Below are 118,110 nucleotides of genomic sequence, written 5' to 3'. Positions count from 1 at the left end.
AAAAGAGCAGAAAGGCTCTGCTCCCTGGGGTCGGAGGGGCAGTGTAAAAATGGAGTCAATAGGAAAAAAATAGGAAAAAAAGGGAAATGAAATGGGAGAGAGAAAAAGGAGAGGGGGAATAGTCCAAGATATTTCACATAAGAAGATTTTTTTTATTACAATGAGCTATTGCAATGATATGGAAGGGGGGAGGCAAGGGGGAATGAGGGAACTTTTGCTCTCATCAGAGATGGCTAGGAGAGGAAACAGCAAATATACTCAATGGGGTATAGACATCTGGAGTAAGAAGGAGGGGGGAGCAGGGGGAAGGGGGGGTGTGAATAAAGGAGGAGAGGATGGACCATGGGGGGAGAGTGGTCAGATATAACACATTTTCTTTCTTACTTCTTGCAAGGGGCTGGGATTGGAAGGCCTGCCCAGGACCATAGGGCCAGGTGGATTCTGGGCCTAAGGGGTGGTATGGGGGCTCAGGGCTTCTTGGCCCTAGGACCAGGAATCTGTCAGCTGTGCTACTCAGCGACCCTACAGCAGAGTCAGAGTGAAAGGAGAGAGAAAATATAGTTCATGGTAGTGGAGAAATAAGAAAGGAGGGAGTTGCGATCAGCAATGGCAAAGTTGGAAAAATATGGAAGTAACTTTTGTGATGGACTTATCATAAAGAATGTGATCCACCCATGACAGAGTTGTTGGTGTTGGAACAAAGACTGAAGCACATTTTTTGTTATGATTATTTGGGGGAGGGTGCAGGGCAAGTGGGGCTGGGTGGCCTGCCTGGGGCCACATAGCAGGGTGATCTTTGGGTGGCTGGGGCCAGATTCGGACCCAGATGCTCCTGGCTCAAGGGCCAATGCTCTGTCTGCCACCTAGCCACCCCTATTATTATTACTATTTTATTTTATTTTGGGTCTTTTTTTTCTTCTTTTTGGTTTTTGCAGGGCAGTGGGGATCGGGTGGCTTGCATGTCACATGGCTGGGTGATTATTGGGTTTACGAGGCTGGATATGGACTCGGGTACTCATGGCTCCAAGGCTGGTGCTTCGTCCATTGCGCCACCTGGCCATACCTACAATTATTACTATTATTTTTTTAATTTTAATTTCTTTTCTCTCCCCTTTACTTTTTTCGCCCAAGCAAATCTATCTATATTCATGGGGGAGGGGTATTTTGTTTACTTGTAAACAAGAATATTTTATTAATGTAAAAAAACATTTGTACAAAATGAGAATAAAAAATAACTTAAAAAAAGGAAAAAATAAAAAAGCTTATTGAATTGAAAAAATAAATAAAAATAAAATAAGGTAGTGGCTGTGGGGATGCAAGGAAGATTTAAACACATTTGTATGTATACATATAAAATATGGACATAAATACATGTATTTTTGTATGCATATACTTTTTTTTAGGTTTTTGGCAAGGCAATGGGGTTAAGAGTGACTTGCCCAAGGCCACACAGCTAGGTAATTATTAAGTGTCTGAGGCTGGATTTAAACTCAGGTCCTCCTGACTACAGGGCCCATGCTCTATCCACTAGTGTCACCTAGCTGTCCCATATATACATTTTTAAATGCTGTTTCCCTATTAGAATGTGAACTCCCTGTCAACAGAGACTTTATTTCTGTTTTTCTTTTGGGGTTTACTATATAATTACCAGAATGCTTTGCTAGAATTACTAACAGTCTTCATCGTATCTTATTATGGTCTTAATTAACAAATATTATTAAACACCTCTTCTGTGCCAGCACTTGTCATACAAATACAAATATGAATAATTCCTAACCCCAAGGAGAAATAGTGAATGTTCAATAAATTAGTCACAAGTCTGACAATAAGCTTTAAAAAACTCAAATTCAAAATTCCAAAGCAAAACACATTGTATTATTCATCATGATGTTTCCCAGAGTGAATAGTAAACAATCTCAGCTTCTTTTATCAAACTTTTCTCATTAGTTGTTGTTATAAAAATAAAGCAGAATATAGGAAAGAAAAATCATCAAGGTAAGAACCAGTGACACCTTGTTCATTTGAAGTCACATCTAACCTTTCCTGCATCATTCCTTTCTACCTCCTAAGAGGTGGCCAGCAAGATTCCTATCTTTTAAAATCCTAAGTCCAAAGAGCTGACTAAACACTAAAGTATCTGAGGGTCTGAAGAGTTTATGTGTGTATACACACACACACACACACACACACACACACACACACACACACACACACATTCTCGATGCTTTAAAAAAGAATCAGAAGAATAAAGAATGTGCTTTAGAATTCTAACTTTTTTAAAACATCATCATTTTTATAAGTAGAAATATCCCCCAAACAGATCATTGCTTTAAGATTCAAGAAAAGGTTTCTTTATAGATTAGATCATATGCTGGTTTTATGTAGGGCAAAACTAAAGGGTTTCTGCTGCTGCAATTAGAGTAGTCACAGTTTCCCATCATTTCTAGAGTTGGAAGGGAAACCAGAGCATGAAGCCTTCTCCAAAATTCCTTCTAAGTGGTCATCTGGTCTTCATTGTTAAGACTTCCAGAGAGTTCAAATTTGATACCCCCGGGGCCATCCATCTCATTCACAGACAGAACTAATGGTTAGAAAGATCTCCCTTATATAAAATTTAAAATGGAGAAATGAGGAAATAATACCTTACTTCCAGCCATCAATCCTTTCTATGTCCTCTAAGACAAATAGTCAATTAATAAACAAGTATTCAGCATGGACTTGTGTTAAGTATTAAGGCGGGGGGAAGAGATAAAAGACAGTCCTTACCCTAAATGAGCTATTAGGGGAAACAACAGATAATATTTTATATACAAACAACATATATAGGCAATAGGTGGAAATAAGGAGAGAGAACATTCCAGGCAGAGAAAATTCCCAGATTGTTCAATGATCATATGTAATATGTCTAAATTTCTTCTGTAAGAAGACAATTAAAATATTTGACGTTAGAGGCTTAAGTTTAGGCCCATTTTATTGTTGGTGTTATAATGAGGAGCAGGAAGGATGATGATGATGATGATGATGATGGTGATGATGATGATTATGATGATCTGAGATAAATCAAATCTTTATGCCTCAACTTCCTTAGTGATTGAACTAGACCACCTCTGAGATTCTCTGAGGTCATTTCCAACTTGAAATCTAGTATCCTTATCATCTTCATCATCTTCTGGTTGTATAAGGTAGATAGGGACAATTTCCTTTTCAAAAGAAGTTACTAACAATTTATAACTTCAATAGTATCCTTATCTCATGAATCTAAAAAATGTAATTTGAGCTAAAAGCTCAGAAAAATGGAGGATCAAGTGAAAAACAAAAGAAAACAAGGGATAAAATGAAGCAACCTCGAGGGGTTTAAGAGAGGCAGAGGTTTGAGAAACAAGGGGAAAGATATGCCCAGCATAGCTCCAGGTATCTCTTTGCAATGGCCATCTTTGTTGTTTCTGGGTTCACCTCTTCATCCCTCTTAATGCAGGGAAGCTGATTCCTCCTCTCCTGGCACAGACAATGATCCTGTTCTTGCCTGTGAATTTCTAGCTCTTAGTGTGGGGCACATTATAGGCCCCTAGTCAATGCCTGCTGGTGACTGACTTTCATATAAGCAAAAAGCAAACAGCCAAGATTCCTTCTGGAGGAGGCCATCCCCCTCCCTTGCCTATGCCTTCCCTCAGATTCCTTTCCATCTTCTCTGAATAACTCTTGTTCATGGTGCTGTCTTCCCCATTAGACGCTGCTGCCACAGGGATAAAGAACTTGCTTTCTTTCTCTTCCCATAGTATTTCATAACCATATCTAACTGCTGAATGATCACCTGGTGGGATGACTCTGGCTGCAGAAGTGTAAAGCCTCCTATATCCTGTGCCAACCTGGTGGTTTTTCCCTACATTCTCCTCCTCCCACTGAACCATACACTGATTCCTTGTGGTTCGTGATTTACCTCTAGCTAATCTTGACTTTTACTCTATCCAAGCAATTTAATTCATGCACAAAGGATGGTAATTTGTTACCATTGAGAATATGCCATAGGAAGGTTCTGAAGTTAATTCCTAAAGGTCAATGGTATTTTTAGCAGGGGTGACATGACTGAAATATATCTAAGATATGAACAGCTTCCCAAGCTGACCACTCTGATTTGGATTCATAAATTGCCTTGTGTTTGTTTTAAAATCATTCATAGTATAATAAGGTGAAATCATATGATGCAAAAACTGCTCAGATATCAAAATATGAGATAGTATGTAAATAAAGTTGAAAGTCAGGCTTTTGTATTAAAGCAATGACATTCCTAAAGCAAAGGACATTCCCAATAATGGAAAGACTATTGGCTTTCTTGGATATAACACACTCTACTGGGATGTTTTACTTCTTTTAAAATGCACTAGACAGCTTTTTGGAGTCTATGATTCCAAAATCAGGAAAAAAAAGGTATTTTGTCTGAGTAGACCAACCAGAAAGAGTTTGGAGTAAGGGGAAGCTAGTGCAAAAATGTCTAAGGGAGAGTTTCTTGACTGGTGTCTGTAGACCCTTCTTCTCCACCCCACTTACCTCATATACACAAAGGAGGTTAAAAACATGAATGGAAAACTTATTACATTGTTATTGTTACTAGCCTCTAATGGAAATTTAGCATTTCCAACAATTATTTAAAGACATGGTTCTGAAAAACTGTCTACAAACTTGACCAGATTCATTATCAAAGGGATTCAGACCAGAAAAACAAATTAAAAAACCTTGGTAGGGTTAAAGAATTGTAAACCACAAAACAGTGAGGAAGGGAAATATAGGAAATCAGAAAGGGCTTAGAAATGAGTTTTTTTTCCATGCTTTTCTAGATCTCTGACTGGTAGTTCTAGAGTGAGAAGAGAGTCACAGATCTCTAAAAACCAAGTAGCTAGATTAAGACTGAAGAATAAATGGCACAAGCATTCTGTCAAAAATATTAAATTTAGATATATAACTAGGCAGCAATGGGGAGTAGATTCCAGAAGATTCATGCACAGATAACATTGTTTTACAAATTTCATGAATTAGAAGAATTAATGAGTTTTGGGAACAAAAGAAAGAGACAATTTGGAAGAAAGAGCCAGCTTCCTGAATTTGATGGCTAAAACCAATATTCCAAATCACTGGAGGTTTCTAAATAGCTCCCTTTCATTATCAATCTCTCATCAGTTTGATTTCATTTTTCCATGTTGAAAAAAACGGAGGTTCTTAAGTATTAAGAAAACATCAAAAATAGTTCAAGAAGGGTCACATTCTAATCCTAGGGATTAGTTTAAGTTTACAAGTGTTCACAATGAGATCATATAAGAAGGTGACAGGGGTGGATAGGAAATCTTTAAACAAAATCACTTTCTTTAGTTACTCAATATATCTTAATATCCAATGACTTTTTCTCAGTCCTCACCCTTCTTGACTTCTCTTCATTCCTTCACACTGTAAACTATTCTCTTGTCCTTGCTATTCTTTTGAAACTTTTTTCTTCTGGTCCCTCCTCCTCTTCCTGATGACAACGTTTCTGCTCCTTTATGGATCTTCTCCTATTCAATAAACTTCAGTGACTCCTATCCCTTCCAGATTCAATTGCAATATCATCTGTCATTTCAAAGTCTTCATAATCTAGTTTCCCTCCGCCCTTTCCAATTTTTTTTTACCCTTTACTCTCCATCCTTCATTTAAGTCCAAAGGCACCTGTCTCCTTTCACAGAGGACTTTCTATATCCAGACTCTGGGAATTTACTTTGGTTACTTCCCTTACATCTCAGATATTCTCCTTTCACATTTCTACCTTCTGCCTTCCCTGGCTTCCTCCAAATCCCAGTTAAAAACTTATCATTGACAACAAACCTTTTCTGATCTCTATTGATGTTAATGCCTTCTCTGTATTGATTACATTGTATATAATCTTGTTTTAACAGTTGTTTTCACATTTTCTTCTCCTAGAGTGTGAAATCCTAGACACAGGAAAGAGTGTCTCATTGTGTGATACTGGTGAAGGAATAATTCTTAATTTCTTCCAAATTATCTTCTTCTGTTGTTCCCAAAAGTCATTAATTTGTCTTCTAATTCAAGAAAATTTGTGAAGTGATGTTACCTGTGCCCATATCTTCTGGAATCTATTCCCCATTTCTGCCTAGTTGTATATATCTAAGAGATGGAGTGGATTGGTTTTAAAATAAAAGATAGTACCCTCAAAAGTTACAATGACAGTCATAGATAGAAAACTTAAAAATAAATGAAAGAAGGAAAAAACTTTTCTTAAGTGAACACTATGAGCCAGGCTTTGTGACAAGTTTTGTGGATATAAGCACAAAAATGACAAAGCTCCTATCCATGTTATGATGGGAAAAATTCCTATATATGCAAGTGGTGGCCAAGGAATTGAAGGGAGTAAACTTACATACCTTCAACAGGTAACATGTTAGTACTGATTTGATTAACTAATTAATGCAGAGCAAGAAGTAAAAGGAGGAAGGAATGGAATGAAAATAAGGAGAGGGTAAGTGACAAGGTTAAATGACAAGATGAATGGTGGTACAGTATGTGAAGCCTCATCGGGTTTGGCTGGTGGTCTGAGGGCAATCTAATAGAGCAGTTACTTAGTTTTGTTTTCACTGACTCGCCAACCAAGGCAGACTAATTCAAAGCACACAAATGTAGAAATGCTGGCCATGATCAGCAGGCCAATGCTCAAATCTGAGGATTTGAAGAAGTTCAAAGGAAAAAAAATCCATGCTATAGCTATGAACTAAGGAAAACTGGATCAAGAGGTATAATAGAAATTTCAAATGAAATTTGTAAAAGGGTTCTTTGTTGGTTCATCATGAACCTGAAAAGAAGTCACTAGCAATAGATTCCAGACCTGTTTTTGAATATGTCCTCTTTGTTTTCTTTACCAATGAATTGGATAAATCAACAAAAAAAAAACATGATTTTTCAATCTGTGGAGAACATAAAGCTAGAAGGAATGAATAATGTTTTGGATGAGAGAATGGTCATCCAAAAAATTTTGATGGACTGGTATAATGGAAAGAATTTAACAAGTTAAAATAGAGATAGGAGATAAACATAAAATTTTGTACTTCAAAATAAATTGGTTGCATATATATATAGAATAAGGGAGATCTGGTAAGCTTATGGTACAAATACTGAGGGTTTGAAAGGTCTTAAAGCTCAAGATGAGTTGATTGTGAGATATATCAACATTAAAACAAACAAGAAAAAGATCTGCTGCATTAATAAAAATATGGAATGAGTAGAGTGATGGTCCCACTATATTATTATGTCCCAATTGACTTCAACCAGAGAGTTGTGTTCAATTCTAGACACAATTTTAGCATAAAATAGACACGTTGAAGATGTCTTCAAGATCTGAAAGTCTGAGTGAATGGAATTAGAGTTATATAGTCCAAGAAAGAGATGACTTTTGGGAAGTATGAGTTCAGTTTAGGAGTGATCATAATTAATATCTTCACATATTGGAACAATTGGTATTCTGAAAAGGCACCATATTTATTTTGCATGTCCCCAGACATTATAACTACAACAAAATGATTAAAAGTAACGGAAGGCAACAGCCAGGTGGCACAGTGGATACAGTACTGGCCCTTGAGGCAGAAGGACCTGAGTTCAAATTTGGTCTCAGAAATCTTATAATTACCGATCTATGGATCTTGGGCAAGTTCCTTAATCCCATTTCCTTGTAAAAACCAAAATAAGAAAAAAGTTACAAAGGTAGATTTTTGCTTTAATATGAAGGTAGGAGTAAAAAAAAAGAGAGAGAGAGAGTTGCTCCCAAATGAAACTTTTATGGAAGATCATGAATTAACTATTAGTGCAGATGTCCTTGTAGAAGCTGAATGAAAACTGATGAGAAGCTTAAGGCCAAGTGCAGAGACTGGAATAGAGGAGCATTATTATCCTTTTACCCAAAACATCACTTGTACAAAACTGTTCACAACAACTCTTTTTGTGTTAGCAAAGGATTGGAAATCGAGTGGCTGTCCATCAATTGGGAAATGGCTGAACAAATTGTGGTATATGTATGTTATGAAACATTATTGTTCTATAAGAAATAATGAGGGATGGAAATTCAGGGAAGCCTGGAAGGATTTGCATGAACTGATGCTGAGTAAGATGAGCAGAACCAGAAGAACGCCGTACACCCTAACAGCAACATGGGGGTGATGATCAATCTTAATGAACTTGCTCATTCTATCACAGTGCAACAATCAGGGACAATTTGGGGGTATCTGCAATGGAGAATACCATCTGTATCAAAAGAACTGTGGAGTTTAAACAAAGATAAAAAACTATTACCTTTAATTTTTTAAAAAAAGTTGTTTTATGTACTATTTAATTTTGCTTTCTTTTATATTCAGAGGAAGAAAAACAAAACAAAACCAAAAAACCCCTTCAGAATCTGATGAACACGCTATAAAAATTAGCTCTTATGTTTCTCTTTCCCTGAATCCTACTGCATCATACCAAAAATGACTAATCTATAAAGATGTTTACTAAAAATATGTATGTACAATGTTAACCTGACTGCCTTTGATGAAGATAGTCAGCAAATGAGCATTGATGAAGTGCCTACTGTGGGACATTAGGCACTAGGGATACAAAAAGAGGGAAAATAAAGTTATTGCCGCAAGAGGCTCACAATTGAAGTGTTAATCATTGCCCCCCCAAAAAATAGGGAACCTTAAGCAGACAGCAGAGAAAATGGGGGACCTGCCTGTGGATACTTAAGAAGTAGAATATCCAAATCATTAGACAGTGGAGTCCAAGTGTACTCATTAAAAACAGTCATTTGTGTTCAAGTAGCCTGGGCTAGTTTCTAACTGTTGTCAACCCAGTGAAAGGAGAGATTGTTTTTCTTATCTGGAGCATGTGTCTCCTTAATAATAAACAAAAAATATATAAATATTATATAATATATATATATTATATAATATGTATTATATATGTGTGTGTTAAATGAGGGAGTAATAGGTAAATGGATAGAGCAAAGGACTTACATAGAAATGGAGCCAATTCTTCCATTGTACCGGCCAGATGACTTCTGAAGTGCTGTGTTCAGATCTTGCTGTCACATTTAGAAAGGAAATGGGCATCTTGAAAGGTGATTACAGGTAGATGATGGGAAATGAAGGGTCTCAAAACCATGCCAAAGGAGGACTGGATTAAGGCCTTGGAAATACTCAGTCTAGAGAAGAGAAAACCATGGCAAGCATGATCCTTATCTTCTAATATCTGACTTGTGGCCATGCAGAATTTGGTTGCTTCAACCCATTAAAAGGAACAAGGAATACTAGGTGGGAACTACAGTGATATATATTTTGCTGCAATATAAGTCAGAAATTTCATATAATCAGAGCTGTCTGAGAGGAATAATTTTAGCAATGAAAAAATTATATATGAAGCCAGGCAATGAAAAGAAGTAAATCCTAATGCTTTTACTTCTATTTGAAAAGTATCTTCATTCATTTTGAGCATATAATGTCCAGTCTCTGAGCAAACTGGAGGACCCAAGGGCCTCTTCTGCTTTTCTAACTCTAATCTCTTTTTAGGTGTCAGTTGCCCTTTTTTCCCCACCAGAAATCTCTACAAGACTTTTCTTACTGATAGGTGTGAGCACACACTCATATATACCCACATACAAGCACACATATAGGCTTTATTTATTTATTCATCATCTATACCACATGGAATGGCACTTAATTGAATGTTGTCTTAAAACTTTTCTATAATCATTTCAAATGTGCATGCACTGTACCCTTGATTAAGTAATAGCTCCCTATAGGTAAGGGGCAAGTTTTAAGCATCACAGTATCTAAACATGTGAAGGACACAGCAGGACCTCAATCTATGGTGTTGAATTGAATTGTATGGGTCAATGTGTCCACTTTTGTGGAACTCAGATGTAATACAAGCATCATTTCTGCTCTAAGAGCATTGGTGATATTGAAAAGCCTTCCATATGAAGGCACAATAATCAACAACATGTTCACAAAACACAGCCAAACCACTAATCCTAAAGCACTTTTGACTTTAATATAGCTCAACATCACACTGTACTAAAAGATACTAAAGAAGAAGCCTGGCACAGTACATGTTGGATGAGATGACAGGGAACTAAGGAAGGCCCTAAAACCAAAGAGCCAAGGAGCACTGAAGCCCAGTTTCATACAAAGAAAGTAAAACGGTGGTTTTCTGGGAAATAAGAGCATCAGATTGACCAACGCCGATGGGGAAAATCAGTTTGAGTAGCTCGAGAAGTAACTTGACCTGCCAACTGTGGTTGTAGCTGCAAAAAAAGGATGGATAGGATTCATATTTACAGACTTTTCAAAGAACTGCTGATTGTGTATTAGTTTTTTAAACTATTCAAATGAACAGCAACATCATTACCACATCAAGTTCTAATATGGAAGATACAGAAAGATAAATTCTATGATAATGAATATTATTGTTACAAAACATTCACCATAATGAAGATATGCCTGCCCATAGCTTCAAGTAATTTTGCTGAAATTTTAACAAAATTGTTCCTCTAAAAATGAATGTTTTCTCTAAAGTTACTGGGCACCAATATGATGCATATATAATAAGGGATTGCAAGGCTGCCATATTTGTTGGTATCTCCTGGATAGAAAGTATAGCATAGACATGATCTGAGAAGAAATGCATGGAAATAGATGACATCCATGATCTGGAGGATTTGAAATCCTAGTATAAGAAATTAATATATCAATGCAAAAGAAGGTTCATTGGAGCTGATTTCAGTAAATCTAGGCTTACACTTCATCTGTGATATCTGTGATCTCTGTGTCCTTGGGCTAGTTAAATTTGGACAGGGCAAATTGGGTTCCTCATTAGTTAAATTAGAGAATTTTGTCTAAATGCCAGAACTCCTTGCAGCTTTAAATCCTATGGACATGAAACTAAAGAGCAGTGTGACAGACTGGCCTTGGTGACAACTGCTTTAGGACTGAAGGCAATTACCCAGGGCTATCTAGAAACTCTCTCCATCAATTCTATTGCCACATATGGCACATAAGGGGCTGAAAAAGACTCCCACTATCTCTGAGAAGAGAGTGGTCCTTTGGAGACCAAAGGGGAGCAGCTACTGGGTTTGAACTCATTTTCTAAACTTCCTCACACTAGGATGGCTGTTGGCTTAATCTTTGAAACCTTCAGATTTTACATGTTGGAGAGTACCTGCCTCCCAGAATGGTGGTGAGGTCAAAGTGAAATAATGAATCAAAAGGGATGTGGCTAAGCTTCAAGGGTCATGAAAATCCCAGTAGTTACTCTTGTGAGCTTCTCTTGGATAAGTGGATGATTCTACAAGGTCTGAAGTACAGTAAAGGTTTATGAGAATGCATGGGTAGAGAAGAAAATTGGAATGAGGTTTAGTGAGGACCACTAAGCAAAGAAATAGAAATGGATATCGAATTTGGAAATGCTTGTGGAGTTAAACTATGTCAAAGGAAGGGTTAATCTACATTTCTCCTAATATTAACTCCCAATAATCAATTTTTCTACTAATCCACACATTATTTAGGAATCTGAAATTTTGACCCCTGAAATCAGGGGTCAAAATAATATAAGAATAAAGTTCAAAAAGAAGTTCAAAATTCACATACCATGTGATCTAATTTATTTGATAATTAATTATTTTCAATTATCAGGTTTAAATGTCACAAGAATCTGAAGCAGAATATTAAATGCCTTTTTTTAAATTCCAATTTTTAGAGACATTCATTACTTTCCTAAGCTGTCTCAGGAATTGGGCCAATAGTCTTGCCATAGAATCTCAACTAAAATTTCCTAATGGAAAAATCCCACATGAAGATTTCTCATAATCACCTTTCTTTCATCTGGAATCTGCTTTTCTTCAGTCTCTCTAAAGAATGATAAATCTTCAAATGCTGGGAATTTTCTCTCCTTTACCTTTTGTTCTAGATTGATTTTTTTTCCAGGAACTTGATAACGACGCGTCTGTAACCAGTTAAGGTAATGTTTTAGCCTAAAAAAAAGAAAAATGAAATATCAATTAATTTTCGGGAAATAAAACATTTGAAATTTCTCATATTACCTTATGATGAACACAAGTATTTATATCACTTTTAAGTTTTACATGTTATCTCATCTGATGCTCATAAAAAAACCTCTGCAACATGTGTTCATATTAAACCCCATGGAATAAATGAAGACCCAGGGTCACACAGTCAGCATCAGAGGAAAGAATGGAACCATAGAAATCTATTCAATTAATACGATGCTGCCCCTCTAGCATTTCATTGATGCCTCTATTTAAGGGGAAAAACCCATAGATATGTATCTGTAGATTCATTTCTGATTGTCCCCATTCAACCATGAGCTTCTTGGGAGCTCCGTCTCTATGTCATTCAGACTGCAGAACCTGAATAAACAAGTGTGATTGTTCTTTTTTGTCAATCAGTCAAGCCAGATTTTGCTAAGCTCAGGCTATGATCCAGGCAATGACAGCTAGGAGGGAACAGAAAGGGATGAACAACCATAATTCTTCTCCAGGGACTCACAATCAAATGCGAAAGAAAGAACCAAGTTAATGCCCAGAAAGCTTTAGATTGGATAGAGAGGAGATGCCATACCATAGAGAAAGTACTGGGAAAAAAGAGCAACTGAGGACTCCATGCTTTAGATGGAGTTTTAGTGGGGACTCAAAAAGAAGCCAGTGGGACAGTGAGGCTGCCATCCTGCCTGCACAGGGCTCCTGGCCCAATGTTGGGAAGATATAGGTTCACATCAGATACCATGCTTGCCTCAGTTTCATTAAATGAGATATGAGATAGAGAAGAAAATGGCCGAGAAAAGCCTAAAAGTGTCGCAGGGAGTTAGTCAGTACTAAAAAAGTGACAAAACAGCAAAGGGAGAATCTAGGCATGGTGGTCAATAAGAGAAAATGTCCAGAACTGAAAGATGGAGGATCTTGTTGCTGGATCACCAGATTAAAGAGTACACTTCAGGTAAGAAAGAAAAGGAAAATTCAAGGGGTAGGAAGAGATTCGGTGAAGAGCTTGGAATGACAGGCAAAGGCTTTTGTGTTTGATTCTGAAGGCAATAAGGAGTCACTGACATTTACTGAGTGTGTCAGGTGATGGAGGTTGGCAATGATCAAATTTGTACTTTAAAAAACACTTTGGTGGCTCAATGGAGGATGAAATGTTGTGGTAACATACAGAAAGTAGGAAGTAGGCTACTACAACAGATGAGCATGAGGTGATAAGGGTCTTCACCAGAGTGGCAGCACTGACATTAGAAAGAAAAAAGTTGTATTTGGGAGATTTGAGGGGAGCAGTGCATATTCATGAAAATTTTTATTACCAGAGGATTTTTACATGAAACTATCTCATGAAAATCTATTAAAGAGTAGCAACTGTTAGATTTTTAATTTTTTTCCCAATATCTTGTAACAACAATTTTTAATATTTTCTTTTTTAAAAAATTTTGAGTTCCAAATTCTCTCACTCATTCCCTAACTCCTCAATGAAAAAGTAAATGATTTGATGTGTGTGTGTGTGTGTGTGTGTATTAGTCATTTTGTGAAAGAAAACAGACCAAAAAAAACATACAAAAGTGAGAAATCTGCTTTGATCTACATTCTGATTTATCTCTACTTTCCCTGGAAGTGGAGACAGCACTTTTCATTATGAGTACTTTGGAACTGTCTTGTATCATATTATTGCTGAGAAAAGTTATGTTATTCATAGTTGAACACTGTTCAACACTGCTGTTACTGTGACCAATATTCTCCTGGTTCTGCTCATTTCAACTCTATATCAGTACAAGTAAGTCTTTCCAGGGTTTTTTCCAAATCATCCTGTTTGTCATTTCTTATTGTCCAAGTTTTTCATTGTAATAATTTATAACTCGTTTAGTCATTCCCCAATTTATGTTCATCCCTTTATTTCCAATTTTTGCCACCACAAAAAGCTACAAATATTTTCCTACAAATAGATCCTTTCCCCTTTATTTTTTTTTTCTTGGTTGGGGGAAGAGGAACACAAGTATTACTGGATGAATGGGTATGCGTAATTTTATATCCCTTTGAACATAGTTCCAAATTGCTCTCCAAAATAGTTGGATCAGTTCAAACTCTACCAATAGTATGGCAGCTTTCCCACATTCCCACCAGTCCACACTTAGGATTTTCATGTATTTGAGATATATTACAATGGGGACATGAACAGATTTTGGCAGTCGATTGAATATAGGAATGAAGAGATAATATGGCATCAAAGATGACATGATGAGTGCCTCTGAAGGACTGCAAAGATAATAGGGAAGTTCTTTTTTGGATGATTTGAATTTAAGATGTCTACTGACATCTTTTTGAACAGCAGTTAGAGATAAAAGATTGGATATTAGCAAAGAGGTTAGGGTAGGAGAGGTAGATTTGAGAATCATAAACTTAGAGATAGTAATAAAATCCATCGGAACTGATGAAATCACAAATGTAGCATAGAAGAAGAGCATAAAGCCCAGGACAGAATTATGAGGACCAACTATGTTTAAATAGAAGCATTTGGTTTAACCTCTATGAATGGGGAGTAGAACAAGTAAATGATAAAATCCTATTATTAAAACTATAATTTGGGGTAGGAGAAGAAACCCACACTATAAGTTCATCAGATTACTCTGTTATAATGATCTGAAGTAAAAATAAATAGTAGGAGAAAAACAGTCTGGATTTTCTATTTTTTTTGTAATTTTCACAATGCATTTAATGATTTGAACCAGGTCTCAACTTTTTAACATCAATATCCTTATAATCATGGTTTATGGCTGTGTCATGGAATTCTACAATTCTTAAAAATAAAAAATAAAAATGAGTCACCTAAGGGGTAGTGATGAAAAGGATAATTGTTATGAGTAGGCTGTGATACAACACTGTTAATAAAGATTCAGAGATTTAGCTTTAAGGATAGCAGCAAAAATGGGTCTTTTAAAAATGTGGTGGGCTCAGAGCCAAGACAGCAGCAGGGGCTCCCACAAGCTCTCCACCAGACCACTCCAAATACCTTTAAATAATGACTCTACACCCGCCTTGGAGTCAGGAGTACCTGGGTTCAAATCTGGTCTCAGACACTTAATAATTACCTAGCTGTGTGGCCTTGGGCAAGCCACTTAATCCCATTTGCCTTGCAAAAAAAAAAAAAACCTAAAAAAAAATAAAGTCTAGAGTGGCAGAACCTACAAAAAGACTGTGAAACAATTTTCCAGCCCAAGACAACTTGGAAGATCCTTGGGAAGAGCATGTTGAATCAGGATTAGAAAGAGCCCACAGGGCAGCCCAGGCAGCATCAGTGTGAACTGGCTCTAGACATCCAGAAACAGATCTTTAGGCACCTGGGGCCCTGGGGGAGGGAGGGAGGGGGTTCGGAAGGGGTGGCAGTTTCTAGACCTCATAGCCCAGGGATTGCCAAGGACAATTGGGAAGGACAGCCTAGCACAGGCCTCGGGGCAAACCTAAAGGATACATTGGTCAGCTGCATTTAGAGCACTCAGTCCATGGACTGTAAGGTGAGCAGGGGAATCTCAGAGTCTCCCTACTATCCCTGAGGCAAGACTCTGTTGCTTCACCCATACTCAGATCTGGGTCCCAATCTGGGGCTCCAGACTCAGGAAAAGGGGTAGAAGCAAAACAGAGCTCACAACTTACAGCAGAGCAGGGCCCCTCCTCACAGCTCCAGGGCAGAGGGATGTGTTTTTGGTCATCCACAGACCAAAGCACAAGCCAGGAGAGCAGTCAGAGCCTCTCACAAGACCTTGGAGGAAGTGAGAACTTGCAGATCTTTGAGAGGTTGTCTATGAAAAAGGCTGCAAAAACCCTCAAAAGCTTCTTCATTCTGAATGAGACTCCAACCTGAAGAAAGAATTAAAATCAAGTCATAGGCTATAGAAATAAGCAAGCCATAGAAGAAAAAAATCCAACCACAGACAATCTACCTTGATCCCATGGAGGACAAAAATATACACTCAGAAGATGACAAAGTCCAAGCTTCTGAATCCAAAGCCACCAAAAAAAATATGAATTGGTCTAAGGCTATTGACAAGCTCAAAAAAGAGTTTGAAAACAAAGAAAGGGATGTAGAGGAAAAATTGAGAAAAGAAATCTTAGCAATGTGGGAAAATCATGAAAACCAAGTGACAGCTTGTGAAGGAGATACCACAAAAATACTGAAGAAAATAACATCTAAAAAACCAGTTGAGTCAAATGGAAAAAGCAATTGCAAAGACTAATGAGGAGAAGAATGTGTTAAAAAGCAGCATCGGCCAGATGGAAAAATGAGATATGAAAGTTTCCTGAAAAATATAATTCCTTCAAATGTAGAATGGAGCTAAGGGAAACTGATGAATTAGTGAGAAATCAAGAAACAGTAAAACAAAATGAAAAGAATGAAACACTAAAAGAAAATTTGAAATATCTCAGAAGAACAACTGGTAGTAAATTGGGAAACAATTTTTACAACTAATATTTCTGATGTTTCTAAAATATATAGAGAACTTGTAAGGGGCTGTTGTGTGTGGGAGTACTGGCCTGAGGGAAAAAAGCTTTCATCACCTGATAGCATTGTTTTATTGGTTGATTGGAGAGTGCTACGGAAGTGGGAGTGGACCAGGGACTGGGGAGGATATTTAAGCACTTGTATTTGGTTTAATAAATGGAGAACTTGCCGTCTTTGTCTCCCGCCTCTTCAAAGGTGGCCTGAAAACTTGACTTCAGCTGGACTGAGCCAAGTCATAGTTTAGTAATAAATGATAAGCTAGCCTGTAGGCCCTCAATGAGAACTGAGTAAGATTTGTAAAACAACCAGCCATCCCCCAATTGACAAATGGTCAAAGGATATGCAAAGGCAATTTACAGATGAGAAAATCAAAGAGATCCATAGTCATACAAAAATTGCTCTAAATCATTACTTATTAGAGAAATGCAAATTAAAGCATCTCTGAGGTACTACCTCACAACTCTCAGATTGGCCAATATGACCAGAAAGGACAATGATCAATTTTAGAAAGGATGTGGGAAATCTGGAACACTAATTAACTGTTGGTGGAGCTGTGAACTCATCCAGCCTTTCTGGAGAGCGATGTGGAATTATGCCCAAAAGGCAATAAAAATGTGCATCCCCTTTGATCCAGCAATACCTCTACTAGGTCTATACCTAGAAGAGATCATGAAAAAGGATAAAACATCACTTGTACAAAAATATTCATAACAGCCCTGTTTGTGGTGGCAAAGAATTGGAAAATTACTCAATGTCCATCAATTGGGGAATGGCTTGACAAACTGTGGTATATGTATGTTATGAAACACTATTGTTCTATTAGAGACCAGGAGGGAATTCAGAGAAGCCTGGAGGGATCTTCATAAACTGATGCTAAATGAGATGAGTAGAACCAGAAAAACATTGTACACCCTAACAGCAACAAGGAGGTGATGCTCAACCTTAATAGACCTGCTCACTCCATCAGTACAAAAATCAGGGACAATTTTAGGGTGTCTGTGACAAGAATACCATCTATATCCAGAGAAAGAACTGTGGAGTTCAAATAGAGCCCAAAGACTATTACCTTAATTTTAAAAACAGTTGTCTTATCTACTACATAAGTTTGCTATCTTTTATATTTTATTTTTTCCTCAAGGATATGATTTTTTTCTCTCAACACATTCAATTTTGATCTATGTATAGCATGGAAACAATGTAAAGATTATCAGACTGCCTTCTGTGGAGGAGGTGGAGGGAGGGAAGGGAGAGTGAGAGAAAAAAATGTAAAATTCAAACCATTAAAAAAAGAGTTAGAAACTACTATAATTGGAAAACAAAATATTTATAAAAAATAAACAATATTTCCTACCATATAAAAGAAACACAACTGATCTGAAAAACAAATCCAGGAGAGAGATTTTAAAAAGTATCAGTACCTGAAAATCATGACTGGAAAAAAGCCTAGACCTCATTTTTCAACAAATTCTCCAGGAAAACTGCCCTGATATCCCAGAAGCAGAAGGTAAAATAGAAATTGAAAGAATCCACCATTCACCTCCTGAAAGAAATCCCAAAATGAAAACTGACAGGAATATTATTGTCAAATTTCAGAAATCCCAAGTTAAGGAGAAAATAATACAAGCAACCAGGAAGAAGTAACTCAAATATCGTGGAGCCACAGTCAGGATAATACAAGATTTAGCAGCTTCTACATTAGGGGCTTGTGGGGCTTAGAATATGATATTCTGGAAGGCAAAAAAACTTGGATACAACTGAAAATCTACTACCCAGCAAAACTGAACATACTTTTTCAGGGGAAAAGAAATTCAGTGAAATGGGGGACTTTCAAACTTTCCTGATAAAATGGCCAGAGTTAAGCAAAAAGTTTGATATCCAAGAACAGGACTCAGGTGAAACATAGAAGGTGGATGGGAAAGACTAAATATGAGGGATTTAATGATGTTGAACTGATTCTATTCCTTCATGGGAAGATGATACTGATAACTCTTAAGAACCTTTTCATTTATAAGGTGAGTTGGAAGGTACATACATATATCATAGAATATATAGAATATATAGGAGCATATATAGAATATAAGGGTATAACATATTAAAAAGGAGCATATATAGAATATAAAAGTATACCATATTAACAAGATGGAGTTAATGGGTAAGAAAGGAATGTACTGGGAGAAAGGGAAAGGAGAGGCAGAGTGGGTTAATCTATTTTACATAAAAGAGGCAAAAAAAAGAAAAGATTTTCCAATGGAGTGGAAGAGGGGGAAAGTGAAGAGGAGTGAGTGGACCTTACTCTCATCAAAAGTGGATCACACTCAGTTGGGTATAGAAAACTAGCTTATCCTAGAGGAAAATACGAGTAGAAAGGGATGGGAGAAAGGGGTTGGTGGAGAAGAGGTATAGGTGATAGAAGAGAGGGAAGTTTGTGAGAAGGTAGTTAGATGCAACACTTTTGGGGAGGAATGGAGTGAAAGATGAGAGAGAATAGAATAAATGGGAATAGCAAGGAATAAGATGGAGGGTAACATAGCTAACAATAGTAATTGTAGGGAAAATATTGAAGCAATTTCTCTGGACTTATGATAAAGAAAGCTATCTATCCCAAAGACAAAGCTGATGCTGTCTGAATACAGCCTGAAGTATACACTTTTTTCTCAGTTTATTTTTCTTGAGGTTTCTCTTTTTGTGTGTGAGTTTTATGTTTACTTTTGCAACATGACTATTATATTAATGTTTTTCATGATACATATTTTTTATCAATACCAAGAAACTAGCTGGTTTTGTAAGTAACTGTTAAAATTTGCTTTTGCATATAGTTAGGGGGAAATTTTTAAAATTAAAATAAATAAACTAAAATATAGTAGACTGGGAATGAATAAAGAGTGAAAATAAGCAAAGTATAATGATGTGTGTCGGTACCCTATTAATATTCTTGAAATGTCAAGAGTTCCAAGAGGAAAATTTCTAATACCCTGGATGAATGCCTGTGAAGGATTTACAAGAGGACAGAGATAAAAGTCATGAACAATAAAAAAGATATTAAAGAGTATTTATAGAAGTAGTACCAATGTTGATGAGATAAGAAAGTCTTTTAAAAATCCAAAGATCTATCTATACATCTAGTTCTCTAGTTGTTAGTCACCACTACTAAGAGATTTTAACATTATTATAATTTTGTGAACAAGTTCATAAGTTTGTATTTCATCTTCTAGTGCTTATAACGTTTTCTTTAATTATGGATTCCTGTTGATAGATTATTCAAAGTTTTACTTTTTTCTTATAAACAAATTATTTTGTTATCAAAACAATATTGCCATGATGTATATTATGTAATTTGAGACTGTGAACCTTAAATTTAAAGCCTTCATTTTTTGTCATTTTTCTTTTGTTTTTGCATAGTGAGATGATACCCTCAAAGACATTATCATTAGGATGATAGTTCTATCTTTCATAGGCTTTTGTGACCTCATCTTTGTAACTTCATTAATTTAATATTTATGTATCTGAAAGAATAATACTCAAGATTTCTTCTTACTGGGGTTCTTTCTGCCTTGGAAATATCTCGTTTTCCTAATGCAGTACTGCACTGACCAAGTACTAGGGAAACTTGTGCTATACTGCATGGAGTTTGTTTAGTAATCGAGATAGAAATACAAAATCCATCAGTCCCTATCTTTATGAAGTTTACCCACTAACACAGAAGATAATGTGTATATGTGTATTTTGAAAACACATACAAAATATATTCAGGACAATTTGGCAAGGAATCAATGAGCAGAGGAATCAGGAAAAAGGTCATTGAAAATGTCTCTTGACCAGAATGTTAAAGGAACCAGAGACCCTAACTTGCCCAGCTAAGAAGGCTGGTACAAAGCAAGATTGGTGGTGGGTCATATCTGAGTAGCTTTTCCCCTTGTTTTTTGTCTAGCTCCCCCATCCAACATACTTTTAGATACCTTTCTAGAATCCTAATCAGTGTCATGAGATTTCTTAGCTCTGGTTGGGCTTAGAAATGCTAGGCATGAGGGGAGAAGAATATAAAAGATACTCCAGGCTAGGAATAGGCTCTGGGCCAAATAAGAGTAAATGACTCTGTAGCTCATTCTAAGCTTTCTGGAAAGTGAACTTAAGTGGTATCAGCTACCTAGTCTCTTATCATAATAAAGGATGAGGTAGGAAAGAGGTATTTCCTAGGGTTTAGATCAATCTTGCAGTAGGGGTATCAATAAATTTACACAAAATCAGGGGAGTGGGATTCCTCCAAACCTCAGGCTAGGCTAGAGTCAGGGAATACAAGGTCTCTTGTACAACTGAGTAGGACAGCTCTCTATGGCTTTGATTCAAGAGAATCAGGGAATCTTCTCATCCTTGATTAGAAGAAAGGAGGGGCAAAGTAATTTGACGCTGGATATAGTTTTTGAAATCCAGCAACTTTGATTAAGAACAAGGGAAGAAGGATTATAGGAATCTCTGGGACTCTAGTGCAGACAAAGAGAGGGCCTAAAGCAGGTGGAGCAAGAGGATGTCTTGCTTTTGGACTTGTGTGGAGATGGGGTAGTATCTATTCTTCTCATGATGGTGGGAAACTACAGAGACTTCCAAGAATGTCTGGATTTGGGGACAAAGGGAGCAGGAATCAATGTTCTGAAGACAATTCACTTGAAGAATGAGAGATGAAAAGTGGGTGGTGCCTCTTAGAAACATCCTATCATTCAAAAACTGTCATCAGGAGTTCCCTTCTACATGGAACCTTCCTTGAGTCTTGTAGGTGCAACTGCCTACCTCCCACACCTGACACACACTGAAGATTTATTTTGCATCTACTGATAAACATACATTTTGTCTCACTGATAGTGATAAAGCATTGCTTCATTTTTGTCTTTTAATCCCTCAATCTAGTCCCATACCAGGTGCACAATAAATGATCAACTTTGTATGCAACAGGAATAATAAACAAGACTGAAGATAAGGGGGGGTCTCTCATTATTGGGCAGGATCTCAGAGAATAAGTGATGGCAGCTAGGAGTAAAGACACTTGTAGAGGGATTGAACTCATTAGAACAAAGAATCACCACATGATCAAAAACTTCAGAAATGAAGAAGGGAATAAGAAATAAGGTAGAGGAGTTCTGAAATATAGAATTTGGAAGAAAAAGTTCACAATGGATGGCTTCAGTTTTCTCAGTAAAGTGTGAAGTAAGATTCTCTGGTAGTGGGGGTGATACTAAGGTAGGTAATTTAAGGAATGAAGCCGGCTAAGAAAAAAATGAGTTGAAACACTGTTTGACTTGAAATTAATAATTAGATACTATAAATTTGTTCTATATTTTTTGGTAATCACATAATCTAACATGGCAGGCAAATGATAGACATTGGATGAACATTTGTTGATGCACTGATTGGTTAACATAAGTGGACTCAGCAGGGTTCAATAGTATCCAGAAGCATGCTAAGAGAAGCAGAGAAGACAGATGATGAGAGTAACCCAGTTTGTTGTTTGGCAAGCAAGAAACAGCAACAAGATAAAAAAAATGCAGAGATGAACTCATTTTGTCTTTTGTCTTTTTTTTAGGTTTTTGTAAGGCAATGGGGTTAAGTGACTTGGCCAAGGCCACACAGCTAGGTAATTATTAAATGTCTGAAGCCAGATTTGAACTCAGGTACTCCTGACTCCAGGGCCAGTGCTCTATCCACTGTACCACCTAGCTGCCCCAATGAACTAATTTCTAATACAAATCTTCAAAGATAGGAAAGTAGAAACCTGAAAAGGTTGATGAAATAGGACAGTATTGAGTGACTATAGTTCATGAGACAGGGGAAAAAGTAGTTTTTGGAGAAATGAGAAAGAGAAGCAACCCTTGGAGAGGTAGTTGTAATCAGAGAAAGGAAATTCAGAATTCTTATCCAATACTAGAAAAGATGATAACAAGTAAACAGTGAGTCACTGAGGCAGAGTACAGGTTCAGATCAAGGAAGTTGAGGATGTTGATGTACTTGGGAGGTCATATCATATAAGTGCATAACGACATGTTTATTGTAGTCTCCAAGTCAAGGGGCAGGAATTGAGTTTAAAAAGTCCATGAGTCAGAAACTATCTGAAAAAGAGATATATTCACCAAAATAAAAATAGATGCAGATAAAGACAACGAGATCATTTTTAGTGAAAGCAGCAGAGGAAGTCCCAAAAGAGGTCTTGAGGAACAGAGTTTAAATAGTTCTCCTCCTGGTCCAGCATACTGGAAAGCATGAGAGGACAAAGAGAGGTCCTATTTGGTTAAAATGTGAAATGGAAGTGCAAGGGTCTTGTTAGTGAAAATGGAGAAGTAACAATGAATCTCAGAGATATTTTCAAGGAAATCATACTAGGAAGTTAGACCTGATGTGCAATGAATGGTCAAAGGAGAGAAAAAAATAAAAAATAAGTCAACAATATCTATCCTTGGAAGAATAGGGTCTCATCACAAAAACAGGAAAGCTAGGAAGGGGGACAGAGTCTTTTTTTTTAACATAGAATCTAATGTAATCAAATATTCTGCAACTCTGAACTGGTAAAGGGTCAGAATTAGAAATTTGGATTTGGAATACTAAACTTAAAGATTCGGACGGGAACTTCAATCCAATTCAACAACATTTATGATGCACTGTAATCCTTAATGGATTACAATAAGGAATGAAATTCAAAAATACAAAATGGTGGCCTCTGATCCCATAAGTCACTCAATCTATGACAAGTTAAGAATTAACACAAATAACAAATAACCATAGTACAAATTAGAGTTTAATTAAGTGCATAAAACAGGTGAAAATTGATTAAAAGATGTAAATAGAAAGGGAATCAGAGCAGCCTTTATGGAGGAAGGAAACAGCTAAGTAGAGTGAGGTCTGAGGACAGGCCTCCCAGGAATGAGCATATTTTGTCATCATATCATCTCATAATCAGTCTCATCTTAAGTCTCTTTGAATCTATAAGTAGTTAAGTTTGCAATGGACCATTTGCCCTTCTTCTGATTAGCTAACTCAACCTATTCCTAAGCTATATTTGCCCCACAAGAATTTGCAGTGGAATAAATAATAAATATTAAAGTATCTTGATCCCATATAATTTCCATAATAAAAATTTAGAGCCAAGTGACTCTATTAGTGTTTCCTGAGGCATACCAAAAAGTACTTTGGAGACCTGAGTGGAATGAAACACTAGTGGATGATATCACATTTATAGAATAAATTCTAATCAAAATAGTCAATAACATATTAGAAGTTGTTCTTAACAGATTGATTTTGGCCATGACAGATATCTTGAAATTATTGTTCTGGTTCTAATGAGAATTAGATAACTTCTTATTATAACTAAATTGATGGATAAATCAAATCTATGGCTATAAAAATACAAAATTGGTATTTGCAGAAACTTTTTAAAAGGCCTGAAGTATTATGTCTTTCAACAATATTGAAATGACATTTTAGTTTTACTTCTAGTGAGTTCAATTAAAAATATTAATGAATGCAAGTTACTCTTCTTGTTAAAAACTTAAAACGGACACTAAATTAATGAGGAGTATTGATGGTATGAGAATAAAATGCACAAAGAAACAAAACTTGTAAAAGAAAAACAAAGGTATATGGGAGGGAAGCAGGTTTATGACATCATGTGAAGTAATATGATATCATCATGGATAGAGAGGACTGTCTGGAAATTCCTATCTCTGTGACCATGGAGAAAACACAAAACCTCTTAGTCCTGCAGGCAACAACCTAAAGCTTCAGGTTACAGACAAGTAACCAACAACAGGAATTCCTTACAGAATAGGAATGTCAAGCCTAAAGGAAATTAGACAATAGATGAAGAATAAATGAATGAATAAATAGATGAATGGATGGATGGATGGATGGATATACAGATAAAGAATAATTACAAATAATTAATTTAAAAGGACAGGAAATGTGCTCATGCTGGAGATGAAGAAAGTGATTGAATATAAACACCTGTAAGTAATCAATTAATAAAAACGTATTTTGAGACAGAATTTGTACTAGAAAATGGAGATACAAATACTAAAATTTAACAGGTCCAAAATTTGAAGTTTATGACTTGAATCCAAGGGCTCCTCAAGACCCCCCAAACTGACACTAGCTTAACTGCTCAGTAGATTTTGTGATGGTTTAAGTATGAGAACAGGAGTAGGAAGTGTCATTTAAATGTAAAAAGTTTTAAATATTGTGGGGTTTATATTTCATCATAGAGAAAATGACTAGAATCTTAAAAAGGTTGTTGTAAAAAGAAGAAAACAACAGAGACTACCATCTTGAACCTGTGCTGTTAGCATGGGATAAAGACCAAGTCTGACTTTCTCCTCCTCAAGAGTGTTGAAGCCTCCTCTCTCTGATCCAGTGACCCCAAGGCAAAGACAATCCAAGAAAAGCAGCATTTCTGAAGAGTCTCCTCAGAGTCAGGGACACAAACTCAGCATTTTATACATACTGTCTAGTCACCTTTTCAGTTTCCTTGCAGTATTCCCATTCATATGCCAGTCCCTGTTTGTGAACGTATCACAAGATTTTGTCCAGAGACCTCTTTTCTCATTTCCAAACATTTCTTTTGGTAATATCACCAGTTTTAAATCTATTCAACTGCCACCTTCTATATCTATTCTCAGAACTCATTTCTCTACTGAACTCTAATTCTACATTGCCAATTCCAATGAGATACTGTCATCTCCAACTCAAATAGGATCAAAATAGAAATTTTCTTTTAAATATAAGCTTGCTTACTCTTTCTAGCATCCCATTTCTATTGAGGAAACCCACATGATTCATGACCTATAGATTTTCAAGAGAAACAAATCTTGACTCTGGATTCTCACCCAACACCCCAAATTGGTCATTCTTGCCAATATTACTTCCTTACTGTTGGCTGGCTTTCTATTCATACCCAAAGTATCCTGTTTTCTACATAGATCTTTTTCCCCTAACCTAAATTCCACCCAGCTATCAAACTGATGTTCTTAAAGACAGGTTTGATGATGTCAGAATTATACCTGGAGGTCTTGGTGAGCCACTAGTTAGTTTACTACATAGGAGGAAATTCAATAAATTCTATCTGGTTTTTTACTATATCTCCAAGATCAAATTAAAATTTTGGGTTTGACATTCAAAGTACTTCTGAACTCACCTCACAGATTTGCCAATTCCATTTTTATAATTCTCACCCTACACCCAAAAGTAGGTTTAGATCTAATGACATTGGATTCTTTGCTGTTCCATGTCAACATGCTACAATAAGACCACTACTAGGCCTGTATCCCAAAAGAAAAAAAAATGAGAAAAGAACTTATTTGTGCAAAAATATTTATAGCAGCTCTTTTTTTTGTAGTGGCTAAAAACTGGAATTCAATGTGATGTACATCATTTTGGAAAAGGCTAAATAGGCTGTGGGATAGGATTACAATGGAATATTCTTAGAATATATTAACAAGCAAAATGATTTCAGAAAAAACCTGTAAAGACTTACAGGAACTGAAGCAAAGTGAAATGAATAGAACCAAGAAAAAATTGTGCACAGTAAAAGCAATATAGTTTCATTATGAACTATGAATGACTTAAATATTCTCAGCATATTATCCACAAAGTTTTGATAATGCTTGAATACAGAGTGAAGTACACTGTTTTTCCCTTTCTTCCTTTCATTATTTTATGTGTATATTCTCCTACAAAATGACTAATATGGAAATGTATTACATGATTGCACATATGTAAACTAAATCTGATTGTTTAGGACCATTTATCTCATAGTTATGGTGCATTTTGAGGCAAAGACTATATGAAATAGGGGATAGGAAGAACCAGTTGCTAATTTGGGTAAAACAAATAATTTTAAAAATAATTACCTTCCTTCATGCTAATACTAAAACAACTGCAGCAACAATAAAAACCTGCCACTTTGGCATTGTAGATGGGAAGGATCAATCCTAGACCAATACGACTGTTAGTCCTAGACTCCCAAGACCAATAAGGAGATTGCTATAATGATTCAGATGAGAGGCAATGAGAGCTTGGACAATGACGACAACCATGGGAGTTCAACTACTGTCTTGTAAACTAAGCTTTTTCTGATAATGAAATATCGAATTAATGCCCCATCAATTTTTTAAATTTCATATTTGCACTCTAAATGTGGCACTGATCTGCATTGATAGAGGAATTTTTTCTCACTGATCTTCATTGATAGAGGAATTTTTTCTCACTGGGAATTTCTGTACCAGTGAAATAACAGATCTGGTCCCAAAAGAAATATTTTGTGATGAGTTATAATATATTCTCATGTTGTCTTTCCTCAGTAGAATATATCTTCATTAAGACTAATAATTAATTTTTATTTTTGCTCTTTTTATCCCCACATTTAACATAGGGCTTGGCACATAGTAAATGTTTAATAGCTTCATACTGAATAAATGAATATGAATCACGAATGAAGTAGGGAGACTATTATTGTCTTTCATAGCAGCTCCTGCAACTGTGTTTTGCAAAATAAACCTCAATTACAAAATATTTAGCTATATCTCACATCATACATCTCCTTTATAGAAAAGTTATCAAAAGTAAGAATCTAGGGGCGGCTAGGTGGTGCAGTGGATAAAGCACCGGCCCTGGAGTCAGGAGTACCTGGGTTCAAATCTGGTCTCAGACATTTAATAATTACCTAGCCATGTGGCCTTGGGCAAGCCACTTAACCCCATTGCCTTGCAAAAATCTAAAAAAAAAAAAAAAGTAAGAATCTAGTCAATTCCAACTAGTCAAACCGATAATGTTGAAGCTTTAGTACTATCAGACTTGGAAATCTATCCCCAAAATTGATCCAAATTGTGTGGATACAAGCATCTATATGTGTGGGCATGCAGAGTCATTTGTGATTTCGTAGCACACTCTCTCTGGCAAATCCTTCTTGACACTGATTAGCCCAATATGCCAAGAATTGTAAGAGACATAGATGCAGCAGGATTTATTTCCCATTTGCAAGACAAAAAATGCCATTGAAAACCACTCCAAGAGGGTATTGCTTTTGAGGGCAGACCTATGGTCAGGAAAGGGTCAGCCCTAGATTCAGGAAGGTGGACCCAATCTCATGAGGCTCCTTCTCTTTGGGTTCCTGAGAGGTCAAAGAAAGCCTTCCTTTGGTGCAGCTAGGTGGTACAGTGGATAGAGCATGAGTCCTGGAGTCAGGAGGACCTGAGTTCAAATTAGACCACAGACACATAATATTAATTGCCTAGCTGTGTGACCTTGGGTAAGTCACTCTTAACCCCATTGCCTTAAATAAAATTAAAAACAAAGCCTTTCTTCCAGTTCAACAAAGTATTTCTACATAGAATTTCAGTATTGAAAGGAACCTTCAACTTCTACCCATTCTCAATTTAAAAGAATCCCCACTGAGCCTTGGCTTGAAAACTTCCAAAGAACAGAAATTCTAAGTTGCCATAGCCCTGCCATATATCAAGCAGGATAAGCAGCACTCTAAGGGATTTCCCAATTCAGATCCCTGGGAGGACCCCTCAGATAGTCATCCAAACTCCACACTATTCAGGTGAGAAAACAGGCCCAGACAGGCTGGTTTGCCCAAGATCATAGGGTTAGTAAGGGTTTAAAACTAACCATTCTGACTCTACTCTACACCCATGGAGCTTTCCATGAAAGCCCATTTCTGTTAAGAGCTAGTCAATCTACAAGCTAAGGCAGCTTTCTCTCTTGGAAACAGGGTTGTAAAGGAAGGTACATAAATGCCTTACATAAATATTCCTATCATAAGTCATGATGTCACATGTGCTCTAAGAAGCAAAATGATCCTGGAGGTTGAAATGTCCAATTGAAGGCCTCTGAAAGGTTTCATTATATGGAACTTGAAGTTTTAGAAAGAGTACAAAGATCTTAGATCCAAGAGGGATTCCTGCAAGGAGACACAATTTTAATGTTCCTAGCTCAGAATAGTAAAGGAAAGAAAACCTTCCTCTATAATCTCCTCCAGACTCATTGTTCCAACTAAGTATGTTACTCTTTTGGTAAAAGCCATCAGCAGATGCAAAACTCTCTTTCCCCCTAGGAACCAACAAAACACCTCAACATCAGCTCAAATATTTCAAATAGAAGTCATCAGATAAAATGAAATAACAATAGGTCCACCAAGCAAACAGTTTTAATTTGCCACACATGTTGATTAATATTTTGGTATAATAAAGATGACGATTTGTACAGTACTCTGTAAACCTTCAAGCATTACATAAATGTGGAGTATTGCTACTGGCCATAATTTCTCTCTAGTTAAAAGATTTTCATTTACAACAATATGTCACTTTAAAAAATAGATACCATCAATCATAACTAGCCCCAGGACCACAGAATGATGGAAATCAGAGTTTCTTCCATTCCAAACCTATTATAAGTTTTGTCTAGAGACTCAACTCCTAATGGTGAAATAAAAAAGAAAGGAAAAAAAGATTTCTAAGACTTCCTTTATTTCAATACATGTAAGTCCTAAAGTCTCATCTATACTTATATCTATTGTTAGACTCTAGTGCACCAACCACAATTTTTTTGAAATCTAATTCTAAGAGTGGTTGGGCTATTTTGTGATCACTAGATAAGACCTTGGATAGCTTGAAAAACTATTGATACTTTTAGTGATTCATCTATAATATCCAAATTATTTTGACCTTAGCCATTCCAAGACCTCTAACTAAAGTATGCAATGTGACAACTCATTCTCTGAAAGTCTCCAAATTCAAATAGTCTGAATAACTGTTAAGAGACAACCAGATAGATATTTTATTTCTTCCTAAGGAATCTTTACCATTTATCTTTTACTATAATATAATTATGGAAGTAATGTTGGAGATATGTGTTAAGCCTAAAAATATCAACAAATCAATATCAATATTATATAACACAAACTTGTATATATAGACTTCTATAAATTATAGCTGTTTCCTTTGAGAAAGAAAGGGATGATGTAAGCATAAATTATCAAAAAACAAAATAATTGAATTATCTTTAATGTAAATGACTGATTTTAAAAGTGGAAATCATGTATAATTATATTACATAGTTTTAAAATACTATCAAAATAAATATCTAAGTGAATAAAAATCAGAAGATATGGTCTACAACTGAGTCAACTCTAACCTGAGTGTATAAACCAAGCTATTAACATAGAAAAATGAGAAATGGATACAATAATGATAGACACAATCTAACAGATTTTCCCAAAAGATAATGAAAGATCCTAGAAATAAAAAGGAAGAATTAGATTTTCCACAACATTCAGCATCAGACCATATCTTTCCAGGAACCCAACTGACTTTTCTATCCTTCCTCAAAAGCTTCTCTGTTCCCTACCATCTCAGAATCATGCTTTTTTATTTCTATTTCACTGGGGGGGAAATGAAGTCATTTGCAGAACACTTTCTTTCTCTCCTATTCCTCATCTCACATCATGCAGATGCCTTCCACAATCATCTCTTCCTTCATCCTTATCATGTGAAGATTGAGCACTTCTCCTTGCCAAGGAAAAGACCTCCCCTTGTACCATCCTGACTTCTCCAGCAGCTTGAAACCTCTTTTATCCCTACTCATGACTTTTTCCCCCAATTACATCTTTCCTATAATCAAAAAAAACTCCATTGATATATTCTTCCCCACATCAAAACAATTAAGATGCACATATGAAGGACTCTCACATACCAGGTTCTGTATAAGTTCCTTGGAATACAAAGAAAAAACATGTCAGCCTCTTGCCTCCAAGCATCTTACATTCTGATTAAATAAGATGAAGTTTTGGTTCTCAAAACTTTGATAGGAGTCATTTGAAATGATGACATGGAGTTCAGCAGAAAAACATTGGTTAAAATGATCTTCAGAATTCAAGGAAATTGTTGGTCATGGTAATTATTCAGTGAGTACAAAGAATAAGCATATACTTTTTAGAATGCATTGTGCGGTACTTTCAAAAGATTGACAAAGCATTATCTGCAAAGGGCTGCAAATTAACATATTAATGAAAGTTTTCAAGACATTATGGGAGAGCTGAGGTTTTTGCGGTAATATCTAATGTGCCATTAATAATGTGTAAAATGCATAAGCATGAAGGACAGAAATTTTAAAGGTCTATACTTCAAAGAGTTATTAGTTTAAGAGAGTGCAGCTCAGCTATTATGTATTTAGAAATTAGGTCTACTTGTCTCCAAGAGAAAATGATTAGGACACTGTAGCCACTACCTTTCATTCTGCCTTTCTAATAACAATGAGCAATGTACACAAAAGTATAAAAAAAGCAATAATTACAAATAGTAAATGTAAGTGAAAAGATAAAAGGAATATGGCAGCAACAAGAAAATACTCTTTGGGGGATAAATACTTTGTAAATTTATGGCCTATGAAAGTACAAATCTGCGGAAAGTAAAAGTGTTCTGGATTTTAGTTCCTTTCGGAACTGCCCCTTTTGACTTTTCTGGTCTTGTGACCCTCTCCTCTTGTCTATACCCTCCTGGATCCAAGCATAATGGCACACTGGGGTCCCTCACACACATCTCATCTCCCATCTCCCTTTCTCACTGTATATTGGTTGTCCCCATACCTAGAATATTCTTCCTTCTCCCTTCCCCCTCCAAGAATCCCTGGCTTCCTTTAAATTCCAGCTCAAATAATATCTCCTGTAGGATACCCACTCCCACTCCATTCCCCAAATCCTAAAACCTTCCAGCTAATTTTTCTGTTTCGTTAGGGTATAAGCCATTGAAATGCATGACACTAAACTTCAAAAATTGATGACAAGTCCTCAAAAAGTACCACTACTTATCTCCCAAAGAACCTGTACATGGCACAAGAAGCAGTAATTATAACTGAATAACTCATTGGTTTAAGATTGGGAAAGGATTATTACAAGTCTGTATGTTATTTTAGCTTTTCTAACTGATATGCAAGATATATTACGTGAAATAACAACCTAGATGAATTTAAAGCTGGAATACAGGTCAACAGGAGCCTCAATCTCAGCTATGTTGATAATAGCATTCTGGGGGCAGAAAGAGAAAAGGAATAAATTCAGTTCTTGATGAGAGTGAAAGAGGAGTTCCAAAGCTGGTTTGAAGTCTAAAATTTGAAAATAAAAAGAAAACGAAGCTCTTGGCAATGGGTCCCATCACTTCCTGGCAAATGGAAGGAGAAGAAATGGGCTCAAAGATCACTGTAGCTGGGAAGTGCAGCCATGAAATTAAAAATTCCTTTCTCCTTGGAAGGAGAAAAAAGCAAAGATATTACCTTGTCAACAAAGATCCAAATAATTAAAATTTAAGGTTTTTTTTTCCAGTGGTAATGTATGGCTGTAAAAGTTGAATTATAGGGAAAGTGGAGTGCAACACAGTCGGTGCTTTCAACTTGTAGCATTGGAGAAAAATTCTGAGAGACCTTAGGACAATAATTAGATAAAACCAGTCAATATTTTAAAATTTTAATTCAGACTATTCACTGGAAGGGTAAATATTGAAATTGATGTTTGTATACTTTGGTCCCATGTGAGAATATATGACTCACTGGAAAAACCCTGATTTGAGAAAGATTGAAGGCAAATGAAAAGAGTATGGAAGAGGGCAAGATGGATAAAAACAGTGTCATGGAAGCAATGAATGTCAACTTGGACAGACTTGGAGAGAATGGTGGAGAGAATACAAGGGCCTGGCATGCTCCTGGCTATGGGATCATGAAGCCTTGGACACATGAAGAAGAGAAAGCAAGTTTCAAATGAATAAAGATTAAAAAAAAATCAAATGGAATTCAGCTTTAAGAACTTATGGAATCCCTACGCTTCATCAAACAAATATAACCCCCCAAAAACTTGGTTAGAACCAGGTCTTTGTGCTCTAACCCCTTAAAGCCTAGGAGTTTAATGCTCATTCATTTAGCAATTTTAATTAAGTTTGATCTAAACAAACATGCCTGCTTTAAAACCACCTGGAGCTCTCTCTCTCAAATGCTATCATCTACTTTTGATGAGAGTGAAAGAGGAATTCCAAAGCTGGTTTGAAGTCTAACATTTGAAAATAAAAAGAAAACGAAGCTCTTGGCTTCTTTTTTGCATGTCTGTCATGAGAAAGGAGTTGGCAGGATTTTCTTAACTTCCCACCAAACTCTGCCCATGGCAGACAAGGGAGGAAGAGGGGCAATCAGTAGGAAGGGTAAGAAGAGGGGCAACCAGTGAGGAGGGAAGCTCCATTCATTCAAAATTGAAATGGAAATGGTGCTGACTATTGGCATTCACATAAATATCCAGTTCTGTATTTTTCTATAATGCTTTCTCAAATTCTCCTACATGCATGTTTCAATGGAAATGAAGAAAGCAATTGAGCAACTACTGATCAGAGGATCACTCTGAGAGAAAGGGGTGTCTATGTGCGTGTGTCTATGTGTCTGTGTGTGTCTCTGTGTCTGTCTGTGCATGTGCATTTGTGTGTGTGTGTGTGTGTATGACAGAGAGATAGAGAGACACAGACAGAGACCAGCAGAGAGGTAGAATTAAAGGCAAAGAAGAGGAGAGGAAGCCAAAGGAGGGATAGGAGGGGGAGAGAGGGGAGACCCAAAGGGAGACAAAGATTTGTATTAGATCCTAGAGAAGACACAAAGTTTCCCTTGCATAGAAGACATGGTTCCTCTCCTAATGGAATTTAAGAGCTTGTTGTTATTATTATCCTCCAAAGGAAAGGAGCTGGCTTTAACTCATTCCAGAATCCTAGGTTACGTCAACAAAGGTTGCTTAGCTGCTGCCCAGGTGCCAGGCCCTGGCTAAAAAAGCAGCCACAATCATTCCAGCCTTCGAAGAGCTCATGATCTAAAGGGCTATGGGCCAATAAGAGAAATATGTAGGATAAATTACAGAACATCTTAGAGGATAATACAGGAAATACACTAAAATTAAAAGCATTTTATTAATAAACAGGGTGGAATAAATGTTTTACAAATATTAACTCATTTGATCCTCAAAACAACTTTGGGAAGTAGCATTTTGTTTTCCTCATTTCAGAGGAAATGAAGCAGAAGTTAGAAGTCTTGCCCATGGGACAGTCTAGAGGCATTCCCAATAATATCAGAGGTGAAACAAGGGTGCCCATTATCACCACTACTATTCAATATCATATTAGAAATGTTAGCTTCAGCAATAAGAGAAGAAAAAGAAATTGAAAGAATTAGAATTGGGAAGGAAGAAACAAAACTCTCAATCTTTGCAGATAACATGAAGGTTAGAGAATCCCAAAGAGTCATGAAAAAATACTAGAAATAATTAGTAACTTTAGCAAAATTGCAGGATATAAAATAAACTCTCATAAATTCATGACATCTCTATATATGATTAAGAAGATACAGCAGAAAGAGCTAGAAAGAGAAATCCCATTCAAAGTAACCTCAGACAATATAAAGTACCTGGGAATCTATCTGCCAAGGCAGATTCAAAAAATTTTTGAAAACAATCACAAAACATTTCTCACACAAATAAAATCAGATTTAAATAACTGAGCAGACACCAACTGCTCATGGATAGGCTGAGCTAATATGATAAAAATGATAATTCTACCAAAACTAAATTACCTGGTTAGTGCCCTACCAATCAAGTTTTCAAAAGTTAGAAAAAGTTGTAAGTAAATTGATTTGGGGAAATAAAAAGTCAAAAATTTCCAAGGATTCATTGAAAAAAAGGGCAGAAGAAGGGGGCTTAGCCTTACCAGATCTAAAATTATATTATAAAGCACCAGTTATCAAAACTGTCTGGTACTGTCTAAGAAATAGTGGTGGATCAGTGGAATAGACTAGGTGTAATAGCAGGAAATGATTATAGTAAACTGCTGTTTGATAATCCCAGAGTCCAGCTATTGGGATAAAAATTCTTCCTGATAAAACCTGTTTGGAAAATAAGAAGTTAGTATGACAGAAACTTGGATTAGATCAACACCTCACACCCTATACCAAAACAAGATCAAAATGAATACAGGATTTAGACATAAAAAACAATATTATAAGCAAACTAGCAGAACATGGAATAGTTTACCTGTCAGATCTATGGAAAGGGAAGAAGTTTATGGCCAAGAAAGAGATGGAGAACATAATTAAAAACAAACTAAATAATTTTGATTACATTCAATTAAAAAGTTTTTGCACAGATAAAACCACTGTAACCAAGATAAAAAGAAATGTACTAAATTGGAAACAATTTTTGCAAGTACTATTTCTGACAAAGGATTCATTTCTAAAATATACAGAGAACTGAGTTAAATTTTCAAAAAAAAAGCCATTCCCCAATTGACAAATGGTCAAAGGATATGCAAAGGCAATTTACAGATGAGGAAATCAAAGTGATCCATAGTCATATGAAAAATTGCTCTAATCATTACTTGTAAGAGAAATGCAAATTAATGCATCTCTGAGGTGCCAGCTCACACCTCTCAGACTGGTCAATATGACCAGAAAGGACAATGATCAATGTTGGAAGGGACGTGGGAAATCTGGGACATTGTTGGTGGATCTGTGGACTCATCCAACCTTTCTGGAGAGCAATTTGGAATTATGCGCAAGAGGCAACAAAAATGTGCATTCCCTTTAATCCAGCAATACCACTACTGGGTTTATACCCTGAAGAGATGATGAAAAAGGGTAAAAACATCACTTGTACAAAAATATTTATAGCAGCCCTGTTTGTGGTGGCAAAGAATTGGAAATCCAGTAAATGTCCTTCAATTGGGGAATGGCTTAGCACATTGTGGTATATGTATGTCATGGAACACTATTGTTTTATTAGAAACCAGGAGGGATGGGAATTCAGGGAAGCCTGGAGGGATTTGCATGAACTGATGCTGATTGAGATGAGCAGAACCAGATAAAGCATTGTACTCCTTAAAAGCAATGTGGGGGTGATGATCAACCTTGATGGATTTGCTCATTCCATCAATGCAACAATCAGCAACAATTTTGGGGTATCTGTGATGGAGAATACCATGTGTATCCAGAGAAAGAACTGTGAAGACTATTACTTTTAATTCAGAAAAAAACCCATTATCTTATTATGTAATTCTTCTGTCTCTTATACTTTATGTTTCTTCCTTAAGGATATGATCCCTCTCTCATCACATTCAACCGAGATCAATGTAAACCATGGAAACAATGTAAAGACTAACAGACTGCCTTCTCGGGGGGAGGGAAGAAAGATTGGGGGGGATTATAAAACTCAAAATAAATAAAATCTTAAAGAAAAAAAAGTCTTGCCCGTGGATACACAGAGGGTAAATGTCTGAGGTTGTATTTGAATTCTGGTTTTCCTGACTACTGGTCTGGCTTTCTATTTACTGCCTGCAAGCAAGGAAAATTATGATAAGGGAAGCAAAAATAATACATAATTGAAATTCCAAACAGTTTTGTCCTCCCTTACTACCAAAGAAATAAAAATTTTCAAAGATTATTAAATTTACCTAATTTGTGACCTCCAGTTTCATAATCAATATCATAATATATATATATATACTACTGCTTTAAAGTTCAAATAATCAGTATTTTTCATGAAATATAAAGATTCATATGCATAATTTATATCTATCTTTGGAGTGGCAGTGCTTTGAGATAGCATGAAGTCACCTTCAATCATATAGAATTATTTTGGTAAAATTTTAAGTGAAAGTTTTCAAGTAATGTAATATAACTTTTTTATTTCCTTTAAATATGTTCTCACACAAAGACCCCAAGCTAAAATGAAAATCATCTTTATGAATCTAAAAATATGGGATGCTATATGGTGAAGTAAGCATACTGGCTTATTTCAGGAGTCAGCAAAACTAGCCTCTTTGACCTTGATATAACCAAAAGAATGTTCCAGATATATGGTTATTAAAATGTGTGCAATAAAAAGACATTAGGAATTGCTTCCACATTGTGTAAATTCTTCTGATCCACAATAACAACAATGCAGTGATACTCATACTCCTCCTGCTTTGGCCACCGATAATAATGATTATAGCAGACTCATGTTAGAGATCTCATGGGACTGAATTGGTTTTTATCATATTTTATTATTAATGAAATTAATTTTATTATTGGTTTTTATTCCTAACCTATCCACCTTCTCTGCTATGAGCAAGTCTGGCTCCCTGTACCAAAAGCAAACTTCACTGAATCTACTGGAAAGATAAACTAATGGTAGAAGAAGAACTAGCAGTGTAGGGATGAACTGATTACAGAGAAAGGTATGGGAGTACTTGTAACCCAAAGAAATTCGGCGATATTTCCATAGGGAAGGTAGAAGAGATATACTGCAAGCCCAAGAGTATAAACACTAGATGGTGCTTCCTGGCAAGGTTGGCTACATAAGTATGAGAATGTCACCTTTAGATTTTAGAGGTTTTAAGACTTTTTCAAAGCCAAGTTTTTCTCTTTCCAGAGAAAAGAACCATTCCTAAATGCTTGCCTTTGTCAAGTCCTAAAAGAAATAAATAAAGCCTCTTTAATTGACTTAATAGGCCATACTACCTTCCCCCACCCCAACTCTGGGATTGTCTAGTGGATTTCTCAACCAATAAGACCCATGAAAATGTGTTTTTTCTTTCCCCTATTTTTAGGAGGAAAGGGGGGAAGAGATAGTATAAGGTAGCAAGGTCTAGTCATGAGATCCCAATGATACTTAACAAACCAGGGAAGGGAAGTCACTTCATTCTAGCTATTTTGTCAACCATAAATTGATGATTAATGTTTGTCTTTATTTTTGAAGAAGGCCATGGCATTAGAGTGATGCTATGACAAGCAAGTGAATCAGATTTGAGTGAGGGAGTTCTGTGCTAAGTCACCAACCTCACTTTCTCCTCTGGAGTCAATGAATTAATATGAATCAGGATGACTGGAGATGGCCCTGGATGCCACAATCAGGATTAAATGACTTATCCAAGGTCACATTGCTAGTAATTGTCAAGACCAGATTGGAACTCGAGTCCTCTTGAATCCAGGGCCAGTGCTCCATCCTCTGCACCACCCATGCCGCTCTCCAACATTAAGAGGCATTTTGGAGAATAGAGCCCAATAGACTTGGACTCACAGAAGATCTAGTTTGAATCCCACCTCAAACATTTTGCCCTTCATGCCATGAATTCTTATGGAAGGGAGCAAGAACTCTAGAAGTTGAGATCCAACTTGAGCCAGGCTCCCTCAAGGCAAGATCCCTGGGGTGGGGGGAACCTAAGGAGAGGTTCAACAGGAATTTAAGGACAGTAATGAAATTCTGACAATATTAGGATCATTTAAGGAAGTGACAATCCATATTACATTTGACATTAACAACAGTTGTCATTATATTGACAATTCTATTAACAATTTTCTATTCCCTTCTTTCTCTGCTTAATATATACCCTGGAATACCACTGTGTGGGCTGTGTGTGTGTGTGTGTGTGTGTGTGTGTGTTTGTGTGTTGGGGAGGAAGGGCTTGAAGCTAACAATTTGCTGCCCCATACCTATACATTCCCTTTACCATACCACTGTGACTATACCTGGTTCATGATGTTTCATTGATTTTGTATTTTGGGTTGTTTTCTATCATCTTATCATCTGCAGCATAAGGGGTAGAAGAGGGAAAGAAACAGAAAGAAGGAAGGAGGAAAGAGGAAGGCAGGAAGGAAAAGGAAAGGGAGGAAGGACAGTAAAAGGAAGAAATGAGGAAGCAAAGAAGGGAAAGAAGGAGGAACCTCAAAGAAAAAAGTTAGCAAGAGACCCAGAAAAGTCAGTCCAGTCAATAAACATCGATTAAGCTTCTATTGGAAGCACAACAAAATGAAGAAATGGTATCATAAAAGAGAAAATAAACTAAAAACCCCAGTGCAGGAGTGGGAGAGTTATTTGAGCCCCAATGTAAAACATATCAAAATTAAGAAAATACAAAAAGCAACAAAAGAAGAAAGGGGAAACCATTTTTGCTTTTATTTTTAGTTAAAGGGGGAAAGAAAAACCTGGGAAATCTGAACTGAAAAAATAAAAGATTAGACTCTAAGCTCTTAAATAATTCATTAAGAGAATTATGAGAGAAGTCAATCTAGAATCCATGAAAGAAAATCCCTTGACAAATACAATTTCTGATGAGGAGAGAAATAGTTAAAAGTCATACATGTGAGCAGTCATGATGGAAGAAAAAGTGAGTTATGAACAGAATCAATTTAATTCCACAAGCACTGATCACGGACTTATTGGATGCCAGGACTTTGATAGGTGCTGGGGATAAAAGAACACAATATTCGTGTTCTCAAGGTCTTTGAATTTCTTTTGGGAGAAACATCAAACATAGAAATGAAATACGAAATATAGAAAAAAATTACATGAGGAGTAGGTGCGGGGTGGGGAAGGGATAGTTTCTTATGCAGGATCCAGTGAGACTTCTGGGAGGAGGGGATCCTGAGGCTAAACCTGGAGGGGGCACAGGGAGTAGGCATCCCAATCTCAAGGAGAGCTAAAGGAAGTGGAGACAGAGCTGAAGAGCTTCGGTCCTGGTTTTTTCATGATTCTTCACAATGGCCCAGCTTTATGCATGCCTGGGTAGATGGTTCAGGGAAAGGACATAGATCCCAGGTGGGGAGGAGGAAAAGAGCCAGGATGAGACAGCCGGTCATGTGTTTTGGTTGTTTTGGTTTGGTTTGGTTCTCACAGAGTTCATAAAGGAGATAAGGAGTAATAAATAAGCTAGGCAAGGAGGCTGGTGCCGTACAGGTTAGAAAGGCTCCCAAAACTGGAGCTTGCATTTTCCCTCTGGTGACTAACTAACTAGTCACCAGAACTGCTTGAAAAGCATAGTGCAGGATTAGACTTGTGTCTAGGACTTTTAAAGCAAAACAGTTAACATGAAGAAATTCCAAAAAAAATTAACCTCAGGAAAGCAACAACCATGTGATGAGGTTACAAGCTTGAATAGTAAAGTGTAAACAATCACTGAAGAAAATTTAACTGAACTTTTAAAAAACAAATGTTTTCCTAATTGATCCAATACTGTTTAAACTTCAGAATTCCAATTCTGAATGACAAAAAGTGTAAGGAAGCTAGAGAAATGTTTTTGGCAATCAAGGAAAATCAGTCTAAATATTAATGAACACAATGGTGTTATTTACCTATTTTTATAGCATTGGAATGTTTGCAAAGTGCCTTATGAATATCGCTTCCCTGGATGCCCACACCATCACACCATTGTGAAACTTGTTCTATTTCTCTCTCTCTCTCTCTCTCTCTCTCTCTCTCTCTCTCTCTCTCTCTCTCTCTCTCAATGAGAAATGAGAAATCAGAGGCAGGAAGAAGTGAAGTGACTTGCCCAGGGTTCCAGAGAGTAAGTGGCAGAGGCTGGATTGGAACCCAAAACTTTAGCTGCTTCATACATAGCCCAGGATTATGTTCTGAGGAAGAAAAGAATGCCAGGTGGTACTCTAAAAAGCAAAGGAGAGCTGGATCCAAGACCCTTAGCTGTCAAGGAAAACCCATCCCAAGAGACCGGGATGCTTCTCAACTCCAAGAACACCAGAGACTGGATAAAGTATGAGGACTCATGTCCCCCATATAATGAGGAAGAATATTTCAAATGAAAATGGTCCTGCTTGGTAAGATGAGAATATATATGCTAACACTGTTGCTGGACCTAGGAATTCCAATCACCAGATGCTACAGAACTACTGGTCCAATCCCCTTATTTGACAGTTGAGGAAGTAAAGCCTTGCCAAGGTTAGAACTTGATCAGGTTATATAATTAGTGACAAATATGTGACAAATCCGATTTTTTGCAATCATGTCCTATGACTCAAGCTCAGAACCTGTTTGATTGCACTATTTATTGGCTCAACATTATGAAAAATAATAATTATTGAAGAATTTAAAATTTTCCTTTAACTGAAAAATGCCTACATCAGGTGTAAGACGATCCATATTCTGCCTTGGTCACCTGTCGATATTAGTGGATTTCTATTATTTGAGAATTCAGTGTATCATACAGCAATTCTCAATTGTACTGGAAATTTTCAATGGTTGCATCATATTTATATTATATTTCAATAGTTATATATTTTACATGGCTACCTTATCTATCCCAGTGATAAGAAAAAGTCATAGGATTAAAGAAGCTACCTTTAATACTTTTTGTGGACAAAATTTCAGATATAAATTGTCAGATAAAACCCTCTTACTAAATGCATAACCAACAGGTTACAGTTTATTTTTTAGTTCCATTTTCACTAGTTTCCTCAGAAATCTTCATTATTGAAGCTCATTCTATTACACTTTAGGTAGGTGTTTATTGCATATTAAGTTATTATTTTAAAATGTCATATGAAAATATATTTTCAACCCAGTATTCTGAAAGAGAATCCAGGCATAGGTTATTATTTTAAAATGTACCTTTGAAGAATACACTTTCAACACAATTCTCTGGAATAGAATTGAGTAAATTAAACTTTCAAAAAAGTTTTTCTTTTGTTTTGTTGCCCAAGAATGTGTGTGATATCCATATCTTAGCTAAATTGCCATTGCAATATAGAACTAGTGAGACATGAATACAGCATCTTACATTTATAGAAATATCTCGCATCTGTGCTTAGCTTAATAGAAAACCATTCAATGTTCTTAAAACTTAGACTAAGGAAAATATTTCTGAATAACAACAGATTTCTTAGCCAAAATGTTTCGGGGTTTTATTTTTCATTTGCCTTGATGTGGTATTAAGATGAAACAGGGTTATTACCAGACTCAAACAAGAATCACAAACATGAAGCATTTTCCCTAGAATCTTCTCTTCAATACATTAGAATATGCTGACTCAAGAAAGATTTTGACCAAATATTTCACTGGGAAAAACCAGTTCCTGAGGTAATAGTAATAAGACTCATGCCTAGATGTACCTGTGATGGCTTTCCAAAAATCTCCTGTGTATCGTGTAAATTCAAAGAGTATTTTCTTCATTAAAAGAGTGAAGTATGTTCATCCTGCCCAGCAGGAGTCAACAGTGCACGTGTCATTTGATTTAACTATCACCAGAACAAGGCAGAAGAGTAAGAAGGTACCTTAGAGGTCATTTTACATGAACAAGTATCCCAACTACAAGGAAAGCATCATTATAAGAATGATTATCATGATGGGAATAAGAAGAGCATAAGTAGGAGTTATCAGATGATGATATCTGTCCTTCATTTTCACAGAAAGACCATGACATCCAGGAGACGGTGCCATGACAAGCGCCTGAGTTGAATTTGAGTGAAGAGGTGCTAGTCCATGTCACTAGCCTCAATTTTCTCCTCTGGAGTCATGTAGGTGCAGTGGCCAAATATCAATCAGGGCAACTGTGACTTCCCTAAGGTCACACAGTAAGTGTCTGAGGTTGGATTGGAACTTTGGTCCTCTTGACTTCAGGGTCAGCACTCGATCACTGCACCATCTAATTGCCTGATGTTCTCAGAACACACGGTAAAAAGTTTTTAAAAAGTACAAGGCAAAGAGCCAAAATCAGACTCCATTTTGCCACGCAGTAGTAAAGACTAAGTGTAATCCACCATAGCCTTGGCAAAATATAAGTGGAAATGGTTTCTCTAGGATGAGAACCTATGAATGACTACAATTCAAGGAGGAGTTTATATAGGCATCAACTCGACAAAGATATATTATTGAAAGAAGAGTTTCTATGGGGATAACTGCAGATCAGATCATTGCTTGTTATCCTTAAAGAGCCAAAATGTTGATGTTGTGATTATTTTACTAATGCAGATTGTGCAATGAACGAAGTAAAGGAAATATATCACTGTAGGTGCAAAAAATTTACATCTACATGAGACCAAGAAAAAAATAAAGATCTAACTCCAAAGTTAAATACTCCAAAAGTTTCATATCCTTTATAAACAAACAGGCAACAAAACCCTATTTCAAATAAAAGTTTTAAAATATCATTGAGAATTAACGAAGCTAAAACCTCATTAAGAACAGAGCTCGTGGGTGGTTAGGTGGCACAGTGGATAGAGCACTGGCCCTGGAGTCAGGAGTACCTGAGTTCAATTCCAACCTCATACACTTAATAATTACCCAGCTGTGTAGCCTTGGGCAAGCCACTTAATCCCATTGCCTTGCAAAACTCTGAAAAAAAAGAACAGAACTCTAGGGTTCGGAAGCTAGGTGTGCAGTGGATAAACAGCAATCCTGGAGTTGGGAGAATCTGAGTGCTAATGCCGCCTCAGACATTTAGTAGCTGTGTGACCTTGAGAATGTCATTTAATTCTGTTTTCTTTAACAATGTTTTCTTTAACTATATTAGAAATGCACAATCACCAAACAACATGAAATAAACAAACTTTCAAAATAGAGAAATCTAGAATGGGAAGCAGCTGATGAGTGATGCTGTACATGACTTGCCTGTCATCCCATCTACAGACGGGATAGTGTCAAGGATGCTCTCAGTGACTGCAGGAGAGAAGAGGACCTCAAAATGCTCTGAGTAAACAACAAAAGGCAGTCATCTTATCTAGGGTGCAATAGTGCAGTTCTTGTTACTGCTTTGCTGTTTTAATCATATTCAACTTGTCAGGACTTCATATGGCAAAGATACTGGAGTGATTTTCCATTTCCTTCTCCAGCCCATTTGACAAAAGAACACAGAAGCAAACAGTATAAAGTAACCTGTCCAGGACCACACGACTAGTAAATGTACCACCTAGCTACACCATCTATGAAATGGTCTGTTTAATATTAAATGAAAAAGGAAGATAGCAGGGAAGATCACAGAGCATTTTCATCAGAAGGGCTAATAAGATAATGCTAACAATCATCAATAGGGATGGATGGAGACATGAGGCGGAGACATGAGGCAGAGCCATGAGGCAAGAGAGGGATCAAAAGGACTCCCATCTATTCCAATCAGAACTATGAAGATGAAAATGCATCAAGCAAATAACTGAGTCTTATGGAGTGATTCCAACAAATAAACAAACATCAATGTAGATGTAATTCAAGAGGTATAATCATTCTGCAAAGAACTATGGAAAAATACAAATGGAATAAGCCCATCTCAGAAAACAAAAGACCCTGGAAAACATTCAATTCAATTCAATTCAATTTGAAGGCCTGCAGATAAAAAACCACTAAACCTGCTAAACCTGCCCCTCTCCAGGGGAAGCTCACAATCATAGAGTGGAATGAAGATGTGCATCAAGGCATAAGGTGTTGAGTACAAAAGAGATGTCCCGAGGAGTCTGCGGGGAAAGATTCCATTGAGATTGCTAGGAGCATTGAGGTGGGCCTGCCCAGGAGGCAGAGACTGGGGAAAAGGAAGGGAAAGAACTTTTACTCCAGTGTTGTAAGTGCTCTACAAATTTCACTTCATATGGTCCCCACAATTAACCCTTGGAGGGAAGTGATGCTATGATGTTATAGTTGAGGAAACAGCAAGAGGTTGTGACTTGCCCAACCAAGGTCATGCAGCTAGTGAGTGATCAAGGCTGCATTTGAACTCAAATTTTCCAGACTCCAGGACTGGTGTTCTAACCATCATATAACCTAGATTTCTCAGACTAATGAAAAATAAACAAGCCAACTCCCTGTCAAAAGACAAGGTGAGTAAAGTTCATTTTAAAATGTGTCTAAGTCCATGTATGCAGAATCTCTTCAAAAGATTAAATGCCTGAAATAATTTTATCATAAAATGGTCCTTCAATTTTCACATCATTTTTATTTTTAAAAAATTGTAGTTGTCTCACAATGGGATAAAATATGCCTGTGTTCTAAGACAGAACTGTATTTTGTAAGTGTTATTCATTAATGTTAGATGAATCCACACTTTAATATCCAAAGCTTCTAGAGAAGTCCCAGAATTTAAATCCATAACATTGACATGGACTGCTTGCCTGTCTTGCCTGAGAAATGAAGTTGCAATGCACTTTTCCACAGAGATGGTCATTGGTTCACTGAGACCCTACAACTCCTTTTGTTTTCTTTGAGAATAGCTCTCAAGTTGTATAAATGGGTTTCTCTCTAATTATATTTGTTTTACAGCCAAAAATCTGGAACATGTGCATTTTAAAAAGTCAAGCTTAAGTAATATTTATAAATGATGAACTGAGAAATATTCTTCAATATTCTTCAATATTGGAATGGTAGAAAATAGTAATCAGAGTAATATGAAAGACTAGTAATGGCCTATGTAACCAATATAGTTCAAAAATAAGATTTCAAAATTTTCCCTGTGGGAAATACAAATTAATTTACTTTATATAATAGATTAAATTATGTATTTCTCTAAAGATATAAAAAGAAATTATAATATATCGATTCATGTTCATATTTAAAGGAAAGCTTTCATGTTCCTAGGGCAACCCTTAAGAAAAAAACCAAAAATTTCAAATTATTATTTCTCAATTAACTTTAAGTTGTAATTTTCAAATGTTCAGTATTCTAAATAGAAAATTTGAATTGTTCATTAATCAATAAGGATCAAAAATACCTAAGCTGGAGAATATTTCAGACATCAGTCAATCATGTTGTGAAAGAATATTCAAATCCAAATGTTAAAAATTCGCAAAGACAAAAACGACATAATACATAAGACAACTTTTAAAAATTGAAGATAGTAAGCTAACTTCAGTCTGTACTTAAACTTCACAGTTCCTTCTCTAGATAAGGATATTATTTTCCATTTCAAGTCTTTCAGAATTATCTTTGATTATTGTACTGTTAAAATGAACAAGTCCATCATAGTTGATCATCCATCAATGTTGCTCTATAATAATGTACAATGTGTGAACGACATTGTTCTGGTTCCTCTCACCTCATTCAGCATAAGTTGATGCAAGTTTTTCCAGGTTATTCTGAAGTACCATCCCTCATGATTTCTTAGAGAACAATAGTGTTCCATCATATCCATATGTAGCAATTTGTTCAACCTTTCCCCAATTGATGGGCATCTCCTCAATTTATAATTCTTTGCCACTATGAAAAGAGATCTACGAATATTTTTGTACCTTTGGTCTTTCCATCCTTTCCCATGATCTTACTGAAATAAAGACCCATTAATGGTATTGCTGAATCAAAGGGTATGCAGAGGTGTTTTTTTATGCCTTTGAGCATAATTCCAATTACTCTCCAAGAAAGTTGAATCAATTCACAGCTCCACCAACAATGCATTGGTCATCATTTTCCTTTATAGTCATATTGGTCAATCTGATAGGTGTGCAGTGGTACCTCAGAGTTTTTTAGTTTGCACTTGTCTTATCAGTAATGATTTAAGAGTATTTTTATATGACCATAGATAGCTTTAATTTCTTCATCCGAGAATTCTCTTTTCATATTTTTTGACTATCAATTAGGAAATGACTTATTTTCTTATAAATTTTCCTCAATTTTCTATATGGTTTAGAAATGAGTCATTTATCCTTAACAGTGTTTATAAAAATTGTTTCCTAACTTACTGCCTTCATTTTGATCTTGGTTGTATTGGTTTTATTTGTGTAAAACCTTTGCAATTTAATATAATTAAAATGATCATTTTTGCATTTTATAATGTTCTAGGGCTCTTCTCTGGTCAGAAATTGCTACCCTTTTCATAGATCTGACCGGCAAACTATTTTTGTTCTTTTAATGTCCAAATCTTGTAACCACTTAGAATTTATCTTGCTATTAGGGTATGAGATGTAGGTCTATGCCTAGTCTCTGCCATACTATCTTCCAGTTTTGATCAGAGTGAACTCTTTAACCCAGAAGTTGGGTTTATCAAACAGTAGATTACTAGTCATTTATTGCCATTTCTTTTTCACTTATTCTGTTCCACTGATTCACCGTCTATTTCTTAGCCAATACAAAACAGTTTTGATGACTGATGTTTTATAACAATTTTATTTCTGGTATAGCTAGGTCACCTTCCTTTGCATTTTTTCATTGATTCCCTTGATATTCTTGACCTTTTGTTCCTCCTTATGAATTTAGTTAGCTTTTTTTCCTAGGTCAATAAAGTAATTTTTTTGAAGTTTGTTTGGCATGGCACTGAATAATTAATTGAATTTAGGTAGAATTGTCATTTTATTAAATTAACTTGGTCTACCTATGAGCACTCGACATTTACTCCACTGTTTATATCTGATTTTGTGTTTTAGAGTTGTTTTCATATAATTTCTGAGTTTGCTTTGGCAGGTAGACTTCCAAGTATTTTATGTTATCTAGTTATTCAAGTGGAATTTCTCTATCTCTTGCTGCTGTGACTTATTAGTAATATAAACGCTGATGATTTATGTGTGTTTAATTTATATACTTAGCAAAAGTTGCTAATTATTTCAAGTAGTTTTTAGATGATTTAGATGATTTTCTAGAGTTCTCTAAATATACCACATTATCTATAAAGGAGAGTTTTGTTTCATTATCTATTCCAATTCCTTCAACTTCTTTTTCTTCTCTTATTGCTAAAACAAAATTTCTAATACAATATTAAAAATGATGGTGATAATGGGCATACTTGTTTCACCCCTGATCTTATTATAAATGCTTCTAACTCATTGCCATAATGCTAGCTGATGGTTTTAGATAGATACTGCCTATCATTTTAAGGAACACTCCATTTATTCCTATACTCTATTGTTTCTAATAGGAATGGGTATTGTGTTTTATCAAAAGCTTTTTCAGAATGTATTGAAATAATCATATGATTTCTGTTAATTTTCTTATTGATATGGTCAATTATGCTAATAGTTTTCTTAAAATTGAATCAACCCTGCATTCCTGATACAAATTCTACTTGATTAAAATGTATTTTCCTGGCAATAACTTGCTATAATCTCTCCCTTAGCATTTATCTAAAAATTTCAGAATTTCTAATTTGGTATTTGATCGGGGATTTTTAATTTGTTCTTCCTCTATCTTTTTTAGTTGCATGCCTAATTCATTGATCTCCTATTTTATTCATGTAAGCATTTAGAGATGTACTATTTCCCCTAATGACTGCTTTGGTTGTATCCCACATATTTTGGTGTATTGTCTCCTTAATGTCATTATCTCAGATGAAATTATTATTTATTTTTATGATTTGTTGTTTTATCCACTCATTCCTAATTTCCTTTGGTTAGACTTATTTAATTCTGAGAGAGGGAGGTTAAGACCCCATTTTGCTGTCTATGTCTCCTTGTAATTCGCTCAAGTTCTCCTGTGAAAATGTGGCTACTACACCATTTGGTGCAAATAGTCCCAAGCTTTTTGTGCTGGGGCTGGGGTCTGGTCCCTGGCTTGTCATTTGCTAGGGCACTGCCCATGCAGAGGCTTATTTCCTCCTTTATGCCCAGACTCTGCTGATGCAGTCCTGTTTGTTGCCCCATTGTTCCCGGGGCTCAGACTTTCTCTGGGGTTGGAACCTCACTGGCTTACCTGTTATCTAGCTGAGCTGGGACCTGAGCTGTGCTATGGCTGGAAGCCTTCTACTTGCCATTCCTGCTCTCCTGCCTAGCTGGTCTCTATTTCCCCTTTCTCTGTGAAGAGACAGACCTTCACTGAAGATCCTCCATGATGTCTACAGCTGAGAACTTGCTTTGTTCTTTTTTGGTGGTATCTGTACCTTTAATGTCTGTGTAGAGGCTTCATTGAATGATGTGTAGGAAATAGCTCTGGGAGCATCACCATTTCTGCTTCCATTTCTATTTCAATGCTCTTAAATTTCAACTCACCAGAGCTGGTTGTGCTGTACAACCTGCAGCCACACAAATAGACTAAAAAAGCATTTCATTAATCACTCAATCAGCAAGTCTTTATTTAGTATTGACTGTTGTTAGGTGATGTGATAGGTGATGGGAATTTGGGGACTAAAAGAACAATGACCGTTTTCTCTCAAGGAACTAGAGATACAGATATCATAGATATATCATTATGTAATAAATATTTACATAAAATAATGTTGGGTAGATTTATTTGGTGTGCATGCTTACATAGAAAGTTTATATAGAAAACAATACAAAAAATATAGTGAATAGTTAAACACAATGGAGAGAGACAATAATTAAAGATTCTGTAGATGCTGGGTTTCGAACTTAAGAGTTTGGAAGAAGCCAAAGGGGAAGAGTACAGGCTCTGCAGTGCAAAGGCCCTGAGCTGGAAGGTAAACAGATGGCATACTATCTCTTGCCTTTTGTTTTTTTTGTATCTCCAGCAATTAGGACAATGATTGCCGCATGGCAGACATTTAATAAAAGTCTGCTGACTTCATGTCGGATAAAGGAGTGGATTAGAGAGAATACCAGTTGAAGTTGTGAACAAATCCAACCTTTCTGGAGAGTAATATGGAACTATGCTCAATTAGCAATAAAAATGTTTGTACCTTTTGACCCAGTAATTCCACTTTTAGGTCTATATCCAGAAAAAATTATAAAAAAGGAAAAAGTCCTACATGTTCCAAAATATTCATAGCAGCTCTTTTTATAGTGGCAAAGAATTGGAAATTGAGAGGATGTCTATCCATTGGAGAATGGCTAAACAAGTCATGGTGCATGAATACTATGGAATACTATTATTCTATAAGAAACCATAAATGGTCGGACTCTAGAGATGCATGGAATGAGTTATAAGATCTGATGCTGAGTGAAGGGAGCAGAAACCAAGAGAACATTGTACATATTAACAACATTGTGAGATGATCAACCTTGATGGAAACAGCTAGTCTCAGCCATCCAGAGCTTGGGCAACTGTATTAGACTGGATATGGACAATGTTATCCCCATCCAAAGTAAGAAAAACAAAACAAAAACCAAAAAAATAAAAACTTTCAGAATCTGATGAACATTTTATAAGAATTATCTTATGCATCTTTTCTCCTTAATCCTAATTCTTCATACCAAAAATGACTAATCTATAAACATGTTTATCAAAAATATATATGTACAATGACTTTGCCACTGAAAGGATGAGGGTACAAAGGGAGGATGGAAGGAAATTTTGTAACTTAAACATATACACATGCATGTGGATGAAAATTGAAAAAAAAATTTATGACATATATTTGGAAAAATAAAATATCAATTAAAAAAGAGAGAATACTAGTATAAGACCATCGAGCATAGGGAAAGTACTTTGATGGCAGGTTGTGAATAGCTTTAAAATATAAACAGATGTCTTTACATTTTATCTTAGAGCCAATAGGGAACCACTGGGTTTGACTGAGGAGAGGAGTAAGATATTTCAATATGTATGAGAGAAAAATCAATTTAAAAGCAGTAGGGAAGCTGATGCAAACCTCTAAGAGGCTGGATGATGAGGGTTTGAACTAAGACAATGGGTGGGGGAAAAACTAACAAGATTTGGTATATATTTGTTACTGTGGATGAGAGAGAGTGAAGAGTTCAGGTTATGAACCTGGGAGAGTAGAATAATGGTTTTCACAAGAGAAATAGGAACACTTGGTCAACAGAAGGTTTTTTAGAGGGAATCTATATCATGTATATATTGAGTGTGATGCACTTTGAATGTCCCATATTCATATGTGAGACAGGAATTAAGAGAGAATGGAGCCACATATATAAATTTTAAGTCAATTTCATAGAGATAATATTTAAACTTATGAGAAATGAAGTCAGCAAGTCATAAAGTTAGGAAGAAAAAAGAAAAGAGCTCTTGGGATTGGCACATGATGGCAAAGAGGGCAAATGTGGCCATTTTTAGATCACTAGCAGTATAAAAAGAGATAGTGAGTGGGCCATATTCTCCAGTCCCGATAATGAGTCAGAAAAAAAAAATTATCGATTTGTAAATATATTCTACTTTGCTGCGATCTAACCCGAATTTTCTTTTAAAATAAAGTACTTAAGAGAAACACACTGGTGCAGTGATCTCACATTTACTATTCTACATTCAGTCTCTGCATCTTCATTGACAGGAGGGTCATCATCTCACTGGACCAAGAATGATTAATTATATCTCCTCCTAATTGTATTTTTTGCGTGCAGGAGACTATTAAATTGAAGTTATATACCACAGCTCCACAGCTATTGAGCTGTCTCTTAATAGGCAGCCAAGAACTTTGTTTCCTGTCCTTTTGTACAATGAAAAATCCTGTGAATGTTTTCCTCTAGGTAGGGTTTATCATTCTCTCTGTTATTCTCTCCTATGGACATCTTCCAACAATAGGATTACTAGGTAAAAGGATATTAGCTATTTAATAACTGTTCTCGTGTAATTCCAAATACTTTTCCAGAATAGTTGAATAAATGCATGGCTCCATCAACATGTAGTAGTGAAGCTCATCATTCCAGAGTCCTCGCATTTTGACATTTTCATCTTTTGCTATTCTTCTAGATCAGTTTTGAGACCTGTACCAGGATTTAATAACAGAATGAATACCCCTGAGATCTGTAGCATACTTGCATCCTGACATCATTTTGTTTCTCCTTCCAGTGAGATCATATTTACTTCTTTCTGAGGAGCTTGAAAGCTTAATTTTTATGGAAATGATCAGCTATTTGATATGTTCGTAACACCATTTTAGTATATAAAGATAGATATGTGAGTGCCATCATTGCCCATGTTCTCTGTAACAATCTCCTCCAAACTGAAAGCTAGCTACTTATACAATTACTCATACATGCTTCATGTTTACTGCTGTCTATATCAAAATCTAGTTTATAATGTCCATCCAAACAACAATCTTACCAAGCTCCTTTTTAAGTTTTAAGATTTTAAAATCAGATCCATAAATCTCCATCCAAGGAAAAATATTCTTCCCCATTGATTGTACACGGACTCTAGTTATGATTTAGAAATAGAGATTTCAGGATACATTTTAAAAGATGACAAGAGGCACAAAATAAAGAAAACGTCTCTAGGTTCATTGTACTAGAAATTCAAAATGAAACTCACAAATGATAGATAACTGAGAAATTTTGACATATAGAACTGTGCTTTTTTCTATATGACCAAGAACAAAACAAAATTCTTTTTTTTTAAAAAAGTAAGTTTCAATATTACATAAATGTGACTTACAAGTGTAGGGCTTCTCTGACCACAGGAGCACATCATGGTCCTATTCAATATATATATCAAACTTCTAATTTCTGCCCAAATTTGATAGGATCTGAAAGTTTAATAGTCTCATTTCATCTCAGCTGAAAAGTATAAAGTAATGTCTGAATTTTTAAAAAGGGCTGAGGTTTTCAATTAACAAATATCAAATCATATTTCAATCGCATTCAGGTTTATAACAAACTAAATGTGAGAGCAGAAGGGAAAAATTCTAAGTAGAAAATTAACATTTTTTCATTATAATAATTTTTTGTCCTTTATTTTCGAAGACCACCACAATATCAGGGAGATGATGCCATAATAAGTACATGAGTTGGATTTGGGGAAGGGGAAGCTGTGCTAAGTCACCTATGTTATTTTCTCTTCCAAAGACATCTGGGTCCAGTGGTTATATATGAATTGGAATGACTGGAGATGGCCCTGGAAACAAGGCAAGCAGGATTAAGTGACTTGCCCATGGACACATAGCTAGTGACTGTCAAGTGTCTGAAACCGAATTTGAACTTCAGGCTCTAAGGCCAGTGTTCTATCCACTGTACCACCTAGATGCCCCCATTATAAATTAAATGAAAACAATTAAACCAATGGAAATCTGAATAAGTCATTAATATTTTAAGAAATAATGTTTTGCTCTGACATCAGTCTTTAATGTTGTGATAGAAATTTACATACATCTATCAGTATATATGTGTATATATGTTTATGCATATGAGAAAGAGAATTCAATGTCAATTCATAAGAAGAGATGCTATTCCTCAAGAATTTGTTCCATTTTCAAAATTACCTTCTACATTGAGATTGAAAAATCATCTGCCTGGTCATCTCTCTCAGCATTGGCATAAAATACTCAAAAATAACAACTAAAGAGAAACAGTATGATTACTGAACCTAGAAAGGATTCTTGTTGCTAGGGAAGATACACTACGTAATATTGTTTTGTTTTGTTATATTTTAAATCATTAAAGAACTTCCATTGAAGAGAAAACTGTAGCAAATAACAAATAGATGTTTTCTTTAATACTGCTAATTAGATTTACTCTTTTCTCCTTTTTTTCCTGAAAAAAATGGTAGTAGTTATTATACTAATAGTGATTGGATACACACACACCCCCCCTCATATACATGTATATAAGGGCATATACACATACAAAAATGAGCAAAATCAATAACAATAAACTAGGCAAAAGTAACTGTTTACATCCAAAGCACCTAAGAATACTTTCTAATAATAGACAGAAATGAGTAGCAAAGGAACTTTTATGAATATTGTTGTAACTATCACCCTAGGCCAAGGAAAATTAAAAGGAGCAAATTTCATGTGACACATCTAATCCCTTTGAAGCATTCTATGTTTTTTTTACTGTATAAATGCATTTTGTGGGGAAATATTATCTAAAATTATTCCATTTGAGATATGAAAGTTCTTTCCTCTTTGATGTACTATTTGCCTTTGATGTATCATGAATGCATTCCTAAATCAAAGATGATAAATACAAATTTTAGGGTATTACCCAACCCCAGAAAATTTCCAGTTCAATAATAATATAGGCTATACTATTACAATTTTGGTAGAGAACAACAAATGTAAATCAAAATGCCTCTAATTTCAGCATGGCTTCCTAAAAATAAAAAGACTTAGCTTAAAGAAGAACAGATCAATAATAGGATGAAATAGTCATCAGAAATCTTGGTCCCCAAATATATAAATGTCACCAAGAAGAAAAGTATATGAGAAACTATTGCAAAACTACATAAACATCACAAAAAATCCCAGATAAGGAATGGGAAATAACTGAGGCAGGATTTGGATCTGGAGTTTCATGAACCCAAATCCTACCCTCTACATTCAACACCATACTCTCTTTCCTTAGAATGTCTCACTGAAGAAAAATCTTTATAAAATCAATGATATTATAAATCTCAGTTAAAAAATCTAATGAGAAGAATTTCAAAAGGGTACAGGAAGGGTGTCTGTCAATACAATATCTCAAACTATACAATAAAGCAACACTCATAAAATACATTTGGTACTAGTTACTAAAGAGTGGAGTCAAGCAATGGAATGAAACAAAACAAACATACATTGTAGAATAGTATTCAATAGCTCAAATGCCCCAGCTCCTGTGGCAAGCACTCACTTTTTCCACAAAAGGTTTTGGGAAAAGTATAAAGTCATCTGCCATAAATTCGGTTTAAGTGAACATGCTATTGCACTTACTAAATTAAGTTCTATATGGTTATTTCACACTAATGGATGCATAAAGACAACAAGAGAGAAAAGGAACAGGCAAGTCAGATCACCCCTTCACTCCTTCATGTACTCATTCTTTTGTTCCTTTGGTGAGGCTTGCCATGGATAAGTCACGTTTTTCTAGTCTGTTCGTTATTTTTTTCTATTCTAGCTATATAATGCTGCTTTCATGATTCCTATATTTCTTTTTAACTATCCAGGGATGGAGCATTGTAGGTTCATGCCCTCCTCATATTTCATGAGGTCCTTTGTTCCATTAAGAGTTGCATCATTTCGAGACAAACTCAGGAACTATATGAAAACAACTATAAAACCCTGTTTACATAGTCAGATCTAAACAATTAGGAAATATTAGTTGTTCATTTAGGGTTAGGTCAAACCAATATAATAAAAATGACAATTCTACAAAAGTTAATTTTATTACTACTAATATTAACTTATTTAATTTCATAGAACTCAAACTACCAAAAATGATTTCACAGAGCTAAGAAAAAAATGATAACAAAATTTGAAGGAACAAAAGTCAACAACATCAAAGGAATCAATAAAACAGATGGGAAGCAAGTAGCCTAAATATATCAGATCAAAAACTGTATTATATAGTAATAATCATCAGAATAATCTAGTACTAGTTAAGAAATAGAGTGGTTGATCAAGAGAATAATTTAGATACAAAAGGACACTACAGTAAATGACCACGGTAATTTAACATTTGACTAACCCAAAGATCCAAGCTTTTAAGATAAGAACTCACAATTTCACAAAAATTGCTAGAATAGGCAGAAATGGGCAGCAAAAGAACTTTTATGAATATTATTATACTCTAGGTCAAGGAAAATTAAAGAGAAAATTTCATGTGACTTATCTAATCCCTTTGAAGCACTGTATGTTTTTTTACTGTATAAATGTATTTTGGAGGAAAATATCTAAAATATTCCATTTGGAATATGAAAGCTCTTTCCTCTTTGATGTATTATTAAAGTAATTTGGCAGAAACTAAGTATAAACCAACAATTTGCACCACATACTGAGATAAGATCAAAATGGATACATGATTCTGACATAAAGGGTTATATCATAAAAAATAGAGCATGAAATTCTTATCTTTCAAATTTATGAATAAGGAAATATTTGTGATCAAACAAGAAAAAGAATCCATTACAGGATGTACAAAGGATAGTTTGATTACATCAAATTAAAAAGTTTTGCACAAACAAAATCAATGCAGCCAAAATCAAGGAAATCAGAAAACTAGAAAAACAAGTATAGACAAGTTACACAAATATCTCATTTCTCAAACACATAGGAAACTGAGTCAAATTTTTAAAAATATAAGTTAAAATCCAGTTTATAAATGGTCAAAAGATATAAACAATTTTCAAAAGTAATCAAAGGTAGCTATAATTCTATGAAAAAAATCACTACTGATTAGAGAAACACACATTATAAAAACTCTATGGTTGGAGAGTATATAGGAAAATTGGAATACTAATACTGACATTTTTGGTGGGGCTATGAACTGATCCAAACATTTTGGAGAACAATTTGGAACTCTGTCCAAAGGGCAAAAAACAGTGCATACCTTTGGACTTAGCAATACCACTGCTAGATTTTTTTTTTCAAAAAAGGAAAAAAAAAACCTATGTTCACAAAAACATTCATAGTGGCTTTTTTGTGGTGGCAAAGAACTCAAAATAGAGGGTATGCCTATCAACTAGGGAATGATTGAACAAGTTGTATTATTATAGAATGCTATTGTACCATACAAACAATAAGGATGATACTTTCAGAAAAACTGAGTTATATATGAAATAATGCAAATTGGAAAGCAGGGTTCCTGCAGCATCAGTGAGCTCTCCATGGCCCTTGAAAATCAAAGGAGAGGTAAATCTTGCACTGGGTGGTACTCATATCCACAGCAGAATTCCAAGGTGAACAGCTTCTAGCATGTTGGAACAATCTAGGAAAGGGAAATTGGCATGTAAGATCCATAATTTTGGGATAAGGATCTAAAGGCTGGGTAGGTCAAATGGGCATGACCATGGCTAGACAAGGTGCCATTGCTCCACCTCTCAGCTCTCTCCCTTCAGGCACTTTCTTCTGCTTTCCCTTGTTGGAGTCCTTTCCCATGGCTCCTCTGGCCCACTTGTCTCCCTGGAATGGGTTTGCCCTGAGAGAGGCCCACTCCTTGGAACGTGTTGTGGTTCAGATGGCGTGGGATGAGTCAATGATACAGCATTGTGGTTCTGACTATCACAACTCAAGATGGAAGGTTTAAGAAGAATGATCAAGAGACAGGTTAGGATGCACCAGGTTGTTGAATATTCTTATCACACTGCAAGGCTAATGCTTGCCCAGCATTGTTGATGTGCTGTGGCTGCCTCAGTGATATAGAGGAATTGAAACCATTAAGGTCAAAGACTCCCACAGTAGCCAGACCATCTCCAGGAGTCCTTTTTCCTAAAAATCAGGGCCTGGGATGGAACATTGTTGGTAAAGGCAAGTGAGAAGGAGGTCTTGCCCAGCAGACCCCTCACTAGAATAAATATGGTTGTGCAGCTCATGCCTCCAATCATTTCATTGGTTGGTATGGTCTTCTTCCTGATAAAGTACTAACAATAGGAACAACACCCGGAAAACACAGTACATGTTAACAGGAATGCTGAACAAAGATCAACTGAATTACTTTAGCTATTCACAACAGTACAATGATCCCAGACAATTCAAAAAGGCTTATGATGCAAACTGCAATCTATGCACCACTAGAGAACAAAAAGGGATATCAAAGCAGACTTTTTTAATTTTAATTTTCTTAGAAAACAGAAATAAAAAACAAGGATAAAATTTGAAAATTAAGAGTTGGATTTTTTTTTGTTGGATTGAAAATTAAGAGAGTTGGAATATTTTGCAGTATAAATTCTTAAGAGACCCAAAATCATTTACCACATCTGGAGATCACTTTTCTTCTATCATTAATGTTTTCCAAGTTGATTTGTCCACTTATGTATGAGGTATTCCTTCCAGCTATCTCTGGTAATTTTGATCTCTTTTTTCCCCTTAGTTTCCCTTATTACTAACTTTTTGACTTTCTCCCCTATTATGGGGGGGGGGTTAGATCTTAAAGTAGGTCATTCATGTTTTTCCAGTCTTGCTGTCTGCCCTAAGTGACATTTGGGGAGCCAGAAGTAGACTCAGATGAGTGCAGGTCTCTCTCCCTCAGGCTTCCCACATACATACAAGGCTATTGTCTTATCACTATGCATGTTCCTCAGTTCTCTGGCCTCATATCAGTTCTGAGAGTTGCCCCACTGCTGCTATGGTGGATTCAGTAGTTTGGATCTCTGAGGCTCTTCCCTCTGCTTTACTGTAGACACTGCCTAGCTCAATGCTGGCTGGCTGGCTCCAACCAAACTTCTATAATTCAGAACCAGGATCATCACGGCCCTGTAAAGAAGAAAAGGAAGCCAGGGAGTCGATCTGTCAGGTCCTTGGATTGCCCGGTGCAGTGAAGATGCCAGAATGGAGGTGGGGGCCATGGGGCTTGGAGTCAGCTGACATTGACCTTTGATGTATCATTTCCATTTTGGAGAGGTTTCCTGGGAAGTGCTATATCACTGATCATGGGACCTAGAAGTGACCAATTCTCTTTAGACCCTACTAGATATCCCAGGACACTGAACCCAAGAGCCTTGGAAAGAGGCAAGTCATCATTAAGATCATGTATATTCCTGTCAGCCTTCAATAAAGTCATCTCCATGGATATGCTGCCAGCCCCTTGCTTCAGCAGGTGCTGTGACTAGATCATCTCATGGTCAAGGGCTGGATTCCAGGGAGGCTGGTCCAACTCTTCAAAGTCAGAGATCATTTCATCAGTGGACCACCATCACAATCATTGCATTGATCTAGCATCTGAAGGTTGGCACAGGGCTTTGCAAATTGAATCTCACTGGATAATAGCAACAACCCTGAGAAACAGGGGCTGCTCAATGACCATTTTAAAAGAGAAAACTGAGGAAGACAGAGATGAAATGACTTGCAAAGGAGGCAAGATTAGAACTCAGGAATTTCTAATTCCAGATCCAGTGTCTTTCCACTATGCTACTGATTAGAAATTATATATTATCAGCCATCTTGATACTTTACTGTCAGGAAACTGAAAAATTTCCTTCTGATTTTCTATCATCCTATCTCTACCCTTTAACTTAATTAATATTTTTATATATCATGTTAATTTGGTAAGAGCCATTTGTGTCTATAATATGATTTAGGTATTATTTTAAGGGTGTGGGTGTAGTACACACTCCCTTCAGTTTATGAGTAGCAGTAACCCTCTAGAAATTCTTAGATTATGAGTGTATATTTGCAAAATAAGCGCAAGACCAAAAAAGGAATACATACCCCACCCCAGCACTGTATGAAGACATTCTTTAGGTTGTCATAAAAACAAACAACCAAAAAGTGACATACTTGGGTAGAATCACTACATTATTGTTGAAATGACCAAGCTGGTATTGTCAAGTCATATATTTTCTCTATTTTCTAAAGGGATATCATAAAAGGACTTGGCAATGCCCTTAAGATTCTAGGATATTATAGAAGAGGTTTCATCAGTCCAAGTCAATGTACCTGACACATAATTGCCTCTACAGTGTTTCAGATTACAGTTATTCAACAATGCTCAGTAAAAAGACTGAGATAGATTTGGAGACATAATATCTTTGTCTGACTATCCAGGTGGTATGGCCTTCAAGGGGTCACTGAACCTCTCAGGGTCTCAGTTTTCCCACCTGTAAAATGAAAGGATCTTTAAGATCCCTTTCAGTTCTTAGTCAAAACAACAAAGAATTCACAACCTCCAAAGAAACTCATCCCACTACCAGACAGTCTCATTATTTAGATGTCCTTATATTAAGTCAGAGTCTCTTTCCCTATAGCTTTTAACTGTTGGTACTAGTTTTCTGCCATGGTAGCAAATAGAAAAAATCTAATCTCTCCATGGCATGGTAAATTTTCCAATATTTGAAGGCAATGAAGATATTCCTATTTTCCTCAGAACAAAGATCTGCAGTCCTTTAAGTGATCTCCATAAAATCTAGTAATTATTGAACCCTACAATGGCATTAGCTTCTCTTGGCATGTTTGGCCGGCACATCTCAAATATGTTGCATATCAAATCAACAAACATTAATCTTTAAATGCAGTCTAATCATCCCTCCCCCATCTTCTACATTTTCAGCCATTGCTGGAATTAAGTTAGATTTATTTGACCTCCCATTCCAGCAACAGGATCAATATGGAAAGGAAATAATTCGTAATAACCTCATATTGATAACAAGTGATTACTCTTTGATTTCTTAAGTATTCACAAACCATTCTTTAAATAACCCACTTTTGTATTATATTGACAATTAAAATCAATATACTTTGTCAATAATTTTTAGAATACCTTTTTGCTTTCCTTTGAAAATTAAGATAACATTCTTAATACTTTAATATCTAGCGATAAATTTTAAAAAACATACCACATTCCTCTAGTCAAATGTCCACGTATCCATCTTTGAAGTATCACAACTGGTGAATTGTGGGCAACAATTTTATTAATTTTTGCAATAATGTAATTCACCTGCCACAACTCTCTCTCATAGCTTGTCTCCTGCATAAAGGAAAAAAGACTCAAAATGTTTCACTCTTCAAGTTCTTAGAAGATACTTTTAAGCTTCATACACAAATCATGGCAGTAAATATATTAATTATGTGTCTCTTGTTGAAAAAAATAACAGAATAGAGAAAACTTATTTAAATTTAATTAGAAAACACAAAAATCAATGAAACTAAATTGGATAAATTCTGTCTTCAAAAATCATGCTCCAGAAGTAAAATTGTAACAACCCTACTCAGGCACATTTATCTTTACCTGCTGGCCTAGCATAAGGTAACCAGATGTATCAGTTTGACCATGATGATCTTAGTTATTCACAACAAGTTCCTGAGTTTAATAACTTACTAAATACCCTACTAAACTCTAGAGAAATTATTTACTATGAAAAATTAATCTAGAAATTACTATGACTACACTAACCTAGCATATGATAGTTCAGAAAGCAATTTATAGTTTGTTCCTTGTTCATCTGAATCCTGGGATTCCTTTTATTGAAATATGGCAGTTTCTTGGCAAAACAAAATCTCTAATATTCTCAACAATTGTTATTCAATACTATTAATCCTCTCCAGGAGTCCTTCTCACTCTGGTTATAAAGATAGTGGGGTATAATGAAATCAGATCAACTGTTCCCTCCTATCTTCTTCTTGATCCCCATTTGACTATTTTGGTTAAGGAGAAATTTGAGCATTGACTCTTAAGCAATAATCTCAAGAAAAGACCATAAAAATATGACATTTTTATTGGGTAATAAGGAATGTCATGTAAAATGCATTGATTAACAAAGATCAAAAACTGCTAAAATAGTTATTATAGAAAATAATTTGCTGAAATAAGATGTAATATAGTTCATTAAATAGATCGTAGTTTTATTCAATTGACCAATATTTACTGTTTTCTATGTGTCATATTAAGAGCTGGAAAAACAAAGAAAGGCAAAACCATTCTCCTTGTCCTCAAGGAGTCTCCATTCCAATCAGTAAAACAACATGTAAGTAAATTCATCCATTGAAGATATATAAAGAATTAGTAATCTAAAAGGTGAAGGCACAACTCTGAGAATTTGGAAAGTCTTCCTGCAAAAGTTGAAGTTTGGGAATCTTGATGATAAAGCTAAAAGTTGGAAATTAAGAGAGAAGGCATTCCAGGAGGGAGGAGAGTTCATAAAAAAAGCTAATGAGTCAGGAAAGGGGGTATTTTGTGTGATAAATGACAAATAGGTGAGAGTACTGCATTCTTCATTGGGTACAGGGGAGCTAAATATAAAAAGAAAAAAAAAACACTAGCAAGGAAGGGTGGTCCCAGGATGAGAAGAATTTAAATTCCAACCTGAAGGGTTTACATATGATTTATTGAGTATTTAGGAGGGGCAGTGTAATAAGGGTCATGTTCAAGTCTATCCCTGCTTTAGGGAAATCATTTTGGCATCTGAGGAGGATGGATCAGAATGGGGAAATGTTTCAGGCTGAGAGATCCACAAGCAAGCTACTACAATATGAGCATGGGGTGATGGGGGCTTGGGCTACAGCAATGGTATGTGAGCTACAAAGAGATTTTGTGAAGGAAGAAATGACAGACTCTGATGAGAGGCTAAATAGGAGGAGAGAATGAGAGTAAGCTATTGAAGATGATTCTAAAGTTGCAAGCCTATGTGATGGGGCGGGTGGGGGTGCCACTCACAGGAGAGGGAACTTCAGGAAAACAGACTGGGATAAAAGGGAGAAAACAAAATGAATCCTGTTTTAGACATTTTGGGTTTCAAATGTCTAAGGGTATCCAGTTCAAAAGGTTCGATCAACAGTGGGTGATGTGGGACTATAGTTCAGGAAAGAAACCAGCACTCTACCTACTGATCTGTAATTATTTGCATAGAAAAGATATTTGAACTCATAAGAATTGATGAGATCATCAAGCAGGATAAGCAAGAAAGAAGAGAGGAGAGTTCAAGATAGATCCTTGAGAGACTCAAAAAATTATTAATTGAAATGTCAAGAAAATAAGAAAATTTAATTACTATCAGTAATTACTATCATCATCATCTTCATCTTAACAACACTAACTCAGAAAAAAAACAGGTAAACCATTAGCAAATTTTATTTTTAAAAATAAAACCAAACTACCTAACAAAAAATGAAAAAAAAATTAATTCATGGCCAATGCAGAAGAAATAAAAATAATTATGAGGAGCTATTTTGCAAAACTACCATATTTCCCCATGTATAAGATGAACCTTAATTTTGGGGTCTGAAATTTGAAAAAAATATATTCCATAAAGTTACTGAATTCAAGTTTTATTCATTATGAAATTCAAGCTCATAGCTTTCTGGAATCTTTTGGGCAAGTCTGGTGCATGGACGAATGCTTAGTCCATTCTGTTTCCTGAACCTGAATCACCCATTGTGTTCTCCTTGGAAATCAGCCACTTCTTTTTTTATCAGTGATCCTTCTGACCTCCTGCTGAACCATCTTGGTGGACACTGGAATTCCAATGGTCCTTTGTTCTTCAATCCATCTCTTCAATTCCCTCTCTAAATCAGGCCATTTGGCTTCCCTGTCTCTAATGGCCTTCTTCTGCTTGGCCTTTTCAATTAGGTTTCTTCCTGTAACCAGTCTTGGATTGTTTTCTCAGCTGGAAAAGGACCAAACTGACATTCAACAATTTTGCTTCAATTCTGCCTTCCTCATAGAGTACAGTCCTCAATGATGAGGGCACTCCATGCTGGGCAGTCCTGTGCAAGTGTCTCCCGTGCTACACAATCAATTCTAAAGTGCTTCAATGAGACCTTCAGGGTATCTCAGTGTTACTTCTTCTGACCCCCTTGTAAGACCTTGTCCTCTATGAGTTCTATGTAAAACAGAGTTTTTGGCAAGCGTATGTCTGACATTCTAACATGATCAGTCCATCATAGTTGCATTCTCTGTAGTAATGTTGGAATGGAATGCTCACCAATTTATCTTGAGAAAGGACCTCAGTGTCTGAGATCTGCTCTTGCCAGGTGATCTTCAGAATCTTCCAAAGACTATTTAAATAGAGGCGATTCAGTTCCTGACTTGGCGCACGGTGACTGTCCAGGTCTCACAAGCATGTAACAATGAGGTCAGCACAACAGCCCTGTATATCTTCAGTTGGATAGTTAATCTAATATCTCTTCTATCCCATACTTTCTTTCAGAGTCTCCCCAATACTGAGCTAGCTCTTGCAATGCATGTATCAACCTCATTGTAAATGTGTAGCCTTCTTAGAAAGGCCACTGCCAAGGGAAGTAAACCTGTCCACAGTCCTCAAAGCTTCTCCATTTGCTGTAATGAATGGCTCCACATATGGGTGCTATGGTGCTGGCTGATAGAGCCCCTGGGTGTTCTTGGTGTTCATTGTTAGACCAAAATGAGCACAAGCAGCAGAGAATTGATCTATCTTTTGTGCCTCTCAACTTCAGAGGCTGCACTGATGCACAATCATGGGCAAAAAGAAGATCCTGCACCAACACTCCACTTTGGTCTTGGCTTGTGGCCTTTTCAAGTTGAAGAACTTACTGGCAGGGTCTTAATTTACCTTAATGCTCTTTTCATTATTATTGAAGGCATTTGATAACATGGCTGAAAATATCATGGTAAAAAGAATGGAAAGACAGAGCCTTGTAACACTTAATTGGTGACTTGGAAATAACTGAATAGATATAAATATGTATATGTATATAAAACATACATATATATGTATAAATAATGACAGTACAACATTGATATACACATGTCTACACACATATACATATAATGTTGTACAATCTTTAAAATATATTATTGCATTTTTGCTACAGGGTGAAAAACAATGGATCAAAATAGTATGGATTCATTTTCATTTAAAAGAGCATGACTGATCAAATTATTTCTAGAATATCTAGAAGATATTTTGCCCATCAACACCTACACAAAAATTGCTCTCCCTTCTCTCAAATTGCCAAAATCATTCTCATTCTTCCAGGGTATAATTCAAGTAGCCTATTCTACAAAAAACTTTTCTGATCTCCAGCTTCTAGTGCCCTTCCTCCCAAATGACCTTATATTTAATTACCTTACATTTATTCTGAACATAGTTCTACATATCTATCATGTGTACAAATAAATATGTGTGTGTTCCTTAGAAACAGAAACCATTCCATTCTTTATATCTGTGGTATGAATTCTTTAGCACAGTGCTCAGCATAAAGTAGTTCTCTATCAAATGCTTGATGATTGATTGACTTATTATTATCCTAAGAAGAAAAAATGGATTTTTAATAAAATAGAGGGTTTTCAAGCATTTCAGAAGAAAATATTAGAGCTGAGCAAAAACTCTGAAATTCCTACCCAGGAGTCAACTGTATCTGTCAGAGATTTAGTGTTGATGAACTGCTTACTTTCTAATAGAAGGAAAAGAGATGAGTGCTGCTTTTGAATCCCAGCATCTTCTAGTATCACAGAGAGAGAGAAAAGATGAACACAGATATGGATGCTGATTTTGTTCCATTTTGGTAGTTTTGAGGGAGGAAAAAAGGAAAATGGAAATGAATACATTAGGAAAGCTATGAGTAGGAAAGATGAATAATTATTTCTTATAATTGGTGTGTATAGAAAAGCAGATGGATAAAACTAAAAGGTTAGACCTACACAGGAGGAAGATAAAAGAGAGAATGATCCTTTTTTTATCAGTTTCTTAGGAAAAGGGGTCATAAGGTGAGGGGGAAAGTCAAAGAAAAAAAATAAAAGATTATATGATGTAAAGTAATACAAAGTTAACAAGGATAATTGTGAGCATAAATAGGATGAGTTCACCCTGAAATGAGAAAACATAGTAGATGGATTGAAAAACAGAATCTAACTCTATATTCTTTAAGAAATATATTTTGATATTAAAAAGAAAGTTTATATAATATTTTATTATGTTCAGGTAATCTCAAAAAAGCAAACACAAGGATAGAAATTTAGAAACATTAGTTACACTGCATCTCATGTTTACTAAATTGAAAGAGAAAGGGACACACACACACACACACACACACACACACACACATACACATATTTCTCAGCAATTTGATGAAACACCGAAAGCAATCATTATGCTCTCTTCAAACATGGGTCAGCTCATGATTTGCCAGACAACCTATCCATCTTTCTCCAACATGAATATCCTCCTTGTGTCCTCTCTTCAGTTGCATATTATGCAAAGGAGTTTGTTGAAAAAATTACAACAATAAGCAATAGTGTAAAATGGAAAATGATTTTGTTACGTAGCCAAAGAATTTTCTAGGAGAAAATACCTAAATGCTTTTAATGACCTTAGAGAAAAATACAGATCAATTTGGGCTGCAATGAAAAACAAGCATAAAAGCAATAAATGAAAGCAAACAATGACTAAACAGAAAATTAGAAGTTCAGAAAATCAAAGAAGTGATAAATAAAACTGCATGCTTCATTAGGAGAGTAGGGGGAGGGAGTTGTTCAGGGCTCCACCAAGCCTGAGGGAAAAAGCACAGAATCCACTTGGAGCTACTTCTGACCCTCAAAAAGACAACAGAAGTAGATAGATAGGCTGGTGAATTATGAATTCCCTAATGTGGAAGGAGGATTAGATGTTCTAAGTTCTAATCCCCAAGAAAACAAAAATTAGAGAAAAGATAAGAAAGTGAATGATAAGGAAAATGAGGAATGAGGAAAAGACTGAAATTACCAAAGATTCCAGGAGAATACTTAAAATCCTTGAGCATAGATAAATCAACAGAAAAAAATGAACATTAATAAAAGAAGAAAATACGGCCTTCAGATCTAGTAAATGAGTTCAGAAATCTATTAATAAAAAAGCAAAGGCAATGATCCAATGTTTGATGAGACAGAAGCCCCTGCAAAAATTGAGAAGCCACCCTGGGTGATTGAAAAAAAAGAGAATAATGTTTAAGAGAATTTGTGTCCCATGTAGCAAAATAATGAGCAGTGTAAACAATTAGAATTTGAAATGGCAAAATTCATCAAGGGAAAACAACACATAATGAAAGTTGAGAATGCAGACACTCAGAAAAGAAAGAGAATCTAGAAGAAGAGAATTTTAAAAAGCACATTTAAGATTAAAGGAAATATTCTTATTATGTAAGCAAAACGTATAGCTCAGAGATTACCTAAGGATTATAAATTTTTCAGAAGAAAATGACAAAAAAACAAACAAAATAAAACCCTCCAAAAATAGTGCAAGAAATCACTGAAAAGAGCTGCCTGAAGTTCTGAACAAAGAAAATGAAAATCAGATGAAAAATATCACATCACCTCTCTAAAAATCCAAATCTAAAAAACCAACTCAAAGATTTTTGAATATTGCAAGTCTATTCTGCACTCACTAGAAGGGGGAGGAGGGATTTTTTTTCTCAAAGAACAATGAAGCTCAGTATACAGATAAGGACTACTCTGTAAATTCCAGCCTAACCATACAGGAGAGATGGACATTAAATAATAAACACTTGGAAATGTTTTTGCAGAAACATCAAAACTGAGGAGGGAGAGCAAAGATGGTGGAGCAGAGAAGAATTCAGCTAAACTCTTCCAAATTCCCCTGCAAATAACTCTAAAATAATGCCTCAAAATGAATTCTGGAGTCAGCCCAAGACTTAAAGGTCTGTCTCAGAGGGGTGGTAGTGGGCATGAGGGGTACATCTAGGGCAGCATGCGCCCTGCCTTACTGCATTGGCAATAACAGCATTAGGAACTGTTAACCCATGGACCATGGTGGGGGGTGGGAATGGGAGGAGAGAGAGAAGACAATTGTTCAGAAAGAAATTGCAGATGAACCTTTGTTGATATTGCATTCAGGAAATTGTTGAATTGCTATTCAGTCATTTCAGTCATGTCTGATGCTTCGTGATCCTATCTGGTGTTTGTTATGCCCTTCTCCAGCTCATTTACCTTCCCCAGTGTCAGACTGGAGGTAAACATCTGAGATCAGATTGAATTCAGAAGGATGAATCTTCCTGACTCCAGGCCTAACTCTTTTTTTTTTAAAAAAAATTTATTCATTTATTTTCATCCACTTGTACATGCATATTTTCAAGTTACAAAATTTCTCTCCACCCTTCATTCCCATTCCCTCAGTAGGGAAGAGTCAAGTTAGCATTTTACCTACATATTTGTTAAACATATTTACAAATTAGTCATTTTTGGCATAAGGAATTAGGATTAAGGGAAAGAGATACATAAGAGATAATTTTTATAAAGTGTTCATCAGATTTGGAAGGGTTTTTTCTGTGAGTTTGTTTTGATTTTCTTCCTCTGGTTGAGGATAATACAGTCCATAACCAAGTACAATACAGATGTTCTAGCTCTAGGCCTAACTCTCAATGAACTTACCACCTAGTTCAAGGGCCAAAAGGAGAAAAGAGCATTTGTAGTACAGGAGATCAGGGGTTCAGGGTTCAGATTCAGGGCTCAGAGTGTTTGTAGTTTTTCAGGAGAATGTGGTGACAACCCTGGGACTGCAGAAGAGATGGGGAACCTGTCACATTCCCAGGGCCAGAAGGAAGAGAAACAATGTCCCTCCCCTTCCTGGTTAAAACATAGTCCAGGAGACCCAGTGACCATGTCTCTCTTTACATCAAAACACCTTGGAAGAACCATAAAATTGTAGTCCTCAGTAGCTAGCTCTGAAAACAATAGCCAGAAAGGCCTAATCGTAGGGATAATGTCCCTCTACCCTGGAAGTAGAGATCAATTTTAACACAAAGTTAAAAGTCAATAAATCTACTAGGAAAATGAGTAAAGAACAAACAATAACAACAACAATAAAGAACCTGACCTGACCATAGAAAATAGTTATGGTGAGAGGGAAGACACAAACCCAGAAGATGACTATGTTGTCAACACAGCTACAAGCAAAGCATCAATAGAAAATGGTGATCTGGATAGAAACCCAACAAGAAATCCTGGAAGAGCTAAAGAAAAGAGATTTTAAAAATAAAATGAGTAGTAAAGGAAAAACTGGAAAAAGTAATGAGAATGATACAAGAAAATTATGAAAACAAAGCCAATAGCTTGCTTTAAACAAAAGGCAAAAAATAAATCCACTGAAAAGAATACCTTAATCTATGAGAATACAAGCCATTTCCTAATTGATAAATGATCAAAGAATATGAACAAGCAATTTTCAGAAGAAGAAATCAAAGCTACCAATAGTCACATGAAAAAATGCTCTAAATCACTAATGATCAGGGAAACACAAATTAAAACACCTCTGTGGTACCATGTCACACCTATCAGATTGACTAATATGATAGAAAAGGAAAGGACAAATGTTGGAGAAAGTAGAAGAGGAGGCATACTAATACTCCCTTATGAAGTGATTCAACCATTCTGGAAAGGAATCTTGACTGAAGCCCAAAGATGCTGTAAAACTGTGAGAACCTTTGATCCAGCAACACCATTAAGGGGAAAAGGAACCACATGTACAACATTATTTATAGCAATTTTTTATTGTGGCAAAGACTGGAAATTGAGGGGATGCCCACCAATTAGAGAATGGCTGAACAAGCTGTGATAAAAAATGTGATGGAACACGATTGTGCTCTAAGAAAAGATGAGTAGCTGGAAAGACAAATATGACCTAATACAGAGTAAAGCGAGGAGAATCAGGAGAATGTTGCACACAGTAACAGCGACATTGTCTGATGACCTACTATGATAGACCTAGTTCTTCTCAGCAATACAGAGATCAAAGACTAAGGTTCTAAAGTACTAGTGATGGAAGATGCAAAAATACTCTCAGAGAAAGAACAATGGAGTCTGAATACAGCCCAAAATATACTATTTCCACTTTTTTTCTTTGTGTTTTATTTCCTTTTATTCTGATTCTTTGTTCAAAATGTGACTATTATGGAAATGTGTTTAACATGATTGTTCATGTATGACCTAGATTGCTTGCTGTCTTGGGGAGGGGAGGATAGAGAAGGAGAAAAATTTGAAACTCAAAATTTTTTAAAAAATGAACACTGAAAACTTAAGATTTTTAAAAGAATACCATACACCAAATAAAGAAACAAAAGTGGCCAAATTAAAGAGATTCAAAAGTTTACTGAAGAAAATAATTTCTCAAAAATTAGAATTGCACAAGTGAAAGCAAATGAATATAGAAAAAACAATCAAAAGAATTTTTTAAAATAGAATGACATATGATATATTTCTACTTCATTAGAAAAACAACTGATCTGGAAAACAGCTCAAGGAGAGATTATTTAAGAATTATCAAACTGTCTTGAAAGCTATATTTTTTAAAAGCCTAAACATCATATATCAAATAGTTGTTGAAGAACACTGATGTGTAATTTTAGAAACAGAGAGTAAAATAAAATTAAAAGAAGCCACCAATCATCTTCTATAAGATACTCCAAAATGAAAACTCTCATTAAAAATGCCAGATTACACACTAAATTGTAAATCTTGAAAAAATCAAAGAGATTAATAAAATTTAAATCAAGAAAACTATAGACCAAATAAAAACAGAATTTTAAAAGAAAAAAACAATAGATAAGCAATTGGTTACTTTCAAATGAGAAAGAAGAAAACCAAATTAACAGTATCAAAAATGAAAAAGGTTAATTCATGACCAATGAGAATAGAATTAAAGCAATTATTATGAGTTATTTTTTCCAATTATATGCTAGTAAGCATCACAATCTAAGTTAAATGAATAACTATAAAAATATAAACTGCCCAGGTTAACAGAAGAGAAAATAGAATCTTTAAATAACCCTATCTAGAAAAAAGAAATTGAGCAAGCCATAAATAAGCTCCCTAAAGAAAAAATCCCCAGAGCCTGATGGAATCACCAAACATTTTCTTTTCATAACACTTTTAAATAACAATGCATTATTAACATTTTCTACAATACTTTAAGTCTAGACAATAAACAAATCAATAAGCCAAGTCTGATTTGTAGCTTTTGCTGATTTCTGAAAGTATAAATTTCCACAATGAAAATTTGACTATTGACAATTTTGAGAGCTAGATTCAGGCTGGCTCCATTCCTTTAACCCAATGATGCCATTAGTAAGTATATACAACAACAAGCTCAAAGGTCCTGAATATATGGGATAGCTAAGAATTGTAAGCAACATGGGTGGGTGCCCAATGACTAGGGAGTGGCCAGTGTGGGTACCAGAAATGCCTAACATGGGAAGAATTTTATAAGGAGATGCAGAGCAAAGTAAGGAAAGTTCAAAGAACAATGTGCACAATGACCACTATATGGAAGGGAAGACAATGCTGAATCACAAAAGATTTCAAAGAACTGATGAAAAATCTTGCCTCCCTCTTCTCAACAGGTGGTGGACTTTAATTTCAGAATAGCATGGATGTTGTCAGACATGGCCAATATATTGGTTTATTTTGGTTATCTCTAGTTCTTTTATCCTAAGTGAGGGTTTTATTATTATTAGAGGGACAATCATTTAGAAGTAATAGCGATGTAAAAAAGAGAATATCAATAATGCCCTGCCCCTAGAGATATACTTTCTTTTTAAAATAGATTTTTCCAATTAATTCTAAAAATAGTTTTTAACATTCATTTTTTATAAGATTTTGAGTTGCAAAACTTTCCTTCTTTCCTCCCTCCCCATGCCCCTCCCCATGATGACAAGTAGTCTGACAGAGGTCACACATAATATACAATCATATTAAACATAGTTCCACGTTAGTTGTTTTTTGTTTGGCTTTGTTTTCTTTAAAGAACACTAATGAAGGACCAAAGGCTAACATGGCAAAGAGAAGCCAGACACCATTTAAAGCTCTCCTGGTTGTCCCTCAGCACTAACATGAACCAAGCCTCTTGACAGATTTTGAATACATAGAACCAAGGAGAACATCTCACAGCAAGGTCTGTCACAGGGGGACATGGATGGGGGATAGAGAACACAGCCCCAGTATAGAGGTGGTGGGATGAGGCTGGGGAACTAACCTGAGGACAGCAGTAGAAGCATTTGCAGTGTGCATAGCAGGCAGGAGACCTCAAGTGTGGTTGCCAGACACATTTCTTGACTATATTTCAAGTTCCCTAGCCCTCTGGACTATCATATTCTAGGCCCTTCAATCTCTTAATGTTGATGCAAGCAGGTCCCATGTAATCCTTACTGTGGCTCCTTGGTATCTAAAATGTTTCTTTCTGGGTTTTTTTTGCAGTATTTTCTCTTTTATCTGTCCTGGGCCACTAGCCCCCAGGTTTTCAACAAAGGACCCTTTTTTTCCAGTTCAGCCCCCCCCCCAACCCCCATTCTTGCAGGAGGACCTGACTTTCTCAAAAGACACAGAAACAGGCCCTAAAGCCCAGGTGAGGCTAGCAGATCTCCCCCAGTGCTGATTGCTGTTTAAGTAGATTAACATTTTAGCCCGAGGGCCCAGCCCAGATTGTCCAAGAATTGTCCAGGTCCTGCCCCAGGTTTAGGGAATGGGCCACTAATCAACAACACAGACAATCCTTCGAAAGTTTCTGGCATCCCTTATTGGCCAGCCCACTGAGTAACCCCTAGTTCCTAATCCAAGTGGGCTAAACCTCCAGGTATCTCAACACCAGAGCTCTGTGAACCAGTCCCTTCCCCAACCCTAGGAAAAGAGCCCAAAATGAGGAAAGGCCAATGCAAAGCAGGGTCCATTGAATGTAACAAACCAGCTCAAAGGAGAATATGAATTTGTCTCCAGTTCAGAAAGACTTCTTAGAAGAGTTCAGAAAGGAGATTAGAAACCAAATGGAAAAACTGGGAAAGGAAATGCAAGAGAAAATGAACATCTTATAATAAGAAAACAAATCCTTTGAAAACACAGTTAGGCAAATGGAAAAAGATGAAAAATCGTTCAAAAATAGAACTGAGCACTTGGAAAAGGAGATGCAAAAAGTAAATGAAGAAAACTCTTCTCTAAAAAAAGATCTGTTCATCAAAATAAAAAAAAAACCTGAAAAAATAGAAGAAAATGTAAAATACCTCATCAGCAGATTCAGGAGAGGCAATTTAAGAATCATTGGGCTTCTTGAAACACTTAAAAAGAAAAAAAACACCTAGGCTGGATACTTCAGGATATAGTAAAGAAGAGTATCCTGATATCCTGGAACAAGAGGGCAAAATAATCATTGAAAGAATGCATTGATTCCCTCCAGAAAAGGAGCCCAAAATGAAAACATCAAGGAAGATTGCAGTCAAATTCCAAAACTATCAGATAAAAGAGAAAATCCTGCAAGCAGCCAAAAAAAAAACCAATTTAGATACCAAGGAGCCGCAGTAAGGATTACACAGTACCTGGTTCTATCAACATTAAGAGACTGAAAGGCCTGGAATATGATAGTCCAGAGAGCAAGGGAGTTTGAAATGCAGCAAGGAATTCACTATCCTACAAAATTGAGCCTTTTCTTCCAGAGGGAAAGATAGATATTTAATGAAATAGGAAACTTCCAACTTTTCCTGATGAAAAGACCAAAACTAAATAGAAAATTTGGACTTCAAACAAGAGGCTCAAGAGATACATGAAAAAGTAAATGGGGGGGGGAGAAGAAAAAATTATTAACCAATAAGATGGAACTGGCTATATTCCCACCTGGAAGGAAGATTCTCAAAACTTCTGAGAATCGTAACTTGATTAGAGGGAATATACTTGGTCAGAAGTAACATAATTTGTCTGTGACTCTGATAGAATGATTTAAAAATAATATCTACTTAAAGGGGGGCAGTAAAAAGAAAGGAGGAAGGAGAAGTTTGAATTGACAAAATACAGCACCCATTACTACTAAAAAAACCCCAAAAGCATAGGAATAAATGGATTGTTCCTTAGAATGATAATCTGTATCTATCTGAAACCATCAACAATAATTATATGCAATGAGGATAAGTTGGAAGCATTCCCAATAAGATTAGGGATGAAACAAGGATATCTGCTATCATCACTACTACTGAATCTTGTATTAGAAATTCTAGCTCTAGCAATGAAAGAAGAAAAAGAAATTTAAGGAATTAGTACCTATTGCAATAGAGGGGAAGAAGGGTGGAGGTGAGAACTGCCTGAATCTTACTCTTATCAGATTTGGCTCAGTTGAATTTACAAAGGTATTTTACCTTTCAAGTATTAAAAGGGGAAAGATGGAAGGAGGAGGAAAGGAGTAACTGACAGAAGGAAAGGAAAGAAGAAGGGATAAATGTAAAGGGAAAAGAAAGGGGAAGGGGGTTGAATATAAAGGGGCAAACACCCTGAAGGAAGTGGTATTCAGAAGCAAAATAATAGGGAATAGGGATAAGATGAAAAAATGGGGAAAATGCAAACAGAGGGAAGACAGCATAGAAGGCAATAAAGAGTAACTATAACTTTGAATGTATATAGGATGAACTCTCCCATAAAATGTAGATGAATAACAGAGTGTATTAAAAACTAGAATCCTACATTATGTTGCTTATAAGAAATTCATTTGAAGCAGAGAGATACATACAGAGTAAAGGTGAAGAGTTAGAACAGAATATATTATGCTTCAGCTGAAGTGAGAAAGGCAAGGGTACCAAACCTTATCTCAAAGCAGCTGCAAAAGTAGATCTTATTATAAGAGATAAGGAAGGAAACTACATCCTCCTAAAAGGTACCATAGACAATGAAGCAATTTCAATACTAAATATGCATGCATCAAGTGGTAGAGCATCCATATTCTTAGAGGAGAAGTTGAATGAGTTACAGGAAGACACAGACAACAAAACTCTAATGGTAGGAGAACTCAACCTCCCTCTATCAGAATTAGATAAATATAACCATAAAATACACAAGAAGGAAGTTAAGGAGGTAAATAGATTAGATAACCTAGACATGACAGACGTTTGGAGAAAACTGAATGGGGATAGAAAGGAATATACCTTGTTTTCTGCAGTACATGGCACCTACACAAAAACTGACCATGTACTAGGGCATAAAAGCCTCATCATCAAATGCAGAAAGGAAAAAATATTAAATACATCCTTTTCAAACTACAATGCAATAAAAATCATGTGTAATAATGGTCCATGGAAATATAGAACTAAAACTAATTGGAAACTAAATGACATTTTAAAGAACAAGTGAATCAAACAACAATCATAGAAAGAATTAATGATGTCATTCAAGACAATGATAATAACAACATAAGAAAATGTATGGGATACAGTCAAAGCAGTTATAAGAACATATATTATATCTTTAAATGCTTACGTGAATAAAAAAGTGAAAGAAGAAATCGATGACCTGAGCATGCAACTAAAAAAGTTAGAGAAAGAAAATTTAAATCCCCAACTAAATATCAAATTAGAAGTCTAAAAATCAATTAGATATTAATAAAATAAAAAATAAGAATACTATTGAACTAATAAATAAAACCAAGAGTTAGTTTTGTGGAAAAAAAAAACAATAAAATCGATAAACTTTTGGTTAATTTGATTAAAAAAGAAAGAAAAAAACAAATTTCACAAATGAAAAAGGTGAATGTACCACCAATGAAGAGGAAATTAAAGCAATAATTCAAAACTATTTTGCCCAACTGTGCCCATAATTTAAGTAAAATAGATGAATATTTACAAAAATATAAATTTTGTCCAGGTAAAATGAAAAGTAAATTAAATACGTAAATAAACATATTTCAGAAAAAGAAATTCAGCAAGTCGTCAATGAACTCCCTAAGGAAAAAAATCTCCAGGGTCAGATGGATTTACATGTGAATTCTACATCAAACATTCAAGGAACAATTGGTTCTAATTTTATATAAACTATTTGAAAAAATAGGTGAAGACAGAACTCTACCTAATTTTTTCTATGGCATCAATATGGTGCCAATTTCTAAACCAGGAAGAGTCTACACAGAGAAAGAAAATTACAATCAATTTCCCTAGTGAACATGGAGACAAAAATCTTAAATGAAATATTAACAAAGCAATTATAGCAAGCTATCATCATGACAATACACTATGATCAAGCAGGATTTATTCCAGGAATGTAGGGCTGGTTCAATCTTAGGAAAACTTTCAGCATAATTGACTATATCAATAACAAACCTAACAGAAAGCATATGATTATCTCAATAGATACTGAAAAAGCCTTTGACAAAATACAGCACCCATTCCTACTGAAAGTACCAGAGAGAATAGGAATAAATGGATTGTTCCTTAGAATAATAATCAGTATCTATCTGAAACAATCAACAAAAATTATATGCAATGGGAATAAGATAGAAGCATTCTCAATAAGATCAGAGATGAAATAAGCATGTCTATTATCATCACTTATATTAGATTGCTATCATATTAGAAATGCTAGCTTTAGCAATAAGAGAAGAAAAAGAAATTGCAGGAATTAGAATTTTTAAGGAAGACACAAAATTCTCACTCTTTGCAGATAACATGATGTTATACCCAGAGAACCCTAAAATAATCATCTGAACACAATTAGCAACTTTAGCAAAATCACAGGATGTAAAATAAATCCTCAGTATTTCTATATATACACATTACTAACAAGATAAAGCAGCAAGAGTTAGAAGGAGAAATCCCATAACTTCGGACAACATAAAAGACTTAGGAATCTACCTGCAAAGGCAGACTCAGAAACTCTATGAAAACTATAAAACACTTTTCTTTTTTCTTTCTTTTCTTAGGTTTTTGCAAGGCAATGGGGTTGAGTGGCTTGCCCAAGGCCACACAGCTAGGTAATTATTAAGTGTCTGAGGCCAGATTTGAACTCAGGTACTCATGACTCCAGGACCAAGGCTCTATCCACTATAAAATACTTTTCACACAAATAAAATCAGATCTGAATTACTGGGAAAATATCAATTGTTCCTATATAGGCCAAGCTAATATAATAAAAATGACAATTCTACCTAAATTAAACTACTTATTTAGGGCCATACCAAACTTCCAAAAAGTTACTTGTAAACTAGAAAAAATTGTTACTAAATGCATATGGAGAAACAAAATGTCAAGAATATCAAGGGATTTATTGAAAAATACAAAAGAAGGCACCTTTATCTTATCAGATCTAAAATTAATATTTCTATTTAATAATAACAAAATATAAAAATTAATAATACAAAGGAAAATACACTTCCAAATAACAAAATACATAGTCTGGAATCAACCTCCAAAAGCAAACAATAGACAATATATAATCAATTAAAAATTGCTCCTTTAAAGAAATAGAGACAGAGGCAGAGCCAAGATGGTGGAGTAAAGGCATGGACTCCTAGGAGCTCTCCCTCAAATCTCTCCAAATACCTTTTAAAAATGATTCTAAACTACTTCTAGAGTTGTAGAACCCACAAAACGATGGACTGGACCAATTTTCCGGCCCAAGACAACCTGGAAGATCAGTGGGAAGGGTTTCTTGCAACAGTGTGAAAGAGAAGCATGAGAACCTTGAGCTGAGCCAGTCCCAGCCATCCATGAGCAAGAAGATGGGCAATTGGTCAATGGTGGGCCTGAAAGCTTCCAGATCTCTCAACCCAGAGATTGCCAAGGACAGTTTGGAAGGTGAGGAGGAAAACTCTGCCACACTAGGGTGAGATTGGAGCACAGTCCAGTGCAGGCCTCAGCAGCACTGACCCCATATCAGTATACCAGCAGCAGCCGCTGCCTCTGGAACTCTCAGCCACAGATGGTAAAGGAGTCAGAGGGAGATTGACGGGGTCTCTTTACTATCACTGAGGCAGTACTCTGTTGCCAGGCCCACATTCAGCAGTGGTGGGATTCAAATATATTAACAACCCTTTCTCTGCCCTAATGACCATTTTGGGGTTTTGTTTGTTTTTTAGGGTTTTTTGCAAGGCAAATGGAGTTAAATGGCTTGCCCAAGGCCACCCAGCTAGGTAATTATTAAGTGTCTGCAGCCAGTTTTGAACTCAGGTAATCCTGACTCCAGGGCCAGGGCTCTATCCACTGCACCACCTAGCAGCCCCCATGATGACCATTTTAAATTTACAAAAAAGATGAAAAGTAGTTTAATATTTAATGCATTTAATGTTCAAAGAAGAACATGAAAAGGTACAGAGAACTAGATTATGTTAAATCACTCACAATAAGCAAATGTATCCTGTAGCAAAGCAGCCACATGTTACAGCAGCCAATGTTGGACCATATGCAGATCCAAACTTCATTCTACCTATTCGAATTCTTTTTTATTCTTCTACTTCCATAGTTTCCAAAATGGCTGCTAAAATAACCCTTGAAATCTGTATTTCTATTGGTTCCACCATTCAGGAAACACCACCAGCACACTCATATCATCTCAGAGGAATTTTGGATGTAACAAAAAAACGACAGTTTGTCACCACTTGGTCACCACTTTCTTTATGTTATATGTTGAAATAACAAAATTGAGGGAGTTAAAATGCAGTATTTCATCAGATATGAGTTTTAAGAAATGAATAAATAAAATTACTAGCATAGCTCCATTAATATTTGTCAGTTGTGTATGGAAAAACATTATTATGGGTGCCTAGAAAATGCTGATGTGCAGATGAATGTTAAAAAAAAAGATTAAGGGATGTAAATGTGATTTCCACATTGGGCTACTTCCCAGGCACCCACCTTTATAGAGAACCCTGATTACAAGTGCCATTTAATAACCAGTTCACCAAACTCAACATAAAATTAGGTATTGGTTCTGCTAAACCAGAGTGAACCAACTGAATCCCATCACCGATACTCAGGTGTGGGTCACAGACTGGGGCACCAGACCCAGAAAAAGGTGTTAAAGCACAATGCAGCTCACTTTCACAGTGGAGCAGAAATCCTCTTCACAGCCCCAGGGCAGAGGGAAGTGCTTGTGGTTACCCACAGATCAGAGTACACGCCAGGAGGGCGGTCTGACCTCTCATAAGACCTGGAAGAAGTAAAAACTTCTAGGTCCCTAGAGGCATCTCTGAAAACAGCCAAAAAAAAAAAAAAAAAAAAAAAAACTCAAAAGCTTGGGGCGGTGCATCTTTCATCCTGGAAGAAAAGTCCCACCTAACAAAGAGTTAAAATTAATCAAAATCAATATGAGCAAGCAACAGAAGAAATACAAATCTGAACACAGACAGTTACTATGGTCATATGAACCATAGACATGATTTAATAACAACAAAATACAAAAAGTAATAATACACACTTGAAATACACAATTAGAAGAAGATAACAAAGTCAAAGTTCTACATCCAAGTCCTCCAAGAAACATATGAATTGGGCTCAGGAAGAGTTCAAAAAGGATTTTGAAAATCAAATAAGGGAAGTGGAGGAAAAACTGGGAAGAGAAATGAGAGGGATGTGGGAAAATCATGAAAAAAAAGAGCAGTCTGGTGAAGGAGACAAAAAAAAGTAACTGAAGAAAATAACATCTTAAAAACCAGATTGGGTCAAATGGAAAAAAAGGTACAAAATCCAATGAACAGAAGAATGCCTTAAAAAGCAGAATTGGCCAAATGGAAAAGGAGATACAAAAGCTCACTAAAGAAGATGATTCCTAAGAATATAGAATGGAAAACTGATGACTTCATGAGAATTCAAGAAACAAAGCAAAACCAAAAAGAACGAAAAATTTTAAAAAAAATCTCATTGGAAAAGCAATCATAAAAAATAAAAATAATACAAGCTAATTTGAGGAGAGGCAAGGGATGTTTTGTTTATTTCTGTCTCTTAAATATCTATTATTCCTTGTACATAGGGACATAATCTTTGTCTTGTTAAATGTAATTACACGTTGTCTGTCCTGTCTTTTCCTCTCTCTCTTCCATTCTCACTGATTTGAAGCTATTTCCTTTTAGGTCCAACTAGATTTCTTTGAGCCAGAAACTTTTAATTACTTTTATAGTTTCTATAAAACTTAATAATATTCTAAATAATTTATTATCCCTCATATGATTTATCAAAATAGCTTTAAAGTTTACATTTCAGTATATCATTCCAAATTGAAGTCACTGCTAACTAATTTATTCATTTAAATATTCAAAATAATCAATCCTGGTAACCCAAATCAGATGCTTACCTTAAAAAATTGGGGGGTGATATCACAGAAAAGGCGTTTGTTAAATGTGCTGAATCTTTCTGGAAGTGGCCAATTCTCAATTATTTCCTCATCAGAAATCACAAAATGGTCCAGGATTTTGAGTGACCATATACTATTAACCAACACATGTCTATAACCTTTTTTAAGGGTCACTGGGCAGTCATACAGAGTGAGAGCAACCAGGTTTGGGCAGGCAGATAGGGAACACACATTCTTCAGTTTTACAAATGAATTATTGTGAAGAAATAGAAGTTTTAATTCCTTCATTTCACTCCAAAAAGTTTTATCCGGTAGCATTCTTATCTGAAATAACATTGAAATTCAAAACTTGAAGTTAATTTAATAGCATCCTTCCTTTAAAATGCATAAAAACATCAATGCATTAGCTTAGTATTCATTCTTAATTTGCCTATGTACACAATCACAATAAAACCGAAGTTAATAAGCTCTTGGATAAACTGGATTATTTTATTTTTGAGGGCGAAAAGCACCTTAAGGCTACTTAAGACCACTTAAGGAATCTCAAAGACTAAAAACAAATACAACTTTAGCAATTTTTTTCTGGAAGAATTTGTGTAAATTATAATCATTGAGTATGTAAAGTTTAATCATTTCTGTCTTTTAAAATAAACTTTGGAATAGAATTTCAGTGCCAGTAAAAAGTGAGGAAATGGGAGAAAAAAACAAGACATGTCACCCTTTTTACAGAAAATTTCAAAACAAATTTCACATATACATATGCATATTATGTGGGTTTAGATATAGAAATAGACTAATAAATTTATGGCAAAACCATAATTCATTTATTCCTTAGAAACCACCATTTCAACCAGAATTTTAAGTGAATATGTATAATCAAGAAACATTATATTAAGTAGCTATTAAGTATGTCTGTTTGTGTGTGTGTGTGTGTGTGAGGTTCTGGGACTAGAAACAGAAAGGAAGCAGTACCTGCCCTCCTGAGAGCAAGGTGCTAAGAACATGGACATGGAATGTCTTTATAGTCCTAGAAAGCCCAGCTTGCATCTCTATTGACCCTAATATCTTTGTAGCACTTTAATACTCCAGGTCAAAAAACTGAGTAAGGAGAGGCATTGATAAGAGTTTATTTTATCAGGTGCTAAAACAGACACATGATAATCTATGAAACTAACTTTTTAAAGGCAAAACTATTCTTTTAAATGAATGGTCAAATTGTTTTTGTTTTTATTTTTTAAACTCATTTTCAATAGTTCCTGGAAGAGGGCATCACATCATCACATGGATTAAAATATCTACTTCTCTGACAGAATGTTTAAGAAAAGTGACCACAATATGGAAGAGATTTTATAGTCCTCCTATTAAAAAATCTTAGAAAACTGAGTATCCTTCCAAATATCAAATGAATTAGATAAAGGCTAATGTACCCATATGTGGACACATAGCTAGTGATCATTTACTTTTTATATTGTTTCTGTTATATAGAGAAAGAAAGTTATGGCAAAGGCAACATTGGTAGAACAAAGTCAAAAAATTCAGAAGGCAGTTTAACAAATGACTCTGTTTCTTTAAAATACAAATAAATGCAAACTAAGTCTAGGAACTTTGACTGCCCCGATTAAGTACAGATTACCTTTCACCCAGTGTGTGGATGGGTTTTGCCTCCATCTGAGAGCATTAAGAGCTTAGAAGGGCAGAGGCTATGTTGGCCAAGATCCTCTTTGAAGAGTTGAGGGAAGGAGATCAAGTGACTCACCCAACCTGGCAGGTGAGGGTCACAGAAAGAAGGAAATAGGAGAGGTACGATTCTAAGCCAGGTCCTTGAATTCCTAAACCAGTGTCCCTTTTATAGTGTTCTCTGCCTCCAAGAGAAGTATCTTCTACTAAGGAAGGGAAGGGAGGGGAGGAGAGGGGGACTAGAGGAGAGAGGCTTTAAACTTTTCAGCAAACTTTTCATCCTACTTTTAAGTACAGAATTAAGGATTCAAAATTAAGTTACTACATACATTGTTCATCTAAAGATGAAATAATTTAAAACTGGAATAGTCCTTAGTGGTTTATATTTTAAAATAGTTAATGAATGGAATATTGAAATATTAAAAGTATTTACATAAAAATTCTTTTGAAATAATATTTGTTTACAAATAAAAGTCTAAATTCACCCTTACCTGGTTTGAATGAAGATCCAATTTAATTAATTTTGTGCATTTCTGAAGTGGAGATATATCTGAAATAAAATTTTTACACAAGATGCATATTCTAAGTGAACTATAGATTTGGGAGGCTTCTAATGTAATCAACTGAAGTCCATGGAGATTTAAAAAATACAAATTGTGCTCATCAAGTGATTGGTTTTCAATGGATTTTTCCTTTTCTTGAGAGTTAATTCTTCTTTCTAACCCTCTTCCATGGAACATCTGCAGCGAAGAAGAGAAGGACAATTCCTTAAGAGTTTGTCTTTTTCTCCAACTTTTTTTTATGTTTCTGCAAAGCAAACTAGGTTAAGTGGCTTGCCCAAGGCCACACAGCTAGGTAATTATTAAGTATCTGAGAACGGATTTGAACCCAGGTACTCCTGACTCCAGGGCCGATGCTTTATCTACTACACCACCTAGCCACCCCTTTCTCCAACTTTCAAAAGGAAATATCTTTAGAAAATTTAACATTTTACTTCTAAATAAATATTGCATAGCATTGGTTTTTTATGGAAAATAATATACAACTAAAAGAAAAAGAATGAGCTTACAGGTAAGCACACAGAAGGTATTTTATTCTATAAAATTAGCAGAGTTAAAAAACGTACTGAAATTGCCTATCACATTCTGTCCCAAAGAAACTTACATTACCCATAAAAAAATTCCTCTTACCAATTAAATGAAACCAAGGGAAACCCCTTTTAGTTAGAAGATAAATTTAAGAACACTGGCTTGAAATGAAGCTGCTAGTAAATTTTAAGTTATTTATAGATAATTAAAATATAGGAGGAGGACTCCCCAATAACTTGAGTGTAATAATGGTTCTAATGATTACTCCTAGATATATCTGATGTACAAATATAACATGACAAATACAAAGGCAGTAGTGGTACAGTAGTAAGTAGTATTGAAAGAACTCAGTAATTTATGAATTTTTAGCATTCTCTTTTTTATAAATTTGTAATTCCAAATTTTCTCCCTCTCTCATCCTTCCCTCATCCACTGAGAAGGCAATAAAATGATAGATACATGAGAAATCATGCAAAACTTTTCAATCCTAGTCATAACAAAGGAAAGAAAAAGAAAAGAAAAAGAAAGAAAAAAGAGAAGAGAAGAGAAGAGAAGAGAAGAGAAGAGAAGAGAAGAGAAGAGAAGAGAAGAGAAGAGAAGAGAAATCAAGATCATCATACTTTAATTTGTACCCAAGAGTTTTTCCTGGAAATGGATATAGATGAATATAGATTTTCATAGTGGGTATTTTGGATCACTGGATTGACCAGAGTAGCCCAGTCTTTCACAGCTGATCATCATTATAACATTGCAGTTACTGTGCATAGTGATGTCCCAGTTCTTCATCTTCATTTTACCATTTGTCTGAAACCACCCCCACCCCATCACTGCTTACAGCACTGTAGTACTCCATTAAAATTCTATGCTGTATTTTGCTTAGTGAGCATCCCCTTAATTTCTAATAATTTTGTCTCAGTTTATAGATTTGTGAAATGAGGCTTTTATCAGAGAAACAACTTAAAAATTTTTTGATACTGCTTCAATGTTTATGGTACCTTTTTAGCAAGATGCTTTCCTTGATTTTTCATTTAATTGTTTATTTTTGCATTTGTTTTGTCTGAGATCATGATTACTACTGGCCATTTTTTTATCTTCAGATGAATGCTAGCATATTTTGCTTCAGGTCTTTATTTTAACTCTGTGTGTTTATTTCATGTTTCTGGTAAAAAAAAAATGATGTATTCTGGTTTCTAATTCATTCTGCTTTTATGAGTGAGCTTATGCAATACCCATTCATAGTTATGATTACTATGTTGTATAAATATATATCTATATCTATACATATGTATATGGGTGAACTTATCCAAATTCCATTCACAGTTGTGATTATTGGATATATATATATATCCTCACTTTCTTGTATTTATCCTTCTTTTTCTCCTTTCCCTCCTCAAAAGTTTTTTATCTGACTACTACCTCCCTTAATCAGCCCTCCCTTTTATCATTACCTTCCTCCCCTTGTGTCTTATTGCCTTCCTCAAATGAATATGTCTGGGTGTGTTTTTGTGAATCAATTGTGATGAGGATGAGGTCTCAGGATTCCTTACCATCCACTTCCCATTTCTTCCATTATAAAATCTTTCTTATGTACTTCTTTCATGTGAAAAAATTTCCCCAATTCTTTATCTCCATTTTTCTGCCTCCCAATGAATACTTTTTTTCTTACCACTTTCTTTTTCTTAAGATCATCCCAACAAAATTGACTCACACTCATGTCCTCTGTCTAGGTATTGCCTTCTATCTGCCCTAGTGATAAAATTCTTAAGACTTAAAATTATTATCTCCCCATATTAGTATGTAAACAATTCAATTTTATTGAATAAAATTCAGTAGAAATTGAAGGGATGCTAATAAATTATAGCATAGGCTGATTTTTTTTCACCAGGAATGCTTAAGAGTCCTCTGGTATATTAAAAAGCTATTTTTCCCATGAAGAATTATCCTCATTTTTACTGATTAAATTATTCCTAGTTCCTTTGTCTTCTGGAATATCATATGTCAAGCATTCTATAAATTTAAGTTTGAGGTTTAAAGAAATACTTCCTATCAACCAGAGTTCAAGACTAGAATGTGGCCCTGTATCAAAGTCAAGGGCAGATCACCCCTTTGTAAATCAATTTTAGGAGGGGTTTTTTAAAGGGTGAGAGTTTACAATCATTGTTTCCTGAAGTCCCTTCCTTCTCTGAAATCTTGTGATTCTGATATCTTTATATAGTTACAAGATGAGCATTCTGATGTCACAGTACAGTAGGGGTGAGGCAAACACCTTCATCCTGCAGTGGGCCCATAGTTGAGGGAAAATACAACTTTTGACCCTGTAATTTTACTAAAACTACTCTCTCTCCAAAGTTATTAATGACCTTAGTTACTAAATTTAATGACCTTTGCCCAGTTCTCATTCTTCACCTCTCTGTAGTTTTGGACACTGTTGATCATTCTCTCCTTATTGACACCCTCTTCTATCTAAGTTTTGGGAACACCACTCTCCTCCTACTCTATCCTCTTGGCCAAGATTTTGCTGATTAGCCAAGTAATGAGATCTGAAGGTAGACTTCCAAATGAGAAGGGAAGGAGAGGAAAATAAGTAGAGGCATTAAATGAAGCCAGCCTTCTCAAAAAGTTTTGCTACAAAAGAGAGAAGAGATATCCTGGTGGAGATCATGCTTTCTTACCATAAGCATCCCTTAGGGTTCTGTCCTAGATCCTATTCTTTTCTCCCTTTTTAATAACTTGACTTGGTGATCATTAGATCCCATGGATAGAATTACATTTCTATACTGATGATGCATTCTCAAATCTATTTATCTTGCCACAAATCTCTATTGACCTCCAATATCACATCTGCAACTGCCTTTCAGACATCTCAAAATGGACGTTTAGTAAAAATCTGAAATTCAGAGTGTCTAAAGTAAACTCAGTATCTTCCTCTCTAAGCCTTCCTTCCCTCCTGTCTTCCTTGTCACTAACTTTCAAGAGCAACATGACTCTCCCAGTCCATCAAGCTGGCAACCTAGCAGTCCTTCTTGCCTCCTCATGATCTCTCAGCCCCCCTATACCCAGGCTATCTGTTTCACCTTTGCATCATCTCTGAGATTTGCCCCTCTCTTCCTCTGACCCTGCCACCCCTGATCCAGGCTCTAATCTTCTTATGCCTGGACTGTAGCAATAGCCTAGGTCTTGTCTCTCCACACTTAGGTCCATCCTCCATCCTTCGTCCAGCCACTAAAGTGATTTTCCTAAAACACAGATCCAACTGAAACAGTCCTGTCCCAAAAGACAAGGCTTGTGTAGGGAGAGAGACCACAGGCCCATGATCACATTGCCTCTCTATTGATTGTCCACTTTGTGTCACTATTTCCCTGTTCTCCAGTGACTATGTGAGTTATGCAAGGTTGGAAAAGTCAACTGAAAAAGAAAATCCAAGGACTAGAGTCCATTTACAAGTAGCCAGTCATGATCAAAAATGAGTACAAGGCCCCAGAGGAGAGATGCCAGAGCAACAGCCCAACTGGGTGGCCTGGATGCAGCGGCAATAGCAACGGAGCAGATGATTGCTCTGGGGGCTTGCCACACTGAGAAGGGAACTTGTGAGGGTGGAGGTTATGCATCATCGTCTTGAACTTTGAGCCCAGTTTGCCCAAGGTGGCAACATGATGGAGAGATGAATAAGGTCCAACTGGGGGAAATGCTTTGTAATGTGTGTTCTTTTTATATCTTCTGAGAGAGAAAAATAGAGTCAGAGATAGAGAGAGATATTAGAAAGAAATGGTGATTAAAATGAGGGGCTTCAACAAAGTTTATGTTTCAGATAAATTCAAAAAAGTATGAATTACAATAATTTTATCAAAGTAAAAGTAAAAATTTACAACTTTAAAAGACAAAAACAAGAAAACCAAAATAGACTGAAAAGAACAATAGGCAACAAATCAATGATGATATTGAACTTCTAGGTCTACATGCCTTTCCATCTAAATTCATAAAGAGCAAAAAAATAACAGAATTCAGTAGAAGACATAGAGAATAATATAATGATGTTTTTAAATATCATCTCTCACTTTTGGGCAAATCTATCATAAAAATAAAGCAAAAGGGAAAATAAAGAACTGACAGAATTGTTAGAGAATCAAGTATTAAAAAGTCTTCTAAATAGGAATGCTTGTATTAACTAAATTATTGAATTAAGAAAAAGGTATTTCCCTTTTCAGCTCTCTCACATTCAGAAATCTGAATGTTGCTTGTCCACTTTGTGTCTCAAGTTATTCTGCCTGTCTTTAGTTAGGTTATTCAGCCAGCCTTTGAAATGTTGGCTGATACTGAGTGGGAAATCTCAGATCTGTTCAAAGGGCAAATAAATTTTCATGTGGGTGAAATGATGGATTCTGGCCCATTTTGTTTTAGGTCTTGGAAAATATAAATCACCTCTTTCGTCCAAGAAGTGATATGAATATAGTCTCTTGGTCTCTTTGTGCAAGACTGAATGATCAATATCACATATCCAGACCCTTATTAGAATAGGTTTACCTCTAATTATAATAGTCATTGTCTCTTTAATTGTTAACCAATCAGAGTTGATTTCTACCCTCAAAAACACCCACTCTTTCAATGGCATTTAAGTGTTGAGTAGGTTTTGTGAAGGGCCTTTGGCATTCAAGAGTGACACTGACCCTTTCATTAATTATTGCTAGCATGTAAATGTTAAACAGCATGATTAATAAAATGATTAATCATCTAGAAATTATGTCTCTTGAACTTTTTATATGTCACATAAAAATATTATTTTTCAGTATCACATAAAACCTTTATAAAAATAGACTATGCATTGGGGCGCAGATATATGTAAATATAAAAATCAGAAATAGTAACCCTACCCTTTACGGATCATAACATTATAAAAACAGTAATCAGTTCAGAAAATTCAAATAAAAATCACTGACAGAAATGAATATTTAACAATGAAATAGTAATGAGGGGAATCAAAGAAAAAAACCCATAAAGATAGTAGATATATGAAAGAAACTAATAATGATGAAACACCATGGTAAAATGACTGGGATGTAGCTGAAATAGTCCTCTCAGAGGAAAAAAATATATCCACAAAAACATACATTAAATGTTTTTGAAAAATATACAGAATTAATAAATTTAATATCTATTAGAAAAAATTTAAAAGATAACAAATAAATCTGAAATAGGAACAATAAGGAAATATTAAAAATTAAAATATAAATAATCTGGGAAATCAAAAGAAAAAAAGAGAGTAAGAGTAAAAGCTTCCTTGAGGCTTAACATTAAAAACAAAAAACAAAGCAAAAACTTAAATTATGGCAACTGGTCCTGTCCCTTCCTGGAAAATAAAGGGAGAAAAAATGTTTCTTGTGTCTGATTTTATACTATTGGGTTTCAAGATCACTTGCAGACAGCATCTGCAATCATGAAGTTGTAAAGACATCTGCTCATTAGAAGGAAATACAGGGCAAATCTTGACAGTGGACTAAAAAAACAGATATCTTGATGACTAACATCCATGGAATGAAAGTTATGGTTTTTCCAGTAGCAATGTATGGCTGTAAGAGCAAACTCTTAAGTTTCAATACATGGGCCATATAATGAGATGGCAGGACTTTCTAAAACAGGCTGAGAAAAACTGGAGGCCACAGGAAAAGGGGATGGTAGAGGATGAGACAGATAGACAGCATCATGGAGACAATGAACATGACCTTGGACAGACAGACATCAAGAGATAGTAAAGAACAGAAAGGTCCATGAGGTTACAAAGAGTCTGACAGGACTGAACAACATAATGTCAAAACCTGGTTCTTTGGAAAAGCTAAACTGACAAACCTTTAGCCAAACTGATTATAAAGATGTAGGTAAAAATTCAAACAAACAAAACTGAAAACTAATAAGATTAAATAAGGAAAAAAACAGAAATATACATATTATATAATATAAACAGAAATATTATGTAACAGATCTTATGCTTAGTTAAATGCTGATAATACTGTAAACACTAAAGAAATGGAAGAAATCTGTTGAAAAGTCCCCAGACTAATAGAAAACTAAGTAAACTTCTTGGATATACCTATCTCAGAGAAATAAAACTAGCTTTGAGAGAGCTACCAAAGTTGTAGAAATGGGGAAGGAGGATGGAGAGACTCCTGATCCTAATGGATTTCACAAGCAAATTTTATCAAATTTTCAAAGAACAATTAATGTAAATACTATGCCAATCAACAGATATAAGCTGTAGTCTTGTTTTTTTAGTTGACAGCTTCCATTTAATGATTTTCTTTCTGCAAAAGCTTTTCAATTTCATTAAATTGAATCACATATTCTATATTTTATATTTTATGTCAGAGCTGTGAAATGTATATGAATTTCTTCTCCTCTAAGTTATTTTTTGTTATTTTAAATGATTTTATATTAAGTTCGCATATTCAATTCAAAAGGACAGCTTTTGTTCAGGTGGACAGAGTGCCAGACTTGGAGTCAGGACCTGAATTCAAATCTGACTTCAAGACACTTGCGAGCTGTGTGACCCTGGCCAAATCACTTGACCATGTTTGCCTCATTTTCCTCATCTGCAAAACAAACTAAGGAATGGAAATGGAAAACTGCTCCAGTATCTCTGCAAAGAAATCGACAAACGGGGCCACAAAGCATTGGCCACGACTGAAATGAGAAGAAAAACAAGAATCTGTTTGAACTTTGGTGCTCTGTATTGGTCTTTTGCTACTTATCCCAGCTAATTTTTTTTTTCTAAAGAGTATTAAGCAGTTTTGAGCATTAAAGTTCCTCAATGTAGTCTGAGATCTGGAAGCGAAATATTTCCTTCATTCCTATGATTTAATGTTGTTTTCCTTTCCCCTGATGGCACAGAAGCTTTAGTCTTAGAAGCCTTTCCACTCATTCACTTATTTCCCTTGACATTCTAGACTTGTGAAATTACAAGCGAATCTTAATATTATTTTGTCAGCCTTTAGAATGTTCTTAGCCCCTTGGTAGGTCAATTGAAATAGCACTTAATCAGGAAATTCATTTTGTCAGGATCATTATGATTGTTGTCTTCATGTGGTCTGCCTATGAGTAATGGCTCTCCTTCCAAATCTTTAGATTCTCTACATTTCTTGAAACAATTATTTGCATTTGGATTCCTATCAATCTGTGGGAGTCTCAGAAGATTGACTCCAAAATATTTTACCCATTTTGAAGCTATTTAAATGGAGTCTCGCTTCCTGTGACTTCCTCCTACATGTTCTTATAACTATACAGAAAAGCTGTTTTTTACATAGTATTTTATATCTGACTTTACTAAAGCTATTGTCTCAGTTATTCTCTGTGCTGATTCTCTGGGGTTTTCTAGTTAAACCATCTAGTTGTCAGCAAATTGGGACAATTGTATGTATCTTCTCTTTGTCAATGTTCATACCTTTATTTTTTCCTTTTACCTTGTGGTTATCTCTAGATTTTCTAGAGATAAATTCTAAAATTATAATGAATAACAGAAGAAATGGGAAATAATTGCTTTACTCTTGTATTCACTGAAAAAGCTCTGAAGAGTGTATACGTAAGTATACAAATACATAATGCTTTTTTATCTAAATGTTGAAGGTACATTTTAAGTGTCAGTTACTATTATAATCTGACATGTTTTTTTCTATATTAATAAAATTGGTTTTGGTGATTTTTTTAAAATAATGAATTGCTTATTATGTAAGTTATCTCTGGGCATCTTGACTTCAAGGCTGGTTATTTTGGCTTATATAAAATCCGTCTATTCTTTCAGCAGCAATGACTTTTATTTCTATTTCACCATTTTTTCCTTCTATTTCAATAATTTTTCTATTCTCAATCATTTTTTTTACTCCATTGGCACTATTTTCTCTGCAGAAATTCATCCTCTATTCAAGTTTTTTTTTTTTTTTTTTACTTTGCAGGCTGTGTGCATCTGTGTTTATATGTTAATTTTGCATTGAAAGCTCATTTCTGACATAGTCATTCATTTCCTTTAAATGGTTTATTTTTCTTTTGGAACTACTCTGGATCTTCCTGCTATTGTTTTATGATCCCTGGGGTTTCCAGAGATTTCCCTTTTTCATGGTGTAATTATGTTTAATTTTCATTAGAGTGTAATACTTGATCACTCTGCTTTGGATTTTGATGTTTCACTTCTTTCTTGGGTTTTTATGATGCTCTCTGGTGGTTTGCCTACTGGGGAGCTAGCTTTATGCTGCTTTTCTCTCTTAGAGGTTTAATCTTTGGGTTTTCTCTTCAGTCTTTTGTCCCTTTCTCAGTCTCTTGAAGGGAGAATTCCCAAAGCTGGCAATGATGGTTTCTGTCTGTATCGCCCAGGGTTGACCCCAGCTGGGCTAAGCATTTCCTCTTTCCCATTTTGACTCCCCTTGCTTCTGCATGGATGTAGATGCAGGCTGGCTCATTCTGCTCTCCTCAGCCCTCATGTCCAGCTCTTTTCTGGGTTGCTACTCCAGCCATCTTCTACCCATCATGTTGGAATGGCTTCCTAATTGATCTCCCTTCCACAAGTCTGTCATTGCCCTACTGTCTCTTCTCTTTGCCTGGGAGGCTCCAGCCTAGGGATGACCAGATGTTTCTCCTTCACATTCCAAGCTAACTAGCCTCTCAGTCCATCCCTCCAGAGAACTGTCTCCCTCCTCAGCCCTCCTGTCAGAAGTCATACATCTCCCAGGCCTCCTCTCAGAGTTCACCTCCACCAGCTTTCTCTACTGCTCAAGCCCCTCCCAGGAGAGTCTATATTTACTTTTTTAGTAGTTTCTCTTTACTTTAGAATAGAAGGGTTGGAAATTTTGGCTTTGCTTCTCCAAGACCCATTACACAGTCCTGAAACCTTAAGTCAGCAAGAGCTGAGTTCCAATTCGGCTTCAAGTACTTCCTCACTGGGCAAGTCACTTAACCTCTGTTTGGTTCTAAAATTTCATCTGTACATTGGAGATAAAACTAGCCCCTACCTACAAGGGTTAAAGCCTTCCCAACAGCTGGTGATGACTTCTTGTTCCGTCACACCCAATTTTTGGAGACCCTGTGACCACAGCATGCCAACACAGTCCAGGGGGTTTTCCTGGCAAAGAGATGGAGTGGTTTGCCATTGAGAGGTGTCTGAGGCAGATTCCAGGTTCTCAACCCCAGGGCTTTACTCTGTCTCTGAGCCAGCTCAATGACCCTTATTACCATCCAGGAGACACTTAATACTTGTTCCCTGCTTTTGGGGGAAATGGGGATGGACTTTATGCAATCTGACAGCAGATAATTGGCAACCCTTTCCTGTCTACCAGGCTGGCAGCTTCTGCAACACAGGTCACAAGGGCACTTCCTCCCATTCCCATTAAATGTCAATGATTTTCCTTTGAGAAACTGCACCTGGATGTATAAAGGACCAAGTTCCAATGAGACCAAGATGCTCAAAAGGAGAAAGGAACAACCTCCTTTACAGAAAGCAGAAGGATTACAACTCCAGCTTCCCGGGGTGGAGTCATAATTCCTATCTAAGGGGCTGGCTAGGTGGTGCAGTGGATAGAGCACCAGCCCTGGAGTCAGGAGTACCTAAGTTTAAATCTGACCTCAGACACTTAGTAATTACCTAGCTGTGGCCTGGGGCAAGTCACTTAAACCCACTGCCTTGCAAAAAAAAATAATAATAATAACATAATTTGTATGTAAGAGGGCGCTCATTTTTACATCATCTTACATTTTTAATCCCTCTGGGAAAACCATGTATTTATGGAAGATGATGCCACAATGCAGAGGATGTCAGCCTTGCTCCCGGGTCTTCTGTTTTAAGTGGCCCACACAGCTGACATTGAGATGAATGAAGACTATGAGAGTTAGGGATGAGCACAATTCCTCTGACTTGCATATTTAATCCAAGTCACTTTCTAGTGAGAGTAGATGAATCATTTGTTGAAGAAATTGCTATGATGGCAGGCATTCCTCAGTCTCTTCAACAGCAGGAATGCTAACAATTATCATTTAAAAATATAAATTTATTCATATAAGTATTAAACTTTAAGGTTTATGTGCATTTAATTCAATTTACAAGTCAGACTTGTGGATTATGACATCTAGAATTCAAAGTATCACATTAGTCACTGAGACTTTCTACAATATCTGTCTCCTCTCCTCTCTTCCTCCTCCCCTAATCAAGCCCAATAGTAACAGCAGGAATTAAATGAAAAAAAGGGGAAATCTCACAGACATTTAATTATAAAAGATTGTACGGTATGTAGAAGTATATTTTTCTCACATATGAGATAATTCACATTTAGCATTATTGGCAATTCAGATGAAAAACATTTATGAAATGATTCCTTAAGCACATAGCCAGGGAAGATAATAACGGCTGTATATTTGATGAATCCTCTGCCCCACTGAAGACTCCAACCTAATTGAGAGATCAGAAACATGCTCAGGAGACTGCAGTGCAGACCAGCATCCTCAGAAGAGTCAGATCCAAATAGACTAGTCAATTAAATCAAATACAAACCTATGAACAGCAGTCAGCACAAAGCCCACCCTATAGTAGGTGCTCAATCTGTGCTTATTGATGGGCTGATTGACCTGTAATGGCACTGGCAGGGGAGAGGCTCCCTTTTGACCCTGAAGGTGTGGGCACCTTTTAATGAGGCACTGCCAGTATGAATCAGAGGCACGTCCTGGCCCCAGGTGCCCCTGGCTCTGAGCTAGGGTCCCCCTCATCAGAAGACTTTATCTGAAGACCAGTTTCCCTCCAGTCACCAGTGGTTTGGATACAGCAGATGCCACAACTGACCAAATAAAGAACTATCTCACACTGAGAACAGGCAGTAGCTTACTGGAAAGGTGGAATTATTCTTTCTAGTTTCTTAAGACAAGAGAAAATAGAAAATGATAGCATTTTAAAGATAATATAAATAACACCTAAATTATTTGAAGTATTAGTTTTTCTTGACATATCCTGACTACTTTTAAACAAATGATGTTTACAGAATCACTAAATTAAATTACACTCTATGTGGATAATACTATTAAAGCTAGATGCATAAATATAGACTTCAATCTAAGTCTGTATTTAAATGGTTCATAACCACAGGAAAGAAATCCATCTTTGACCTGTCATTAGGATTCATTTTTCATCAGTTCCTCCTTTTAAGACAATTTACTCAGTATATTAGCAAAGTTTTGTTGAAATCTGTGTTCAGAGTCTTGTGTAAAAGAGCTAACTATTTTCAACTGCAATCTTCATTTCAAACACGCAATCCGTATAAACTCACAAAGCTGCATCTACAACAAAGAAGAAACGGAGCGGAGGACTGAAAAGCAAGCACTGGAGGACGCCGAGGAAAGGCTCCCAGAGAAGTGGCAGTGCACTGGCGGGAGGGCCCCTGCCAAGTTCAGCTCCTGGCCCCAGGCCGGGCACGTGCCACCCGGGCAAGCCAGGCGGGGGGCACGTCCTCCGTCATCCTGCCCCCAGGGCCCGCGCTTCCCACCCCCTGCCAGTCGTCCCCCACCTGCCTGGCAGCCCCTGCCCTGGCTCCGTCGTCCTTTCTGCCAGCACTCTGGGTCACAACCAGGGTCCGCCGTCCCCCAAACCGGGGCGTTCCCCTCTGAATGTGCCCAGGTCAGAGCCGCAGGGGCCTCGGGACCCCCATCCCCCCCAGACAAGGGCGGCGCCCTCCCGGCCCCCCATGCCCCTCGGCCTTCCCGCCCTCTCCTCCCTCCGGAGGGGCTGCTGGCAGCCCGGGTCAGGGGTCGGGGCCGGGCGGGGAGGGGGGTCCCCGTGTCCCGGCACTTTCGGGGCGAAGCCTCTGCAGAGGCCATGCACTGGCTGGGGGCGGGGGGACCCCGGGCCAACCGAGGGTGCGCCATTTCCAGAAGGGTCTGGGGCTGGATTTGAACCCGGGTCTTGCGGCCTCCCCTCCAGGTGCTGCAGGGAAGCGCTTCGGGACTCAGCAGCCTGGGGGGGCCGCGTCACGTTCTCTTCTGGGCCCCGCCTCGGAGGGGCACCCCAAAGCCCACTCACCGGGCTGGAGGGGCGGCGGGGCCGCGGGGCCCGGGCCGGGGAGCAGGGCCTGCTGAGCGGCCTGGCAGAGCGGCCGGCGTCCTCGGTTGCTATGGACACCCGGCCGGGCTCTGCGCACGCGCCTGCGGCGCAGGGGGCGGGGCTTCGCGGCCCCGCAAGTCTCGCGGGCGCGGGCGGGCCGCGGCGCGAGGGGGCGGGGCCGGCCGAGCACCACCGCGCAGGCGCCCGCTCCGGGGGGCCCAGGGCCCGGCGGCGGGAAGCTCATGGCGGCGGCGGAAGCCGGACCCGACGTGGCGCTGGCCGAGGCCACCCGGCGCAAACTGCGCAAGTTCCAGCGGCTCCGAGGTACCGGGAGACGGGGCGAGCGGGCGCCCCCGCCCCGGGCCGCCGCCGCGAGGGACTTCCGGGTCACCGGGAGGCGGAGCCTGGCTCTGCCCTCCTCCGACTTCCGGAGGGGCGGGGCGGGGGCGGGGCCTGGTCCCCCCAGCTAGGCCTCATCCGGCACCTGCTGTGTGCGCATGCCCCGTAGAGCCCCCGGGAGATCACCCCCACGTAACCCAAGTAGAACTGAGGGGCGGGGAGAAGACACACCCTGGGGGTGCGGGGCGGCCAGCACCCCAGCAGCCCCCGCGCGCGGCGGGGCGGAGCCTAGGCTTCCGGGTGCCTCCCCTGACCGACCTTCCTGGCCCTGTCACGTGCTTGCCGGCATGCACGTGACATGTGATCTTTGCCCCCCTCCCGTGTGCTAGCCACGTCTCCAGGTGACCTCTGGCGTAGAACCTGCCACGTGCTTGGCCTCTGACCCTTGACCCTCGCCCATGCGCTGTTCCTGGGCACCCCAGAGCTTCCTGGCCGGCGGCGGCTCAGGTGGGTGATGGCCGGCCGGGCGAGGCGCCCCCACTCCAGCCTGCGCCCTGCCCTGCCCCACACCGTGCCCTCTCCACTGCCACCTCCAGGGCCCGAGTCCAGCGAGCTTTGGCTCACGAGGCTCCCCAGCCCATAGCCTCCATCTCCGGGGTCCCCCGATGACAAGGGGCGCCGGGCTGTCCATTTGGCCTATGGGGCAGCATCAAGGTTCCAGTTGTACCCCAGGAAAATTTTTCCTCTAGCTGAGGTCTTCTTTTTTTTTAATTAAATTGATTTATTGATTTTTGAGTTTTCCAGTTTCCCCCCATTCTTGCTTCCCTCCCCCCACCCCCCACAGAAGGCAGTCTAATTAGTCTTTCCATTGTTTCCATGGCATCATGGATCCACATGGAATGTGATGAGAGAGAAATCAGAGCCCTAAGGAAGAACCATAAAGTATAAGAGACAGCAAGATCAGACATGAAGATATCAGGTTTTTTTCCCTAAATTGAAGGTAATAGTCCTTGGACTTTGTTCAAACTCCAGTTTTTTCTCTGGATACAGATGGTATTCTCTATCGCAAATACACCCAAATTGTCCTTAATTGTTGCACTGATGGAATGAGCAAGTCCATCAAGGTTGATCATCACCCCCACATTGCATCAGGGCGCTCAAGGTTCTTCTGGTTCCACTCCACTCTGAGCTGAGGCTTTCTATTAAACGCTTCACAGTCTCAGTTTTTAGTGAGGAAAGGGCTGAAGTGCATTAGCAGCAGCCTCGGAGGAGGTTCTTTCCTTAGGCAGCGGCTGAGTCACAACTTCTGATTTAGTTGACTGACTAAATGTCTGTGATCTATGAAAATTGTTTTTTAACACTCAAGGCTCATTTCTCAAGGCTTCCGTCTCCTCCTTTTAGTGAGAGGTTGAGATGAAAGGCTCCAACAGGCCCAAAGTCCATCCCCTACTCAAGAGACATTACATCTCCTGAGCTTCTAGATTTTAATCTTCTCCTATGGTTGAATTCAGTGAACAGAGTTGAGTTTAGAGGGACAGTCGAGGGGTCCAGCTTGTGACTTCTGAAGCTCATCTCAACCAGCTTACTGACCAGGACTTAGGCTCAAATTCTCCACCCAAATAGATGTGTCCACATGTCAGTCCACTTGTCTTGGGTTGGGGGAGGTGGCCCAGGAGTTGGGAAGTCAGGAGAAACTGGTGATCACCACACTAGGGATGCTGAAGAGCTGCTTCTCTGAATAACTCTCATCTTTCTGATCCTCAGCTTCTTCATCTTTTCAATGGAGAGACCACACTTTGAAGCTCAAAGGTCATCTAGCCTAAGCTTACCCTGTACAGGGGCCAAGAGGACCTCATGGGGATAGGAGTACTGTTGCCCAAAACCCAAGGTGCTAATGCTGGTTGCCTGATGTGTGGACTGCTTTCTTCTCTTTCCTTCTCAGGCCAAATGGTGAAAGTAGGAGAATTCTGGGACGTGGTTGTGATAACAGCAGCTGATGAGAAACAAAAACTGGCCTATAAGCAGCAACTCTCCCGAAAGCTCCAGCAGAAGGAGCTGCCCCTGGGCGTCCAATATCACGTGTTTGCTGATCCTGCAGGAGCTAAAATTGGTAGGTTTTCCAAGACAAGGTTAATGTGGGGTCTACCAGGACCTGAGGGGCATTTCTTTTCTGGCCTTAGAAGGTGGAATCCTTAGTGAAGGAGTCAGGGTCACTTCACATGTCCAGCAACAGAAGCAGCTCAAGTTTTAGGTTGTGTCTTGGGAGAAAACTTGGAGTGACTGGGAGGGCTTCAGGACCAAAGGTCTGCAAATGACCTCTGACCTCCCCACTGCCTAGAGATCTCTGGCCTCCAGCTCCTCTGTAGAAGGAAGAGGGTGGATCTCAGACTTTGGCTGTGACTTGGCCACTAATTTCCTGACATTTTAAGGGAGTCTTTTTAAGTCAATTCTCTTACAGATGTGATAGACTCACATAATGCTTTTTAAAAGAGAATTATGTTAATTAAGCCACAGAGCTTTAATAACATTAAGGCTTTGCCTTGCCCAAGTGGAGAATGCCCCCTGGGGACTTCTCAGGAGTGCCATTATGGTTTTTATATCTCCACCCCTCTTTCTCTGCCCCCCACACCAACAGCAGCAGAATGTCCCCTGTGCCTGGACTCATGGGACCACCCAGCACCACAAGAAAGCGCAGCTTAACAGCATCTTGGAATAGCATCGCTGCCCTTGGAACTTTGAGGGCATGCCAGCATCTCCCCTGCCCAGGAACTGTTTTATATTAGACTTTTGGAGCAAAGTACTATGGCTCCAGAAAGATGTTAACATTTTAGGGCCTAATGGCACCCTTATTTACTTTGGACCAAATAAATCATTTCATCCTTGAAGGGAATCCTCAGCATTGGAGCCCCTCCACTAATGTGGAGCAGCCATTTAACCTTTTTGTTGGGGTCAGGAAGTCCCACCTTGGGCAGGCTTGGACCCCAGACTCTCCCCTATGGCCCCTGCTGCCCCTCAGCCAAGGTCTTCACTTTCTGTTTGATCTCTGCTTTCATCTCAGAAGAGTTAGCTTTGTGGTTTGGCTTGTGACCTACATACTTGTATTAAGAATTTTGGAGCATGATATGTGATTTGATGAACATGGGGACTCCTGCTTGAGGAAACTCAGACCATTAAGTCAGGTCAGTCGCTTTCCTGCAATGTATAGTCTTGGCAGACTGGCACAGTGAGCATTTACACCTCAGACCCTGAAAAATGGTCCAAAGCAGGACTTGTAGTTTTCTGTGCATGGCTGAGACTTAAAGTGCTGGGGCAGGGGGACCTCAGGAAGGCAGAAGAAAATAATGGGGACCTCTGTGTGCTACACACACGCGCGCGCGCGCGCGCTTGTGTGTGTGTGTGTGTGTGTGTGTGTGTAGGTTTCTATGTATGCACACAGATATGAGATATATCCAGTTATAAAAAACACAAACCCACATATACATATACTTTTTTCCTTTACCAAATGCTGGTTGTTAAACATTGTCTCGTTCACCCCTTTCTGCGGATACATGGGAATTCTATTTTGAACTGAATTCAGGTCAGACCTTGATAGTGAGCTTCAGAGGCTCTGCGACGAGGTTTTGGGCAGGGTGGGGAAGAGAACGATTGCAGACCTAGGTGTCCTGCCCAGAGGCCCCTGCCTCAGGTGGTTCTGGAGGACCAGACCAGGCCTCCTGCTACACAGGACTCTCCGCAGAAGCTCACAGCCCATGACATCCTCCTCCTGTCATTCCAACTGTAATTGCTGTGAGCTGCCTTTCTCGGAACCACTCAGCCATCACACTTTCATCAGGTCCCTACTGGGTGCCCAGCATTGTGTGAGGCATCTAATGACATCTCTTGTCCAGACTCCAGGAGCAAGTGGCTCCCCTCAGGGATCACTGCCAGAGGCTGACCTTGGTTTACTTGAAGCCTTCGCCCACCTGCCCCAGGGCCCAGCCAGAAGGAAGGCAGCCGCAGCAAGGTGGTGGAACCAAGCAGGATTTTTCCCACTGCCTCATGAGATTTATTTTCTTTGGTTCAAAATTCAAGTGCTTAAAAAGTCTTTTGGAGACAACTATTTCCACATATACCACATAGAATAGGGATGTGATTCAGTCATATTTCAGTGGTGTATGACTTTCTAATCCTGTTTGGGGTGTTCTTAGCAAAGATACTGAAGTGGTTGGCCATTTCCTTCTCCAGCTCATTTTACAGATAAGGAAACTGAATCAAACCAAGTGAAGTGACTTACCCTGGGTCACCCAGCTAGTCGATGTCTAAAGCTGGATTTGAACTCAGAAAGATGAGTTTTTTGAATTCCAGGCCCAACAAACTGTCGCCTGATTCATTGAACTGCCAAAGGGACCTTAGAGATCTTCAAATCCAACCAATTCCTCTTATAGATAAAGAACCTGAACCCAGAGAGGTTCAGAGGGTGCCTAGCCCCGATCAACTAAGCCCAATAGTACATCCGTGGCAGGATCTGAACTGGAACTCTGGGCATCTGCTCACAAAGACCTTTTATTTCTTTTTTCTTTTTTTTGGCAAGGCAACAGGGTTGAGTGATTTGCAAGGTCACATGGCTAGATAGTTATTAAATGTCTGAAGTCATATTTGAACTCAGGTCCTCCTGACTCCAGGGCCGGTGCTCTATCTACTGCCCCACACACAGACTTTTTCTTTGTGTGGTCCTCCAACAACTTGCCACATTAATTTTTAGAGAATACCATAGCAAGTGTATCAGTTTTAAAATCCATAAAGTCTAAATTTTACATCCAATGTTAAAAAGTCGATGTGTGTGTGTGTGTGTGTGTGTGTGTGTGTTTGTTTGAGATATGCATGTGTATTTGTACTTGGGCATCTCCATATGTATGAATATAAAGAAATGTGAAATTGTACATAAGGACCCCTGCTGGCCACATGTTGACTTAGCTTTAAACTGTTGTGTTTTCTGTCTTGTTATATTTCCATTGATTTTGCTCCATATTTACTAGTTCAGCTTTAACCTGGTTTGGTCTATACTTGGGTGTGATATAAGCAATGTCTTGCATACCTCTGTTCTAGACAGTTCCAGCTCCATCTCTCCAGTCCTGTACTTCTCTTCATCTGCAAATACACACATGCGTAGATGCCTGTGTGTGTGTGTTTGCATATTTCCATGTGCTCTTGAAGGACTAGGGCCTTTTCTCTTTTTTCTATCCCTAGGGCCTGCCACATAGTAGGAAATGAATAAATATTTCTTGAATTCAGTCTCAATAATATAAAATTTAACTTAATTGTATTTTATTATAAATATATTAATAGATTTTTAAAAATTCACTTGCATAGACCTTGTGTTCAATTTTTCTAGTAAGTTTTTAATGATTCAAAGTTTTGAAATCCTAACCAACCACAATCCTAACTCTGTGATGGGTTATGTGTCTAGAAACTGAATACTTAAAGCTTCATTCAGAGATTTTAGTTTTTTTTCTTTTTCCTTTTTTTTGCAGGAAATGGAGGATCAACACTTTATGCCCTGCAACATTTGGAAAAACTCTATGGTGACAGATGGCGTTGTTTTAGCATCCTGTTAATTCACTCTGGTAAAGTCCTACTTGACTAATGTATAAGTTTCTTTTGAATCTTTCACCTTTGATACTGTAGTAACTTGGTCCTTTCCCTTGGGAAAACTTAGCATTTTTGTGTATCTTTGAAGTTGTTCCTCTTTGAAAACAAACATTTCATACATGTCTTACTTTGATACTTCCCCATGTCAGGGGCAGCATAATATGGTTTTCTCTGATAGAATATTCTTTAGATTGTGCATCACGTACTTGGTCATCAACTTTTCATCAGAGATGGCTTTGATCTGACGATTGAAAATGACTTTCTTAAGGCTGAGCTCATCAAAACATCCCCATCTGTTGAGGAGGCTGTAGAGGAGATTTTTGCATTGGGTGGAAAGTTGGTATAAATGCTCTCCAGAACTCTGGAACTCTCTGTAACAAAGGAGTTTTGGGTCTGGCCATGGTGGGGCTGAACTCAAGACCTACCTATAAAAGATGGCAGAATTGATTCCTCTTGTTGGTATTGTCTTTGACCTTTTACTTTCCATCTCAGTGATTGGAATAAGCAGTGACCCAGGCCAAGCCATCACCAATGGCATCACCCCTCCCCACAGGACAATTGGATTTCTTTGCCCCACATTGCTGCTTCAGGTTCTCTCCCTCCCCCATGACTCAGTAACCCTCATCTTTTGTGCTTCGTACTCTTCCACCCAATCATACTCCTCTAATTGTTGTCTTTGGGTACCCCAGGGGATGCCCCTTTCTTCCTCAACATATTCAGTACCTGACATACCATTTCCTTCTCCTCCTCATCTCCTGCCTTCCTAGGAAGGCACTTCAGCATAGATTCTGACTCACTCTCAAACACCCTAATCCCTCAATTCCTCAGCCTCCTCCCTTCCTATGAGCTTCTCCTCCACCCCATCTCAACCGTGCCCAAAGGAGGTCCTCCTGATTGTGCCACTCCCACAAAATGTACCCTCTCTGTGTTCCCCTTCTCTGACCATAATCATCTGGCCTCCCATCTCTCCTGCTTTCCCCTGGAAAACCCTACTTGTAACAGTCCTTTGTCAGGCTTCTTCAGATTGTCATGTATACTTGAAAGGCACAAAAGTATATGATTTTTAACACATACTCTCATTTTCATCTTTCCTTGACTCAGAGTGCCCCACCACTACCTCTGTCCCACACTCACCTGAATTAGTAAGATTTGTGATTTCTCAGAGAATTTTTAACTCTTACTCTTCTCAATTTTGTAGCTGACCGAGGATCTTAAGAGCACATTCAAAGTCTCCATCTTAAAATGGAGGTACAAAAAGATTTTACCTGTTTTTAGCCCATTATCTTTTTTTTAGACACAACTTCATTCTTAAAATTTCTTCCACATATATTTGAAGAGCCCTTGTTGTCTGTGAGGCCCTGCATGTCCACCCAAAGTCCAGGCCTGTGCTGAGTTTGAATTTTCTTCTAACTACATTCTTTCGACGACAGCATTTCAAATAAACAACAGAGAATGACTGACTTTCAGGGTCCCTTGTTCACCTTTTGTCTCTGTTCTGACTTACTCTCTCAGTAGGAAAAAACCACATGGCCTCTGGGCATTTTGCTCAGGACTGTTTCACCCAGTGATCAACCAGTGCCCCTCATTCACTCCTTTACCTTATCATCAGAAATGCCTTTTTCAGTGGTCTCTTTGATTTTTCCAGGTGGCTACAGTCAACGCCTCCCCAATGCAAGTGCCCTGGGGAAAATTTTCACAGCTTTGCCTCTTGGTTCTCCAATTTATCAAATGCTGGAGTTAAAACTGGCCATGTACATTGATTTCCCCTCCCACATGAGTCCTGGAATTCTTGTCACCTGTGCAGATGACATAGAACTCTATAGTGTGAAAGAAACCGATGTCTTGAGGTTTGACAGGCCAGGCTTTACTGCTCTGGCTCATCCTTCTGACTTGACAATAGGGACCACGCATGGGGTCTTTGTGTTAGACCCTTCAGGGGCCTCAGAATCTGGAGACCTGGAATACAGAACTTGCCACCGTTTTCTACACAAGCCCAGCATAGAAGAGATGTTTCAGTCAGGTGCTGTCATCAGAAAGGGAACCCCTTCCCCAAAGAACTTGCCTGCAGGGGCCCGCAGCACTCCTAACTCATCCTCAGATTTTGTCTACACAGATAGCCTCTTCTACATGGACAGTCATTTGGCCCAAAAGTTGCTAGCCTTTTACCAGCAACTCGGGACCCTGACCTGTGAAGTTGATGCCTATGGAGATTTCCTGCAGGCCCTGGGGCCTGGAGCCAACGTGGAGTATACCAAAAACACAGCCAATGTCACCAGAGAAGAGTCGGAGTTAGTCGAAGTAAGAGAGAAGATCTTCCATCTTCTCCGAGGGACACCACTCAACATTATTGCTCTTAACAACTCCAAATTCTATCACATTGGCACAACTCAAGAGTATCTGTACCATTTTGCCTCAGATAGCACTCTGAAATCTGAGCTTGGCTTACTCTCCAAAGCTTTTAGCATCTTTTCTGTAGGCTCCGGATGCTTCCAGGAAAGTCCCTGTGTCATTCAAAGTATCATTGAGTCCAGGGGTTCAGTGGGCCCAGGGTCAGTGGTGGAATACTCCTGGTTGGGGCCCGATGTCACTGTTGGAGCCAACAGCATCATTAGTGGTTGCCATGTTGTCACGAAGGTTGCCCTTCCCCCCAAATCCTTCCTGTGTGCTCTAAGCCTGAAGGTAAATGACTGCTTGATGTATGCCACGATAGCACATGGCGTGGAAGACAACTTGAAGCAGAATGTCAAGGCACTGGCAGATATCCATTCCCTTCAGTTTTCTGGACTGGGATTTCTGGAGTGCTTAAATCTTTGGGGCTTGAAAACTACTGAAGGCCTGTTCTCTGGCCACAAAACCAGCCTCAGCTTGTGGACCGCTCGCATCTTCCCCATGTGCCCATCATTGAGGGATTCAGTGATGGCCTCCCTCAGTCTGCTGGGAGCCATCAAGAGCTCCTCGCCTTTCTGTCTGACTAACTATGAGCTCCTGTCCATTGAGGAGATGCTCTTCTACAAAGATGTGGAGGACATGATGAAATGGAGGGAGCACATTTCTCAGGAAATTCATTTAAAGGGCTGTCAAGCAGATGTGTCAGAGTAGGTTTGTGGGCTGTTGTACTCACATTGCTTTCAAAGTTGCAGAGCCTAAGAATTATGTCTGTTTTTTCTTTGTTTCACTGAAGCAGAAATAATGATATTGCATTAGTAGTGTTATTGTAGCATGACATTAATAATGCAAAAATACAAATAAACCTTTCTTTTGATGAAGGAATTAATGAAATATTTCAAACGTTCAGGTACAGAAACAAATTTTTTGAGAATTTTCATTACTCTTTGGGGAGTTTTTTGAATAATAATTTACAATTATGAACATATAGCTAGTACTTTCATGGAAACAATGTTTAAAAACCGTAGTAGTCATTTCAGCAATATGATCTGGCAGATCACTTTATTTGGCATTTTCCTTTTATAAAGGATTCAGAATTTATATAATATTATTTTAATCAAATAATATCATAGTTTTTAATATAATTTTTATCAAGGCAGATGAGGACAGGAAGAAATAAGACAACTTTAGAGTCTCTTCTGCTTACACAGAACATTGTACTTTTGGTTGCAATAAAGCTCAAAATACTTCTTTTCAAATATTCCCAACCTGAAATGTAATTCCATTTAGATGAACTAATCAAAATATCATCTCTTTAGGTCTATTAGATTCTCAAGAACCCTCCTAATAACCCTTTATCCTTAGAAACAAATCTGTAGCTAGCAAATTCAAATTAAATTAATGCTCAACAATCTGAAATTGTTTTAAAGTAAGCATTAACTCAGTCTTAGTGGTTCAGCATTTAAAAGAAAAATATAAAGATATATATATTTTGGGTTTCTTTTCATTTCTCAGTTAAGTGTCTGTTTTACCCAAATGGAAAGGGATGGCATTCATATGCTCACTTGTATTTTAAACATATGATTTCATTTAATCTCAGGGAATTCTCTTTTATATGCACTTCATGAAAGATGATTCCAAGTGATGATGGTCCTCTTAATCAGCTAACAGGAATCTATCCATTTGTTTCATCTTTTGTTATTAAACCTTTTAACATTAATGTTGCTACCAAATAGTTGATTTGACTGATCCATACCAGTGAACATGCTAATCGGTGAGAAATCAGAAGCAGGGAACAAGAAATTAAAAAAAAGTATATCACCTGGATAATACCCAGAAGAAAATTGGGGTATGAGTCCAAGTTACTTTAGCATTCCTATTGGAATATGAAACTTTTGTGTCAAATTGTAAGCAAATTTGTGGTGATTTTTAATTCCTGTGAATAAACCAAAGTAATAAACTAATACATAATCTTATGTTTGTGTCATTTCATCAATTATTTGCTCAACTTGCAATGGCTTATATACACAGTTATGAATATGGCACAGATAACATCGCTTCTCCTTGGCAGAGAGAGGAAGGAAGGAGGCAGGATTTGTGGAATTAGGACCTTGCCCTGACCTCCCGCCTCTCATCTACTGTCTAGTAAGCAGTGAGAATCTCAGTAGCTCTGCTCCTTCCTTCCTTCCTTCCTTCCTTCCTTCCTTCCTGATTGATATGTCATCCTCAATATACCAGATACTAGGTAGGCACTTTACTTAATATCTAATCACAATAACCCTGGGAAGTAGGGATTATTACTATTCCCATTTTACAGTTGAGGAAACTGAGACAGGCAGAGGTGAAGTGACTTGTCAGTGGTCACACAACTAGTAACATCTGGGGCTGGATTTAAACTCCAGGCCAAATTCTCTATTCACTGCACCACCTAACTGTTCCACATAATGTTGCCCCTTCAAAAAAGAAAAATAAATCCAGTTTCTGCATCTGCTCTTGCTGGTGAATCACAAGAAGTGATTCCTGCCCCATCCCCACCATCAGTGTGTGGAAAGCGATGCTCTTTTACACTATTTTTTGAGGAATTCATTTTTCAGGTTGGACAAAACCAGAGGCAATGGCCACCATGTTTTACCAGGAAGCCAACTGGTGACTTGTCCAAAGTCAGAATAGCTTCACTAAATTTTATCAGTTCTCCTTGGTGACAGCTCACCTTGTTGGGCAACAGCCCAAGTCTATAAACATCACCTGCCACTAAGCCTCCACCACCTGGAGCTGGGCAGCAACTGTGGGCCAGAAGCTGTGAACATCTCCCCAGCTATCACCATTTTGCACAAAACAACACAAAGGATTCCCTGATACATTATTTTTTTTCTCTATTCAACTGCATGAAAATTCATGCCTGTCAGGAGCAGAGTGACATAAGGGGCATGGAGGAACGCTTTTAGACCCTCAAAGCCACATGCTCACTGGTGTGAGGGCAGGGATGCCTAACTGCAATTCACTTTTCTATGCCTCTGATGGATGTAAAATTTACTTCTTTCTGTTGAAGTTGGAAGGGCACAAATCCTATCATTTGTACTTGGTGAAATTGCTATAGATTCATGAAACTGAGGCCTGCAAAAGAAGGTTAATGTTAGTTATTTCTTACCCCACTCAACAATTTACTAGTCTCCCTCCATTCACATCACTTACTAGGGTTTTTCATATTCTTAGTTTTCAACATACAGCATTCACATTGATTCCAGGAAGAATAATTCCTCTAAAATGGGGAGCAGAACAAGAGGAAGACAATATGTCAGGAGAACCAAGCTCTAGCCAGACCCCCAACAGAAAGAAGCTATTAGACCTTATCAAATATTAGCCTTAAGCTGAAAATGTTCTTCCAGGACCATGCCCATTGCTTTTATATTCAACTTGTCACCTGCCCGTGCATTCATCCTCTATGCACACATCCATCATCATCATGCCCCAGCAAAAGCTGATGTCTAGGAAGTTCTGAAGCAGGGAGATTCCATCCAAGTGGATGCATCTCATCATAGCTTCTGCACTGGCAGGCAGAGCAAAGCCTTTTCCCAAAACTTCCATTTAAAGCAGTCTCAGAGCTCAGCTGCTCCCTACCAGTGGCACACCATCATTTGCTCCATTAGGTGCACTATCTCCCCCCTTTAATTTGTAAATGTCTAGAGATCAGGGACTGTCTTTCTTTTCCTTCCTGCAAGAGCCAGACACACAGTCACTTAATAAATCTCTATTGAAGTGAATTGAATTGGATAACTGGGTCTTAAATCAAATTGATGGTGAACTCTAGTAGTATATCAATTGGTCTTTTCAGACGACTCATTTTTTACTTCCTATTGAAATGTTTTTTTCCCCTTGGATATTTTCAGAATTTTACTTTTGAAAGTTTCTCATCCCTCCTTGTCCAATTTTCCCTTTGTTAGTTCATGAGATCATTCTTATCCATTCTCTGAATCATTTGAAATCTCCTCTAACCAAATCAGACTGTGTTTAGCTTCTCTCTCTTCTATCATAAACAGGAAAGAATAGTAACTTTCCCCCAAGATTCCTTTTATTTTTCATCATAGTTGTCACCATTGCAAAGAAATCTGATCCAGGCTAGAAATTCCCTTTATTGATTCCTTTACCTTTTCAAATAGGAAATTATTTTCAAGGCAAGGCAGGAAGCTTATTAGCTGGTCTGTCAATAGGAGAGCTCCAACCTGTGCCTGGAGAAGTGAATCCTAACAACAGAGTTCTGTATCTTGGGGCCACACTGGAGAGAATCTATTTCCTGTACTTTTCCTCCATTTGAGCTCTGGGGCTATGAGGTATCAAGACATAGAATGGCTTTGTTTTCTCCTAACATATGCTTCTTTTCGCTGGCTCTTAGATTTCATCTCCTTAGTATACAATGCAATGCCCTACTCCTTTTTTTAAAACCTTAATGATATTCATAAGATAGTTTGATTGGAAACTACATATCAATTTTGGGTTTCTTCTACCCAGTCTGTGTGAAATGTATGGGGCAAAGCTCTGCCCATGGGTCTTGTGCTTCCTTACAACCTAGTCTTTGTGTCTCTAGTGACCAGCACACACTGTCTTGTATAGATGATGAACTTATAATGTGTTTACTGAATGAATCATCATAGTCTGTGAGTCAGAAGAACCCTCAAAGAGGGCTCGGAAGGACTCTAGAATGTTGCCAACAAGATATTCCCCTCTCCCTGGTAGAGAGCCTTCTGCCCTTAGGCCAATCCTCAATTGTCCTCTTAGTGACTTCCATTCATGCTCCCAGTTCAGTTTCCTCTGACTGGAGGGTAAGTCCTTCCCTGTGTCAAGGAGATGGCTTTAGTGAGGTCTATGAGATGTCAGTGAGATAAAGACAACTGCCCCACCCCAACAGCATCTCTTCTCAATGTTTTATAAAAGCACCAGATCCTTCCGATCTTCCCATGGCACGATCGGCCCCTTTGTCATTCTGCCCTCCTTCCTGTAGATGGGTCCAAACTTACTACAGTTTAATTTAGATTTTACTCAGATTTCTGTTTTGTCCAGAATTTTTTGGATCCCAACTGATTGCTGTAGAACTATAATCATCCTTTCTATATATATAGACCATATGCACATATGAGAACACCTACTGTTTCTTTATTGATGTCATTGATTAAAATGCTAAATGGAGGAAAGGATCATTTATTAAAATACCCACTATGTGCTAGACACTTTACCAGTATTATCTCCTTTGATCTCGCAACAACTCTGGGAGGCAGATGCTAATGTTATCCCCATTTTGGTTACAGAAAGTGAGACAGAAGTTAGGTGATTTCCCTAGACTCATCCAGCTAGGAAATATTAGAAGCTGGATTCAGACTCAGGTCTTTCTTACTCCAGAGCCACTATTCTATCTACCATGCCACCTAGTTGCCCCAGAGAGTCAATAGTAATTCCTGAAACCTCCAGGCTTCTTGACAAACTGACCCCAAACCCCTAATGAGTAACCTTTTGAATCCAATCTTTCAGCCTGTTCTGACTCTGTTACTGTCTTTCTAGCTCACATCTCTCCTTCTCAATCCACCCCCTCAAAAGAAAAATAAGATGAGACAATTTGTCAAATGTCTTACTAACACCTAGCATCTACAGCATTCCCCATAACTTCTCTGGATCACTGCTTCACCTTCAAAATATTTATTGCCTGTCTTTTTAATAACATTTTAGAATTTTTCCATAAACCGAAGAACTGAAGTCAAGCTCATTGCTCTGCTGTCATTCAATCATTTGCTGTTTCTATCTCTTTTCTCTGTGTCTCTCTCTCTCTGTCCCTACTTTGTCTCTCTGTCCCTCTGACTCTTTGTTTTTCTATTTATGACTTTCTGTCTGTCTCTCTGTCTTTGGCTCTCTCTTTTCTTTACCTTTTCCAGTCTTATGCTAGCTTCTCATCTCCACAATTTATCAATGATCCCTGACAGTGGTTTAGTCATTGCTTCTTCCAGTTCTTTAAATGTTCAAGTATCTAGTTCCTCTGTATCAGACAACTCAAACTCATCCAGGCCTATTGGGTGATCTTTTTCTTGCTCCATTTTTATTGGATATTGGATAAAGCCATTTTTATTCAATTTTTTCCAAGCAAAGCATCCTTCTCCTTGGAAAACAAAGTAGAAGCTAAAGAAGACATTGAGTTCTAATTTCTCTCCATTAAGTTTACAATCATCTCCCTCACTCCTAGGTGCCATTCCATGAGTCACTCTCACCTTCACTATTGTGAAGTGGATAGATGGCTGATGCTGCTATCCATAGGTGTTATTCCCAAGTACATAGTTTCCTATCTAAGTGAATGAAAGTGAAGCAAGTAGTTGGTGACTGGCATTTTCTCCAGCCTGGTGGCCTCTGGATGCAAGGACAGTCCCAGTTTTCAAGAACATGAAATTCCACTATTCAGATGGGCACAAGTTATCTGTCATTGCTCTAGACTGGACCTACCAGTCTTGCTACTGTTATTTCCCAGCTATCGTTATTAAAAATTATATTCCTTCTCTTGTACTTCAGGATGTCACCCAAGCATGGAGACTGTTGTGTTTGTGTTCTTGATGCAGTGTTTTCTGAAGTGCTACTGATCCTGATTTCACACCAGCCTCCTTCCAGAGTCTTGAAATCTTTGTTCTGGTCACCATGTTGGGGTGCCCATCCTTCGTCTTCATGAAATATCATTTTTATTGGTTGGTTTCTTTTTGACGCTGCTACTTTAATCTAGTGACTTTGAGTGTTTTCACCTTGGAAACTAGGCAGAGCACTCAAGTTCACCTTCATGTAATTCCTTTTGGGTAGAACAGTCTTGCATTGCCTAAAGAATTAATGCATTTACATTTGGAGGTTAAAAACAAACAAACAAGTAAACAAGAAAAAAAAAACCTTTGACAAAGCACTTCTTCCTAGTTCTTGAAACCAAACAAGCATCCATTTCATTTGTGGGGTGAGGAATGTTGTAAGGCTCCATGAGTTTTACATGATTGGTTTCATTTCTATTATTTTTAGCCCTGGGCTTCCAAAAAGTAAATTACATTCAGTAAATATGCAGCTCTTCACAGAAGTTTCAAACACTTTGCAATAAACCCACAAACAGCACAACTTCTTCACTGAGGTGAGAGTCTAGAAAAACACGATATCACCTTGTACCTTTCTCAATGCACAAGTCCACTGACAAGGATGTTAATTTATACACTTTGATTCTACTCTAGATGTGATGCCCTCCTTATGTAGCCCTGGGACCTATTTTTGATGAAATTAAATAAGAAAGAACATTGCTCATTACATAAGTTTGAGTTGATAAAGCTTATAATTAACCATTATCCAGCCAAATCAAGTCATGCATAAAAACTGAGAATTTATATTGAGGGCTTTGGAACTGGGAAAGGAGGAAAGTGAGGGGGAAAGTAAAAATTTTATAAGAAATTGTGCCTTGTTTCAGGGATTTTTCTGGATCAGTTCAAGGAAGTGCCACGCAAACCTCTAGCTCAGAATTGAGGGTAGATTTATGGGTGAACTGGGGCTCAGTGTTTCTCTTCATGCTTTGACTTTAAGAATAAGAATGTCTGACAATACTACCAAAACTAAACTACCTGTTTAGTGCCCTATCAATCAAAATTCCAAACAAATTACTTTAATGAGTTAGAAAAAATTGTAAGTAAATTCATATGGAGAAATAAAAAGTCAAGAATTTCCAGGAGCTTAATGAAAAAAAGGTGCAAAAGAAGGTGGCTTAGCCCTACCTGATCTAAAATTATATTATAAAGCATCAGTCATCAAAACTGTTTGATACTGCCTAAGAAATGGAGTGGTAGATCAGTGGAATACACTAGGTACAAAAGCAGGAGACAATTATAGTAATCTGCCGTTTGATAAACCCAAAGAGTCCAGCTATTGGAATAAAAACTCCCTCTTTGATAAAAACTGTAGGGATAATTGGAAGTTAGTATGGAAGAAACTTAGATTAGACCAACACCTAACACCCTTTACCAAGATAAGATCCAAATGGTTACAGGACTAAGACATAAAAACCAATGCTATAAGCAAATTAGAAGATCAAGGACTAGTTTACCTGTCAGATCTATGGAAAGGGGAGCAGTTTATGACTAAGGAAGAGTTGGAGAACATCACCAAAAACCAACTAGATGATTTCAATTACATTAAATTAAAAAGCTTTTGCACAGATAAAACCACTGTAACCAAGATCAAAAGAAATGTAGTAAATTGGGAAACAATCTGTACAACTAATGATTCTGACAAAGGACTCATTTCTAAAATATACAGAGAACTGAGTCATATTTTTAAAACAAAAAGACGTTCCCCAATTGACAAATGGTCAAAGAATATAGGAGATCAAAGCAATCCATAGCCATATGAAAAATTGCTCTAAATCATTAATTATTAGAGAAATGCAAATTATAACTTCTCTGAGGTACCACCTCATACCTCTCAGATTGGCCAATATGACCAGAAAGGATAATGATCATTGTTGGAAGGGCTGTGGGAAATCTGGGACACTATTACAATGTTGGTGGAGCTGTGAACTCATCCAACCTTTCTGGAGAGCTATTTGGAACTACGCCCAAAGGGCAACAAAAATATGCCTACCCTTTGACCCAGCAATACCACTACTGGGTCTATACCCTGAAGAGATAATGAAAAAGGGTAAAAACATCACTTGTACAAAAATATTTATAGCAGCCCTGTTTGTGGTGGCAAAGAACTGGAAATCAAGTAAATGTCCTTCAATTGGGGAATGGATTAGCAAACTGTGGTACATGTATGTCATGGAACACTATTGTTCTATTAGAAACCAGGAGGGATGGGATTTTATGGAAGCCTGGAGGGATTTGCATGAACTGATGCTCAGTGAGATGAGCAGAACCAGAAAAACACTGTACACCCTAACAGCAACATGGGAGTAATGATCAACCTTGAAGGACTCACTCATTCTATCAGTGCAACAATCGGGAACAATTTTGGGCTGTCTGCAAAGGAGAGTGCCATCTGTATCCAGATAAAAGAGCTGTGGAGTTTGAACAAAGTTCAAGGACTATCTGTGACCTCAAAAGAATGAATAGAGCTCAAAGTCTCTGCCAACAGTCTGGAAATGGTGGCCAACTCCATCTTCTGAAAAGACTTTGAATATGGTCCCTACAGTTGAAGGCTTTGGCTCTCTGAAGATCACTCTAGCTCAGTCCTGATGAGTGATGCCTTTGACTGCAACAATCCACATGAAAAGGGGCAATGGACCTTCATATTCCATCTTTTCTGGAAGTTTGATGGAAGAGAGAGTGGGGTAGAGGGAAGGGGAGAAGGAGGGGTACACTAAGAATCACAACATTTTCAGATCACCTACAGAGTTTAAACTAGCTGCTTTTCCAGTGCTCCACATGTGAGCATGCTACTGAAGAAACCAAAGCAGATCCATCCAGATCAGTGAAACCAGAAGTTAGGAGGACATTTCAGCTAAATGCAAGGACACTCACAGGTTTTCTTTGGAGAAGCAAACAAAAGAGTGAATGAAGACGATTCAATTGTCTATCCAAGGACAAGAAGAAATGTGATTTGAAGGGATGTTCAAAATCTATTGTAGAAATCTTATTTAGCTTTTTGCAAAGCAATGGCTGCATGAAAAGACTTGGAGTTTATATCCCAACATCTATTACAGCTATAGGAATGAATTTTAAAAAGCCCTTCAAACATAATCAACCTGTACTAGTAAAGACTTCCATGTAAAGTGAAGATAAGGGAAGATGGTGAAAATGGCAAAAAAGTTGGACAGTGTAGTTCAGTAATAAAGAATGAAAGATGCCAAAGACTTCCAACCAGGCAGAAGTATCAAGCTTTTCCATCAGGAACACTCTGAGTAAAAAAAAAAATGTAGGTGGGAATCCCAAGCCTAGTGAACAGCAACTATCACACACACACACACACACACAAAATGAATTGCCTTTTTTTAACAGTGTCAGGAACAAATGTCATTACTGATTGAAAGTCTTTTCTGAATTAGTTAGCTCACACATTAAAAATTAGTAAAAAGCTAGACTTAAAAATGAAAATGAGAAGAAAAAAAGTATGGTGCGATTTTTCACCAACTTCAATATGGAATGTTACAAAAAATTATCAGTGTTTGGGGGGCAGCTAGATGGCACAGTGGATAGAGCACTAATCCTGGAGTCAGGAGGACCTAAGATCAAATGTGACCCCAGAAACTTATTAATTACCTAGCTGTGTGACCTTGGGCAAATCATTCAACCTCATTGCCTTGCAAAAGCAAAAAAAAGTTATCAAGGAAGAAAAATAGAATTTGGGTAAAAGAAATGGCCCAGACGTCAATTATAGTAATTTTTCATAATTTTTTCTTTTTTACATTTTTTTAAATTGTTTTTTGAATTTTACAATTTTTCCCTCCAATCTTGCTTCCCTCTCCCAACTCCCTCACAGAAGGCAGTCTGATAGTCTTTACATTATTTCCATGTTATACATTGATTAAAATTGAATGTGTTGAGAGAGAAAAATCATATCCTTAAGGAAAAAATAAAATGAGAAATAGCAAAATTACATAATAAGATACCTTTTTTAAAAATTAAAGGTAATAGTCTTTGGTCTTTGTTTAAACTCCACAGTTCTTTCTCTGGATATAGATGGTATTCGCCATCACAGATATCCAAAAATTGTCCTTGATTGTTGCACTGGTGGAATGAGCAAGTCCATCAAGGTTGATCATCACACCCATATTGCTGTTAGCGTGTACAATGCTCTTCTGGTTCTGCTCATCTCACTCAGCATCAGTTCATGCAGATCTTTCCAGGCTTCCCTGAATTCCCATCCCTCCAGGTTTCTACCAGTACAATAGTGTTCCATGACATACATATATCACGGTTTGTTAAGCCATTCCTCAATTGAAGGACATTCACTTAATTTCCAATTCTTTGCCACCACAAACAGGGTTGCTATGAATATTTTTGTACAAGTAATATTTTTATCCTTTTTCATAATGTCTTCAGGGTATAAAACCCAATAGTGGTATTGCTGGATCACAGGGGATGTACATTTTGTTGCCCTTTGGGCATAATTCCAGATTACTCTCCAGAAAGATTGGATCAGTTCACAGCTCCCCCAACAATGTATTAGTGTCCCAGATTTCCCACATCCCTCCCAACATTGATGATTGTCCCCTCTGGTCATAAGTCTGAGAGGTATGAGGTGGTACCTCAGAGATGCTTTAATTTGCATTTCTCTAATCAGCAATGATTTAGAGCAATTTTTCATATGACTATAGATCACTTTAATTTCCTCATCTGTAAATTGACTCTGCATATCCTTTGACCATTTTTCAATTGGGAAATGACTTGGTATTTTTGTAATATTTGCCCCATTCTCTGTATATTTTAGAAATGAGACCTTTGTTAGAAATATTAGTTGCAAAATTGTTTCAAAATTTACTACATTTATTTTGAGCTCGGTTACAATGGTTTTGTCTGTGCAAAATCTTTTTTTTAATGTAATCAAAATTATCTAGTTTATTTTTAATGATGTTCCCCATCTCTTCCTTGGTCCTAAAGTGCTTCCCTTTCCATAGATCTGACAGCTAAACTATTCCTTGTTTTCCTAGTTTGCTTATGATACTGCCTTATATGTCTAGATACTATACCCATTTTGATCTTATCTTCGTATAGGGTGTGAGGTGTTAGTCTAATCCAAGTTTCTGCCATACTAACTTCCAGTTTTCCCAACAGTTTTTATCAAAGAGAGAGTTTTTATCCCAAAAGCTGAACTCTTTGGGTTTATCAAACAGCAGATTGCTGTAATCATTTCCTGCTCTTGCACCTAGTCTATTCCACTGGTCCACCATTCTGTTTCTTAGTCAATACCAGACAGTTTTGATGACTGATGTTTTATAATATAACTTTAGTTCTGGTAAGGCTAAGCCCCCTTCTTTTGCATTTTTTTCATTAAATCCCTGAATATTCTTGACTTTTTATTTCTCCATATGAATTTACTTACAATTTTTTTAAACTCATTAAAGTAAACAAGCAGTTTAATTTTGGTAGAATTGTCATTTTTATTATATTAGCTTGGCCTATACACGAACAGTAGATATTTGCCCAATTATTTAAATATGATTTTTATTTATGTGTTTTGTAGTTGTTTTCATAGAGTTTTTGAGTCTGCCAGGTATTTTCTATTGTCTGAGATTACTTTGAATGAGATTTCTCTTTCTAGCTCTTCTGCAAAGAGTGAGAGTTTTGTCACTTCTTTCCCAATTCAAATTCCTTCAAGTTCTTTTTCTTTTCTTATTGCTGAAGCTAACATTTCTAATACGATATTGAATAGTAGTGGTGTTAATGGGCATCCTTGTTTCACCCCAATCTTATTAGGAATGCCTCTAGCTTATCCCCACTGCATATAATGCTTATTGATAGTTTCAGATAGATAATGCTTATCATTCTTAGGTTTTGTTTTTTTTTTTATTTTTTTGCAAGGCAATGGGGTTAAGTGGCTTGCCCAAGGCCACACAGCTAGGTCATTATTAAGTGTCTGAGGCTGGATTTGAACTCAGGTACTCCTGACTCCAAGGCCAATGTTCGATCCACTGCACCACCTAGCTGCCCCCAACACCACCTAGCCGCCCCCTGCTTATCATTCTAAGGAACAATCCATCTATTCCTATATTCCCTAGTGTTTTTAGTAGGAATGGGTGCTGTATTTTTGTCAAAGGCTTTTTCAGCATCTATTGATATGCTCATATGATTTCTGATAGGTTTGTTATTAATAGAGCTAATTAGACTAACGGTTTTTCTAAATTTGAGCCAACCTGCATTCATGGTATAAATCCTACTTGGTCATATTATCCTAGTTTTGTCATGATTTTTTTAACTGAACTAGAACAGCTGGAATAATAAGAAGAGACCAAAAAAGCTTAGAGAGTAACTTAGAAAGCAATACCTATGACTTACATGACACGTGGAGAGATACGGCAGCCAAGGGCAACACTGGTTTTACATATAACCTCATTTGCAAAACTTGAGGAGAAAGATAGTAGAAGATTACCAGAAGTACCACTCATAAAACAGAGAAGTAGCACAGTGTAAAACCAATTTAAAATATTATGGTAAGGAGACCAACTAAGCAAAGATACATTTATGTGTTTTTAAGGACATTTAAATTAGAAGAACAAATACCAAAAAATATGGTAAAAATCTGAAGTTTTATATGAATCATACTCTTTTCAGCATCAAGGAAAGTGAACCCAAGATACTGAGTCTTTAATATCAAAGTCTTGGGTGTATCTTTAAGGGAGGTACAAATAGCATTAAAAGGGGGGGAAGGCAAAATAAACAGTTGGATTGCCTGCACATTAGTGGATCAATGATATATCTGGGCATATCATATATATATACATATATATATATATATATATGTATATATATATATGATACATCAGTCTGTACACACATACCCCCCTTGGACAAAAAGTACAGAAGGGTACTACAGGTGAATCAAAGGTGAGGTAGGATAGTAAAGTCTTGTCTCTCAATGGGTAGAGAAAGACTACCACTAATATTTTGATTTTAAGGTATTATTTTATTATCTGTTAGCTTACTTTAATAATATTTAATTTAGCTCAATTTAATAATGTTTAAATAGCTGGGTGGCATAGTACATAAAGTTCTGAAACCCTAGACTCAGGAAGAAGAGTTTATTTCCTGCCTCACACTCTTACTGGGTATTTGACCTTGAGCAAGTCTTTTAATGGTTCAAAAATCAGTTTCCTCATCTGTAAAAATTGTTTCTTCACTTGTAAAATGCGATAATATTTGTAAAACCTGTTGCCTGCTTTAGAACACCATGTAAATACTGACAATTTTTCTCAATGTGCACCAGACTACTTAACTTGAAGTTACAAAGATATAGTTACTAAGATATTTTGGGAGAAATATTTCTCTAATTCTCTGACAGATAACACCTGCAATAAGATAGAGAATGCAAAAAAGCCAAGTATTGACAAAGTGATTGTTTTGGTAGGAGTCTAGAAGTTTAGAACTATAGCTTATCAACCTTTTAAAAAGACAATCACAAGGGTCAGCTAGGTGGCACAGTGGATAGAGCACCAGTCCTGAAGTTGGGAGATCTTGAGTTCAAATCCAAACACAGACATTTAATAATTACCTAGCTGTATGATATTGAGCAAGTCACTTAACCACATTTCCTTGCAAAAACCAAAAAGAAAAGAGAAGAAAATCACAGGTCAGGTCTTTAAATTCCACGTTGCTGAGCATGCTGAGAACCAGGAGCCCTGAGAAGGAGCTGTGACATCAGGAGGTTGGGGTTGCAGCGGAAGCCCAGAGAACTGTCAGAGAGCCATCTAGAATGATGTCCCCCACTTCCCTACTGCTCGGGCCAAAACTCCCCACATACAGCCTCCCCCTCCAGCTGGCTTCTGTACCTGGAATGCTGACCTTTCCCCTCTCCACTTGCTTAGAACTTAGTGAGTGTGTGTGTGTGTGTGTGTGTGTCTGTGTGTCTGTGTGTCTGTGTGTCTATGTGTCTGTCTATGTGTGTGTGTTCATCCCCAGCACAACCTTTTGGGAGACTTTTGTGGAAGCCACACATGACAACTGAAGGCCAGCAGACAACCCAGAACCCATGGCCAAATACTTAACCCAGATTTTACAATAAGTCACTGTAAGCACCCCATAAAGAAAAAGGGAAAAATTCAAATTTATCTGGTATGAAAGGAAAGTCAAGAAGTTTACACAGAGTTTCTAGATCATGAGTTCACCTACCTCCCGACCCCCGTGATGTGGAGGAGTGTAGATATACACACTTGCATACCTCAGTGCTCGTGAACAGGGGACAGATATCTTCCTGAGTGCTGATCAGTCTCAGACACTTCTCAGCTGGGTGACTTCACCCTGTTTACCTCTGTTTCCTCATCTGCAAATCAAGCTGAAAAAGGGAATGACACCACCTCAATAGCTTTACCAGAAAGCTCCAAATGGGGTCAGAAATGGTTGGACACAGCTAAAATGATAAGAATATGCCTGTGTGTATTATGTGTGTCTTCACATGCATTGATGTATGTAGTATGCATGGCATTTTTGTGTGTGCATATATATACATACATATATATATATATATATACAGACACATATGATGAACTCATCAAGAACTTACTTAGTCTAGGGTATATTATTGTAGAGAAGATTAGGGAACATATAGAAAAGGAAGTGATGATTAACAAGCATAATTATGACTGCACGCTAATAGCAAAATAACTATTTCTTGCTGGAATAGGGCTCCACAATTGGTAGGTCAGGGAAACTGTCAACTTTGTGAACATGGCTATCAGTGAAGCCTGTGATAAGGCATGCCCTTCTGATAAAAACCGGAGAATGTGGATTCTTTTATAATAGATTTAGATGGATTTAGAACTAGCTGAGTAGTTTCAAAAGAATATTGTGACTGATTCAATGTCAACTTGACAGGAGGGTTTCAGTGGGGTAGCCCAGGAATCTCTCCTTGACTGATGGTGTTCCAATTTCATCAGTAACTTGAATAATGGCAAAGATGCCAATTTTTACAATAGCCACAAACTGGGCAGGATAGTTATCATTCTAGATTACAGAAGTAGAAATAAAAAAAATATGGTCCTGGAACCTCTGGAGTCTCAGTGGGTCTTTAAAGTCAAACTGATTTGCATAATAATACTAGATCTTATATATCAAATATTGATAGATAAATGTGTATTAATAATAGCTGGGGGTGGGGTCTTAGACCAAAGAGTTGGGGAATTCCTATACTAGAACATGTTCTCAAGCTAAATGAAATTCAATAAGCATTACTAGTGAAGTCTTACACTTAGGTTAAAAAAAACTTTATAAATCTGTGTTTGGGAGACAGGATAAGAAATCATTGCTTCAGTAAAAAGATGATGTGGGGATTTTGGTGGACTGAAAGCTCTATAGGAGTCAGCTAATATGATGTAAGTTTATATTAAGAAGAGCATAACTTCCTGAAATGGGAAAATCCCTCTGAATCTTGTCATCATCAGGAGATTGGAGAAAATGATTTGTAAGAAGTACTAAAATTTCAATCTAGTTTGCATAAACCCTGAACTTAATTTTCAGTATGCGGGGTTGGTTGTCTCTGTGAGGACTTCTCTGTGGGACCTGAGAAGCCTCAGCACATTTACACGAATAAGACCTTTTCTTCATAATTAATGGAATCTCAGGGTAACAAAGATTTAGAGCAGGAAGAGACCTAAGATGGTCTCTATTCCAATCCTTTTGTTTTCACAGTTGAAGTAATTGATACCTATGGAGACTGGTAATGGCAATGATGATGATGAAGATGATGATGATGATGATGATGTCCATTATTC

The 118,110-nt window shown here is 37.2% G+C and overlaps 2 protein-coding genes across 7 annotated transcripts; one reads left to right on the top strand and one right to left on the bottom strand.

Moving 5' to 3' along the window:
* Positions 1 to 9,011: 9,011 nt before the first annotated feature.
* LRRIQ3 (leucine rich repeats and IQ motif containing 3) lies at positions 9,012 to 93,503 on the bottom strand. Of its 4 annotated transcripts, none has more exons than XM_074221183.1 (6): positions 82,288 to 82,652; positions 80,696 to 80,944; positions 78,528 to 78,851; positions 59,377 to 59,507; positions 11,875 to 12,034; positions 9,012 to 9,208 (listed from the first exon to the last, which is right to left on the bottom strand). In XM_074221183.1, the coding sequence occupies exons 1-6, from the start codon at positions 82,318 to 82,320 to the stop codon at positions 9,098 to 9,100; spliced, it is 1,008 nt and encodes a 335-aa protein (XP_074077284.1). In that variant the 5' UTR covers positions 82,321 to 82,652; the 3' UTR covers positions 9,012 to 9,097. The 4 variants fall into 4 exon arrangements, with proteins under 4 accessions (XP_074077284.1, XP_074077285.1, XP_074077286.1 ...); XM_074221184.1 differs by lacking the exon at positions 82,288 to 82,652 and adding an exon at positions 93,327 to 93,503 and having other exon boundaries at positions 9,014 to 9,208; XM_074221185.1 differs by lacking the exon at positions 9,012 to 9,208 and adding an exon at positions 10,033 to 10,309 and having other exon boundaries at positions 82,288 to 82,649.
* Positions 93,504 to 93,513: 10 nt separating this feature from the next.
* Positions 93,514 to 113,749, top strand: FPGT (fucose-1-phosphate guanylyltransferase). 3 transcript variants are annotated; one of them, XM_074221181.1, is made up of 4 exons: positions 93,514 to 93,671; positions 95,629 to 95,796; positions 99,197 to 99,289; positions 101,428 to 113,749. In XM_074221181.1, the coding sequence occupies exons 1-4, from the start codon at positions 93,590 to 93,592 to the stop codon at positions 102,411 to 102,413; spliced, it is 1,329 nt and encodes a 442-aa protein (XP_074077282.1). In that variant the 5' UTR covers positions 93,514 to 93,589; the 3' UTR covers positions 102,414 to 113,749. The 3 variants fall into 3 exon arrangements, with proteins under 3 accessions (XP_074077282.1, XP_074077279.1, XP_074077280.1); XM_074221178.1 differs by having other exon boundaries at positions 93,516 to 93,671; positions 100,960 to 113,748; XM_074221179.1 differs by lacking the exon at positions 93,514 to 93,671 and adding an exon at positions 94,023 to 94,193 and having other exon boundaries at positions 100,960 to 113,748.
* The last annotated feature ends 4,361 nt before the right edge of the window (positions 113,750 to 118,110 follow it).

This window comes from Macrotis lagotis, chromosome 2 (assembly GCF_037893015.1).
Source record: "Macrotis lagotis isolate mMagLag1 chromosome 2, bilby.v1.9.chrom.fasta, whole genome shotgun sequence".
Lineage (NCBI taxonomy): Eukaryota > Metazoa > Chordata > Mammalia > Peramelemorphia > Peramelidae > Macrotis > Macrotis lagotis.
The sequence above is the reverse complement of the archived record's forward strand: the minus strand, read 5'-3'. Positions and strand labels throughout refer to the sequence as shown.

Excerpts from the sequence above, each read along its gene's own strand:
- LRRIQ3 (XM_074221183.1), bottom strand. The coding sequence starts at position 82,320 with ATGAAAAATCAAGGAAAGCATCTTGCTAAAAAG. Across the intron at positions 78,852-80,695 it reads TGGATCTTCATTCAAACCAG|ATAAGAATGCTACCGGATAA; the intron begins GTAAGGGTGAAT and ends ATGTTATTTCAG. Across the intron at positions 9,209-11,874 it reads AGATTCCAGATGAAAGAAAG|ACTGAGTATTTCCAAGGCCT; the intron begins GTGATTATGAGA and ends TCTCTTCTCTAG.
- FPGT (XM_074221178.1), top strand. The coding sequence starts at position 93,590 with ATGGCGGCGGCGGAAGCCGGACCCGACGTGGCGCTGGCCGAGGCCACC. Across the intron at positions 93,672-95,628 it reads CAAGTTCCAGCGGCTCCGAG|GCCAAATGGTGAAAGTAGGA; the intron begins GTACCGGGAGAC and ends TTTCCTTCTCAG. Across the intron at positions 99,290-100,959 it reads CATCCTGTTAATTCACTCTG|GTGGCTACAGTCAACGCCTC; the intron begins GTAAAGTCCTAC and ends TGATTTTTCCAG.